A 139,898-nucleotide genomic window follows, 5' to 3' on the forward strand; every position below is an offset into this window, starting at 1 on the left:
GCGGGGCGTTGGGTCTCACCGGACCTTTCCGTCAACGTGTTGGAAGAGACTTGCTGATCTCCTGGAACAGGGCACCAGGTTGGGGAATCCCGTCCCGCCCTGGGGGAGCCTAATGGGGCTCCCGGAGTGAGGGGCCTGGAATATGTATGAGCACGTGGAGGTCCCAGAGAAATGAGAATGGGCTCTTCTCTCGCCTGGGGAGAGGGAAGGAAGAATTCACTGACAGTTACGCCTCCTATTCCCTTCTGAATTTGGGACCCACCCAAGTCAGAGAGAGACCCCGCACCCCAGTCCTACTGGTCTCCCCTAAAACGGGGCCTGCCTGCGTTCCTGGGGACAGCATGGGGCTTACTCTTGACTAAGCTGAAACTAATCACGGTCAAGGTGGAGGAGACTGAAGCAGCAGGGCAGACGCTCCCCGGGGGTTCATTCTTTTCTTGTGGGGTGTGGGCAGTGGAGTTAGGCAGACGTGGGTCCAAATCCCAGCTCTCTCGCTTCCTGGCTGGGTGGCCTGGGGCAAACGACTCAGTCTCTCTGAGCCTCAGTGTGTCTTCAAAATAGGGAAGCTAATATCTACCTCGTAGGATTATTCTAAGGATTAAATGAGATAATGTGTGTGAAAGTGTCTGGCATTTGGGAGGCCCTTGTGGCCACTAGTTATTCCTATTATTAGCTCTACTCTTCAGAAGGGGATGACTCATACCACTGCCCTGGGGGTTCTGGGAAGCACAGAGGGGTGAGGCGAGGGGTGAAGGTGAGACTGAGGTCTTAGTGGGAACAGGACGTGTCTTAGAGCAGTGGGAGGGCCAGACACCTGGTCCCGGCTGTGGCCTCAAGGGGTGAGCAGCAAAAATGAGAGCCTCTCCCCTCTCCCATCCCCATTGCCCAGGTGGGACCCTCTGTTGGGAGGCCTGGAGCCCAAGGGTGAGAGTGGGGCCCACAGAAGAGGCCCTAGTGGCCAATGGAGTAGGCGCCTGAGTCCGTGGACTGCTTCTCCTCTGTGGTCTGGTCGCTGGGGTACACGGGGTTGGCCGAGGCCATGACCTTCAGCGTGGTCTCATTCACCTGCGGGCAGAAGGGCTGGCATGATCGTGCTCTGACTGTGGGCAGGGTCCTCCTATGGGCCCCCGTGGGACAGACTCAGCCTTTGGGGCTCGCAGCCCGGTTATAGGGGAGCTAGAGCGAGTCTGTGACCCCAAGACTCTTCCCATGCACCTCAAGGGCAAACAGACCTGAGCCAACCAGTAGCAGGATTTGTCCCTCCCCAAAGCAGAGAGGGGACAGTGAGTGGATGCAGACGATGACCACAGAGCCCACTCTTGGCCGGAGCCCCTCTTGTCGGGATCCCCAGTACGCACTGAGGCCCCCAGGAGGTGGGCCCCTGAGAGTCTGGGCTCCGGCTCCCCTCCCTGCCCCGTTCCTCTGCCTCTCGCGGGCGCACCCCACCCTCCCCGACTCACCTCCTCAAACTTCTTGGCTTTGTACTGGTCGGCCCCCTTGAGGAAGTTTAGCAGGATGATGTCGCAGAGGACAGTCCCCTGGAGGTGGAGAGCAGGGCGGCTCAGCGGGGCAGCGCGGCGGGAAGCACGGGCGGCAGGCGGGACTGCCCTTGGGGTCGGGGTGAGTCCTCCAGAGACACCTGACTGATGGTTCCTCTTAGGAAAACATCGAGGGGCCTTGCAGAATATCTCCAGAACCCACCTCCCCAGCTCCTGGGGTGAGCCCAGACCAGACTGCAGAGGGAGGACTTGGTGGGAGAAGCAGAGGGACCGCAGGGGTCCAAGTCCCTGGGGAAGGGGCTCTGTCCCCACCTTGCCAGCTGGGCTCTGTTCCTCGACCGGGCTCTCAGGTCTGGGAACCCTGGAGTCTCCTCGCCCCCCTACACAGTGGCGAACGGGGACTCTGTAGCAGGTGGGGGGCTGCCGTGGAGTGAGTGAGCTCTCCAGGACTGGAGATGTTCACGCAAGGGCTGGCCCAGCAGGGAGGTGAGGGCAAGAGGTTGGGCTCACGGTCTGGGAAGGAGAGGGTCACCGCTTGCCCAAACCCTGCCAGCCTGGGCCGCACACTGAGTGGCCTCCAGACTGAACCCAGAGGGGCTGCACTCACCACTCCCACAGAGGTGAAGGCTGCCACGGAGCTGATGATCGTGGGAATGATGTCAAACTTGCCAGCCTGTGTGCGCAAAGACCCAGGTGAGTGGGCACAGCTCCAACAGGGCCGGGGCGAGGCCCGACGTGGAGCTTGGACCCCCAGCCGGGAAGACCCTGGAGCCTGCAGGGCTCTTGGTACATCCGCAGGCCTCACCTGCTGTGGACATGTGACCAGCGAGGGTCTCAGAGCTGGCCAGTGGCAGGGCCCTGCCCCCAGAGGAGCCTCTTTAGGGCCCGGGAGGGGTCCAGGTTTCCTCCCCTATCCCCCGCGTCTGCCTGGCCCAGGACTCACGTTTCCATACACCAGCACGTCGAAGCGGATGCCGAAAGCCTTCAGAAGCGTGCGGTACTCACTGCCGTTCTCTGTCTTGTAGTACTTGGCAAACCTGGAGGCCAGAGGGGAAGGTGGGTCCCGCTGTGGGCTCCTGTCTCTCTTGCCTGAAATTCAGGGGCCTCTAGAGCCCTATGACCCTCACCTACCGAGCAACCCTTACTGATGGTTTGGTGGGACACCTGCCGTGGTCCTCCCTGTGTGGTGAGCTGAACCCCTCCCTGCACAGGCGTCACCTTGGGGGTTTGTTAGTAAGGCAGATTTCCAGGCCCCACCCTGAACCCGTGGAATCAGCATCTCTGTGGGTGGAGCCCAGGACTCTGTCTTTTAAATAACGTCCCTAAATGATTCTGAGGTGTATGGAAGTTGGAGCCCAGCTGGACTCCAAGCTTCTTCAGTTCCTTTGTTTGGGTATCCCAGGGCCCGGCAGGGGCTCCCCTCTCCACAGGCTTCTCAGCCTACTTGGGTTCAAAGCCTGGTTCTGCCACTTGTCAGCTGTGCAACTTGGGCCAGTTGCTTAACCTCTCTGACACTCGATTTCCTCATTTGTGAGTGGGAATAATACAGAAGTCCCGCTTCAAAGAGTTGCCGTGAAAATTGAATGAAACCACGTGTGTCAGGGCTTTAGAACAGCGTCTGGAACAAAGTAAGCACCCAGGAAATGCTCACTGGTGTTGATACTGCTGAAAAACTACGCTGATTTCTAGAGCAGTTTACAGAGCAGTTTTAAAAAGTGTCTTTAGACACCTCATCTCACAAACTTGTGGGTTAGGGATGTGACTGCTCTGTTTTTCACATGAGGCTCCAGGGGTTAAGTGACTGGTCCAGGGTTACCAACTGGCTGAGACCTGGTGCTGGATTTCCTCCAGTTCAAGAATTTGTCCTCTGTACCTTCTCTGCCTGGGCTGCTGGCTGCCAGGAACCGTGCTGGAGACTGATAAGAATGATCGCATTTAATTCTCACCAAACACAGTGAGGTGGGTGTTCATACCCCCATTTGGAAGATGCCTGTGGGGTGAAGGGACCCGCCTGTAGTCTCACAGTCAGTAAGGATTCGAATTGCATTTGGCTTTTGGCTTCTAAAGCCAGTGCGTTTCCCCTTACACGGCTCTGCCCACCACGGGCAAAACTCTAACGGTAGCAAAGTGCAGTCTCTTTGGGCTACTGTCCCAAAGCTGTAACACAGGCTACTGATGCCAGCATCCCAGGAAAATGGTGAGGATTAAGTGAGAGGATGGTCGAGAACGAACTCAGAAACCTCTGCAACTGTGTGGCGTCGACATCGGTCTCATTCGGTGCCTCCCTTTCAGTGTTTCCACTCCCCAGAGATCCCAGGCCAGTCCCAGGCCTCTCCCAACACAAAGAGGGAGTCTGAGAAACTCCTTCCCTGGAAGTGTTCCGTGATTGACGTGACGCCCCTCCCAGGGATGTCTGCCTTCCAAACTGTCCGGCAGGGAGAATGAAGTGCTGAGCCCAAGGGGATAAATAATGGAGAGCTCACGGGCAGGGGAGGAAGGTCATCTGTGGTGGGGAAGAGCCTCCTGAAACTGTAAGTATCGGCCACTGTCTGCTCTGGCTGCCAGGGAACTTTGGGGTCAGGCAGAAATGAGTTCAAATCCTGGCTGCACCACTTGCTGGCGGTGTGGGGCCTTTTAGGGGACTTAGCCCTCAGGGTTTGACTTCCCACGCCTATAAAATGGGGGTGCTCAGGCCCCCTTTGCAGGTCTGTTAGCGAGAAGGGTTGACCCCTGAGACCGGCCCTTCGAGGCAGGTGCTCTCCTGATTCCCATGTTGGACATTTTGCCCGCCCCTCCACACCCAGTCTCTGCCCTTCTCTGCGGGGGCCTGGGAGCCTCGTCTGCAAAGACTGCTTCCTTCCTGCCTTCTGGTTCCAGCTGGGTTCAGCCAGTGGGAGGCACCCACAGGAAACCAGACGGTGGGAGGGAAGAAGGGCGAGGGCTTTTCCTCTCCCAGTTCCTCTGCTGACTTCCGTCCCGAGGCCCAGAGCCTGTCGGGTGCACCCTCTCCAGTCCTGTGACTGCTCCCTCCCCTTGCCCTGCCGGCTTAGCTGGTAGCAGCCTTCCTGTGGTGGCCGCTCTGGTCCTTCCCCAGGCTCCTAGCTTCCTTTAAACTGCCTGCATCTTTGCACACAGTCGTCCTTTTTTTTTTTTTCTCCGGTATGCAGGCCTCTCACTGTTGTGGCCTCTCCCGTTGCGGAGCACAGGCTCCGGACTCACAGGCTCAGCGGCCATGGCTCACGGGCCCAGCCGCTCTGCGGCATGTGGGATCTTCCCGGACCGGGGCACGAACCCGCGTCCCCTGCATCGGCAGGCGGACTCTCAACCACTGCGCCACCAGGGAAGCCCTTACAGCCTTTTTAAGGCCTTAGTCAGGTAACAGGTGCTTTACTTGGGCACACGGCTACAGCCCTGCCCAGGCACAGGCAAGACAGAAGATGGGCCGCCCTCCCCCTGCACTCCTTCCTGACCCAGCTAAACCTCTCCAGGCCTGAGCTTCCTGTTCTGTAAAATGGGGATGGTAAGGGTCAGTGTCCTGGGAGGAAAGAGTCAGTGGTCTCAAAAGGGACGACTGCCTGAACTGGAATTTTGATCCACCCTTACAACTCCAAAATCTGTGCTCTTAACCCAGAACTGTCCTGCCTCTGAGCTCTAAGTGGCCATTAAGGACACAGGCAGCCCTCGTGCTGGATCTCAAAGCCCTTCTGCAGTCTGTGTTCTGTCTCACATCATGGGAGAATTCAGGGCCCTTGTCTGAGACGTGTGGCAACTGAGAGATGGGGACCAGGCAAGGGTGAGACGTGGGTCACAGATGCTAAGGGCCGGGCAGAGCCTGGGACTGTGGTCCTGAGGGCTACATCCCCAGCCTACGGCTGCAGCCATGGAAAATGCTCTGACATGGACCCGAACAAAAAGTCAGCATCCTGGGCACTGCCGTTCAAAGCAGGGCTGGCTAAATTTATCTTGGGAAGGAATGTGAAGGGAACAGGGAGAAAACCCAAAGCAGACTTGGTTTTCCTCCAGCACCTGCCTTCCAAGAGGCAATAAGCATGATAAGATCATATCTCACCACCCACACACCGTTGGAGGGGGTTTGGCAGCGACTGGTTCTCTACCCGGGAGGGCAGGAGGAGGGACAGCTCTTGGTGGGTGGGGGGAGGCCCCCGCTGCAGACAGGGGAAGGACCCAGACATCCTGACTTCTGCACTCAGTGTGGCCAGTGGCGATCACAGAATCTGGCCCAACCCTGTGGCAGAGATGGGCTTGGCATTCACCAGGGTCTGGGTTATCTTCTCTCCTGGCACCCGGCTGGACCATATTTCCCAGCCGCCTCGCATCTAACCTGGGCCCTGTGACTAGTTCTTGTCAATAGACTGTGAATGGAAGTGAGGTCTGTTACGTCTGGGCTGACGTGTGTTAGAGTTGTGTGCCTTCCTCATCCTCCCTTTCCTCGTGGCCAGGTGCTGTAGAGCCAGGGGAGAACTGAGGCCCTAGAGGAGACTGATCCACAGGTGGCAGGAGCTCAGATCCCTGAAGGACTGTACGGAGCTCCCCGCCCACCCTGACTCACAGGGCACTGTGCCATGAGCAAGACACAAACCTTTGTGCTGAGCCACTGAGATGGGGGGGCTGTTTGTTACGGCAGTTAGCAATATTTACGCCGACCATTACAAACTCTTATAATGTTATTGCTGAGAAGACTGAGGCTCAGGGAGAAGAAGTATTTGCTAAAGGACAAAGAATGAGTTAAAATTGGGAGTCATTCAACATTAGACAGAGAGAGGGTAAGGATACCACATTCCTAGGAATAAACCTTCTAAGAAAGTCCAGGAGGTCTGTGTGTGGGTCTATGGCTGTCTTTAACTAGCTTTCTGACCCCTGGCAAGTCACTCAACCTCTCTGAGCTTTTTACCTCGACTGATAAATGAGAGTAAAAAGAGCTACAGGAAGGATGAGACGAGATATAGTACGTGCCCAGATATAGTACGTGCTCAAGTCATGTCCCTTTCCCTTCTCATCCTGAGATCAAGGTAAAGTGAAATAATAGTATCTAGACTTGTCTGAACCCTTACACTCTCTGGCCTCCTGAGATAATAACACTAGTAACAATAATGGCCAACATACATTGAGTGCTTACTGTGTGCAAGGCACTGTGCTAAGTGCCCGACACCTACTAACCCATTTCATACACACAACCACCCCATGAAATCCAGTACTGCTGCAATTCCCATTTTACAGATGAAGAATCAGGATCAGAGACGTTATGCCACTTGTCTAAGGTCACACCACCAATAGTCAGTGAGTGGAGACGGGATTCAAAGCAGGGCAGTCCAGGTCTAGAGCCCACACTCTTAGCCAGTATCCTAGACTGTTTGTTGTTGTTGTTGCCTGGTTTCTGTTAGGTCCTGGCTAATTTCTTTCAAGTTCCCCAGCTGGGAGCCCCTTTTGCATTTGCAAAATGACCCAGAGTCATCAGGTGGGAGTAGGACAGAAAGCATAGGAGAGCCATGAAGTGTACGAAGAAGGACCCCAACCTCCTCATCTAAAAAGGGGAAGGGGCCTTCCTTGGCCTGGCTCACCTCTCTTTTGACGTGTTCCCTCTGTTCTCTCCTTATCGTCAATGAACTCTCTTGCAACAGGGGAAAAAAAAGGGGGGTGGGGGGAAGGGCTTGGAATTCCCTGGTGGTCCAGTGGTTAAGACTCGGTGCTTTCACTGCCGTGGGCCTGGGTTCGATCCCTCTTTGGGGAACTAAGATCCCATAAGCCACACAGCATGGCCAAATAAATAAATAAATAAAAGGGCTGAGCTACCCCATGCCTGGGCCCTGATTTCTCCCAAATCCTCCGATTTCTATCTCTCTGGCTTTGGTCTTCTCGTCTGGGAAGTAGAGTTGGTGAGAATGATACCTCCATTCAACACCTTGGCCTGGAATACCACCCTCCCCTCAACCTGGCTGGGTCCACCTTCCCAGCCTCATCTGCAGAACCCCTCTCACTGCACACACACCATGCTATCTGCTTCCTGTACTCCCCAAACACACCCCATAGACAGACTTCTGTGCCTTTGCCCATTCTGTTCCCCTCTCCTCCCCTCTTCCACCGTGCAAACGCCTATTCATCCATTAGGACCCAGCTCCATGGCCTCTCATTTTTTCCTACATTCAGCAGATCTTTGGAGCACCCTACCCTATGCCAGGCACGGTGCTAGGCACCGCTGATCCATTGACAAGCTCTGCTCTCATGCGAGGAAGAGAAATACGAATGAACCATGCAATCCCATAAATACGTAAAATTGGAAGTAACCCATAAATAGGTAAACTCGGACATGAGGGCTAGGAAGGAGAAGAGCGCCATTCTAGAGCACAGGTAGTCAAGACGCTGGATGGAGGCTGGAGGGTCAAGGTAGGCTTTGGTGGAAGTGCCGTGAAAGCTGAGACTTGAAGGATGGAGAGCTGAAAGGTAAGAAGGACAGAGCGGGGGCAGCTTTCCCGGCTGAGGGATCTGCAAGCCCTGTCAAGGGAAAGGATGTGGTGTTTTGAAGAAGCTCAGAGAGAGCCCTGGTGGGTGGAGGACAGAGCCAGATGGAAGTGGCCGTGGCGGGTACACCTGGCCCTGGCTGCCGCAGCCAGTGTGTGTCTCTCTTCCCACTTCCACGTTCAGGGACTTCATGCTTTAGCTTGAAATTGACCGTGGTGGAGTATTTCCACTACGGAAATCGGCAGGCCCTACAAATCAGCGCCCTTTTCTTTTTCTCCGGAGAGCCGGCTTACCAGTGTAGCCCTGGGGCTGTAAAGTCCTCCTAGGCTACCTTTCCTGTCTCTGCTGGGATCCAGGCCTCTACTCCAGTACCTGCCACACCAGACTGTAGTTAATAATTGGGACTATTGACTACAAGCTAGATCTCACTGTCTCTCTTTGCCCAAGGGCCTACCCAGCGCAGCAAGGAGTGGGGTAAATGCTTGCTGGAGGGATAAATGGATTTCGGAGATTCTCAACATCTCGCAGATGGAGCTTAGCGATGTCAGCCTCCAGGTTTCCTCCTAGTGACTCGGGCTTCTGCATTCCTCGCTGTTCTTCAGGTAGAGCTAGTACAAGGTGGTAACAAAGGCTGTTTCTCTCCCCAGCAGAAACATGTAGGTCTGGCAGCTGGCTGGGTGGGAAAGTAGGCGCTCTTGGTGGGAATAGCCCCTGCGGAGGGGAAATGGGGAAAAGGGTAGGGAGATAATACACGTGCAGCGCTTACTCCAGCTAAGCGCCAGGCCGGAGACCTCCACACCCATTATATCACCGAGGCCTGGTAACAACAGCTCCATGGCATACTTGCTGGCTTAGGGGCTCTGAAACGAGACAGTCCTGGGCTGGAATCCTGGCTTTGCCACTTGAATGAGCTACATAACCTGGGGCACAGTGCTTTATTTCTCTGAATCTCAGTTTCCCCCAGGTATGAAATGGAAATATAGCAACAGCTGCAGGCTTATTGGAGAGGATTCCATGAACTGCTGGAGGGGAAGGCTGAGCACAGCACCGGCTCGCAGTTTTCCCTGAATATTATCTATCACCATGAGGCAACGCTGTCCAGACTCTCCGGGCTGGAGGGAAGCACCACAGCTCTCCTCAGGCTACTGGGCCTGCAGGGGCACAGCTGGGATCTGAACTCAGGCCTCCTGAATCCTGTTCACCCGCTGCTCACCCACTGCTGCTTCCCTGAGAGAAGATCCAGAAAAGAGAGTTCACTGCAGCCTCAGCGGCGGGCAGGGAGCTTGTTCAGCTGGTGCCTGAGAGAACACCTCAGCTGTGGAGGAAAGCAGAGTGTGGCTCTGACTGTGATGATGCCAGAACTATCTGGGGAGAGATCAGAGCCCAGACACCGCCCAGACACCTGGGCAATTATTAAAGCAGTGGCTCCCGTGGAACTTCAAGGAGTCTGGATAAGAATAGCTGCAATAAAAAGCGCTATGTGGCTGACGGAAGAAGTGCTGAGCCAGGAAAGGGAAGGAAGCCTGGGGGCGGGGCGGCACTGGCAGGGATGGCCACTGGGGTTGGGAGGCCCCCTGAGCCCGGGTGTTTGAGTGAAGTGGGGACAGTCATCTGGTGCGCTGACTACCCTCCACGATCCCAACACCCAGTCTCTGATCGTGGGCCCCTGAAGGCTGACCTCTGCAGGCCACATTCCTGCCCCTCTTTGCCTCGGGTTTCTGGAGGGGTGCGTTGGTTACTGGGAAGCACTGGCCGGCACTGGCCGGGGATCAGAGGGTGGGAAGGAGAGAGGTGGGGTACTTATTCCACCTGCTGCTTCCCTGTGGTTCTGCCTGAGGCTGTATTGCTCTGTGGCTTCTCCTGCCAGGGACCCCAGCTCTCGGCCAGGCTCCCAGCCTTTCCACTGGCTGGGGGACTAGGGGTGGAAACAGCTCCCACGCTGTTAGGCCCTGTGTGTGAGTTTCTTCACAAACCCCAGCTGAGCCTGCTTTCCTACCAGGCCCCTCACTGAGATACCTGTTCTGTGACCAGACAGGAAGCCCCCAACACAGGACTGAATCGAACACTTCTGAGGCCTGACAGTACTGAGAAGCTTGTGTGTGTGTGTGTGTGTGTGTGTGTGTGTGCTATCTCTTGCCTCAAGCAGCAACACATAAAGAATGAGTAAGTTACAAAGTCAACTACCATAGTAAGTCACTTGTCAGAGGTATCGCTGCAGGGCAGCTTGGAAGCTACATTCCACTGTGATATATATCACAGGTCTAGAAATAAGAGTGCATGCTTCAGCAGCCCAAGTTTCCAGAGCCCTTCCCCAGATGCCCACATGCACTGATTCAGACTTTTAGAGCTTAGAGATGATCACCTTTAACCAACCCATTTTACAGAGGAGGAAACTAAGGCCCATGGAGGGAATGAGACTTGTCAAAAAAATCACACTGAGTTTTTGTGGCAAGGCCTGAACCATAGCCTGTGTCTCCTGACCCGCAGCCTGGACGCTGCTGTTTCACCTCTGCCTCATCTTAATTATTCTTGGCTCGCCCCAGCATCAAATGTTTTTTTGTATAAACATTTTTGTTATTTGGGTTCAGGTTTACCATCTCCACTAGATCAAAAATTCCTTGATCACAGGAACTGGTCCCGTTCATCTCCGGGTCAGCCGCGAAGCCCAGCACGTGATATAATTAGATGTTAAAAGAAATCCTCCAAGCCCTCCCCCACTTTAGCCATGAGAGGTTCCCTGCCGCTGCCTGCACACCTCCAGTGAGAGGGAGCCATTACCTGTGGGAGCAGCCCAATTCAGCTATGGACAGCTCCAACCCTTAGCAGCGCTTCCCCACGCTGAGCTGACATTTGTAATCGTCGGCAGTCAATAAGCTGAATGGAGAAGGGTTTTTATCACCACATTCAAATCCCTTGGAAGCTCTCAGACATCTGTTTAGAAACGATCCATCTCCCAAGAAGTGGTGGAAATTCCTTCCCAAAGCAGCGACGACACGTAACTGTTACAACAGCAACAAACTTGCGGGATCTGGGCTGGGCCTGCAAGGGAAAACTTGGGCCTGGAATCCAGGCGTCTAAGTGAGGGAGGTGGTGTTCTCAGCAAAGCTTTTGCCTGGTAGGAAGTAATTTTGCCAGCTGAAAAATACTTTTACAGTTGATTTTATACTGATGGGAAAATATCTCCTGGCAGGCTCACTGCATGGGGTTGAGGCAACATCCTTCCAGCAGGCGGGACTCTTCCCCTTCGAGAAGGGTCCCAATCTACAGTGATTTACTCATGTTCTAGGAATCTAATCCGCCTCAAAGGAAGACATTTAAAATACGGCTTGTTTGATCTTTTTTTAAAAATTGAACATATTACGATTTATCTTTAATGAGGCAGGGAAGGTTCAATGGACACAGAGCTAGAAGATATACCTGAGAGCCTGGTTTACTAGCTGTCTTATCCTTGGCAGCAATCTTTTTTTTGGCCTCAGTTTCTTCATCTGTAAAATGGAGGAACCATACCGGTCCTGCCAGGATACCTGTGGCTGTGAGCACATGCTCTGGAGCTAGCCTGCCAGGGTTTGAATTCCAGCTCCAGCACCATTTGCTGTGTGGTTTGGGGCAGATAAATGCAACCTCTGAGCCTCAGATTTCCAGCTCTAAAATTCTCCCTCTTTAGAGTCAATGGGATAATCCACAAAGAGCACTTGCTAAGTCCCAGGCTCACAGGTAAGCGCTCAGTGAGTGTTAGCCAATATCTTCTACCCATAAGGTTGGTGGTTGTGAAGATAGGGTAGACACGGAAGTTAGCAAGGGCTGAATAAGTTCAGGATTGCTCTAATTGCCTCGCCTCTCACCGTAAGCTAAAGAAAGTGAAGGGGAAAATGGATCAGGGAGAATTCAAGCAAGTATGCCCCATCCAAGAGGGCCTTCACGTGTTTCTGTGGAAATGATGGGAATGGCTGCACTTAACACATATTCTATGGCTTTTGAAAGGAGAAAAATCCAGATTGGAGAAAGAAGGATCAAAGCGAAGGGTGCAGCTCGATTCTGTCTCTGTCAGTTGGCCTGAGATCTTGCTGATCTGCCTGTTGCAACATGGAAGCAGAACACACGCCAGATTTCAGAGCTTCATGAAAGCTGCTGTGGGTACATTTCCAACACGAAACGATCACTAGAAACACCTACAGCACGAGGAACATCTAGCAGCTGAACGAGTGTTTTTTGTCCCAGACACCGAGAGAGGAAATCCAAAACTGCGTTGCCTTTTAGTAGCAAAGCTGTCTTAGGAACTCTCAGGGGAGGAACAAGAAATCAGACATCGCTAAATGCACCCTTTTTCTTCTCTCCTATCATTCCAGCAGTCAGGATGGGGGTGGGGAGGGGAGGCGGGTGGTATATCCCTTATAGCTGCTTTGCTTTTCTTGTTTTCTTTTTTGCGAGCAATGTGTCGGTGGAAGGTGTGCTAGGATCAATGGGTAGATCAGGTCCCTGGCTTTGAGGACCAGCGTTCCTCTTCATCAGGCCGTGTAACCTTGGGCAAGTCTCAAAATCTTTTTGAGCCTACCTTGGGGGTGAGGGGTAGACAACGAGCTATAAATCCTGTCGAAAATAGGTGTGAAAGGGCTTTGCAAACTTAACCCTAGGGGCTCTTAATCTGAGGTCCAGGGATAAGCTTTCAAAGGCCTTCAGAGTCCTGGAATTTTATGCTGCATGAATATAAATGCAGAGAAAAAAGATGGACAAACTGCCCAAGTGGTTAATTTCCTGCAAAAGGAGTAGGACTGGGGGAGGGAGGAGAGTTTTCATGTCGTTACTCTGTTTGGCTTGGATGTATTATTCAGAGAATGGATTTAATCTTATTTGTAGAAATAAAGTATCCTTCATAAAAATGAAATTGCCTGAAAAATTGCTCACGTGTGTGAACATGTGCATTTTTCTTGGGCAATCAGTGCTTTCACCAGGGGCATGAAGGGCTCAGAGACCTCAAATAGTTAGGGCAGGGCTGTGATATCACAAAGGAAAGTCGTCAAGACCTGTGCTGGGCGCAGAGCACAGGGAGATCAGCTAGGAGTTTTGTGAGCACCTAGAGGGGTGGGATAGGGAGGGTGGGGGGGAGGGAGACGCAAGAGGGAAGAGATATGGGAACATATGTATATGTGTAACTGATTCACTTTGTTATGAAGCAGAAACTAACACACCATTGTAAAGCAATTATACTCCAATAAAGATGTAAAAAAAAAAAAAAAAGACTTGTGCTGGGTATCTCCTCTGACCTTGCTCCCTCCCCTCTACCCCACACTTGGACAGTCACCAACGTCCTGTTACTGCCCCCAGACACTGCACTATCCTTTGTGGTTTCCCTATATCCTTTGAAACAGTCTCTGTATTCAACTCTCTTCAAATTACCCAGTTTGCATATGCCATCTGTTCCCTGCTGGGACCCTGACTGATACAGTATTTATTTATTTATTTATTTATTTTTGGCCGCGAGGCACGTGGGATCTTAGTTCCCCGAAGAGGAATCGAACCTGCGTCCCCTGCATTGGAAGCGCAGAGCCTTAACCACTGGACTGCCAGGGAAGTCCCCCGATACAGTATTTTAATAGACACACACACAGACGCACATGTATTCACTGACACACTCACACACACTCACCAACTCACACAACTGATGCACACACTCACACCCACACGTCCACACTCACTCACATATACTCATTCACAAACACACACACACCCACTCATGGGCAAATGCACACTCAGTACTCCCTCAGCAACACTGCCTGTTCCCAGCACTTTGGGGAATGCAGTGTTCTGGTTAAAGTCCTGCTCTCGTGAGCTAAGGGTGCACCAGCCATGCAGGAACCCTGCCTCTGGGGCCCGTCACCCTGCGCACCATGGAATTCGCGATTCTTGCCAGTTCTTATTTTTAGGAATGCTGCACTTTGTCTGGGACTAATGTGGATGAACCCACCAACTGCACACCCTCAAGGTACTTGGAAAGGTTAATTTAGATGGACAGCACCAGGTGTTGGGTGGGAGTTGAAAGGAGACACGTTTTAGTTCAATACGAGGTCACCTCTCCAATAACCGGAGCCGCCAATGATGGACAGACCTTTTCTGGGGCTGCACCTCCAAGAATGATGTAGGACTTGGGAGCAAATGACGTCCAAGGAGACTCTAAGGTGCACCCGTGACCTTGGGCTCATCATTTCCCCCTTTGGAGGGTCTGCTTCCTTATCTGCTAAATGACCGCCTTAGTCTAGGTCTCTTCCAGGGGTCTTTAACAGCTCTAAATTATCTGAGTCTCTGAGTCTGCAGGCAAAGATCCTCAGGGGTGGGGGCGGCATTTGGAAAGGAGCTGCAGACGTAATTAGTGATGGAAATGCGAGTCTCTAGCTGCCTCTGGATGTCAGAGTTTTCAGATTAAAACAAGGCTGAATCTTGGCTGAATGATTCCATTCCCTCCAGAGCAAATGGCAACAGCAGAACGTTGGGAAAAAAAAAAATCTGGCCTCGGTTGGAGAGGGAGAGGCAGATGAATTTGTTTGGGAGACAAAAGGCCCGGCAAGGAATGGTGCTTCCAGGAGCTGCTAGTCTTTTAGCCTCCCGGGACCTCAGATTCTTCGTCTTTAACTGGGGATGAAAGTATCAACCCCACTGCCTGTGTTTTTCTGAGGATAAACAAAAGCGAATGACCGTAGCCTTCCTATGGGGTGGAAAACAGCCAGGAAAATAGGTTTGCGTTCAGGCACCCGTGCTTGCTGGTTCTGTGACCCTGAGAGAATGACTTAACTCTCATGCCTCCATTTTCTCATCTGTGAAGTGGGGGGACGGAAGCTCCTCCTTGGCAGGGGTGAGGAACCTTGAGCCAGAGCACACGGAACACTTTGTACGTGGGGCGGCCAGTATCGGGCCTCTAGCAAGGAGCCTTGCGGGATTCTACGGAGCAGACACATTCTACCGCGTCATAGGAACCGCACCGCGGCTGCGCTGAGCCTGGCCATGACCCTTTTTCTCTTAACAGAGGATTCAGATGGGTGGCCTGGAGCCTCCCCAGCGGGGGATCTTAACTTAGTCTTGGGTGTCCGTGTGGTACCAGCAGCTTGAAGGCAACATGAGGTAGTGGGTGGTCACCCGGGGGAGGGATTTGAGGAAGCTTGGGTACAGCCCCCTGCTTGCCATGGCCACAGAGATTCTCCCACGCCCAGGCTACTCCTCGGGCCCTCTGGACACTCTTAAACCATAGGGTCAAACGCAGCAGCTTTGCCTCTTCATACTCCGGCCTGGAGGTTTCTGGTGAGGGGGGTCAGTCATCCAGGGCCCACACCTCTCAGATGGTTTCCTTTAGGCCCTCGGGAATTGAGCTTGCAGGGTCCTTAGGGACCCTCTGACCTGTCTCCCCAAATTTTCTCTCTCTCTTTTTTTTTTGGCCGCACTGCGCGGCATGTGGGATCTTAGTTCCCCGACCAGGGATCGAACCTGTGCCCCCTGCAGCGGAAGCACAGAGTCTTAACCACTGGACCACCAGGAAAGTCCCTGTCTCTCCAAATTTAACCCAAGCTTATTTAGGACCAAATCCATCTCCTGCTCTCCTGCTGTGCCTAGGGGTGATAGAGGGTAGAGGGTGGGGGCAGTGTGTGTGTGTGTGAGTGTGTGTGTGTGTGCGAGTGTGTGTGTGTGTGTGTGTGTGTCAGCCAAGCCACCACAAATTGGAAATAAGGAAGTCCAAACCAATTCTTCTTTAAATGAAAGACTTTGTTCTAAAGCTGTATGAGACCAAGAGTCGGGGTCTTCAAACTAGCCATATTCTTCATAAGCTCTCCTGCCAAATGAGTTATTTGGAAGGTTGAAGAATTCCCAATGGCCAGAGAGACGTTATGAAGATGAAAACTTGCATTTGAGATCACGAGGATTTTATTAATTTGTTACTATTTTAAGCCACCATACAAATATCCTTTGTATTGATTTCAGCGTGATGTACTGACTGAATAAATATGCCAGTTTCTGCCAGGGAGCTGAACAGTATTTTTAACCTACTTTAAAATATGTGTTGTTTCCTATGGGGTTTTTTTTTTTTAAGTTTAGAGTTGATTATGATAGCACTTTCAATTTTAAAAAATTCTTCTTTCCAGAGAATACACATATATTTTAAACTATTAAATATAAAGCTTAATGGGGCAGATAATTATTCTTTTAAACTACAAATAAAGGTGGGAAAAAAGGTGAAATGATTTTTTTTGCTTATGTTTACTATTATATTAGATAATACCACTATAACAAAGGAAATTTGAATATATAACTGAAATATATTCTTATACCTATTTTTTCCTGATACCTGCCTATTTACCTAATTTAGCCTGTTTAGTGTATATAACACTGTGTACGTAATCAGGGCTCTGCCAGAAACTTTAGGATCTTAAAAAATTAAGGAAAAAAACCTCCCGAGAGCTGAAGCTTTTCACACACTGGCTGATAGGCTCAAGATAATAAGGATACCATCACCATTTCATAGGTAAGGAAATGAGGATGGGAGAAGGTCAAAGGCTTTTCAAGGGCTTTCAGCTGTTTCCCAGTAGTTTACCCCAAGTTCTTCTCTTTCCCCTTCTTCAAAATGGGGAGAGGGATCCCTTATGTCTCAAGGCCATTGGGAATATAACTGAGATGATATTTAGAGACTGGCATGAGTTCTTGTTTGGAAAGGCACTGAAAAACTAACGGCCATTGTAATTGTTGTTTGTGACTCAGATGAAATCTCCTGGTTATGGAGAGAAATGCAAAATTTCCACCTTGTAAAATGATACCAATTAGCGCCCTTGCTTTGTGAAGTGAGAAACCTCAGAAAATTCAGGGACAGGAGACGAGTGGGACTACGTACAGCTTCAGAGCCGGAGCTAAGAATGGGCTCAGAATCACAGAACCCAGCATTTCAGGAGACCTGGTCTTGTACTCTAACTGCCGGCTGGGAGCATGAATCCTCCACACGGTCCCTCCCTGTGACGGGGAACTCACAGGATGGCCTGTCCGTCTCCGAGTGGCCGACTGCTGGAAAGTCCTTCCTAATTTTGAGCTGAAATCTGAGGGGGAGGAAGTGGGACCGTCTCTGCCCAGGATGTGTTGCTGCCTGAAGTGTCCTTCTCTAGGACAGCCCTGCCTCCTTCTCCCGAAGTCCCAGGGGGACGGGGGTTACCTGAAGTTGTAGCCTGGGGAGACGCTGCTCTTCTCAGAAACGCTGTCGAGCCGGGTGAAGGAATATTTGGGGATGCACTGGTCCCAAGCCTTGTCCAGGTCGCACACCCAGCCGATCTTAATGCCCAGAACTCCCCCCTGGGTGGAGAAAGGGGGCAGATGTGAGCCCTCCCACAGCCCCCGACTCCCGGTCCGCGGTCGGAGTGGAGTGGGTCCCGGTGCGGGGGGTGCATGTCACGACAAATGGACAAGTGATTTCTTTTCATTCTCCAGGTGGAGGACGGAGGTCGGGAGAAAGAAGAGTGGTCTGTCACACGCTGCTTCGTAAAGAAGTTCTGTAGTTAAGGGTGACCGCCCTTGAGCCTCTAAATCCTGTTTTTGGTGTCTTTAGTCCCTTAGCTACAACCCAGGAAAGTGCCCACAGATCCACTTTCCCACAGTGTAGACCTTCTTGGAGATCTGAGGCTTCTGCCTGCAGGTGAAGCATGACGACAGGAATGGGAAACTGAGGCTGGGCGGGAGGCAAGACCACTCAGGGCAGGGGTGGGTAGGACAGGCACAAAGCCGGTCGCAGGCCTGGGATGCCCCCACCAGGTGGCGCTGCGCCGCAGGCAGCTCCTCTTCCCCGGTAGTCGCTCCCCCTGCCCGAGGGCCCCCAGGCCAGGGAAGGGAAGAGTGGCTCGTTCCTCACCGTGCTGGCCAATTTGGCAAAATTCTGCCCCGCGAACTTGACCACATCTCCCACCCGCAAGATGGGGCAGAAGGGGGCCTTGTCAGGGTGGAAGCGGCATGTCTTCAGGTCGGTGGCAGTCAGGCTGGGAAGGAGGTTTCCCCTGGGGAGGAGAGGGCAAGGTGCAGGGTTAACGCGAGGACAGTCACGCTCGGATTTTCCTCTAGCCGTCCGGAGCCTCAGGGCCCCCGCTCTCTTGGCCACTCGCCTTCTCCCTTACCTCTGTCCCTACATCTTTCTGGCGATTACCCCTCCCTCCCGTAGAAGGTTCTGTGGGCTGGGGCTCCCAGAGGGCAGGAGTCTTTACCCATGGCCCCTCTGTTGTGCTCGCCTTGTGCTTTGCATGTGGCCGACACCCACCCAGGAGTCGCCAAATGGGGAAGTCACTGAAGAGGGGCTGAACTAAGAGAAAGGGGACACGCACACTGGGCTTGAGGTGGGGAGAAGAGAGATGGGAGGAGCGCCTCGGGCCCCACCTTTGGAGGCATCCGAGTTCCAGGCCCAGGTTCAGCTTGTCCCTCCCCTGCTCTGAGCAAAAGCCCCCGTGGGTCCCGAGCCCTGGGGCAGGAGGCTGGCAGAGAAACTGGCCCCAGGGTCCACCCTGGGGAGGTTGGGAATAGCAGCCCCGGGAAGCTGGGGGATGGGGGGGGAAGGGCGGGGTGGCAGCACTGCTTGTAGGTTTTAGGGAGGGAGCTTGAACTCACTTCTCAAAGTTGAAGAGGGGGAAGCGGATGCTGTTCTTGATGAAAATAGTGAAGTTCTCAGCTTCCATCATGACAGGCCTGTGGGCGAGAGCAGGAGGTCTTAGCGCCTTGGGAAGAAGAGGGGAAACAGGAGGAGCTTTCACCCCAGGGACCACCTTCCTGGGAGCATCTCCCAGTGGGCACGGCCAGCCCTGGGAGTGGACAGTCCTGGGGGTGCCCAGAGATGCAGAGCTCCCCCTGCTGGCAGAGCAGAGCTGGGCTGGGTCCTCTTCCCGCCTGCCCTCCTCGGGTCCTTACATCTCCACCGTGTCCACCTCGGCGGGGCACCAGCCCTGGGTCTCACAGGTCCGGAGCTCAGAGCTGTAGTTCACGCAGCGGCCCGTGAGGATCCCTGCGAGGGTGGAGCCAGAACTGCTAGGTGCACCCCTGGCCCTTCACCCCTTCCTCCCCCCACCCCTCCATCAGGGACGCACCCCCCACAACGCACACAGGGACCCTGCAGGTGGAGGTAGAGGACAGGCAGGGCCAGGGACTGGGGGTCTGTTAGCCCTGCAGGGCTCTCCCCTCCTCACTTCCTGAGCCCTAGACAAGCCAGAGGGAGGTGACAGCCCTCCCCTCACACGTTCCAAGCCCCAGGCTCCCTGAAGACCCCTTCACCGCTTGCTCTTTCTCGCCTCTGAGCCTTTGCTGCTTCTGTTGCTTCTGCCTAGAATGCCCTTTTTGAAGCTTCTCTCTCCTGCCAAATCCTACCCATCCTTTAGGGCCCATCTCTAGGAAGCCATTCGGGGTCACCCACCAGGAACCAATCTCTCTCCCTCCCCGCCCCCCACCCCCACCCCGGGGTCCCACGGTACCTCCGTGACAGCACTTGCCACCTCATGGCACACCTGTTTGCAGCACCACCCCTGGCCTGGGAACTCTGGGGGCAGCCCCGCCGGGCTGGCCCACAGCCGGCATCCATCAGTGCTGGCAGCATGACATGGAACAGGCCCATTCCCACCCCCTCCCTTAGGGTGGCTTCTCCCCTGGGGGGGACGTGCTGCCCCCAGGGCCCCACTGACAGTGCGGGGCAGTGAGAGGTGGGGAAGAAGCTGCACTCACCCACCCCTGGGAAGCGCTCGGGCTGGCACTGGCTGTCTGACACACAGCGGAACTTCTCCTCGCTCTGCAGGGAGACAGGTGCGTGCAGGACCCGCACTGGCCCCTGCGGGGGCGGGGCCTGCCCATCGGCGGCCTCTGGAGGGTGGAGGTCCCCGGACACAGCTCCAAGGCTGGGCCCTGGGCCTCTGCTCACACCCTCACCCCACCCCCTGACCATGCTGTCCTCCCCTCACCTCTGGGCAGAATCCTTGCATCTGGTTTTCGGTTACAATCATCTTTGTGATTATGACAAACACGGAGGTGCCCTTGGGAGGAGGAGAAGGGAGAGGAAAAATGCAACGGTGCTAATTCTGTTATCCCCACTGTACAGACAAGGAAACCGAGGCTTGGACTAAGAGATCTGGCCAAGGTCACGGGGCTAATAAAAGGCAGAGGTGGGGTCCAAGCCAGGCTCTTTCCACACCTGGCCCTTCTTGCTCCGCGTGTTGTCCTTGATTTCAGGACAAGTTGTGCCAGGACTACAGAGGAACCCAGCTTCCCCCATACCTAGCGCTGCCTAGTGGAGAGGCAGACCCAAGCCCCCAACACCTCCCAGATGCTGGGGAAGGAGTTCTCTGGCTCACCGATGCCACAGAATCTGGTTTGGGCATCCCATTGGCACTCTCCTTGTCTTGCCCTCTCCCCTTCAACCTGCCCAGTGTCTGGGCACCCAAGCACCCTGGGGTAGGTAGGGGGACCCTACCTGGGGTGGGGTCACATAATCAGACACGTCCATGACTCGGTTGGCATAGTGTCCAAAGCCCTTCACCTTGGTCACCACCGAGGACTCAATGGCTGTGTCCCGCACCTGGTACGCCTTCTCGTGCAAGAAAACCCACCTGGGCAGGAGAGCAGGGGCGGAGAGCAGAAGAGGGGCTAGACCCTTCAGACAGAGGCTGGGAGAGGTCCCCTTCCTGTCAACATCAAGAGGACATGGGGTGCCTGGCAGGGGTGCTGGAGGCATGGCCCTGCGAGTGAGCCCTGGCTTGGCTTAAACTCATGTTTCTCTACCTTTCCCCTCACTTCCTCCTTAAAGAGCCCTTTTACCCTAATTGTACCCGCCTGGAAATTTTAATACCATAGATATCATTTATGTCCTGTTTGTGTTTTTGTGCTTTCTACATTAGAAGAGTGAGGTTTTTTTCTTATTCTCCAAGAACCAACTTTCACCCCTGTTGAGAACACACTGTCTTTCTTTCCCTCTCTGGCTGGCATGTGGGCCGAGAAGGGAGAGGATCACAGGCCTCTGACTCTGTGCATCCCAGGCTTTGCTCATGGCTGTATCCTAGGTGCTGACACACAGTAGGTGTTCAGCAAACAAGTCAGCGAAGGCCCTGGGAGCTGCGCGCTTCGCAGAGGCTCCGTCTGTGCAAGGGTCCGGTGAGAAGGGGCAGAGGAGGAAAGGAGGGGCCTTGCCAAGCCCTCACCTGGCAGGTAAAGGGAGTCGGGCGGGAAGGGAGGAGGGGCCTGTAATCTTATTCGTTGGATTCTGCTGCCACCCAGTGGGCATTTACCTGTACTGGCTTCTCCCTGCAGCTTCAAGCCAGTGCGGGACCACGTGGATCGGGGAGGGGCCCCTTCCCTTCTGCCCTCCAAGCCTCCCCCAGCAGCAAGAAGGGCCCGCCGACACATCACTTGTTTCCCTCTGCGTTTCCGCGAGGTGCCCACCTTTCCACGTGAAATCACCCATCCCAGCCCTCGAGGCTCGAGCCACTCTCGGCCTCAATACCACGCGGGGCCTCAGTACTTGTTCCTGACAGCACGTGGGGAGGCACGTTCACCGTCCCCGCCGTGCAGACCAGAAAACCTCTTCAAATATGTTTGGAAAGTGCTGCGTGTGCTCAGCTTTGGAGAACACTGGTGACGTCTCAGGGAATCTAGGAGCGTACTTTTGGAAATGCGGGGGTTAGGGTCATTTTCTGATGCTAACCAGGGTGGTATCCGGCTGCAGAACTCCATCAGACGAAGTTGAGTGGCAGAAACGGAGACTGTGGCACAGAGGAGACAAAGCTGGGGGGCTCCCAGGCTGGGAAGCGGTGAGGGCAGCTCGCAGGCTGACCCAAGGAGTTTATGAGGAGGGGTTAGGACGTCAAGCCCAGGAGTTTTCTGACCCCTGGGGCCCCCTGATGTTGGGAGATGCAGAGGGGAGCAGCTCCCGGGTCGTGCCGGGGTCACGGCCATTTGTGGGGTCCTGTTTATGGGAACACAGGCTGACGTTTGCAAGCGGCTCCTTGTTCCGTTTTCAGAGAGAGGGTTCGGAGTCATCCCCCCATTGGGGCTTCCCGCAGGCCCCTGAATTCTGAATGCTGTCTCGAGTGGGAGAGAAAGGCTGGTCACAGCCAGCCTGGCAGAGGGCTCCTAGCCTGTCACCTGTTTTACGGTTGCTGCCGTATCCCAGGCAGCATTCTGAGTGATGCCCTATTAAGAGTTATTTGCCTGCTTGTAAAACGTTCCCGGGAACGCCACGCCTCCGTGGAAGTCCGCCGTGCTTTACTTCCCTAGCACTTTTCTTCTGTTTTTAAACTGGGAGGGGTTTCATCAAGGCCTCCGAAGGGAGTGTGGCTCCCATAAACATCCCACCTGCCGTCTAATGTCCTGGCAGAAGGGAAGGGAGCGTCGCTATTACGGAAAACGGCGAAGTCATCGAAAAGAGTGCCACCAGCTCCCGGGCTGGGGCCCTTGGAGCGAAGGGAGGGAGATTGCAGCTGGAGCACCTTTGCCGCTGCTGTGCCCTCACCCAGGTGGGAGCCACAGATGCCACACGCCCTTCTGGAACCTCCGTGTGCCTGGCCACGGAGCGGACACTCCTCTGAGTGTCGATCAGTGAAATGGTCTCCTGGAGCCCCTCCCCTGTCCTTAAAGGCTGGTCACGTTCAGAACTCTGAGAAGCAGAGTTCGGATGGTTGTTTATCACCGTATAATCAACACGGCACACGGAGTGCTGTACGTGCTGAGGATTCATTGAATCCTTACTCACAACCCAACGAGACACCTGTGTTATTATCCTCATGTTTCAAACGAAGGAACCAAGGCACAGAGCACTGTGCTAACCCGACAAGCTGGCCTGCGGGTTCCAACCCCGGCAGACGGCTGCAGAGCCAGAGCGCTCGCGGCCACCCCGGGGGCCCCCAGCTGTGTTCCACTCAGGGGCTGGCCACAGCTGGCCCCCTGAGCTGGACCCTGGTCCTTGTCCTGCTGGCCCTGCCCCATCGCCAGGGACAGCACCTCCTAGCTCAGGAGAGTCTCAGGAGGAAGAGTCCAGGGCTCGAGGGACGATTAACCAGCCTCTTTCCTTCTGGTCCTCCACCCTCATGGCTCCTCCTGTACCCGGTCGGGAGGTGCGGCCGCGTCAGAATTCTCTCTCCGAGTTAAATAACAAGCGGAAGAGTTTCAGTGGCCCCGTGGGGCCCAAAGGCATCATCAGGGCAGCTCAAGATAAGGGGATGCTGCATTTCCAGAAGAGAGGGACTGAGTCTGTCTCCAGAGGCCAGGGCTGAGGAGATGGGGCAGGACTGAGCCTTCAGTTCTTGGCATTTACTCTGCTGCTCTGACTTGTTTTTTTCTCGTGTTCCTGGTTCATTATTTATAGAGCGGAAGGCGGGTGGCAACTCCTTGGCAGGTGGGATGTGCAGGAAGGAGGCCAGAGCAGTGTCCCAGCACCCTCCTGTCCACCCCGCCCCGGGAGTCAGGGAGGAGACCGGGGAGGGGTGTGTGTGTGTGTGTGTGTGCGCGCGCGCGTGTGTGGGGAGCAGAGGGGTCTCTTAGGAAGGTGTGAGCTGGGCCGAGCGAAAGGGGGACATGCAGGGGAATCTGAGAAATAACAACTGTCACCATCTTCCTGAGTCACCCGTCCCAGGCAGGCACGGGCTTATGTCGCCTCCCCTTCCCAGGACTCTCGGAGGGGGCATTCCGACACCCATTTTCCAGATATGGGGACTGAGACGTAGAGACGTAAAGCGAGCTGTCTAAGCTCCACTCCTGTTGGTGTCGGAGCCAGGCTTCTAACCAGGTCTCCCCCTCACGGGGCTGCGGTGAGGGTGCAGGGGACACAAGAATGAAAACCACTCCTCTCTCCTGACCTGCAGGAGGGGCTTCAACACTTCTTCCCACCATAAGGCACCTGGTGTGCCGTCCAGGTGGCTCAGGGGCTACCTTGGGCCGAGAAGGCGGGATTCCACGTCCCGCTCTTTGAACTAGAGAGGCTCCCCCTTTAACTGCTTTGCACGTTGAGCTCCATAAGATTTTACACGAGGCTGAATGTCATGAATCAGAGCGGGTGGCTGTGCAGATGGGCCTCGTAGGGGGAGGAACAGGGCGGGAAGAGCAGGGCTGGGACGGGTCAGGGGCGCCATCAACCTCCACAGGCCCTTCCCGTGGATGGAGCATCAAAGGGCCAGGAATGCCCTCCCTGCTGGCTTCCAGGAAGGTGGCTTCCCTGGAAACCAACCTCAGGCCAAGCGCTGCCCGCTGCTGCTGGGGACTCAGGCCCCAGGGATCTTCTTCCTCCACCTCAGGGGCCCACAGGATACAGGAAGGGGGTTGCCTCTTAGGAAGTCCCACCCCCAGAGGAGACTGGCCATTACCACCTGGGCCTGAAAAGAGAACGTGAGAAACACCTGTAAGTCCTGGCCTCTCGCGTGTGTGTGTGTGTGTGTGTGTGTGTGTGTGTGTGTGTGTGTGTGTGTGTGTGTGTCGCTGTGTGAAATGGTTGGCTCATGTCATATACGTCCTAGGTAAAGCTGTGCATCTGGTCTACCTGGCTGGGCTCATACAGAAGAGATTCAAGTTAAGCATTAACATCAAAGCACTAAAAATCCTTTCAGATTCTCTTGAGTCTAAGCCGTGATCATCTCTCTTCTCATGACCGCATGGACCCTTAGCAGGTTCTCCTGTATCCACTTCTACCCACTGCAACCCTTGGTGTACCAGCCAGGGCAATCTTCCCATCTCTCTCTCTCTCTCTCTCTCACACACACGCACACACACACACACACACAGGTTAAAACGCATCAGTAGCTTCCCATCCACATCCATTACTCTTCTGTAAAAACGAAAGATCTGAGGGTGTCTGATCTGAGGGCCTCTGCCTGTGACGGCACCCCCATCTTACACCATCCTCGCCTTTGCTCTCTCTGCTCCAGCCACAAAGACCTTGTCTTCCCCGCATTTGCCAGCCTCTTTCTCTTTGCAGAGCTGGGTTTCCCTGCCTTGAACCCCCTTCCTTCCCTTCCTTCACCTGGGCTGCTTCTACTCATCCTTCAGCTCCCGGCTTCAATGTTACGTCTCCAGAAAGCCTTCCCTTACTTCCCCGACCCCGGTCAAATTCAAACACCTCTGCACTGGTGGCCCTCCTAGCTCTGTGCGGCCCTTCTTCAACCCTAAGCCACAGCTGGAATTTTACATTTGTTTGTGGAGATGATTTGATTAATATCCGTCTCTAGCACTGTCAGCTCCATAAGGGTGATGACCCTTCCTGCTTTTGCCGACCGCTCTCTCCTCGGTGCCTGATGCCTGTCATGAAGAGATGCTTGATACATTTTTTTTCTACATTCATGACAATGGATTCGTGCAGTCCTAACAGTGCACGGGCTCATGTGCACAAAGATGGGGCTCAGGCCAGGGGCTGAGCCAAAGACCGCACTGATGTAACTGCCAGGCACTGCTCTGCGGGGAGCTGTCAGGCTGGGAGATCGATGGGGTTGGATATCAAGACGCCAAAGAGCCTCTCACACCCGCCCCAGCAGGCTGGGCTCCAGCACTGAGGATGGAGCATCAGACTGGATCAGCATGAGGGAGAGACAAGGGCAGTGGGGGGGCTGGAGCCTGCTGTGTCTCCCCTCCATCAATCTCCTGCCTGGAGCCCACGGAGCCAGGCCAGGCCGGAATGTGCTGAGGCAGCTTTTGCGCTCACCTGGACCAGCGAGGTACCATTTTGCGGCTATAAACAACCACAGCCTCACATATACACGGGAACATGGAGCCTTTAAGAACCAACTTTGCCCCAAGCGCTGGACATGCAGCTGGGGAACATTTGCAAACATCACATCTTGTGAAACCACGAGTTGGCAGGGAACTTCATTTAACGCCATTTAATCCTACCCCAAAGCTTGAATCCCTCCTCTAATATCTCCGAGAGGTGCACTGGCTGTGCAGCCTTGCCTCCAACATCCACGTGAACGGAGCCCACTGCCTCTCAGCAAGCGTGTGGTGCAAGACAAACCCCTTAATCCACGCCTGCCCACCTTTCCAGGCTCACACCCGCACGCTACGCCGGCGCCTCGCAGACCAGCGGGCTCACTCTCGCAGCCCCGCCCACGCGCACACAGGCCGCCTTTGATCTCCTTGCCTTAACTCCTGGCACGCATCAGTGGCTTCCTGTCTCACACGCGCAGAACTGTTGTCTCAGGGAACAGCACGAGCCTAGACCCGCGTGCCAGGAAAGAAAACCCCCGAGGTTTCTGCCCAGCTTTCCTAATGCAAATGACCACAAGAAGGACAGAACCTGTGTTTGCCCCCCGGCCATCGTCTGCTCCAGGAACCTCTGCGCATATATATCTCTGTGTGTGTGGGTGTGTGCAGCGGGTTGCCTCCAAGAGGTGGGGGCCGAGAGGGGGTGTTCGGACCTTGATGGCTCTTAAGCAGCTCCCAGGATGGGTTCTAGGGTACAAAGTCAGGTAGATAGATGTAGGGAATTTATGCCTTCTGACAAAGGGGGGCGTTTCTGGATTCTTGAGGGGAGTCCTTACATCATGTTCAGAAGAGCCACTTCTCTCCACAGTAGCTCTCCCCTTGAGTGGCATTTGCACCTGTGTTTCTCCCCACCCCTCCCCAGGGACAGAGGCCCTCACCCAACGCCCCGCTTTGTCCTGCCCTCCAAGAGCCAGGGCTTCTCCCCTTCCACGTTCTCTCAGCATCTCCCCCCGCCAGACAGGAGTTCCTCACTCCACAGCGGGTCCGTTGCCTCCTTCCCCCTCTGCCATCCACCTGGTCAACCCGTCACCATCTCCCTCGTCTCGGCACCTTCCCTTCCCCTTCCCTGGCTGCCCTGTCTTTCCGAGACCCCCGAAGAGTGGACTGAGGGGAATGGGAAGATGTGTGTGTGTGGGGTCTGTCTGTCCTCTGGCTTGCTTGGGGCGGGGGGGAGACGAGAGAGGGGAGGGGAGCTGGTCACTTGGGACCTCTCCTGGTGGAGGGTGGTGCAGGGGCAAGGGCTCCCCTCCTTGGTGTGTGTGCATAGAGGCCGCTGCCCAACGCCGGAGGATTTACTGGGAAAACGCACGCATCTGGGGACAAGATCCCCGATGGCGGCAGCAGAAGCCAGTTTCTGGGATGTGGCCCCATGGAAGAGACGGTGGGCCCCGAGCGGGGAGAAGCTCAGGCAGCTGGGCAGCAACACCAGGGGCAGGACGGGGAGGACCGGAGGCCGGGAAGTCCTCCTTCTTGGACCTGAGGGCCACAGACTCACCCCACGAAGTAGGAGATGATCAGCAGCTGAACGGCTCGGTTGATGATCCCGATGGTCCAGCTCTTCACAACCACCGACTTGGTGGTCTCGTAGGTGAAGAAATCTGAGATGCAGTTCATGCTGAGACAGTGACCCCTCAGAAGAGACCCGATGGTGGCCTCAAGGAGGAGAGGTCACAGGGATGGGGAGACAAGAGATGGAGGCCTGGAGGGGGCAGCTTAGAGGGTCTTGAGGAATGGGGAGCCTGTTCCTTTAAGTCGGGCAACCCTAGCCCAGGGCTCAGCCTTCCTCTGCTCTTGACACTCTGGGCTGCCAAGAGTCCAGGGCCAGGGTGGGGGACCCCCTTTTTGTTCGTCTCCACCCCACTCCCCTGTGATGTCATGGCAGGGGTGGGGTCTCCAATCCCAGGCTCCTGATTGCCCAGGATGCATCTGGCTAGGGCCCTCTGGGACTCATGTTTTATCTGCACTCCGTGTACCGTTTCTGTTCCATTCTCTTATGCTGCATCTTCAGCCTGGCTCACCAGCTGCTTCATGCTCTCCTGAAAGCCCCTTGCAATATCCCACCCCCCAGCCACCTAACAGCCTGCATTCCTGAGGGTCTTCCTAACGCTGCTCGATTCTACAGCCATCCTCTCCTTTCTCGAGTTGCCACTAATAGCATGGGTCATGGGGAGGGGGTCTCTTGGTCTCCTGGGAAGGGGTGATTAAAGAGTCCTACAGTTCCCATTTCCTACTCATGTTGGCAGTGGCTGAAACTCTACGTCTAACACAGCGTTATCATACTGGGTTTTTCTGGGCGTTTTGTTTTACTGTCAGTTTACTTATCTGAATCATTTGTTAGATTACATGGTCCTGGAAGGCTGGTGCTGTTTCCATCTTGTTTATTAGTTTCCTCAAATCTTATCACTGCATCAGAGCTCAATACATATTTATTGAATCTTGTTGAATTTATGTTGCTAGATAGTGCGGTAACAGCCATTACCCAGAGGTTAAAGTTATGAGTTCAGGGAGCAACAGGGCATTCCCGTTGTCTCTTGTCCCAGGATCGAGTTAGCAAGCTGGTGTAACAGTAGGTCAGATTGTCAGAGAAATCTTGAGTTCAAATATTCTGTCCTGATGTCTTCATACACGACACATATTATCAGTCATTCTGAATGTAGGGTCACGGTGAGGACGACAGAGGAGAACTAGACTGGGGTAAGTAGATCTGGATTCTTAGTCTTCAGCCTTGTTGCCAACTGAGACCCTGGGCCGCTCCTCTTAGGGCCTCAGCTTTCCCATCTGCAAAAGGAGGTTGGAGCAGATGAACCCAAACATGTCTTCCAGGTCTGGCCTCCTCTGATTTTGCAAGTCGCACCCTAGCACTATATAAGGCGGGGCCTGGTTTCTGCAATCCCAGGCTGATGTGATTTCAGATCAGTTCCGGCTCCATGGTGAATCTGACACCAACACTCTAACTTGATACTGCCGCTGGCCAGCCCCTTCCAGGCGACTCACAACTTGCAGTTACTGATGTGAAGTTTTTGGATGCAGTGAACTCATTTCAAAAAGGATCCAATCCCATGTGACAGGGGAGGGCAGTACAGTCACAGACACACCAACACCCGCATTCTCAGAGAAGGCAGTGGGAGGGGTCATTTCTCTCCACAACTCATGAAATATTTTCCTTTTGGTCCCACAGACTCCTTTCTACTCCACGAAACCACTATTGTGCAGGAGAGAGAGGACACACATCATTCCAACACGTACACACGCATTTGTGTAAAGTCTGATAAAATACAACTACACAATCTCTCTTTAAAACCTAGTCATCCCCTGAAGTGTCTGTAATTTTTAAAGAGCCCAACGCGCTCCCACTTTCTAGTCGGATGCCAAGCGGGTGAGACTTCAGCGAACCCCTCTTCCCTCAGGTCCTCCAGCGCCGACGACGCTCTATGTGACCGCCGCTAAGGCGGGCCGGGCTCGCATCTCTCTAGCCAGCTCGTCTGCTCTATGGTCTGCGCCGGGCTTCCGGTGGCGGGACGCTGGGCCGCGCACGCGGGAAAAGCCTCCCCAGCGTCCCCCCCATCCCCCGCGTCCCCACCCCCGCTCCGCGTCCCCAAGCGCGCCCACTGCCCGTACCCGGGCCGTCGCGAGGCGACAGCTTGAGAAGGTGGGTGGTCGCCGTCCCCGTTCCCCAGGAGGGCGCGGGCCCTGCTCCCCCGCGGGATGCGCGTGATGGACCATTCCGCGTTGGAATCCGCGGGCGGCGGGCGAATCCATTTTAGGGGGAGGGGAGAACTGTGGGTCCGGGACCGCGTCGCGGCGGGGGCTCTGGGAGGGAAACCCTGCACTCTGAGCTGGGTTGGGGCGCGGGCGAGGTGCTGCCTCCCGGGCAGGTCCTGGGGCTCCGCTGCTTGTTGCCATGGCGCCCGGTGGAGTGCCCAGAGTGGGTGTCTGGTTGGGATGTAAGCGCTACTTCAGGCAGGCCTGGTTTTTCAGCCCGGGCTGGGCCTGGCCCCTGGAGTTCGGCAGAGTCGGCCTGTAGGTTCCCAGGCTGAGGAGATCTTGAGACATCCCAGGCACAGCAAGGGTTGCCACTTGGCTCCATCCGTAGGCAGAATGAGGTGTTGTCCTTTGTACTTATTTATCTCCCTCTCTCGAATTCAGATTCCCAGTCTGCCGTGTATCTGCACACTTAACAGCGGCAGGTCAGCATGGCAGAAACACTGGAGTTCAACGACGTGTATCAGGAGGTGAAAGGCTCCATGGTAAGAAGGGTTTGGGTTTTTAATACAGGTGGAGGGAGGGAGGTGGAGTAGACGTTTTGTTTACTAACAAGAGCTTGTCTTGATGAGGTAGCAGTATCATCAATGTAACGACTTTGGAAAAGGAGTCAGAGTATGATATGTACTTGGTGTTTCCTTAACAAGAAGCAATCCTGAGAGAGTATAAAAATTATACAATGTTAGAATCTGAAGGGACCACACCTGCTCAGCCCTGAATCCGAAACTGAGGACCTGCAAGGGTTCTGGATCAGGGCCAGGATTAGAATCCACATTTTCTGGCTGCTTGTCTCCTGTTGGCCCTCACCCCTTCAGCTGTTGTTCCTGCGTTGCTATCTGGCCAGCCCAGAAGGGGTGCTGGGTGGGACTGACCCTGGTCTGCATTGTGTGCTGTTCCCGTGCATTTGGACCTGTTTTTCCAACAGAATGATGGTCGGCTGAGGTTGAGCCGCCAGGGCATCATCTTCAAGAATAGTAAGACCGGCAAAGTGGACAACATCCAGGCTGGGGAGTTGACGGAAGGTATCTGGCGCCGAGTAGCTCTGGGCCACGGACTTAAACTGCTCACGAAGAACGGACATGTCTACAAGTACGACGGCTTCCGGGAGTCGGTGAGGTGTCCTGTTGCCATAGCCCCCTTTTTACTGTGCCGTCTTCTTGATTTTTAACCTTCTAGAGAGAAGTGGGGCTCCTTTTTCTGATAACCATGTAAATGCTAGTTTGGGCTCCTTAGTGCAGGACCATTGAAGCTATTAAGCAATCAGTGTTCAGCTTTGGGTGTCAGTCTTGGGAGTTTCTTTGTGCCTTGACTCTGGAAGTGTTTCTGCTGTTTTGATTTTTTGGTGGTTTCTGCCTATGGCCTCTCTCCAGGTTCAGGGTCTTACCTGATGCTTTAGTTTGGGTTTTGTTTTTTCATTTTGAACTGCTTGAGTTAAAAACTTCACTTCATCTTCGTTTCCACTTTCACTAAAGCAATACCTGTACAAAGTCAGAAAACCATTGTGAGGTGCATTGCCAGGAATGTCAGTCATTTACTCCTCCCCCAGCCTGAGAGCCGGTCTCCAGAAACAACCTTTTCCAAAAGCCTTTTTTTTTTTTTTTTTTTGCGGTACGCGGGCCTCTCACTGTTGCGGCCTCTCCCCGTTGCGGAGCACAGGCTCCGGACGCGCAGGCTCAGCGGCCATGGCTCACGGGCCCAGCCGCTCCGCAGCATGTGGAATCTTCCCGGACCGGGACACGAACCCACGTCCCCTGCATCGGCAGGCAGACTCTCAACCGCTGCGCGACCAGGGAAGCCCTCAAAAGCCTTTTAAATAGCTTTATAGCTGAGACTTTAAGTCAGTGTGGATTTCTGATAAAAGGTATATTGGACAGTTTCTCAGAAATAGATAATCCCAGAATGTTCAAGTTTGTGTTAAGGCCACTGGGGTTTACTGGGCTTGTTCTCTCCCTTCTACTCACAGGAGTTTGAGAAACTCTCTGATTTCTTCAAAACTCACTATCGCCTGGAGCTCATGGAGAAGGACCTCTGTGTGAAGGGTTGGAACTGGGGAACAGTGAAGTTTGGTGGTGAGTCTTGCGGAAGATTGAGGTCTGGGGGGAGAAGGAAGGATGAAGGGTTTCAGCCTTTAGCTTGTTCTACTCTCTTACTGCCACTGTTTCTGATTTCCTGTCAGTTTGTAATTTATCATGTACTTGAATCGAGGACCAACGGTGCACTGTGCCTAGTCCCTGGGGTACAGTATTAACAAAATAGCCTCAGTGCCCTGTCCTTAGGGAACCTATAGTCTGGCGGGACATAGTTTATGCAGAGCCAAGGGGAGAGCTTGTGGCTCGATACGCCTTTTCCCCCAGGGCAGCTGCTTTCCTTCGACATTGGCGACCAGCCGGTCTTCGAGATACCTCTTAGCAACGTGTCCCAGTGCACCACAGGCAAGAATGAGGTGACCCTGGAATTCCACCAGAATGACGATGCAGAGGTCTCTCTCATGGAGGTGCGCTTCTATGTGCCTCCCACCCAGGAGGATGGCGTGGACCCCGTTGAGGTGAGGCCTTCCCCGGTTGCCTTGGGAGCAGGTGGTGTGGAGCAGGCCCCAGACAGCCCAGGGGTGGGGTCTCTGCTGCTTGATTACCAGTGTGTGCTTTTGCAGGCCTTTGCCCAGAACGTGCTGTCGAAGGCGGATGTGATCCAGGCCACTGGAGACGCCATCTGCATCTTCCGGGAGCTGCAGTGTCTGACTCCCCGAGGCCGTTATGACATCCGTATCTACCCCACCTTTCTGCACCTGCACGGCAAGACCTTTGACTACAAGATCCCCTACACCACAGTGCTGCGTCTCTTTCTGCTGCCCCACAAGGACCAGCGCCAGATGTTTTTTGTGGTAAAAGCAGAAGCCGCTGGGGGTGCATTGCCCTGGGTTTTGCCCGTGTCTTTAGTAGACGTATCTCACCAGTGTTTAGTTCACCAGCACGTTCCTGTGGAGCACTGACTGGTGCTGAACTTGGTCGGCTCTTCCTTCCCAGATCAGCCTGGATCCCCCCATCAAGCAGGGCCAAACCCGCTACCACTTCCTCATCCTCCTCTTCTCGAAGGACGAGGACATCTCCTTGACTCTCAACATGAACGAGTGAGTGTGTCCCTGGCCCAGGCAGGAGGCAGGTGTGCCAGCAGAAGGCAGCAGTGCTCGTGACCACGTCTTCCTGTTTGCAGGGAAGAGGTGGAGAAGCGCTTTGAGGGGCGGCTCACCAAGAACATGTCAGGGTCCCTCTATGAGATGGTCAGCCGGGTCATGAAAGCCCTGGTGAACCGCAAGATCACAGTCCCAGGCAACTTCCAAGGGTGAGAGTACAGGCCTGGGCCCGTGGCCTGCTGGGGATGGGCTGTGCCGTGTCTCCGTGGTAAAGCTGTCCTGGGATGGGAATGCAGCTGGTTGGAGGCCTGGTTGGGTTGTGGCTTGATGGCGTCAGTTGCCCCCATCATAGCAGCGTAGTGAGGTTTACTCACTTGAGGGCCTGAGCACACAGTGCGTCTCCTGCTACTGAGGCGGCACTGACTGAGCTCCCTGCACCTGCCACCAGGCACTCGGGGGCCCAGTGCATCACCTGCTCCTACAAGGCCAGCTCGGGGCTGCTGTACCCACTGGAGCGGGGCTTCATCTACGTCCACAAGCCACCTGTGCACATCCGCTTCGATGAGATCTCCTTTGTCAACTTTGCCCGTGGTACCACCACCACTCGTTCCTTTGACTTTGAAATTGAGACCAAGCAGGGCACTCAGTATACCTTCAGTAGCATTGAGAGGTGAGAGTCTCTGTCAGTCACTTCCTGGGCATCCTGGTCCTGACCCAGCCTCGACCGGGAAGGCTGGCATGGCCTGGGGTACTCTCCAGGGTTGGGACTCTTCCCTGACTCCCCAAGCCTCGAGCAGGACTTTTCTTTTGCTTCCTGGAATTTGGTCCTCCTTGGAGTGCTCAGGCCTTGGCAGCCTCTCCATTGCTTTCTTTCTGTAATTAAGAAAAAAGTCGTTCTCCGTATTACGAAAGCTCTATGTGTTTGGTATTAGCCCTTCTTCTCCTCCACTGCCCCCGTGAGGGAAATGCTATCTCCCTCTTTCCTGGAATGAGCTTTGTGCCCGACAACACGCAGCTAATGTTTATTGAGTGCTCGCCGTGGGCTAAACGTTTTACAAACATCTTCACATTTAATCCTCATAACAACCCTGAGAAGTATGAGATACAGACCAGTGAAAAGATGCACGCGTCCCGTCCACCTGCATCCTCCCCTTGTTCTGTGCCCCGTCCACCTGCATCCTGCCCTTGTTCTGTGCATGTTGGTAGATAGGTGCGCCTCCCTCCCCACCTTCTATTTCCCAGAACTCTTGAGACCATGTGGGTTTCCTTCAAGGCTAGTGCCTGACTCTTTCTTCCTGCCGTCTTCCGGGAGTCTCTGAGCTGTTGGGTTGGAATAGTGCGGTCAAGAGCTCCAAGCCCCACGGTCTGTCCTGGCCCATGGGTGTCAGGACAGCATGGGGTCCACCCCTGTGTTGGCCCTGCCTGTCTAGTAATGTGGTGCATCTCTCCTCACAGGGAGGAGTATGGAAAACTGTTTGATTTTGTCAATGCAAAAAAACTCAACATCAAAAACCGAGGATTGAAAGAGGTACCTGTGTGTGTGGAAAGGATGAGCCTCTCTCCTGTTCTTTCTGCGGGGCGAAGGGGCAGGGGTTCGTCTGGCTTCTTTTTCACTCTCTTTTCTCTTCTTACTCTTATAGAAAAAAGAGGTGCGTGTGACCCCTTCCCCCTCCTGGTGCAGGTTTCCTCAGCATGACCTTAGAGCAGTCTCTGCAGCCCCTCAGGAGCCCCCAGTGGGGCTGGGAGGGGGAGGGGCTTGGACTAACCCCGCCAGCAGGAAGTCTGGGGCAAAGGCCCTGCACGTTGGCTGCGTGTGGACAATCCAGCCCCAGGGTCTTCTGGGCGCTGCTCTGATCTACTCACAGGCATGGGGAGCGCTTTTTTGAGTCTACAGGCACCGGGGTGGTTTGGCCCTCACTCTCACCTCTGCCCTGACTAGGGCATGAACCCCAGCTATGATGAATACGCCGACTCCGACGAAGACCAGCACGATGCCTACTTGGAGCGGATGAAGGAGGAGGGCAAGATCCGGGAGGAGAATGCCAACGACAGCAGTGATGACTCAGGAGAAGAAACCGGTGGGCTCCCCTTGGCAGTGCTGTGCATGGGGGCGGGGCGGCTCTTCCGTGGGGCGGGGGCTGGGCGTCTGGGATTTCCATGGGGGCAGAGTTGATGTATCCTGTGCTCTTTTTCAGATGAGTCATTCAACCCAGGTGAAGAGGAGGAGGATGTGGCAGAGGAGTGAGTTTTGGGTCCCCCTCGTGGGGGTGAGGTGGCGGCCTGTAAACTTAGGGGACCAGAATATTTCTGGACGTTCCCACGTGTCAGCGTTACCTACGGACCGAGGGTGGAAAAGTGACCTCCCGTGAAGTGATACGTGGAAGTGTTTTGGAGGTTGTCAAGATGCTTTGTAAGTACAAGGCACATTGTGGAGCCAGAAAATGACAGTGGAGAGAGAATGGGAGTAAGGATCAGTGCGTGCCAGCTTCCCAGCTGGGAATCACTGGGTCAGGCGTTGCATCGTGGTGTCCCCACCTGTGAGATGGCAGTGTTCTCCCCGTGCCGTATCCATCGAGACTCTTGATCGCTGATGTCAGAAAAGACTCAGACTGACTTTAGCGTAGGAGGGAATTTTACAAGCTCGTGTAACTGGAGAGTCTGGTGATAGAATTGGCTTCAGGCACTTGGACCCAGCTGCTTATAAGCTGTGGGGAATCTTTTTATTTCTTCTGATTTCCTTATTTTTAGATAGGTTTGCCCCATGCGGTGTTAAATGACCCTGAGAAGCTTTGGACAGGCTTAATCCTACTGGTTTAACACCCAGAAATGCCAGTTTGCTCAGAGCAGTGGTAAACAATGTGGTTACTGCCCCTTCCTGAGTCTGAGTTACTAGGATGTGCTCTGATGGGCCAGAACTAAGCCATTTACCTGCCCTTAGAGCCTGTGGTTGGGGTAGGCCCTTCCTGAATGGGGCAAGGTGGTTCCCAGCAGGAAATTGGAACTCTCTTAATTCAGAAGAATTGGGAATGAATGTTGGGTGGCAAAAAGAAAAAAAAAAAATCTGCTGGAGTTCACTAGTTGTGCTTGCCGCATACTTATGAGGTCAGTGAGCAAATGCTTGTGAAAATGCCTTGAAAACGGCTCAGCACCGTTGAGGTGTAAAGCAGCTCCACCTTCTGAGGAGCTCCAGGTGCAACAGGTACTGGGTTACACTGGGTTGGACTGAAGTTGGTTTTCCCCGCTTTTTATATAGTAACTAATTATCTCTTCATCAGAAAAGACTACAGGGCAGATTAAAACGATTAGATCAAAGGAAGCGGTGAAATGGACTTGGGGCATGTTCTGGGCAAGGCCAGACAGTGGTTTTGTCCCCAGGAATGTGGGGACGGTGTAGGACCTGGGTTAGGTAGGGCATGACCAAGGAGAGCTCCTGGAGCGCATTGGTTCATTTGTTTCTCGCTGATTGATTTAGCAAGTAACCTATTGCCATGGCTGGGCCTGGAGAGGATGTGGTTGAAGCCACCTCAGCACAGGGGAGGAGGCAGGGTTGGGGCCTGGTGGGGGGAGGCCGTGGTCCTCCTCCCTCTCTCCTTTCTGGGCAGGTATCTTTGGGCTCATTTTCCTCCTGTCCTGAGCTTGCAGGGTGCTGTCCTCTCTCCCCGAGTCTAAGCCCCACTCTCCGTGACAGGTTTGACAGCAACGCCTCTGCCAGCTCCTCCAGTAATGAGGGTGACAGTGACCGGGAAGAGAAGAAACGGAAGCAGCTTAAAAAGGCCAAGATGGCCAAGGATCGCAAGAGTCGCAAGAAGCCCGTGGAGGTAGAGACTCTGCTAAGTGGGAGGGCGCTGGGGAAGCTGTTCTCTTTACCTTCTCCTGTCCTCCACCAGTAGGGCCTGCTGACCGGTCCTCCGGGGCTGATTTTTATAGTCAGTGATGATGGCCTTGAGGAATGAATATCTTGGAAATTTTTCACTCTGGCCCTTGAGATAATCAGCTTCTGGGAGCTTTGAATTGGGGGCAGGCTTCTTCTGTGCCAGGAGCCCAAGGAAAGGGGCCCCTAGTGAGCTTGACCCTGGGGTGCAGAGGGGAGGAAGACATTGTCTTTGCCCTTGGGGAGCTCTCAGTCTGGCCTGACGCTACTTAGTCTTCTCTCCATTTTATCCCCCTAAGAAATTGTCCAGATAAGTTCTTTGGGAAAACGGGGCGGGGCGGTTTGTGGAAATAGACGGCCGAAGGCATTTGGGTTCTTACGTAGGTAAAGAAAGGCAAAGACCCTAACGCCCCCAAAAGGCCCATGTCTGCCTACATGCTGTGGCTCAACGCCAGCCGAGAGAAGATCAAGTCAGACCATCCTGGCATCAGTATCACGGATCTTTCCAAGAAGGCGGGCGAGATCTGGAAGGGAATGTCCAAAGAGAAGAAAGAGGTAGGTAGCAGCAGACATGAGGGGTTGGTGGGACTTTGTTGTATTGGTTTAGCCTATGTCAGGGAAGAGGCCTCATTTTTCCCTGTGTTTTTCCTGTGTGTGTCTGTGTGTCTGTGTGTGTGTGTGTGTCTGTGTGTGTGTGTGTGAGACAGGAGTGGGATCGCAAGGCTGAGGATGCCAGGAGGGAATATGAAAAAGCCATGAAAGAATATGAAGGGGGCCGGGGTGAGTCTTCCAAAAGGTGAGTCTTGGGAACAAAATGGCCCCGTAACCGCTTTCTTGGCAGGTATGTTTGCAATTCCAGGTTGAGGATCGGGGTGTTAAAGATAATAGATACGCTTCTGACTGTGGTGGGCAGTGCTCCTCAGAGCTGGGTAGGCAGTTGCCCAAGTATGGGTAATGTGCTAGAGAATTGCCCAAGTCACTGGGATAAATATGGCTCATTTTCCTAAGAGGGTCAGTTTGATTTGAAGGTATGGGGAAATGAAAAATACTCGTTATTATGGAGCATAATTCACATGGATTTTTCAAGAGAAAGTAAGAGGTTTTAAGTACTTTTTGCATATAGGGCTGCTTCAGGCTGTAGCTCTTGGTTCTTCCGGTTATTCATTTATGACGTGCTCCCTTGGGGCACTTGGGGCTGAGGTGGCTGGCTGTGCACATTCAGAGTGAGCTGGGCAGTGTGGCTGGGATTGGGAAAGGCCCTGTTAAAGCCAGGAGAGATTTGGCCTTGACCATGGGTGGGAACTTGAGGGCCCAGCCCCTTTCCCCTCTTGCTAATCTAGGGATAAGTCAAAGAAGAAGAAGAAAGTAAAGGTAAAGATGGAGAAGAAATCAACACCCTCTAGGGGCTCGTCATCCAAGTCTTCGTCAAGGCAGCTGAGTGAGAGCTTCAAGAGCAAAGAGTTTGTGTCTAGCGATGAGAGCTCTTCAGGAGAGAATAAGAGCAAAAAGAAGAGGAGGCGGAGTGAGGTGCAGCAGGAGTCGGGGGCTCTGGAGCCTGGGAGGGTGAGGGGCGTCTGAGTTGGTGGGGCAGGTGTTTCTGGACCAAGGGTTGTGGTTGGCCCTTGAGAGAAATGAGAGGTGGAATTCTGTGGTTCTGAAGGCTAGTGCTGGAGTCTAGGGATGGGCTTGGGAACTGGGGGCTCTTCACTGAAAAGGCTGGGGGCACACCTGGACTCGACACCTTTCCCTTTAAGAGACCTTTGGTTTTCAGGACTCTGAAGAAGAGGAACTAGCCAGTACTCCCCCCAGCTCCGAAGACTCGGCGTCAGGATCTGATGAGTAGAGAGGAGGAAAATTCTCTCTTCTTGGGCTTTACCCTGTCACACCCCCAGTCTCCGCGCCCCGTGTTTTGGTACCAGTTTCTCCTCGTGTGAAATGTAGTCCTTGGATTCCATGCCATCTGAACAAGCTCTCCTGCTCGTATGCACTTCCCTGGGGCAGCAGGGGAGGTGTCTTACTCTGCTGCGTCACAAGGATGGCTCCTTATAATTAGGGGAGAGATTGGGTGGGAGGCAGGGCAGTGCAGGATCCAAAGCCTTGTCTTGCTTTCCCTACCTTTGGGATATAGCTGCTGCTTGTCCTGGTCAAGTTGCTGCAAGCAGGGGTCATGTGAGGTCAGGTCTGTAGCTCCTAACCGGGGCCTATTTCTACTTTTATTTTGTATTTCTGGTCTGTGAAAAATCAACATTTAATAAAGGGAACTGACTTTGGAAACCATGTCCTTATGCCTTCTCTCTAGCCCTGTTGTATCGCTGCCACTTTTGTGTTTACTGCACTCTTCTGACCCTTCATCTGGGAAGCAAGTCTCCAGGTACATCCTGTTCTGTTCCCGACTGGACAAGCATCGTTTTTCACTCTCTTCTGCTGGGATGGGCCACCTGAGAGTCTAGAAATGAGAGCTGATCTGATTAGGAAGTGTCTCTCATAGTTGCACTCCATTAGCCAAGCTGAGGGGGCAGCTCCGGCTCCATCCTTAATCACCTATGAGTCAAGGGTTTTCCAAGTCTTCAGATAATGGAATCGGGATTGACCAGCTTCCCTGTAGCAGGGGTAATGGAAACCTGAGCCCGGGGAATTGGGGAGGATGAGTGGGGTGTGTGTGTGTGTGGTGGGGGGTGTAAGTCTGATGGAGATGCAGGAAAGGTGTGGAGTATGTGTGAAGCTTTTCTTACGGGAGGAAATGAGTGTGCCGCATTTTTAGGTTGGGAGGAGTTTATATACGGGAAGGGAGCGTAACAGGAGATAAATGAGGATTAGCGAGGAAAATAGAGCTTCCAGTCATCCCCGCGGTGGCTCTAAACCTGAATTTATACACGTGGAGTGGCCACGTTGCGTAGGCCCTTAGGTGTTTGCACAGGAAGCCTCTGTAGTTGGCCAATGGTTACCTTTTCTCTAGCCGTGACTCTGGTGCTGCAATCAGTACAGGCGGCTGGGCCTGAGAATTGGGCCGTCCTAAGGCAGTCTCCTCTCTAGGCAGTCGTCTCGGTGGCCATTTTGCCCAACCGCTCTTCAGCAGCTAAGTTGCGTCAGTTTCGCGGGGGTCTGAGCCTGTGGCCGGCCCCTCATTTGCAAGTCTCATTAATAATTGAGTACCTGGGCTGCGCCTGTTCGCGTAAGACCCGGCGGATTCCGCACGGTCTATCCACTCCCGGTTTTCACCGGTTCATGGATATTCATGAGGCGCTTTGGGGGCGTGGACCTGGGCGGAGCTAGGGGCGGGGCCCTGCCACAGCTCGTACTGGCTTGGTCCCGCGGTGGTGGCGGCGGCGGCGGTAGCGGCGGCGGAGACTGGCATCGGGCTGCCGAGCCCGAGCAGAGCGGAGCCGGATCCCGGGGGAGCGCGTGAGTGTGCGGGGGCGGGCGGGAGGGCGAAGGAGGGGGCGGGGTCCGGCATTGGGGGCGGGGGAGAGGCATGGAAGGAGTGGGCGCTTTTCAGTCGGGACCTCGGTTGAGATTGGAGGGGGGGGTCACCAGGAAAGTTTGCAGGGGCCGGGGGCGCGGGGTAGGCGGGGGACACAGGGGAGCTGCCGCGTGTGCGCGGGGGCGGTGGGTGCACGGTCTGGAGCTCGTGCTGACCGAGCCAGAAGAAAGGGGGGAGGGGGCGAGGGCTTGAGGAGGAGCCGGGGGCGGGCGGAGCTGCTGGAGGGACCCCCGCCTTTCCCTACCCCCGGGCCTGCGCTAGCCCCCTCCCCCGGCTCCCTCGGCACGCCCCCAAGCGCCCCAGTCCGCCCCCACCCGGTCCTTGTCCCCAGTCCCTCGTCTGTTCGCCGGCTGCTCCACATCCCGCGCACAGGTTCTCTGCTTCTGCCGCCGCCGCCCCCTCCTCCGCCTCTTCTACCCTGTTCTCTCAGGCTGCTGCCGTCCCTCTGTGTCCAGAGCTCCCCACTGGGCCCCTCCAGACGGCCCCTCGCCCCGGGCTGTTCCGTCTTCCCGTTGGCCCTCCCTCCTCCAGCAGTTTACAGGCTGTCCCTTCCGACCTCTCTGGCCCCAGATCCGGCCGGAGATCCCAGGTCCATAGGGCCGACCCCGCCTGCGGCGATGCTTCTCTGGGCCTCAGCTCCCGGGGCTGGAGCTGCCTGGCTTCTCCCCTGCCCTTCTGGCGGCCTGTGCTCCCAGGGGTCAGCTAGTCTCCTGACTCTTGCGGATTGGGAATGCTCAGAGCCTCTGAGACTTTACAGCTTTCGGCTCTGGCCTTGGTCACCTGGCTTTCCTGGCTGGGGCCTCTGAACTGCTGCGACCCCCTCCTCTTGGGAAAGGCGAGCTGCAGCTTCTTTGCTGCAGCTCCTCACACTGCTGAGGTGTCCACCAGGCCCCCAGCTGAAGGGTTTTTCGGTTCTGGACCAGTTCCTCTCCATTTCTAACCACCCACAGCATGTCCCTGGTAATAATGTTCAGGGACAAGGAAACAGTCTTGTTTTTTTAAATTTTATTTTTTTCCCATCATGTGCCCCTCCTCCACGCACACTTGGACCGGCTGTGCACAGTTACTCACCCACCCACCCACAGGGAGCATCCTGTGTGGTAGCTGGCTGACCGAGGGATTGACAATCATGGGTATCTCTCTACCTCCTTCATATCCCCTCCCATCTTTGAAACAAGATGGGGCAGGGTAAAAGTGAGAGGTGGGTGGGTTTTGCAAAGGTTGGGCACCTGAGGTCCCTTCGGATTTGGTGCTGTCTTGCCAGACCACCCGGAGTGGGTGACTTTGAGGAAGGCAGTGCCCCTTGCAGGTTGGAGAAGGTTGGGTCGTCCTCACTGACTGTGGGCACACTAGGTGATAGGAAATACCCCTCTTCCTTTGGAACAAGGGGGGCAGGGCTCTGTCAACCTGGGTGGGGGTCTTGAGGGTGGGATGGTGCTTCAGGAGCCAGGATGGGAACTGAGGAGGTGGTGAAGTGTCTGAAGAGCAGGTGACATGACTGGGGCCTGCAGGAGAGAAGGAATGGTCAGGAACAACGGAAACCTGTGGTTTGGGGAAAGGAGGAGGTGGTCACCAATGTGTTAGCTCGTCGGTGACACTAAATGGAGTCATGCTAATAATGGCCAACATTTACTGGACGCTTATTATGTGCTAGGCATTGTGCTCAGCAGTTGTGTGCATCCTCTCATGTAAGCCTCTCTCTCTCTCTCTTTTTTTTTTTTTTTTTGCTGCACTGCATGGCATGTGGGATCTTAGTTCCCTGACCAGGGCTTGAACCTGTGCCCCCTGCCGTGTGCAGTGAAAGCGCAGAGTCTTAACCACTGGACTGCCAGGGAAGTCCCTCATGTAGGCCTCTTAACAGTCTCAGTAACTGTGTTTTTCACATAGGGAAACTGAGGCTTAGAGAAATCAGCCATGTGCCTAAGGTCACAGAGCTAGAAAGCGGTAGGTCCACCCAGCATTCGAATCCATTTGGTGTAGCAGATCTGAAGCTGCTGTTACAAGCTTAGAGGAGGGGCACCCGTTCGGCTTCCACCGTAGGGTTGTGTCATTAGGTTTAAAATTTCTACTTCAGCCCCGCTCAAAACCCCTCAGGTCAAGTCTAGGCTGGTGAGTGATGCCCACATACATTCCTGGGCTGTGGCTGTCCCACTGTAACTGTCCAAGAAAGGGAACCCTAGGGAGTTTTCCCCCAAGCCACCCCGCCCCCCGGGTGTTCTCAAGCCCTGTCCCATTCTCCCAGCCCTGGCCTGGGCCGGCTCCTCCTTCCTCTTGGCGAGGCTCTGGAAATCCAGTGGGAGGCCATTGCTATGGCAACAGGACTAGGCCCTGACTTTACCTCATCAAATTCCAAGCTGAAGCCAAAGCGATTGAGAAATTAAAGAAAAAAATGTATTCCAGATGTTTACTTTTTATTCCTTATTTTTCCGTGTTTGGATGAGACAGCTCTGAAGGAGGCGGGAGTGCGGCAGGGATGTGGAAGGAGGAGGGGGGACGTGGGGGGAGAGGGAACCACTCCCAGCTGCAGGAGGGAGGGAGAGAAGGAGGGGGAGCAGGAAGGGGGAAGCAGGCAGGCAGGCAGGCAGTGGGCGGAGCCCCAGGTTGGGGAGGAGCGGGTTTTTCCCGTCTCCCATGAGGTGATTCACAGAGAGACTTCAGACTTTGCGGACCTCTTACTCTGCCCCTGAGTAGATACCTCGAGTGGGGCCACCGGACCCCGGGGGTTACCTTGGGAGAGGTAAGTGGGGTGCCACGAAGAGCTTGGCCACAGGACGCAGCAGTGCGCGGCTCCCTGAAGCTCCAGGACTTTAGGGTTAGGAGACAAGAGTTGGAGAGTGATCTGGGAAGTGTGGAGGGCGTGGCGGCTGGGGACCTCCCTTGACCTCCCCCAGCCCCCCTCCTGAAGTTCCCTCTTCCTGTCCCGCACTCTGCCTCTGCCAGAAGTTGGAGACGTCCCTCGCCACCGAGCCTGCTGCCAGCGCCCAACCCTTTTACTTTCTTTTCCTGGGTCTTCAGCCACCCCAGCTTGCACCCCTCTGCTTCCCACTTCTCACGCAGGTCCGCCGCATGTGATGGAAGTATCCACTCTCAGGGAAGGCACAGCCATGGCTTCCCTACCGCCCCGGGAGCCAGAGGAGGAGCTGGTATCTGCTGGCTCTGAACCAGGTACCTATGGGTGCAGGGTGGAGCAGCGGGGTGGCTGGGAGGAGGGTGGGAGGGGCGGAGGCTTGAACCCCCATTCTGTCTTGGAGCGGTTGGGCGAACGATGACTCTGTGCAGTGAGAGGGAGGGAGGGAGGAGTACTCAGGACGGGCAGGATGAGTCTGAAAGGTTCTTAGCTTCCATTGGGACCCTTCAGAACTGTTTGAGATCACAGCTCTCCAGCAGAGGAGAGCAGACTAACCTTTGAGATGGTGTGGATCAAACCACATGTTTGACAGAGGAGGAAACTGAGGCCTAGGGGGGAAATGGCATGCACCTCTGGATTTGAACCCAGGCCTCCTGGCTCCCTGTCTAGACGCCTTTCTTGCCCTGAGCCAAATGAGTGGGCGATGAAGGATTCTATTAAAAGGGCTGTGGCCATGAGTAATTCAAGGTCTTTTATTTGGTATTGAAATGCCTTATGTAGAAGGTAGGTTTCTGGTCCCCCCCCCCCGCCTGTACCAGGTTTACTTCTGTTTGGCTTAGGTCAATAGTAAGTTTGCATTCCTGATCACACACCAGATGACAGTGGGGAGGTGGCCTGAGTGTGCACTGGGGGAGGGGGCAGCAGGGTGGCAGAGTAGGGACGCTGAGCTGGGATAACAGGTTTACTGTGGATGGTAGTATAGCAGAGTATCATGTAAGAGGAAAGGACTACCTTGGGGAGATGGTGGGCTGACTAACTGATGTGGGTAGGCAGGTACTCATTTATTAGCTCAGCTGCTCATTTATTCATTCATTTGTTAAGAATGTGTACTAGGTGCAAAGTGGGTACAGGGAGAAATAGCTGCCAGCTGGACCCTTAAATAGCTTTAGCTTATAAGGGGGACTGACTAGACATTTTGGGAATTTGGAGATGGGAGATGTTTCTGGCACGTGTATGGAAAATCAAGGAAGACTTCATGGAAGAGGTGACATTTGACTTGTACCTAGAAGGATGTGAACATTTTGAGTTTGTACGGTGGGAGATGAAGTTCTGATTGCTGTTCTTCTGACATCCCCCCAACCAACCCTTTCCTTTTGGTAGGTGACGCTCGGGCCAAACCCCCTGTCAAGCCCAAACCCCGAGCCCTGCCCGCCAAGCCAGCCCTGCCTGCCAAGCCCAGCCTGCTGGTGCCTATTGGACCTCGGCCTCCCCGGGGTCCTCTGGCCGAGCTGCCTTCTGCCCGGAAGATGAACATGCTGGCGGGACCCCAGCCCTATGGTGGCAGCAAGCGTCCCCTTCCGTTTGCACCCAGGCCTATGGCTGAGGCCCCTACTGGAGGAGAAGCCACCCGAGAGACTGTGAAAGAGGAACGTGGGAAAGAAGAGGTATCCCCCTTGACACCTCCAGCTCGATGTGCCGCCCCGATGGGTGTGCGGAAGGCGCCCGCCCCCTTCCGCCCAGCCTCGGAGCGCTTTGCAGCCACCACAGTGGAAGCGATCCTGGCCAAGATGGAGCAGCCGAGGAAGGAGGTCCCGGCCAGCCCTGACCGCCTCTGGGGCTCCCGCCTCACCTTCAACCATGATGGCAGCTCAAGATATGGCCCCAGGACCTATGGTGTGGCCGCAGGTCCCAGGGATGAGGATGGTGGGACCCTCTCCAGGGAATGGGCCCAGGAGGGGCCGGCAGAGTCTCCCACAGAGTGCCCTGAAGAGCCCAGCAAGACCCCCGAGGAGAGGTGAGGGGGTGGGAGGCTGTATGTTTGGTTGCAGCCTGGAGGACAAAGTGGTAGTTGCATCTGCGATTGTGATCTTCGCTTATGGGTTAGGTCTGAGTCACAAAACATTCCCCCAGCAGGCAGTGCTACTATGTTCTTTTTACAATGATAGTTCTTTATACAGAGTTGGTATATGTTTTTAGTAGAGTTCAAATGTACTATATGGAAGTTTATTTTCAGGTTTTTTTTTTACTGAGAGCCAATCTTTGCCTCACTTAATCCACAGCCATGCTGTTTAGTGAAGGGAATATTAGACCCATTTTAGAGATGAGGAAACTGAGGCTCAAAAGTGACTTCCCCTGGTCCCTTAGCAAGTGAGAGAGACAGAGCTGGGGTTTGAATTCGGGTCTGTTTTCTTCCAGTGTGTGCTTTTAACTTTAACTGCTAGCTCGTGCTGTGGGTGCAGCCGTGTGCCAGGTGCTGTGTGTGTGTGTGTGTGTGTGTGTGTGTGTCAGTTTGAGGAGGGCACAGTCTGGCTGTGAGGAGGAGTTTGATGGGAGAGGAAAGACATGAACACACCTTGATGCCAGGCCAGCTAGTGTCAACGCACAGGAAGTACAGCTAGGTTGGAGACTGTTGCGTATGGTATACTTGCCTAGAGTTGGTGCCAGTATATAAAAGAAGGCTGACCAGGAGGTGCCCCTGGGCACTGGAAGAGGCTGAGGGCTGTCAGCTGCATGGAGGCCATCCTCAGGGCAGGGAGAGCTGCTTGAGGCACTTGGCAGCTGGGCCCCTCGCAGCTCTGCTGGGCCCACAGGCCCCTTCCCACTCCTGCTGCAGTGGAGGGCAGGGCCGCTGTTGTCTGAGCTGAGCTGGAAGGTAAGATTCTTGCCCTACCCTGTGCTGCCCTGCCCTCCAGCCTTTCCCCTCTCTCACCTTCAAGTGCCTGGAAGGCAGGGCCTCCTGTCAACTCTTTTGTCCCAGGCCTGGGCTCCCAGGAGGTCACACCCTGTCCTGGCTGGGTTCCACCCTTCATCTTCCCCTCCTTTGCTCCAAGCCAGGCTTAAAATGAACAACTTCAACCTTGGAAAATCCTCTTCCCTCTTTCCCTCCCCCTGCAATTCCTCAAGAAGTATTGGCAAGGCAGCAGGACCAGCTGCATTCTCCCTGGTGGCAGGAGAACATTAACCCCTTAAGGGAAGGGGGGCGGGTATCTTTTTGGGAGCCATGGAGGGGTCTGGGCAAGCTGCATCCTCTTCCCAAAGGAGTTGACGGAACTTAACCCTTGGTGTGCAGGTGGGGAACAGGCACTGTCTCTGGGGCACTTTGTGGAAACTGCATAGCGTCTCTGTCTCCCAGTAGGAAATGCCTGTGGGAGGTGGGAGGCAGTTAACATTGGATGCTGTGCAGTCACTTAGGCAGACCCTTGATCAGCTCTCCCTTGTCTACCCTGTGACAGGCTCTTCCATTCTAGGCCTCCATTTCCCCTCTTTCTCCCTCACAGGAACCCCCTTTCGGACCTGGCCTTCAATGGGGACCTGGCTCAGCTGGCCAGCTCTGAGCCACCTACTGACGTGAGTTATTCTCCAGTTACCAATCAGAACCGTGGTATTTTAGAGCTGGGAGAGTCATCTAAGATCATCTCTTTCGCCTCCTTGTAGTTTAGATGGGGAAGCGGAGGCCGTGGAGGAGGTGACTGGCCCAAGGGCTGGCCCCGGGACTCAGGTTTCTCAACTTCCAGGCCACCCTGGCTAAGTGTGGCTCAGGCCCTGAGGCTCTTACAGTGTCCAGAACAACTGTCCTTGATTATCTACTGTGTGCTGGGCACATCCCAGGAATGTTGACTGACTTAATCCTTGTGGTAACTCTAGCTAGCAGGCCCTTTTGGTCCCATATGAGAGGTGAGGACACCCGGGCTTGAAAGGTTAAGTAACTTACCCAGGAGCTGAGGCAGGATCTGAAGGGTCTGAGTCCACGGCTCTCCCTGGCCGGATTGCCTTCTCAGGGTTCAGAAGAGAGGAAGAGTCCTTTCTTGGGGGTTTCCTGTTACATCCCCTCTCCCGACAGTGTGCTCAGAGGGCAGAACAGCCTGAATTTCTGAGTAAGTGATGTAAAGGATGGTCCTTCTTACTCATAGAGCCCTTGCTAGCCAGAGGCTGTCCTATCTGCCCCATGAGGGAGACCTGACTCCATTCATTTGTCTGTCCAAAAGTATTTATTGAGCAACTACTGTGACCTGGGTAATGGGGAAACAGCAGAGAACAAAACAAAGACCGCCCCTGCTCTCAGGGAGCTCACCTTCCAATGCGGGGAGGCAGATGCCAACACAGACATCCCTGTGAACCAGCAGATGTGTAGTGTGTCAGACAGGTGCTGGGGACACCTGGAAGGGTTCTGGGGTGAGGGTAACAGGGGGAGGCCTTGCTACGAAGAGGGGGATGGAGTGAGCTATGTGGATGTTGGGGAACAGCATTTTTGGCAGAGGAAAGTGCAAGTATGAAGGATTTGGTACCTTCCTGGCAAGGAAGCCTGGATGTCTGGATCGCAGTGAGAGAGGAGGAGTTGGGCCATAGGGAGGACCCAGAGGTGATAGCCTTGCAGGACCCTAGGAGGACCTTTGCTTGCGTGAGGGTATTATGCCATTGAGGGGCTGGAGGAGAGGAGTGACCTCTGCTGTTTTAGTTGTAAAGAGTCACCCTGCCCTCTTGGTTGCAGGGAGCCCAGGGCAGCAGCAGGGACTAGTTAGGGGGCTGTTGGGATAACCCAGGTGAGAAATGATGGTGTCATGGACTCTGGAGGTATAGCCCGTGGTGGAGATGGCGAGCAGTGGTGGCCTCTGTCTAGGATCTGAAGGTGGCGTGGACGGGACTTGCAGATAGATTGATGTGAGGAGAGAGCAGAATCAAGGATGACTCCAGGGCTTCTGATGTGAGCGATCAGAAGGTTACTGTTTACGGAAGAGGGGACTTCTTAGGGTGAAGCAGGATAGGGGGAGATCAGAGGGGCTTGCTTTTGGATTTGTTGAGTGGGAGATGCCTTGTAGACATGCAGGTGGAAACGTCGAGGGGGCCGTGGGATATTTGAGTCTGGAGCTGCAGGGCCTCGTCAGTGTAGAGATGGTAGTAAAGACAGCTGAGATCACCAAGGGAGTGGGTGAGGCCTAGCGGAGGAGCGCGGGAGAAGCTGGAAGGAGCAGCGGTGGGGTAGAAAATCCAGGCAGTGTGGAGTGCTCCGGAAGCCACGTGAAGCTAGTAGCTTGCAGGACTCGGGGGGCTGGGGGGGGACTGGGGGAGGGCGGATTAGTGGTCAGATGCTACCCATGGGGCAAGGAAGATGAGCACTGAGAAATGGGAGTTAGCTGCAGGGCGTCATGGGTGACCTTGGCCAGAGCGGTGGGACGGCGGGTGAGGAGAGAAGCCCAGTTGGAGGGGGTTCAGCAGAGGATGGGCGAGAGCAGCTGTGGGGATGGATACTGAATGGAGAGCCCTGTGTTTAAGAAAAAGGGGTGGTAGCCAGAGGGAGAGAAGGAGTCAACAGCACTGTGTTGTCGTTTCTTTTTTTAAGCCAGAAGAAACGAGAGCAGTTTGTGTGCTGATGGAAATGATCCAGTAGAGTAGGAAAAATCAGTGGTGCAGGACAGAGAGAGGAGGAGTTGGCCTTAGCTCTGAGCAAGGACAGTTCATGGCCGCGGCAGGGAGCAGAGGGCTTGGGCTCCTGTGCGGGCGGCGGGGCTGCGGGTGCTGGTGTGGGTGTCCTCCGCCCGTGGCCTCTGCGTTCTCAGGGAAGGGGGGCAAGGCTGTCAGCTGAGAGAGCCCGGGAGGAGCTGTGGACTTTTGAGGAGACCAGATGGGAAAGCGTTGCCTGGGGGGTGGGGTGTGTGTGTGGTGGGATTGCTGGGCCGCAGGGGGGCCCTCTGAGGGCAGGGGGGTGAGCCGCAGGGGGCCCAGCCGTCCTGGTTGCGCGCTTTTCTCCAGCCACGTCCAGAATGGCTGTCTGGGTGCAGCCTTGAGGTGGGGAGAGCTGTGTATTTAAACAGGTTAAGCAGTAGGGTGAGGGAGGGAGCTGTGTAAAGAAATGACATCAGTGGCGATAAAGAGAGAAGGGAGGGAGTCTGCCGGGCAGAAGCAAGGAGGGTTAGTGGCTGTGCTTCTCAGAGGGGCTGAGGGATTAAGCCGGGTGGGGGATGGAAAGAGGGAGGTGGACAGATGGGGGTGGGAGTGGGTGAGCGGGACACCTGAAAACGAGGTTATGGAGGAGCAGTCGTTACAGGTAAGGACAAGGTCTAGGGTAGGATCCTGGGGACAGGTGGGTCACAAAGGAATAGGGGAGAGGCGGGCAAGGACTGGAGCCAGGATGCTGGATGGGTTGACGGTGTGACTGTTGGAATCACTATGCGTTATAACAGGGGTAGCGCTGGGGAGGGTGGCAGTGGTCCAGGAGCTCTGCTTCTGAGGGAGGAAGGGGTCTGTAGGGGCCTCTAACAGGAGGGGTTCCGGATGGTGTAGTTTAAGGGCATGAGCTTTAAATTAACCAGAGATCTGTAGAGGGGACAGGGTGGAGGGAATGGAAGTTGGCCTTGAGAAGGAAGCAGGATGCCTCCCCCTGCCCAGACCCGGTGGGTGATGATGGGGCAACAGCCCCATTGGCAAGAGGGCGGCAGGGGATCGTGATCTCTGGGGGTGGGCCGAGCTCAGGTGGGGCAAGACTCGTCTGGGGCCAGGCTGAGTGGAGGGGTAAAGGAGTGCCAGGTGTTTGGTGGCCCCAGTGTCCCACAGTATCCATTCTCTAAGTCCTATCCTGAAAGGCCATGTGCGCAAATCTTACTTAATCCTCACCTAACGGTGAGATGGACATTGTTGCCACCAGCCCCAGGGTACAGATGGAGAAGCTGAGGCTCGGAGTGACTTCTGTGCGGGAGGGCGTACAGCTTACAAGGGCCGGGGCAGGGGTAGCTCTGGGCCAGGTGCTTTCCCGTCCCCTGGGCCTTTCACCTGAACGCTGAGGCCGGCCTGCCTGCCTCCTTGAGTCGGTCCTGTGATGCACAGAGCCGGGTGGAGAGCTCCACGCCACCCCTGGGAGGTAGGAGCTGCTCCCGGGAGCTGGTCTGGAGCTGCATGGGGCCTGGAGTCCTGCTCTGAGGCCGGACCTCCCCCACCCCCAGACAGCCGGAGTCCCAGTCCTCCTTTTCCCTTTGTAAAGCCAGTGTTCTTGACCCAGGAACTCTGGACCCTTTAGAAGATCCTTAGGTGAGCTCTGGGTGGGTGGGTGGGTGTGCGGGGGAGGGTTTGAACCACCTGAAGTGGCGTGAGTGATACCGTGTGAATAAGGCGACGTGCATTTTGTGGGGAGAGGGCCAAAAGGAGGGGTCTGTGGACCCTGAGAAGTTTAAGACACTCGAAGTCATCTCGGAGCCTCTTGCGGCCGTCTTGGGTGGCTGCCCCTCTGCGCCCGGGTTTCCTCTGTGGAGTGTGAGCGTGTGAGGCAGCCGCTGACCTGAGGTCTCTGCGGGGTTGGCAGGGGGCCCCCCACCCAGCGGAGTGGTGAGTGATGGCTCTGGACCTTTCTCTTGCAGGTTTCCAAGGCCTGGGTCCCCTCCAGTCCAGGCTCCACCAGCCCAGGCCTCCCCGTTGAAGCCTCGGGCTCAGCCCCTGAGTCTCCACGTCCTTCCTCACCCGATGAGAGCTCTCCCCGCCACTCACAGCTTCCAGAAGCCCAGAGCCCTGCAGCTTCCGGAGCTTCTCCCTGCCTCCCCAAGACCCTGGCATCCCCATCTGCGGCCCCTCCTGATGAGGACTCCTGCCACCCCACTACTCCGGGGCTCCCCTCTCTGGGAGCCCTGGAGGCCTCCAGACCTGGCAGCCCTCCCCTCCAGGAGCTCTCGGGGCGCCGCAGCCCGGAGCAGCCCCCAGCTGCCTTGCCCCAGCCCCTAACGGACGGGGGTGAGTTGCTAGACCTCCCTTGGACGTTGCCATCAGGGGACATGGCGGCCACAGGGGGTGAGGACCTCCGTCCCGTCAGCCTGGCTCAGCGCCGATTTTCTGAAGGTGTGCTCCAGCCGCCCGGCCAAGACCAGGAGAAGCTGGGGGGCTCGCTGGCTGCCCTGCCCCAAACCCAGGGCAGCCAGTCGGCCCTGGATCATCCCTTTGGAAGTGGGACACAGTCCAGCTGGAGCTTGTCACAGTCCTTTGAATGGACCTTCCCCACGCGGCCTTCGGGTCTGGGGGTGTGGCGGCTGGACTCCCCACCCCCCTCCCCCATCACTGAAGCCCCTGAGGCCGCGGAGGCTGCAGAGGCTGGAGACTGGGCTGCATCCAGCAGGGAGGAAGGAGTGTCCCAGCAGGCGCGAGGGGCCCCGCCAGCTCCAGAGGGCCCAGGAAGGCCTGGTTCCTGGATGCAGGCGGATGATCTGGGCACCTCCCCAACCCAAAAGGGCGATGGGGAGAACCATCCTCAGCCCGCAGCTCTCCCCCTCGAGCCCCTGCCAACAGCGGGGGACCAGCCTGGACCAGCCTTGCTGCAGGCAGAGGAGAGGTACGAGGAGCGGGAGCCCCTGCCTGGACAGGGATCCCTGCTTCCTCTGCCCACCAGGGAGGCCGCCCTGCCCATCCTGGAGCCGGTCCTGGGGCAGCGGCAGCCAGCACCCCCTGACCAGCCCTGTGTCCTCTTTGCCGCCATCCCCGACCCCGGGCAGGCACTGCCTGCCAAGGAGGAGGCCATGACCCTTGCCCAGGCCGAGACCACCAAACCCAGGACAGAGGTTCAAGACCCGCGAAGGGCGTCCCCCGAGCCTGCAGGTCCCGAGAGCAGCTCCCACTGGCTGGATGACCTCCTGGCTTCGCCATCACCCAGTGCTGGAGGTGCACGGCGGGGAGCTGGATCTGAGCTGAAGGACACACAGACCCCAAGTGCTTGCTCTGAGGTGAGGACAGGGCACGGGGCGGGGCTTGGATGGAAGCCAGGCCTTCGGAGGGTTTTGTTCTTTCAACGTGGATTTTATGTGATCAGAGCTTGGGATCCAGCCATGATCAAGGGCACCTAGGACGTGCCCCTCGGAGCTGTACCGCCAGGCAGAGCTGGCAGAGCAGAGGGTGTGGGCAGAGGTGGGGGGAGGAGGACCAGCAGGAAGGAGTTAAGACCAGGCTTAGGCTTTAGTGTGAGTCCTTATCTGACTCCAGCATCCACCGGCTGACGGGTCTTGGGAACATACCCCAACCTCTAAGCTTCAGAGTCCTTTCACAGTGATGACGTTTGCCTCTTAGGCTTGTATTGTGGGTAAGATAGACGTGGAAAGCGCTGGGTGCGATGCTTGGCAAACACTGAGTGTTCAGTACGTTATGACGGGTGGCATTATGAAGGGCACCAGCACAGCCAGTTAGAGCTGTGAGCTCTGGACGCAGACTGCCTGGGTTCGTGTCCTGGCCCTGCTCTTTGCCCACGTGTGACCTTGAGCAAGTGACTTTTCTGCCTGTGCCTTGGTTTCTGCATCTGTAAAATGGGGAGAACAGTGATGAGCTCTACCTTGTAGTGTGACGGTTACAGTATCTGTAAAGTACTAAGAACAGTGCCTGGCTCATCACGGGTGCTTGGTGAGTGTTGCCTTTTATGAACGTTATTACTATTAAGCTCAGACTTGCCTCTGTAGACAGGCAGCTGAGGCCCAGAGGAGGCAGAGCCTTGTGCAAAGGTTACCCAGCAAGTTGGTGGCTGGGCCAGGGCCAGAGCGCCAGTTCCAGGGCCAGTGCCCTTTCTCCTACCAGGCTGCCCCAGAATCTCAGGGCTGGGGTCCAAGTGGCTTTTGAAATGTATTTTTCAAGCCCAGCCTGGGCTGGTAGGGGTGGGGCTGGAAGGAGGGAGGAGCCTGGGGGCCTCTGGGGGCAGAGGTGGGGGGAGGAGGACCAGCAGGAAGGAGTTAAGACCAGGCTGGCTCCTGAAGTAGGTGTGTCTGTCCCAGGATGTGGGTGACTCAACTGGCTTCTGGGCGGGGCTGCCGGAGCTGCAGCTGCTCTGGAGGGAGCGGGGCCAGGGCCAGCGAGAGCCAGAGCCGGAGCCATCGGACAGGTCTGGGCGAGGGGAGCGGCCCAGCCCTGTCCTGGCACCCGCCGCGCCCAGTAGCCCGGGACGGGCAGGGGGCAGGAGGCAGGGGCCATGGCCCGACCTGGGGACAGGGAGCCCAGCCTGTCTGTCTTGGAGAGGCTGCTGGCCAACGCAGCGCTGCGGGATGAGGCTGGCTGGCTTCGCAGCCCTGAGCCCAGGGCTCCCCCACCCGCAGGAGTGAGTCAGGGAGTGTGGGGTGGGGCGGGGTGCCGGAGCCGGCTGGGTCTTTTCCCCGGTGCAGGAGGAGGCTGTCCCTTCTGCCTCCCAGGCGGGCAGGCGGGCAGGCGGGCGAGGACTGAGAGGTCTTCCCGGGGAGGCCTAGGCAGGAGGGTGCTTTCCTTAGGGAGGAAGTGGCTGGGAACTCACGAGGGCTAGAAGGGTGTTGGGATTTTGCCTTGGCAAGGAGATCATAGAGGGGCTTAAAGAGTTCTTGATCTCTCCTTGCTGAAAGTATAGCCCCATACCCATGTGAAGACCATTCTGCCAGGCAGCCTCTCTCCTGGCGGTTTGCTAAGTGTTGCCCAAGGGCTGTAAACGCGACCATGGGATCATCGATTGAGTGTCCGTGGTGGGCCAGGCGCTGTGCTGAGTGCTTGGCTTAAATGATTTTGTCTAATCCTCTTGTACCACCCCACAGTAGGAATTACCTCATTTAGGGATGAGGACCCTGAGGCCCAGAGTGGTTAAGTGGTTTGTCCAAGGTCACACAGCTGGGATCCAAACCCAGGCTTTCTGTAGCCAAAGTGGGGCTCTTGGGCACTAGGCGGTGCTGACTCTCTCGTTCTGGACTGATTCTCGCCCTGATTGACTCTAAGCATAGTTTCTTTGTTTCTCTCTTTTTCCTGATGCCCAGGGACTCCTTGGCTGGGCCCGGAAAGATCTGCAGAGTGAATTTGGGATTGTAGCAGACGCACATCCCAGAAGTTTTAGTCCTTGCAGCTGGTCCCAAGACACTTCTCAGGACTATGGCCTTAGGAGTGCGAGCCCTAGAGGGGGCCCAGGCCTTGGAGAGAGGGACTGGACCAACAAGTGCGGGCACGGAGTGGGGGAGGGGAGCTCCAGGGAGTGGGCCAGCAGGTGTGGCATCGGCCAGGAGGGGATGGAGGTCGGCAGCCAAGATGGGAGTGGAGTGTCGGCCCCGGGGGGGCTCACGGCCCAGGACCAGGTGATTGGAAAGGCAGCCCAGCCTGGCACTCCGCAGGGCCAAGAGGTAGATGTTCGCGACTGGGAGTTCAGAGAGAGGGATTCCCAGGGCTCTTACTCCAGCCAGGGTGTCGAAATCCAGGGCCAGGAATTTGGGAAGAGAGATTCTCTGGGTACTTACTGCAGTCAGGATGCAAGCTTTCAGGACTGGGAATTTGGGAAGAGGGATTCTCTGGGTGCTTCTGCCAGCCGGCATGAAGATGAGCAGAGCCAGGAACTGGGGAAGAAGGACCAGCTTGGCAGGTACGGCAGCCAGGACGCAGGTGAGCCGGACCAGGAGTTTGGGAAGAGCAGTTCTTCACTGAGCACCTACAGCAGCCGGGGCGCAGAGCAGCCGGACCAGGATTTCGGGAAGAGCGCCTGGATGAGAGACTACAGCCGCGGTGGCAGCTCCACGGCCCTCGGCTCCCAGGACAGAGGCTTCGGAATGAGAGCCCTGAGTGCCGGGTTCAGCCCCGAGGAAGCCCAACAACAGGACGAGGAGTTTGAGAAGAAGATTCTGAGTGGCAGAGAGAGCCTGGGCGAGGCCAGCAGGGATGGAAGCTGGCCTGAAGAGGCTGAGTCTGGGGGCTTGTTCAGCCCCAGCAGCCCCCAATCACAGGATGGGGCACTGGGACAGAGAGACCAGAGCAGCTGGCAAGGCGGTAGTGCCAGCCAGGAGGTCGGAGGGCTGCAGGGCAGACAGCAGGCAGGGGGCCAGAGCCCCAGTGATGCCGACCGGGAAGACAGGGAGGTGGGGCAGCGAGGCTGGGCCGGTGACTTCAGCCTCAGCATGGTCCCCCAGCCAGAGGCGGCCTTCAGCCCAGGGCAGCGGGACTGGAGCGGCGACTTCTGCGTGGAGGCGGCCGAGAGGAGCCGTCAGTTTGGCATCATTGGCAACGACAGAGCGAGCGGCGCTGGCCTGAGCCCTTCTGGCAAGATAGGAGGCGGCCACTTTGTGGCTCCCGGGGAGACCTTGGCCGGGACCATGGACTGGAGAGACCAGCTGGGCCTTAGGAACTTGGAAGTGTCCAGCTGTGTGCGTTCTGGGGGCTTGAGTGAAGCCAGGGAGGGTGCTATGGGGCAGGTGGGCTGGGCAGACAACCTGGGCTTGAGAGACGTGGAGCTGGCCGGCCGTCTGGAGACTGGAGGGTCTGTGGAGCCCAGGGGGATCGGAGTCGGGGAGAAGGACTGGACTGCTGAGGTCGGATTGAGGGGCAGAGATTTGGCGGCAGTGGGGGAGGTAGGAGACCACAGCCAGGCCAGAGAGAGTGGCGTGGGGCAGACCGACTGGTCAGGTGTGGAGGCAGGAGAGTTCCTGAAATCAAGGGAGCGTGGAGTGGGTCAGGCAGACTGGACACCTGACCCAGGGCTGAGAAACAGGGAGCTCGGGGCGGGCCAAGTGGACTGGGGCGACAATCTGGGCCTGAGGAATTTGGAGATGCCCTGCGACCTGGAGTCTGAGAGTTCCCGGGGGCCGCGGGGGTGTGGAGTGGGGCAGACGGACTGGACCCAGGACTCGGGGCTCCGGAATGTGGAGCTCTTGGGGGCCCTGAGTGAAGCCAGGGAGCATGGGGTAGGGGAGGTCAGCCAGTCTCCTGAACCAGGCCTGAGGAACGACGGCGTCTTGTCCCCTGGCCTGGAGGCCAGAGACCCCTCGGAGGCCAGGGAGCTGGGAGTTGGCAAGACAAGTGGGCCAGAGACCCAGGGCGGAGACGATCCCCTGCCTTCCGTGGCCATCTGCCCCAAGGAACCTGGATCAGAGGCAGGGGAATCCCCCGGCTTTGGAGCCAGGTAAGGGAGCGCCATCCCAGGGTGGGGAGGGAAGGTGTGATGGCTGTCTGAAAAGTGCACCCTTTCTAAGGGGGATAGAAACCGCTTTCCCCCAAGAACTTCTAGTGTTTGGAAAATTGAGATGGTTTGGACTGTGAATTTTTACTTTATTTTTTAAACTGAACTCTGACACACACACAGGTGAGTTCCTGTTTTGAACGATGAATGTGATGGTTGAGGTGTGACTTTTGCAACTCGTGCTTTAGGCTTCCTTGGTGATTGTGAGTATGCTGGAAGATACGTCCTGTCTTTGGTTAGTTTCTGGTGGCTGTTCCCCAGGCCTCTCGGTCCTGAAGCCGCAGGTTCTCCAGGACCAGGGAACACGGATGCTTTCATAGGCTTGGGGGAGGAGGACTCCGTGTCGTCTTGGCCTGAGCACTCCAGGTCAGGGTGGAGCGGGCAGTGGCACTCCTTGCTTCTTGCAATGGGTAGGATCCCTGTGTTTCTTGCCTGCCTTGTCTTAAGGCCCAGAAGAGCATCAGTTTAAGAACCTAAAAGGCAGGAATCCCTGGCGGTCCAGTGGTTAGGACTCTGCACTTTCACTGCTGCGGGCCCGGGTTCAATCCCTGGTCAGGGAACTAAGATCCTACAAGCCTCGTGGCACGGCCAATGAATAAATAAGTAAATAAAATAAAAACAACAACAGAGAATAAATCCTGGTTTAAAAAGAAAACAACAAAAACCTGAAGGGCATTGGGACCTGGCTCCTGGCCCCATGACCTTGGCCTCCATGCACAGAGTTTCTGATAAAGAACTTTCCAAAAAAAAACCAAACCGATAGTTTTCCGAGCCAACCACAGTCTGTCCCTGAGATTTTTCTGTTCTAAAACCAACTGAGGTGATGTTGCACCTGGTGAGGGTGCTAAAAAGGCATTGTTTCCATTTCCCTAACGTTTCCATCCACTGAGGTTGGGGTTAATTCTCTTAACTGAGTAGCAGGTTCGACCTTTTCCAACCCTGGAGCTTCTCTCCTGGCGTGAAGGGAAGAAGGAAGGGGGTGTTGGATGGGATCTGTGTTAGAAGTGGAAGGGGCTGATGGTAGTGGGAGGGGGGCAGGAGGGACCAGCAAGTGTCTAGAGGGAATCGGTGGGGTGTTGGAGGGGTCAGGAGAGGCGTTTGGGGTTGAGGAGAAGGGAGAGGGGAAGGTGGACAGAGCCTGGGGCCAGGACCGTGCCCCCGGGGCGTATTCTGGGGGCTCAGGCTGCTGAGGGGGAGACGGAGTGTGGGCAGAGGTGAGGCCTGCAGGAAGGGCTTGAGTGTCCCAGACTAGGAGTCCACAGGCTCCTGGGATCCTGCACAAGTTGCTGGACCTCTCTGAGCTGTAACATTCCTGGGGGGAGGAGAGTGTAGGCTCCCCGCGGTTGCCCCGGATTCCTCTTCCCGAAGCGGGAAAGGGATTTTATCATCTCCGGTTAGCAGGTCGCAGAGCGGTGTGACCCGCTTTAGGTCACCGAGTCAGCAATGTCTCTTTCTGACTTCTGCGTCTTTACTGCGTTCAAGGCTCTTACACTACCACGCAGTGGGACCCACAGCCCTCCACCTTTCCCCGAAGTCTGGGGTGGGCCTTGGGAGGGGGAAAGCCAGAATATCTCCCCTTGTTTAGGATGGAGGGAGAGGCTGGCTGGGGGACTGGGTTGGGGAAGGCGAAGGGGATCGGCAGAGAAGCTGGGAGTCCTCAGTGTTCAGCTCTCTGAGCTCCGGTCTCCATCACACCTAGAAAACGCTTGGGAAAACGCACAGTGGAAAACGCCACTGTGTACTCAGTGGGCGTACAGGAGACTTAGGGAGTATGGATATTAGCACTGAAAGCACAGGAGTAAGGAAACCTGTATATCTTTCTCTAATGTGGTGTTTCTCAAGCTTATTTGACTAATATCCAAGGGGCTGGTGTTCTGAGCATCTGACTTAGGGAAATTCTACCCTCTGGAAAGTTGCTCTTTAGAGGAAATTTTGGAGGTTCTCCTGGTAACGAGAAGTCCTCGAGGACAGTTCAGAGCCGGCTGGCTTTGGGCCGGTGTGCCAGGTTTGGGTCCTGATTCTGCCATCACCCCTGTGACCTTGGGCAAGTCCCGTCTCTGCTCAGGCCTCCTGTGTCTTGTCTGTAATTGGGAGTAATCGACCCCGGACACCCACAGCATTGATCTTCACACTTACCCTGTGAAGCGGGAAAGGGATTTTATCATCTCCAGTTAGCAGGTCGGGGAGTGGTGTGACCCACCTAAGGTCACTGAGTCAGCAATGTCTCTTTCTGGAGTTGGGCTAGGAGTTCGTACACAGGAAGTGATAGAAACCTGCCTGGCACGTGGTCGTCACTGACCGAATGCTCACCACCAGTATTTGTATCTGTTTTGCAAGTGTGGATGGACGTGAGGAACTGTCCCAAAAGTGAGGGCTTGGAAGACATTTTGGTCATCATCCTGTGTGGGACAAAGGTTCCCCTGCTGGTGATCATTGGCTGTACCACTGTCCGTATAACTGGGACAAGAGCGGCGTTGGGGAGAGCTCAGGCCCCTCCCCTCTGTGTCTAGGTCACCTTGTCCTGGTGGGAGTGGCGCTCCTGGGTCTCCTGAGAGCTGTTGCACTGCCCTCTCCTCTCTCTGGCCTCCTGGTCATCTCCTGCCCCTGCCCCCAGGCCGCAGCGAGGCAGAAGCCTTCCAGCCATTGGCGGGGGTGGGGGGTCTTCACAGAATGTGAGAGGACCCTCAGAGATACTGAGGCCAGCTCCTTCGTTCCGTGGGTGGTGAAGCAGGCCCAGAGAGGCAGTGTGACTTTCTCAAGGCCCCACAGCTTGTGAATGTGGGCTCCTTCCCGTTCCCTTGGGCCCCAGCCCTGTAACCATCTCTCGGGGTGCTCTTCCTGTCTCCCTGGGGTCAAGGTCAGCTGCTGCCCCTTTAGACACGTCATTCCAGCTTCAGTCCTCACTCTCTCCTTTTCGGTCTTGAAGCCTCGAACACGAGGAAACTGATTTTTTGTGCATCTGCTCCATGCCGATCCCCGTGTTTACACCTGGAGTGGCTGTGGGCTGGGCTTGGATAGAGTCCCGGGCCTCAGGGGCCTCTAAGACCAGGAGGGCGAGGGGCAGACGTGGTATGAGACACGTCCTCAGGCCGGGAAGCTGTGTTGAGCACGAGGACGATCACCCTAAAAATTCCTCAAGGGCTAACTGTGTGCTTGGTGCGCGTTTCTGCCAACAGACCCGGCGAAGTATAGGTACTTATATTATCCCCATTTTACAGATGAAGAAACTGAGGCCCAGAGCGGATAAGTAACTTGGCCGAGGCCACAGGCAAGGGGTGCAGTCCATATGTGTGCTGGAGTGGGCAGCGCTCAGGACAGGTTCCTGACCTGCTTCCCTGCCGGGGAGCGGCTCAGGTTATAGGTGTTCTGGGTGCTCCCACAAGGAGAAGGAAAGCTTCTCCCGGGATGGGGTGACGGGTGAGTGGGGTTTAGACAAGTCAGCAGGGATGAATGCTTCCCTCCCCCACCCCATGGTCACCCCCAGAGCCCACCGAGCTCCTCCGCTGCCCTCTGCCCACGTGGCTCTGGGCCAGGGCTCGCTCTGGAGGTGGCTCTTCCCATCCACCCATCCTCGTCCCCTTAGCTCTCGGGGCCTGCCCTCAGCCTCCTCCCTGCCTCACCCCGGAAGAGGCTTTGGGCAGGGCCTCCTCAGGCTGGGTGGGGTGCTGCCACTGCCCCCTCCCTCCCTGGCCTCCCTGATCTCAAGCAGGGGGGCAAGCTGGCTTTGGCCCCCCTCCAGGGCTGCTCCTGACTCCGCTGCCTTGCTGCACTTCTGCCGCTACCTCCGCCTCCCTCCCTCCTGAGACTGCTTTAATTTCCATCTGTCAGCAGCTTGTGGAAGGACAGACTGATACACGCTCTCTCCCGCCCTATCCCTTCTGGCCTGGTACTGACTCACCTGCCTCACACACTTCCCCTCCAATCTGGGACTCGTGGCCTGGCTTCGGGGTACTGTCCTGCCCGCCTCTCCCATGGCTGTGTGCACGGTGTGTGTGTGTCGGGTGTGGCTCTGCTGTGCTTGTGGTGTGGTGGGTATGAGGTGTGTGTGGAAGGAGTGACCGATGAATAGTGCACGCTTCCCTGCAGGAGATGGACCATGAGAGTGTGCAGGTGTATCTGTGTGTTTCAGGGGGGCAGCTGGGCAACACAGGCTCCTCGTGTGAGGAACGTGAGCTAGTGAGAGTGTGGTGTGCTGTGCCTGGTGTGTTCTTGTCATGCTTTGAGGGAGCGGCGGGCAGAAGACGCAGATGCCGTGTCGAGGTGCAAGGTGACCCAGCCTCTCGTTCCCTCGGCAAATGTTTGCTCAGTCCCGCTCCTGGCCAGGCCCTGGGCCAAGGGCTGGGAGCACAAAGGTGGCAGGGGGCCTGTCTTTGCCCTTGAGTTGCTCACAGTTGGGCAGTGCGGACAAAGAACCACGGACTCTGAGGCAGGGGCTGGGCCAGGTAGAACCCAGGGCTTGCAGGGCTGGGGAGAGCGCTGGCTGGGGGAGGGGAGCCGCGGGCTGGGGGAGGGGAGCCGCGGGCTGGGGGAGGGGAGCCAGCCGGCTCAGAAGAGGAATTGAAGTGCACGGGGAGTGAGCAGAGGCAGTGGGAGAGCCTTCCAGGCTGGAACATCTTGTCCAGATACACAGTTGGATACATAGCCATCTGTGAGGGCCGGGCGCTCAGTGAGACTGGGGCGCGGGGACGGCCGACCTGGAGGGTGGGGGCCGAAGAGGCAGGATGGGCAGATGGACCGCTGCCTGGCTTATCCCGAGGAGAGTGACCACCTAAACTGGTGCCCTTGGGAGGGACACAACTGACAGCATCAACAACAGCGACGGTCGTGGTAATAGTAACTTACTTATAGGGCACACACCGCGTGCTCTGCACCGTGCTGGGGGCTTGAGAGTCTCACTGCGGTCCGCCAGTGATTCTGTAGTTAGGAGACCCCGAGGCGTTATAGGTGAAGGCACTCATCCAAAGTCTCAGAAAGTGGTGGACCTGGGATTTGAACCCGCCCGGCTGGCCCAGGTCCTGCCCTCTGTGCTGTGTTGTACGAGGCCCCTGTCGGGAGAAGCGTGGACAAGAGGGAGAGCGAGAGGTTGGGGAAAGCGCCCTTCGGGGAGGGAGATGCAGTCCCACGTGACCTTGGCCTCTGGTCCTCTGCAGCCCTGGCGGATGCCTGGCGCGCTCCCCGCCCTCCGGCTCCCAGGGCCCGCTGGAGGAGACGCCGGCTGCCAGCTGCTCCAGGGCAGCGGTCCGGAGGGAGTCGGCCCGGAGGGAGTCGGCAGCCTCGGGCCTCAGGGAGCTGGCAGAGGAGGAAGGGGCCACAGCAGGCGCTGACCAAGGGGAGCCCCTGGAGCCTGGCTGGGACCATCTGCCCTCCTGGAGGCCCCAGCCTGATGGTGAAGCCAGACAGACAGAAGAGGTGGATGGCACCTGGGGCCCTGCAGGGACCGGGCAGAGCAAGCAGGACCGGATGCCGACCCCCCAGTGGCCCCCCCAGGGCCCTCCCGCCAGCTCCACCAGTCAGGATTTCTCCTTCATCGAGGTCAGTGGAGGGGAGCCCAGGGCAGTGGGTGGGATGTTGTTGGGGGTATGGGGGGTGCTCGTCCCTTGGGCCTCCCTCATCTGTGTGGGCCCCGAGCAGTCTCAGTCCGGGAGGCAGAAAGCGAGAAGCTCCAGCCCGAGGCTGTTAGGGGCTCCCCTGGGCTGGGGCAGGACCACGAAGAGGATGGCAGTGGTGTTGCCCTTGTCCCAAGCAGGACACCGAGATCCTTGACAGTGCCATGTATCGGAGCCGTGCCAACCTGGGGCGCAAGCGTGGGCACCGGGCCCCGGCCATCCGGCCTGGGGGGACGCTGGGCCTGTCGAAGGTGGCAGAGTCGGACGCAAGGCTGTTCCAGGACTCTACAGGTGGGGCCGGGGTGTCGTGTGATGACATCCGTGTCCATGTCTGAGGGTGGTGCAGGGGCAGGGAGGTCTGGGGTTGCCGCCTGTGCTGAGCCCTTCTCTGGGCCCTTGCAGAGCCGCGGGCTTCGCGGGTACCGTCTTCAGACGAGGAGGTGGCGGAGGAGCCTCAGAACCGCCGGACACGGGTGACCAAGGGGCTGAAAGTCAACCTCTTTCCCGGCCTGAGCCCATCAGCCCTGAAGGTACCATCTGATAACGGGGCCATCTGACCACCTTGCATCCAGCCTGCCTTCCCTCCATCCATCTACTCATTCCCTATCCCCTTCCTCGTGTTCCTCCTCTCACTCTGCTCTCCCTGTGCTGGGCGCTAAGTGGGATGGAAGGAAGAACAAGGCGTGTTTGTGTCCCACAACTTCCCGGGGTAGTGGGGGACATGAGCCATGCCGTCATTAGCCCTGGTGAAGGAGGAAGTTTAGGGGTCACTGCGGGGGTAGAGGTAAGAGGCGGGCCTGCTCAGAGAGAGGGAGACACAGTGGGTGCAGGGTGGGAGAGTAGATTGGGGAAGGCCTCATGTGATGACTGTAGCTTCGAGGTGCACAGAGGAGGTGGCCGTGCAGGGTGTGAGGCGGGGAGACGTTGGAGACAGAGGGAATGGGAGGAGCCGAGGCACAGGGACGGGAAGTCACGGCTGGCTTCGTCCAGCCCAGTTAGTCTGGATTCATTTCAGCAGTGTCTCTCTGAGGGCCTGCTGTGTACCAGGCATGGCTCAGCTCTCGGGGGAAGCTCATCTCTAAGCGACTTCGCATCCACTGGGGTGAAAGGTAAAGGGGGTCTGAGCCTGCCTCTGGGGACGGCGTACTCTGGGGAGAAGGCCTAGCCTCCTGTGGCGGCTCCTTCCTGCGCCTCTGACGTCCGTCTGCGCCTGGCTTGTCTCTCAGGCCAAGCTGCGCTCCCGGAACCGCTCGGCTGATGAGGGGGAACCGACAGAGGGCAAGTCGAGTCAGAAGGAGCCCGTGATCCATCGCTCCAAGTCCTGCAAGGTCCCGGGGCTGGGGAAGCCCCTCGCGTTACCTCCCAAGCCAGAGAAATCCTCAGGGTAGGTGACCTAAGCGCCGGGCATTCACTGGCCTCACTGCGTTGGCCTTCCCAGGAAGACCCTGCTTTACAAGAGAGGAGAACTGAGGCCTTGAGACGGTTGGCGTGAGGCCAGTCTGCTCTGTTGAGTCGGTGCCCGAGTGCTGGTCTCTAACCAGGCCCGAGGTCACCTCTCCCGGTGGGAGCGGCCTTTCTGTCCCTGCCACTCCCTTCTGACCTTCGCCCTCTGCCTTCAAGGTCAGAAGGGTCATCGCCCAACTGGCTGCAAGCCCTGAAGTTGAAGAAGAAGAAGGTCTGAGAAGTCACTGAGGTGAGGGCAGGAGCTGGGCTTGGGCCTGTCTGGGGCTGGGAGTGAGTTCAGGGCTGAGGAGGGCCTGCCCTGGAGGACTCAGGAGGCCCCGGACCCTCTTCTAGACCTGAGCTCTCCATCCCTCTTTGTCTGCGAGGCTGGAAGCAGGCAGCTGAGGCCAAGTTCCAGAGACCTGGCGGGTCCCTTGGCTTGGGGACGTCCATCCCCACCTTCCTTCTTGGGCTCAAGGAGGGTCCCCCGTGCCCTGTAGGTGGCCTGAGCGTGGTCCGCCCGCCCTTCCAATCTGGGACCCTGGGGTGCCTTCACTAGGCTCCAGGTGCCCAGCAGGGTCTCCATCGCGCCGGGCTCCGCTGGGGGAGCCAGGCTGCAGTGTGGGGAGGTGGGTGCGCAGTGGACGGGGTGGGGGAAAGCGGAGGGAGAGACGCCGAAGCGCCTCCTCTACTCCCACGTCTCTGCCTGACCTCTTCTCTTTCCTCCTGTTGCAGGTCCTTCCCATCTGGCAGTCTCAGGCAGTGCCTGTCCCTGTGGGGTCCCCGGCAAGGAGACTGCTGAGCCCCCCACGCCCCAGGCTGCAGCCTCTGCCCCCTCCACCTCCGGGGGCCGTCTGGGGAGGCACAGTTATGCACTTTGTATCACCATCCCAACTCCCCTCACACCTCCCTCCCAACCAGTTGTTAGCGGTCGAAGGTTTAGGTCCCTCCCTCCTTCGCTGTCTTCACGCCTCCCTCTCTGCTTCCTCCTCCAGCCTCCTGTGGGTTTTCTTTTGATACCGGTTTATAGCATTTTTTATAAAAGCTTTTGATTTTTGTAACAGGCGGATCCCAGCCCCACCCCTGGTCTCCCTCCGCCATGCCAGGTGCCCCACAGAAACTGATACCATTTTGCCACTTGAAACAATAAAGTTTTTTGGGAATTGGTGCTGCCCAGCTTGTGGTGTGTGGTCGTGGCGCCTCATCCCTTCTCCGAGGCTGTACCTGGGGAGATGCTGGTTCTAGCCCTGGCCGACCAGGAGCTTGCTCTGACCTTGAACCCGTCACTTCCCTGGCACTCGCTGGGCACCCACTGAGGAGGGTGTATTGGTTACGGTAGGCTGATTGCCGATTCACACAACCTCCAAATCTCCGTAGCTTAACACACAAAGGTTTATCTTCCATTCAAGGCCCCTTCTGGGGTGGATTAGTGGTAGGGACACTCTGCACCTCACAGTCATTCAGAACCCAGGCTCCTTCCCTGTTGTGGCTCAGCCATCTGCAGGGGCCCTGGAGTCTCTGCAGCATCCAGTGGAGGGAGGGCAGAATCCTATGGGAGACCCATAGTCCACTGTCCGAAATTCAACTCATGCTCCCTGCTAACTGCAAGGGAAACAGAAATGTAGTTTAGATGTGTGGCCGGAGAGAGAGAGGACCAGATATTGGTAAAAATTCACCCTTCTTACAGAGGGGGTGGGGGGGCGTTGTGTTGGTTTCTGTGATCCCCAAGGGTCCTTTGAACCCATGTGGTCTAGAATGTCCCACGAGCTCTGGCCTTTCTCACCTAAACCCCTGACCACTGGCATCCTCTTGGCCCTCAGCCTAGTCCTCTGTCATCCTGGGTTCCCCAGACTGGCCAGCCTCTTTCAGGGCTGGCATCATCTTTCCCTGAGGTTTGGGGAAAGGAGAGCCTCCTGTGGACTCACCTTAATGGGGGCCAAACAGAGTCACTTAAATTGTAGCTATAGCTGAATTTAGAAATCATCCCATTCACCAGAGCTTCTTAGCCTTTGGGGTTTTTTTTTTTTTTTTAGGGAGTATGGGGGCTATTGACCTAATTTGAAAATTTGACCAAAGCTGTGGACTCTTTAGAAAAATGTTCAGATGAGGCTGGAATTCCCATCATTGACTAGAGCAGCGGTTGTTAGCCTTCACCCAGCATCACGATCTCCTGGGGGTGCTTACTAGAAATGCACATCCCTAGGCCCCCGGATTCCAATCTAGACGGTGTGCCTAGGAACCTGCATTTTGGGAGGCCCCCTGAAGTGGAGGGGAAAGACAGAGGCCCTCAAGTGGGTGCCTGGCTGTGCCCCTGGGTGGGTCTGTGCCACACAGCCCCTGCGCCGGCCCTCCTGGGAGCCAGCGGAGCCGAGCTGGCATAAGCTTCATCCGGTTCCTTTCCCACAGCACCGCCCTCCTACCCATAGGGGTAGGACAGGCAGCAGGCCAAGCCAAACACTTAAGACTCATTAGTGGGGAAAATGGAGCCTGGGCTGGTCCCAGTGCCCGGGCTCTGCTGGGAGGGAGAAGAGATGGGGCCCTGCTTCCAGAGAAGGCCAGAGCCAGGTCTGGTGGGTGGGGACAGCACACTCTCCCTCTGTCTGAGGACCGGTTCGGGGGCCTTGCTGGGAGTCAGGGAGAGAAGAGGGCAACATACATGAGCTTTGAACCGCCTGTAAAGTGTTTGACAACAACTAGGAAAGGGTGATCTTCTTAGCATGTAGTCATTTCTCAGACTGTGCCTGGGGTTCTTGGGAGTGGCCTCAGAGGGGCAGGTCTTGGTCTTTGGAACATGGCTTTGGATTTTGGAAATGGTTGAAAGTCACTTGGATGTCTGTATTGGGGAATTCTTTGGGCGGTCAAGCGGGCTGATCACTTTTGGTCCAAGGTGGCTCTGAAGGCGATTTCTGAAGAGTTGAATGAACTCTAGAATAAGTGTACAGCCCTCGAGGGTACCACTTTAAAGACACCAAGTCCATGTGTTTATAAACGAATCAACCCCTTTCCTACACGTCAGAAAGCTGAACTGTCCCTTCCCGGGATTTTTGTGATAACTCTCAGAGGCTCTGGTCCCAATCCTGTCATGATTAGAAACGTCTCAGCACGGTCCCTCCCTGATTCCTTGCTTCCGAGGCCCTCACCCAGAGCCTGTCCACGTGGGAATTTGATGCCAGATAACAGAGGAAGCTTTTGGGAACTGAACGGGAGTGGAGTCCACGGGGCAGTCCCACATTCCCTGCAATCCAAGGCTGGAATTGGTGTTTGGGTTGGGGTTAAGCCTGTGAACGAGCTGGCCGTTGCCCACGGAAGCCTTTTGCTATTTGGGTGGTAGTGGTGGGTGTTGTGGGAAGTCTTCTACCCACTGTTCCCGCCCGTTGTCCTTCCTCCAGCATCCTGTACCCCAAATGTGGTCCAGCCGTCTGCCATGGATGGGCACAGCCCATCCCCGAGAGGGCTAGAGACAGGCGGTTCTGGTGGAGGGGTGAGCGGGTCAGAGTTTATCTGTGGCTTCTGACCCTCAGCTTTAAAAGAAGTATAAAATAGAGGATCTCCTCTACAGAACTGTTTTGAGGTCTAAACGGTGGCAAATGAACATACCTGGGACAGAGCAAGTGGTCCTGGCTAGTTCTTTCCTTTGTTTGTTTATATGGCGGGAACAGAGGACCTTTTTTGGATCTCTTGACTCCTAGACTCAGAGGAGGCTGACACTTGGCCTGGAAGCTGGTGGACGGGATTTTCTCGGGGACGATTTGCCTCTGGGGTCTCTCTGAGCCTGAAGTGTAGGTTCACCTGGGATAAGCCTTTGGCCACTGAGCCACTGCCCTGACTCCCCGCCCCTCCCCTGCCAGAGACAGCCCGTCACAGACACATGCTGGCAGGTTCCAGAGGCACACGGCTCTACCCTGGGGAGAGTGCCAGGCCCTCGTGGCTGGAGCCTCCTGGGTGCAGAATGATCAAGTAGGTTTTAATCGCTGCCCAAGGAGCAACTCTAATTATACTTTCATTTATATAGCACTCTGTCTCCAAAGGGCCGAACACCCATTCATTCATTTTTTTAAAGACAAAGCTTGTTGAATTTTTTTTCTGATGACAAAAGCAAAGCATATTCATTGAAGACCACTTAGAAAATACAGAGAAGTACAATTAAGAAAAGAAATTGCTTGTAACTTCACCACCCAGATATACCATTTTTTAAAAAGTTTACTTTCTATTTTAGAATAGACTTAGGTTAAAAATTGCGAAAATAGTACAGAGAGTTCCTCTCAACCTACACCCAGTTTTCCTCAATGTTAATATCTTACATTGGTATGGTACTTCGGTTACAACAAACGAAATGGTATTGATACATTTTTGTTAAAGTCCAGACTTTATTCACATTCCTTAGTTTTTACCTAATAGCCCTTTTCTGTTCCAGGATCCCACATTACATGTAGTTGTCATGTTTCTTTAGGCTCCGTTTGGCTGTGACAGTTTCTGAGACTTGCCTTATTTTTTTTTTTTTTTTTTGCGGGTCCCTCACCGTTGTGGTCTCTCCCGTTGCGGAGCACAGGCTCCGGACGCGCAGGCTCAGTGGCCATGGCTCACGGGCCCAGCCACTCCACGGCATGTGGGATCTTCCCGGACCGGGGCACGAACCCGTGTCCCCCGCATCGGCAGGCGGACTCTCAACCACTGCGCCATCAGGGAAGCCCGACTTGCCTTATTTTTGATGACCCTGACAGTTTTCAGGAGTACTTGTAGAATGTCCTTTAATTTGAGTTTCTCTGATGTTTTTCTCCTGATTAGACAGTGATTATAGGTTTTTGGGAGGTGGAAGTAAAGCATTCTCATGAGACCATATCAAAGGTAGCTGATATCCAAACGACTTATTACTCTTAATTTTAACCTTGATCATCTGGCCAAGGCAGTGTTTGTCAGATTTCTCCACTGTGAAGTTACTCCTTCCCCACTTTCCATACTGCACTCTTTGGAAGGAAGTACTAACTCTGGTGTTTTGATATATTTGTTTCCAATCTCAAACGTTTCCCCCTCACTTCCTAAAATGAAAGCAAAATTCCAGTGGGCGCTTGTTAATTCCTGACCTGTTGGTCTTAACCAGGAGCTGGGGTCTGGGTTCTAGCCTAGACAGTTTTTATTTTCTGGAGATCTTAGCATGTAAGCACATATGACCAATTTAACTGAGTCTGTGCTTTGGTTTCATCGATTAAAACGTAGTTTTCGAGCATTTACGACGTGCCAGGCGCTGTGCTGTGTCTTTCATGCCTTGTTAGTCCGCGTACCACCTGGTGGTAGAGATACTTTTGTTCTCTTCATGTTGTGGGTGAGAAAACTGCGATTCGTGGGAGTGAATTAAGTCGCCCAGAGTCACACAGCGGGCAAGTGACAGAGTTGGAATTCAAACCTTGGTCTGTGACGCCAGAGCTCAGTCCTAAACCATGCTTAACGGGACTGGTGAAGAGCAGTCGTAGGGAAGGGCGGTCAGAGTACAGGCTCAGGGGTTTGGATCATAGTTCTTCCATTTACTAGCTGTGTGGCCTTGGGTAAGTCACTTCACGTCTCTAAGCCTCAGTTTTCTTAACTGTTCATTGGGAGAGTAACATTATCTTCCTCAGAGGATTAAATTACTTAAACAGTGCTTGGCTCAGGGTAGGAAATCAACAAGGGTTATTATTGTTATTACTATGCTGTTTTCTCATTTTCACATCCATCCATCCAACTAACCATCCTTCCTTCATCCATCCATCCATGAAAAGCATTGCTTGCTCTGGGCCTTGGTTTCCCCATCTACAGTGGGCATTAAACAAGAGTGGGTGTTTTGAACCTTTTTTGTGCCACTGGACACTTTAGGTGGTCTGGTAAAGTTAAAGACATAGGATGACAAAGGAAGCTAATTATATCAACAAACAGTTATCAAAATATTGAAAAATGAATTTGTGCCGTAGTAATACATACATTTATTTATTAATGCATTAAACGATCTAGTGGTAGGTCTGGTCCCTACTACAATTTTGAGGTAGTCATATGAATAATGTTTTGAGAATTCTGCCATGACTGTAATGAGCTATGAAGATACTTGTCATTATTCTTAGTGACAAAGTCTTAGGTCCTCCTAATTCTGCTGGGGCTTGGTGCCTGTGTTCATAATAGAAAGAAACACTCAATTTCCGTTAGCATTGCTGAACGCTTAGCGAACATTTATCCCCTCACTCCAGGTTCACAGATGGCTGAATTCTTAACATGGACCCCAGGTTAAGAAGGGAGCTGGTGGATGCCCGGGGTCCCTTCCAGCTCTTACAATGTGTGATTCGAGTCTGATCCCGAGGGTTTCCGGGGGGCGGAGAGAGAGGAGCCCTGTGTTCCCAGGATACTGACCACAGGACAGACATACCTTGGGGCCTTTCAAGCCTCAGCCTGGCTTTCCCGGATTGCTCTGTTCTAGATGTTTCAGAGAAGCTGGCTGGCAGCTCCCCGTGGAGACTTTGCCCTCACTGATGAATGGCTGCTGCCGCACATCTATTGACCGGAGCCCTTTGTTTTCCAGAAGCAACCTGCCTTTCTCTTGTTAACCCCTGCCGGCCTGGCCCCAATCAGGATGCTTTCTGTGCTACGGGCTCAGCCCCGGGGCAAGACAGACATCAGGAGAAGGTTAACATCTGGGATGAAGGGCGCCCACCAAAGGCCAGGAGCTATGCTGGGCCCTCTTATCTAAGTGCTTGGCTCATTGAATCTGCTGGCAGCACAGGAGCTAGACTTCAAACCCCAGGTCTGTCTGAACTTCAAACGCTGTGCTCTCTCCGGGGCTCCAGAAGCTTCTATCCTTTCTTCACCACACAGGTGAGTTCGGGGTCTTTTCCACCCCAAGATACACACATAACCACCCCCCACCCCCCTTCCCACCACACACACACACACACACACACACACACACACTTTCTCAGATCCACAGACAGATCGGGGTTGGTTTCACCCAGCATGAGAAGGAGCCATTGACTGAAGCTTTGGGGTGCTGGGAAGATGGGAAAGGCCCTCCCTGCCCCCAAGTCTGCTAGTTTTCAGCCCCTGGAAGCCAGCATTTTCATCACTAGCAGCCCATATCTTTGGGTTAAGCATTGCCCTCCCTGGGGCTTTGGATTAGAATACAATCTCTAAGGCAATGCTAATTCTTCCGACCTTAAAGCCTTTGTTAGTGTTTGTGCAGGTAGCAGGGCACAGGCACGGAAGGGGAAGCCGTGGCGTCTAAGGGCCCGGGGCCCCGCCGGGGCTATGCTGAGGCACTCAGCAAACTCCCCCATGCAATGCAGTCCAACAGACATTTTATCGGACCATCTGTTACTCATGCTGGGGAAGTGGAGATGAGTCAGGCACAGCCATCATCTCAGGGTCAAAAAGTCTGGCAAGGAAGACAACTACAGGAGACAAACCAAAATATGGTGTCACAGAGATAACAATGGTGACATGTACAGTGTGAGACAGTGCAGAGCAATTTGGATAGGAGCTGTCTTAGTCTGCTCTGGCTGCTGTAACAAAATACCACAGGCTGGGCAGCTTAAACAACAGGAACTTATTTTTTCACTCTTCTGGAAGCTGGAAGTCCAAGGTGCTGGCAGGGCTGGTGTCCTCGGAGGTCTCTCTCCTTGGGTTGAAGGCAGCAGCCACCTCCCTGTGTCTTCACATGGGCTTCCCTCTGTGTGTGTCTGTGTTGTAATCTCCTCTTCTTTATAAAGACACCAATCATATTGGATTAGGGCCCATCCACATGACCTCATTTTCACTTAATGACCTCTTTAAAGACCCTATCTCCAAATGCAGTCACAGTCTGAGGTGTTGAAGGTCTTCAACATGTGACTTTGGGGGCTGGAGGGGGCACAATTCAGGTTGTAAGAACAGGAGTTGCCCACGGAACACGGGAGAAATGAGGCTGATGGGGGTGAGGGTGGACAGAGCGGGGTCAGGAGAGGCCTTGACTGTCAGAGTTAAGCTTCATGTTATAGGACTTAAAGGTGCTGGCGCCTGTTCTGTAGCTGGAAAGTGAAAGCATCTCATCTTGTTCCCAACGCTCTGGAGATTCTGGGAGGGGTGAGAGCTCTCAGGCCTACAGCCCTCAGGGCTGGTCAGGGGGGCCACGCCCCAAGGAGGGGCCAGCATTGTCCGTCTGTCCGGGCTCTGTGGGAGCCCCGCCCAGCTGGGTGGGTCGCAGAAACTTGTCAAGGAGGAAACCTTGCCGCTTTCCAGAAAATCCCGTCTGAATGGGCATGGTTGTACAAAGACCTCACTAGGCAGAGTCTGATGGGCAACCAGAGTTCAGGTCATGCTCTCAACAGAGAGGCAGAGGGGTGGAGTTCTGCCTTTAGGGCTTTCACCATCCGGGGGGCGTGGTCGACGGAGGAGGTATGAGGTCCCGTGCTGTCACATTCAAATCCCTCCGTCTCGCTGCTTCCTGCTTCCTCTTCCGTTAAAAAGAGGGCCTGGCCCTTCTGCCACTGACTTTAGGATCCTGAAACTGAGAAGGAAATGGGGGCAGAAGGGCCAGCTGAGGGCGTGGAACAGGCCCCTGCCTCTGGGGAGAGCCTTTCTGCTCCATCCACCAACCAGGATGAGGAGGCAGGGGCAGGGATGGAGGATGGGGTACTTCTGCTGGATAATTAAAAAAAAACAAAAAACAATTTACTGACCTGGTGTGTCCAGTTCATGAATTTTAAGCATAGAGCTTTGATGGGTTTTTACATATGAATACGTGTGTGGCACCACCACTCAGATCAAGATATAGAATGTACAGAGCCCAGAAAACTCCCTCCTTTGTATCCCTTGCACCCCACCCCCCAGGAACCACTATTCTGACCATAGATTAGTTTTGTCCTTGAACGTCACATAAATGGAATCACACAGGATGCACTCTTTCGCGTCTGGCTTCTTTCAACACTCGTTATTATACCTGAGATCTTCTCCCTCTGAGTTCTGCAGGAAACAGGGCAGACCCTCCTCAGATAGTCTCTTCCACATACGCCCCTGAGCTTGGCCCCCAAATTCCTTGACATTTCTCGTGGCAAGATGTCGCTGCCTTTGAATCTGGGTGGGGTTGTGACTGCTTTGACCAGCAGAGTGTGAAGAATGATGCTGCAATTCCTAGGCCGAGGCATAAAAGGTGGTGCAGCTTCTGCCTTCTGTTGGAGTGCTGGGTAGCCACGTAAGAAGTCTCACTACCTAAGGCCGCCATGTTGTGAGGAAGCCTAGCCTCATGGGGAGGCCGTGGCAGGTGCTCTGTCTATCTCTGAGTCTACCCAGCCCAGGCACCCGGCGTGTGAGTGAATGGACCCCAGAGGGTTCCAGCCCCCAGGGGTCAATCATTCCCTGCCTTAGCTTCCCCCCCTTGATGGACCCATTTACCAAATCCCTGACCCACGGAATACAGGCACACGATAAATTGGCTGTTTTAAAAGCAGCCAAGTTTTGGTAATTTATTACCCCAATAATAACTGGAACACATGGTGAGAAGTAGATTCAGGAAGACTGAGTTTAGCTTTCTCGTTGGGTGGGAAATGGCAAGAAAATCTGCTTTCCTGAGCCTACCAGTTGCTTTACAGCCCTGCCTTGGCCTCATCGTCTGGTCCATTCTTCAGACCTGCTCATCTCGGTCTTAGGCCAGTTGTCAATTAATTCTCTGCCTCCCCGACCCCAGAAGCCGAAGGCTTCTCCTGGTGAGGGTGTGATTCCTCCCACACAACTTTGCCTTCCTATCAGACTCTCCCAGAGAGGGGAGTGCATGGAATATTTGGGGCTATAGACAATCTCTGGCCGCTGCAAGGAAATCACATGACAAGTCCCAGGCCCATAGTGCTCGAGAGATGTGTGTATTCAAAGCATCATCATTCTTCTTCTACGGCCAGGGGTCCTCTCTGTGGCTTCTGGATGGAGACAGTGCTCGGGGAGCAGGACTTAGGCACCCTGGCTCTTGGAACCCTTTTCTGAGGGTGCAGCTCTGGGTCAAGCTTTTTACCTACATTATGAAATGTTACCCTGGCTGTGGGGATGGAGTAGAGCGTGGCACTTAAAGTGACAGATTTGGCACAGTTGCTCTGCTACTTACTAGCTGTGTGACAATGGAGAAGTTGACCTCTCTGAGCTGCAGCTCCCAATTTTGTACAAAGGGCATAATAATAAATAGTCCTTGCTTTGTCCAGGGCTGCAGTGAAGACTGAAAGAAATAGTAGTGCATGGACAGTTTTTGCTTGGTACATAGTAAAGCTTTCCATAAGTGTTAGACACACGAAACAAAACAAAATGGGATGGGGGGAGGGAAGCTGATGTGATAGGCATTATTATTGAATTTTTTCAGGTGAAGAAAAGGCCTGAGGTCATGGAGCTAATAGGTGGAAGAGACGTGGTGCCAGGTCGGGTCTGGCTGCAGCCAAAGCGCATGCTCCTTTCACTCTGTCTCTTTGTCTTCAGAGCAAGTGCCTGTAGGTCTGGAGCCCATGCGTGACCTTGCAGAGCTTCATGCCCCGCCCAGGCTCACGGCTGCGTCCAAGGCTGGTAGAACTGGGTTGCTCTCCTGAGGCATGGTGGCAGCCCACTGCAGTGCCCCCTCCACCCCCAGCGAGCCTGGCCATGCCGGGCTGCAACCACTGAAGGGTTCACTGAAGGGTGCAGAAGGTTGCACTGCAGTACCACTGCCCTGCCTCCCAGAAGGCCCCGTTTTTTTCTGTTTTTCCTGTGATCTAGACTGAACGCAGGTGCTTGGGAACTGCCCTTACCTCAAGAGTCTGATTTATATATATTTTTAACAACTTAATTGAGATATAATTCAAGTATCATACAAATCACCCATTTAAAGTGTACCATTCAGTGGTATTTATGAGATTCACAGAGTTGTGCAACCGTTAAGCAATTTTAGAACATTTTTGTCACCCCGTAAAGACACATGGCACCCCTTAGCCATAACCTTCTACCCTCCCCTGGCCCTCAGCGCTAGGCGACCACTAGTCTACTTTCTGCCTCTATAGATGTTCCTATTCTAGACATTGCATATAAACGGAATCATAAGACACGTGGTCTTCTGTGTCTGGCTTCTTTTCCTTCACATGTTTTCAAGGTTCATCCATGTTGTAGCAGGTACCTTTCCTTTTTATTGCCAAATAATATTCCTTGTATGGCTATACTCCATTTTATTTGATAGGCTTGTTTTCCCTTTTTAATTGTTGTTCTGAATAATGATTTTGTAAACATTTGTGTACATGTTTCTGTGTGGACATATGTTTTCATTTCTGTTGGGTACATACCAAGGAGTGGAGTGGCTGACTCTGCGGTAACTCTAGGGTTAACCTTTTGGGAAACTGCCAGACTGTTTTCCAAGCAGTCGCACCATTTTACACTCGACCAGCAGTGTAGGAAGGGTCTGATTTCTCCACCAACATCTCACCAACATCTGTCTTTTTTTTTTTTAATTTTTATTTATTTATTTATGGCTGTGTTGGGTCTTCGTTGCGGTGCGCGGGCTTCTCACTGCGGTGGCTTCTCTTGTTGAAGAGCACGGGCTCTAGGCACGCAGGCTTCAGTAGCTGCAGCACGTGGGCTCAGTAGTTGTGGCTCGCGGGCTCAGCAGTTGTGGCGCACGGGCTTAGTTGCTCCGCGGCATGTGGGATCTTCCCGGACCAGGGATCGAACCCGTGTCCCCTGCATTGGCAGGAGGATTCTTCACCACTGTGCCACCAGGGAAGCCCAACATCTGATTCTAGCCATCCTCATGGGTGTGAAGTGGTGTATCTTTGCGGTTTTGCTTTGCATTTCCGTGATGGCTAACGACGCTGATCACCTTTTCATTTGCGTATTGGTCTTTTGTATATTTTCTTTGGAGAAATGTCTATTCGGACCCTTTTCCGACTTGTCTTTTTTATTGGGTTGTAAGAGTTCTCTATACAAGTCCCTTATCCTGGTTGAGTTTTAAGACTCTTTAGGAAAGGCCATTTCGTAACTTCCCCGATCAAGTGTTTACTGGCTGGAGAACTGCGTTAGAAACAAAACATTGCCTCATTCTGGAGGCAGAGCTGACACTTCTTGGAAGCAACATACTTTCCCGGTGCTGGCAAAAACAGACAGCGTCGTCCTGGTTCTCCTTTCCCCTCATTTCTCTTTCCTTGAGCTCCACCTAAATCAGTGGGTCTCAAGTGGAGTAGAGTAGAGGTACGTGTCAGAAGTACCTGTGAGACCCTTTCAACTCTCACAATCCTCCCCTTCTCCCCAGAGTCCGATGTGCTTTCGTCTTTCCTCCATTGCTCACCTTCTTTTTGAGAATCACTGTCCTAAAAGGAAGGCTTTGAGAGTAGCCCTGGCATGGCATGATATGGCCCCTGGGTGGCAGCAAAACTGAGATGAAGACCCAGGGATTGGTGGCAATGGCCACTGCTGATCCTGAGACAAACAGTATGGAGCTTCCTCCAAAAATTGAAAATAGAACTACTCTATGATTCAGCAATCCCACTTCTGGGTATATAGCCACAGGAATTGAAGTCAGGATCTTGAAGAGATATCTGCATTCCCTCGTTCACTGCAGCCTCGTTCACAATGGCCAAGACACGGCAGCAACTTAAATGTCCATCGATGGGTGAATGGTTAAAGAAAATGTGGTATACACATACAACGGAATATTATTCAGCTGTGAAAAAGAAAGGAAGCCCCGCCATTTACAACAACATGGATGAACCTGGAGGACAGAATGCTCAGTGAAACAAGCCGGTCACAGAAGGGCCATACTACATGGTATCACTTATATAAAGAATCTAAAACAGTCAAACTCATAGTAGCAGAGAGTAGAATGGTGGTTGACAGGAGCTTCTGGGGAGGGAGAAATGAGGAGGTATTCATCAAGAGGTAGAAAGGTTAGCTTATACAAGATTGATAAATACTAAGGACTAGTGTATGGCATTGTGCCTATAGTTAATAATACTGTATTGTCTACTTAAACATTGGCAAAGAGGGTAGATCTTGTATTAAATGTGCTTACCTCAGACACACACACACAATAATGAGGACAGGAGGAAAATTTTGGAGGTGATGGATATATATTGATGGCATAGCATTGATGATGGTGATGGTCTCATGGGTATAGACTTACCTCCAAACTCATATTTACACACTAAATATGTACAATATTTTGTGCACCAGTTATACCCCCAAAACGTGGTGTAAACAGAAACAAAATAATAAAAAAAGGAAGAACATTCCCTTCTTGCAGACTGCTGCCTCTAAGGCTGGTTAGGTGTCAGACTGTTCTGTGGCTGAAGCCAAGAGGGTAATGTAGTGAGGCACCTTCATGCTCTAGGGAGGAAGAGAGGGATAAGGGCATCATTTTGTTTCTAAGAAGGATCTCAACAGCATCATCGAGTATTTATTAAGCTCTCACGTTGAGCCAGGCCTTGTGCTAAGCATTTTATATGCGTTGTCTCATTAAGTCTCCATCATAACCTCATGGGCTAGGCACAGTTCATTCTTGTTTTCCAAATGAGGGAAGTGAGCCCAGATAGATGAACTTGCCAACCCTCACCCAAATCACAGGTGGCAGAGCGGGGATTCAAACCCAGGCTGCCTGCCTTCAATACCTGTACGTTTAAATTCCTCCTTCTCAAATACCCAGAGTGCCCAGTTTCTTGAAATCAAATCCTGCTGACTGTTCATTTTCACGTTGTCAATTTCCATAGAAATTTGCATGGGAGGCGTCCGAGCTGTAGGAGAATCTCTGAGCACGGGTTCACAAAACTGGCACTGAGAACTAGTCTAGTATACTCAGGTTTTGTGTGATTTTGGTCCACTATATCACCTTTCTCTAAACTTCCTTACCATACAATGGAGATAACATGCCTACGCCACGGGGTTATCGGGAGGGTCAAATGAGATTATGGCTGTGAGAATGATTTGTAAACTCTAAAGTTTGAAAAGTCAGGGATTGTTATTCTTATTACATTGTTCCCTTAACGCAGGTCAGATCCTGTCATTAGCAGCCCCAAACCTAGATAACAAGAGTTGCAAGTCTTAGCCAAGAAGTTCAGCGTTGGCTCACTTCTTCGGAGCAATATTCGGGACAATAGAAACGGGGTCCCGCCCAAGCACTGGAGTGTGGAGCTTGTGGTACTCGGTTAATCCCTGAATCCTACCCATCACTCCCCACTTCCCAGCCACCAGCCAGAATCTTGGTCTTTTTGCCTTCATTCCCCTCCTCCCGTCTGCCCTGGTAGGCTGAGCTGGCTGAGTCTTTACCTTTTTTTTTGGCTTGCCCCTTGGCAGGAGCTGTGTGGTTCTATGTGGCAGAGACAGGATGTGTTCGACAAATGTCCACATATTCCTTGGTTGGGGCTAATGAAATGTAAGCAGAAATGACACGCGTTCTTTCCAGGCTGAGGCAGTTAAGAGCCCATGTTCCCCTTCCATCTCTTTTCCTCCTGTTGGAAGCCATCTATAAGAAATAAATCTTTGTCATGATAAACTACTGAGACTGGGGCTCATTTGTTCAGCGATGTAGCCTAGCATGGCCCCGACAAATATATTTCCTGCTACCAGTGTACATAGAGGGGAGGAGGGGAGACCCTACTCCAGGCAGAGCAGCATGAATAAGATTCTCCCATGTTAAAGGGAGAATGAAAAAACTGGTGTGGATGGAGCTGAGTTTCCTTGTACACAGGGCCCTACAGCATAGCTAAAGTCACACGTGTTGAGTCTCGGCTCTGCCGCTGATTGGCCGTGTGCCTTGGACAAATTACTACTAAGTCTTGGTTTCCTTAACCGTAAATTTCAGGCAATGACAGCACCTGGACCAGCCCGTGGAGGTGTGGTCAAGATTGAATGAGTGCTTAACTCAGTGCCTGATAAAAATCAGCCATGGTAAATCTCAATCATTGTTATGACAAAGGAGGAATGTGAACTGATTTCAGGACAAAGAAAAGTGTGCTCTATGCTTCCAGGAATCTGGAGCCTAAGATGGTAAATAGGACAAGACATGGAGATAGGGTGTTCTGAAGGCACCTAAAACGGATTCATCCAGCCTGCATTCCATCCATCCATCCATCCATCCATCCATCCATCCATCCATCCATCCTTGCAACGATCTAAACAAAACCCCCCCAAATCATTCTCTGGATCTTGCAAGGATGTCTCTAACCAATAGAGAGATAAAGCCTGGAATACTGGGGTTACTGGAAAAAACTTTTTACAGCTCTGCTGCCTCCTTAACAGGAGCTAGAAAAAAATAGAAATGTCAGGAAGGGAGCCAAGGCCAATGACGTCTTGGTAGGAAGGGCGGCAACAGGAAGGCAGCATCAAGGTTAAGTGCCTCTCCTTGGGGCGAGTCCTCCCCCGTGTGAAGAGCTCAGTGGGGAGGGGTGGGGGGACTCTGCATCCCAGGGCACTACGGTGCAGGGGTCTCTGGCTTGCAGTCCATCAGGTTTCTGGGCTGGTGTGAGGAGAGCAGGATGGTGGGAAGCCGGGTGGTGCTTCCCTGAAGTTATATCTCAGAACCAAGGAGGGTGGGAAGGACCACCGTTGGCAGGAGCATTGCCGGCAGCCTCATAGAAGTGTTAGGAGCACGGGTGAACTGAATTGTAAACCCTGGTCAGAGTGAACATGGTGAGTCTTTTTTGCCCAGCATCTATTGCCCTGTCTCCTGGTTACTCCGTCAGCTCTAAACCCATAGGTTCAGCAACGCTGATTCCAACTCTAGCTCCAGAGCTGGGCAAGTGACCTGGGCCTGACCATTCACAGCATCAGTTCTTCAGGCCACTGTGGTGGGTTCAGGGGTAGATATGTGACCCAAATGGTCAAATGGGATTTGATTTCTGCACTTTTGTTTGAACTTCTGGGGAATAGAATCTCTCTTTTCACTGGGATCACAGCTGGGAGGATATGGGCCTGGAACTTTTAGAAGCTAGTAAGTACAGGGAGAAAGTCTCCCTAAGGCTAACCCAGAAAAACATAGTGTTGAGAGAAGGACAGAGGCCACATCCTGACGTCATTGTGTGTGAGCCCCTGGATCCAACCATACCTGAAGGATGGCTGAATTTTTCAGTGATTTGAAAGTCTTGACTGATACAGTGGTTCTCTGAAAACCGTATCTGTCTCTCTGAACACCTTTAGGTGGGGGAAATCTCACCCAGCATGCATTTCCACTCTCCCCCTTTCCTCTCAATTCACAATGGATTACTTATTCTGCAGCAGCTTATGAGCTGGGCTCCTGGCATCAAAAAAAGAACAGGACCTGGACCTTATCTTCAAAGAGTCATGGCCTAGAGAGAGTGACAAACATAACTAGAATACCTCGGTGTAAGATGTGCTGAGATAAAGTAAAAACTAACTATCATAGGAACTAATTGGAGAAAGGAAGCCTGGATCTCAGAGGGCCAGGAGTGTCAGTTAAGGCTGTTTAGAGGAGGTAATATTCGTTCATTTCAGTAGGTGTTGATTGAGCATCTACTATGTGCCGTATACTGCACTAGGTGCTGGGAATAGACAAACAGATATTTACAAACAGGTATGGTCCCTGGCCTCAAGGAGCTGACAGTCTAGTGGAAACAGGGGGACCAGACTTCTCAGAATAACCCGTAAGGGCAGAAGGATCACGGTGCTATGAGAATGAATAACCTTCAAAGAACTTTGGGATTTAGGGGAGGCCCCTCCAAAGAGGAAATGCTTGAGCTAATAGTTGAAGGGGGAGCAGGAATTAACGAGGACAAATGAACTGAGAACACGGGGAAGCATCCCTGCTGAAGGGAACACATCTGCGCAGTGGGAAGGTGCAAAGGCAACCAAAAAAACAGAACAAATTATTTGGCTGTCTTACTGCGAAGTTAGGACCCATGATGCTTAACTCCATGGCTTTCTCACCCACCATGTTTTTTGAATCACCTTGAATATTGTTTTCCTCATCTATAAAATGGGATAACAATACCCACTTTGCAGGTTTGTTGAGGAGATAGAAGGACATGATGTGTTAAAGGGCCTGGCAGAGAGAAGGTAGTCAGTAAATAACGTTTTCCTCCCCCTCAGGTCCCATCCCGATCATTCCAGCTGAAGTGTGATTTGGGCTGTCATTTGGCTCTCAGAATGTTCACTTTCCTTCTGGGAACCCTCCTCCTTATTCACCTGCTCCCCACAGCTCTGTCCTGAGAACCCTGCTCTCATTGGCTCCTCCAGGTGGCCAAGACCTGGGTCGGGCAGTGTGGACAGAGATAGGGCATGTTCTGGGCTGAATTGTGTCCCCTCACTCCTGAATTCCTATGTTAATGTCCTAACCCTCAGGACCTCAGAATGTGGTGGTATTTGGAGATAGAGTCTTTAAGGAAGTAATCAAGTTAAAATGAGGTCATTAGGGTGGACCCTAATCCAATATGGCTGATGTCTTAATAAGAAGAGGAAATTAGGGTGTTATATGTGCAGAGGGAAGGCCATGTGAAGACACAGGAAGAAGATGGGCAGCTACATGCCAGGGAGAGAGGCCTGAAATAGATCCTTCTCTCACAGCGCTAAGACGGAACTAACCTTGTGGACACCTTGATCTTGGGCTTTTAGCTTCCCAAACTGAGAAAATACATTTCTGTAGTTTAAGCCACCCAGTCTGTGGAACTGGTTATGGCCACTTGAGCAGACTAATACAGGGTGACAGTGACAGGCACAGAAAGGCACCTGGGCCACGGGTCATTGCTACACGCCTGAGAGAGGACTCCTAGTTGCTTCACCTCCCACGTCCCACAGGCAGCCCCCTGAGGCCGGAAGAGGCACCTTCACTCTCCTCTCCTTGGACACAGATGATAGAGAAAGAGCAGGAGAGAAAAAGAGGCCCTGGGAACAAAGGGGCTTTGTCCTCCTGCTGCCTTCACCTGTGCTGGGATGCGGGTGAGTGAAGTGTAAGATCTCTAACCAGGGTGGAATCAGACTGCTTGAGTGTTCATGTCCTGACTCCACCACTTCCTGGCTGTGTGACTTTGTGAAAGTTAATTACCCTCTCTGTGCTTCACCTGCCTCATTACTAAAATGAGAATACTCAGTGTCCCTACTCCACTGGGTTGTCGTGGAGATTAGATTTGTGTTTAGGACAATGCCTGGCACAGAGTAAATGCTGTGTGTGTGCCAGAGAACATTAGGACTGCTCCCCTCTTAGAGCCTTGCTCTTAAAATGGGAGGAACGTTCTTAACCTCACGAGGTCAGGCTAAGGCTGAAATAGGACATTTCATGATGTTTCAGAACATCGGACATGCAAGAATCCACAGAGGTTAGCTGTTGAATTATTAACTTAGTGCAAGTCCTAGTTCTGCCAGCCATTCGAGAGGTTGGGTGATCACGGGGGTCTCGGTTTGCCTGTCTGTAAAATGGCTCAGCTGGCTCCTCACGCCCCTGCTGGCCTCATAGAGCTATTGTGAAATGCAAATCAGGGGACAATTGTAAAATAGCTTTGTAAAATGAAAGCCTCATATCAGTGGGAACATACGCTCCCACAGACATAATAAGAGCTAATATTTAAGTGCTTACCATGATTTGACATTCTTCTAAGTGTCTCACATATATTTCTCATTTAGTCTTTAGAACAGCTCTGTGAGCTGGGCCCTATAATTCCCCGTTTTATAGGTGAGAAAACTGAACATAAAGAAGATTAAGTAACTTGCCCAAGATTACCAGTAAGCGATGGTGCTGGGGTTTGCATCCGTGAGTCAAACGTGGGTGCTTATACCTTTAATCAGAGGGTAGTGCTGTCCAATGGAAATTTCTGTGATGATGGAGCTGTCCTAGAGCTGCCCTGTCCACCACAGTAGCCCCACTGAGCCCCTAAGTGTAGCTAGTGTGACGGAGGGACTAAAATTTAAATCTAATTTAATTTTAGTTAATTAAAATTAAAATAGCTACATGTGGCTCATGGCTACTGTACTGCATGGGCACAGCACTAGGCTATACTGTCTCCTGATTTATGCCCTAAAGCTAAATTTCAGACAGCATGCAAATGAGAAAAAGGGGATTCTCCCAATTCTCAAAGCTACTAAGTCAGGTTGCTGGGACTCCAACTCACTGCTCACTGCACCTAGCTCTCACCCCAGACTTCAAGCCAGTCCTGACTCTTCCCTGGTGGACCTGCAGAGGACAGACTGTCCACGCCTGAGAGATGACAAAGGTCAGGGGATTTTTGGCGGCAGGGACCAGACCTCATTTCCCTGATGGCAGGTGCCGGTGGAGGTTGGGCGCCCCTCCCTGATCCCCAGACCCCCTGGTGCTTACAAGCCACCAGCTATGAGCTCTGCTTCTGCGTCCTGCCCCCACCCCCTGCAAGACCAAAGCTGGAGCGGAAGCCGACATGAAGCTCATGCATTCCCTCTCTGGGCTGGAAGCTGAGCTGGCTGGTGCTCAAGGCTTAATTAGCTGAAATAACTGTGAATAATAATCTTTAAAATGATAGTGGTTAAAGCTCAGGCCACGCTGCTTCTGATTATTCAGCCGCCCGGCAGGAGCATCACATTGCCAGCTCAGTCGTGCCAAGTCCGCCAGGCTGAGCAGGGTGACTGTTGTGCCCTGTGGAAGAAGCTCTCTGCCCTGCCCGCCCTCGCCTGCGTGATGGGAGAGGCGAGGCTCAAGGGCTTGGGGGCCCTGGCTCTGCATCGGCGAGATGGAGACCATATCCACATGGCAGGATGGTAGTGAGAGGTCGGCGAGATGTTTGCAACCCAGAAAATACTCCTGGAGAACGCCCATTACACGGGCTGCATGGATGTCACCGACAAGGGGACACTAGCGCTTGTTGCTGAGTGACCTTGAGCTTGGCTCTTCCTGTCTCTGAGCCTGTTTCCCTCTCTGGAAAACCGAGGACACTCACTTTTGAACGTCCTCGTGGAGGAGTAAATGCCCATGTGTACACGCAACGCTGGCACACAGCAGGTGCTCAGCAAATACTTTCTCTCCTTTTGGTTTTTCTGTCTTTCTGCTGGATCTTTAGAAATATTCCTAGTGCAGGATGAGAGGGAAGGACTTGGTCAGGAGGTTGAAAGAAGCTGATGTTCCAGAAACGATCCTCTCCCCTAACACCTACCAACACTCTCTGAGGGAGGTCTATGTCACTGCGTGCTGGGAGTTTCAGACCAGCGCAGAAAGGGCAGCGGGCGGGACCTTGTGAGGACAGGTGGTGAGTGTTCTCCCCCAGAGACCTCCAGAGCCAACAGATCACTTTTCATGGTAGAACTATCGGATCAAACCATAGGAAGTTGCCATTTTTCTAGGTCTAAAGTTGGTTGAACTTAAGTCTTGCAAGATAACTGAGGCTTGCCTTTGAGTCTGCATCATGTAATGTGCTGTTTCTATGTGCCTGTTTAAGGATGTAACACAGAAAGCATACATCTTTTAATAATGAGTTTTAAATAGCCCTTTGGAACACAACAGGAGAGAGGCCGTCAGGCAGGATATAACTAATTGCCAAGAAATTTGTGAGAACATGACTGGTGTAGGAGTTGAGAGGAGGGGCAGAGTGCTCCAGAGTAAGTGGGGTGATGCGCAGGTTAGCAGAAGGAGGTGAGGTTTAAGTTGTGTCTGGAAGAATGGTTAGCAGCTTAAATAAGCAGAAAGGGGTGAACACGATGCTCTTGGCAGAGGGAAATGGCATGACCAAAGGTCTGGGGAATCCTGAGAATCACCAGGGCAGGAGATCACGTCTGGTGAACATTTCTGCATCCAGCACAATCCTCAGGAAAGAGTAGGTACCAGTAAACATTGGGTAAAAGAATGAAGGAATGAATGAAAAAATGAAAAGTGTGTGGAGATGAGTGAGGAAATCAGTTGTTTTGGGGCGTAGCGGAAGACAAAGCTGTAACGATTGGCTGTGGAGGGTTCTGAATACAGACAAAGGAGTTTGGGTATTACTCCAAGGAAACAGAAGTCCTCGACTATGAATTCAGCAAATATTCAATACATACGTGTCAGGTCAGACTCTAGAGGTTAGAGAAAAGACCTCTAGGATCTCATAATTTGTTGATTTTAAGTCGATGTGGTCCTGGAAAACAGAGGCTATTCTGTATTAGTCTGGATAAGTTAGATTATGTTGCAGTAACAAATAGCATTAGAATTTCAGTGGCTTAAAGAACAAAGATTTATCTCTTGGTCACTTCACAGTTCCACCCACTGTAGCATTACCCCGAGGTATTTTCACTCCAGGATCAGCTGAGGGGGGCAGCCATATATCTGGGACATTACTGCTCTTGTAGCAGAAGAAAAGTAAGACATGGTAAACCACATGCTGAGTCTTACAGATTCTGCTTAGAAGTGACACATTTCCTTGACTAAAGCGAAACTATGACCAAGCCAGCTGTCAGTGGAGTGGGGAAACTAATCCTCCCTTCCCAGGGAGTGGCAGTAAATGTTTTTGAACAGCAAAAGTACCACAGTTCCTCACTGAAATTTTGGGTAAAGTAAGAGTAAGTAGGCTAGGGAGATAGAGATATGGATAGATGGTAGGGAGATAGATGATCTTATCTGGGGATTCATTCTTGGGTTAATCTAAGTCTGAGCTTTGTAATTTTTTTTTTTTTTCCAGCTGTCTAGAAGTCATTTTTTCCTCGTGTAGCCATTCTTGGCCATGGTCTGGATGGAAGAGTTTTCTTTATGGGGTAGAATAATTTGTGGGGCCCATTGCAAAATGAAAGTGTGGAGCCTCTTGTTCAAAAATTATTAGGAATTTCAAATACTCTGTAATGGCCTATATGGGAAAAGAATCTAAAGAAGAGTGGATATATGTATATGTATAACAGATTCACTTTGCTGTACACCTGAAACTAACACGACCCTGTAAATCAACTGTACTCCAATAAAAATGGGAAAAACCCCCCCCAACAAAACCCCCCCAAATTGTTAAGAATTTCAAGACAGGGACAGTAAAGCAGTAAAGCAAGCATGGAGCTGCTTTCAGTGTGGGTGCTGTGCAACTGTTCAAGGTGCGGCGCACCCAGGAGGCTGGTCCTGTGTGTGGGTGACCCCCGGTTCAGAAAAGTCCAGGCTGGCTAGCGCTTCCCTCTCCTCTGCTTTTCACTGTGACTTTCTCCTCTCCTTTGAGCTCCTCCCCCCTCATTGCTTCCCAGATCTGAATAAGCTTGTCCGCTTCTCATTGGTCAGGCCACCATTCCCCTCCACCCCCTAATCAATGCTCATGCTTGAGAAGCCTTTCATGATTGGAGTGAGGACCACAGGAGGAGGCAGGAAAGAGGCGAGTCAGAGGGCAACTTCAGGCTGCACGTGCCCAGCCGTCCTCATCTTAAAGTCCACAGCAGCTCCTTCATACCCTCTCGGTTCTCTTCAGACTTCTGTCTTCCGGCTCTTCTGTCAGATGAGAACAGCCATCTTCTCAAAACCAAATCTTCTGACCTCCCAACATCTGCAACCATCCTAACCCTGGGAGGAAGCAGGTTCTAACCTTCCACCTCTGCCGCGGACCCCTCCCTCCCCTATCTTTTACCCCTTTTCTCCTTCATCTGTTTTACTTTCTTTCAACAGGATCCTTTCCGTTGACTTTTACTTTTCACATAACACCATTTTTTGAGATATAATTCACATACTATACAATTCGCCTATTTAAGAGTACAATTCAGTGGTTCTTAATTGTATTCAGAGTTATGCAACCATCACTACAATCGATTTTATTTTATTTATTTAATTTTTTCTGATTTTGTGGAGAAAATTTATTTATTTTTACAGAAGAGACTATTTATTTAGGAGAACAAATCACAGCAAATTATAAATTTTAAAAAGATGACAAGTGCTATAAACTCAAAAAATCCAGAAAAATAACACTACAATCAATTTTAGAACACTTCATCACCCTGAAAAAACTCTCATACCCATTAGCAATTATTCCCCTTTTAACCTCCCCTTCCCGACAGCCCTAGGCAACCACTAATGTACTTTGTCTCTATAGATCTGCCTATTCTGGACATCTTAAGTAAATGGACTCATACACCTTGTGATTCTTTGTAACTGACTTCTTTCACTTAGCTTTCATTCTTAATGCTTTAAAGAATCAGCCATGTTGTACCATGTATCAGTACCTCATTCTTTTTTTTTTTTTTTTTTGCGGTTCGTGGGCTTCTCACTGCTGTGGCCTCTCCTGCTGCGGAGCACAGGCTCCGGATGCGCAGGCTCAGTGGCCATGGCTCACGGGCCCAGCCGCTCCGCGGCATGTGGGATATTCCCGGACCGGGGTACGAACCCGTGTTCCCTGCATCGGCAGGCTGACTCTCAACCACTGCGCCACCAGGGAAGCCCCCTCATTCTCTTTTTATTGCCAAATAATATTCCATTGTATGGCTATGCCATTATTATTATTATTATTATTATTATTTTTTTTTTTTTTGCGGTACGAGGGCCTCTCACCACTGTGGCCTCCCCCGCTGCGGAGCACAGGCTCCAGACGCACAGGCTCAGCGGCCATGGCTCACGGGCCCAGCCGCTCCGCGGCATGTGGGATCTTCCCGGACCGGGGCACGAACCCGCGTCCCCTGCATCGGCAGGCGGACTCTCAACCACTGCGCCACCAGGGAAGCCCGCCATTATTATTTTTGACCATTATGAATAATGCTTGTATGAACATTTGTGTACATGTTTTTCTGTGGACATATATTTTCATTTCTGTCAGGTATAGACTGAGGAGTGGAATTGCTGGGTCATATGGTAACTCTTTGTTTAACCTTTTGAGGAACTGCCAGATTGTTTTCCAAAGTGGCTGCATTATTTTACATTCCCACCAGCAGTGTGTGAGGTTTCCATTTTCTCCACATCCTTGCCAATACTTGTTATCATTTGCCTTTTTGATTGCAGCCCTCCATGTTGGTGTGAAATAGAATCTCAGCGTGGTTTTGCTTTGCATTTCCTTGACGGATAACGATGTCGATCGTCTTTTCACATGGTTATTGGCCATTTGTATTTCTTCTTTAGAAAAATGCCTGTAAAGATCCTTTGACATTTTTTTTTTAGCTGTGCCGTGCAGCATGCGGGATCTTAGTTCCGCAACCAGGGATCGAATCTGCACATCCTGCATTGGGAGCGCGGAGTCTTGACTATTGGACCTCCAGGGAAGTCCCTTCTTTGTCAATTTTTAACTGGGTTATTTATCTTTTTATTATTGAGTTGTAATAGTTCTTTATTATATTCTGGATACAAGTCCCCTATCAGATATGTGATTGCAAATATTTTCTCCTGTTCTATGGGTTGTCTTTCTTTTTTTTTTTTTTAACATCTTTATTGGAGTACAATTGTTTTACAATGTTGTATAAGTTTCTGCTGTATAACAAAGTGAATCAGCTGTACGTATACTTATATTCCCATATCCCCTCCCTCTTGTGTCTCCCTCCCACCCCCCCATCCCACCCCTCTAGGTGGTCACAAAGCACTGAGCTGATCTCCCTGTGCTATGCGGCTGCCTCCCACTAGCTATCTATTTTACATTTGGTAGTGTATATATGTCCATGCCACTCTCTCACTTCGTCCCATCTTACACTTCCCCCGCCATGTCCTCAAGTCCATTTTCTACATCTGCGTCTTTATTCCTGTCCTGCCCCTAGGTTCTTCAAAACCATTTTTTTTAAGATTCCATATATATGTCCTAGCATACGGTATTTGTTTTTCTCTTTCTGACTTACTTCACTCTGTATGACAGACTCTAGGTCCATCCACCTCACTACAATTAACTCAATTTCGTTTCTTTTTATGGCTGAGTAATATTCCATTGTATATATGTGCCACATCTTCTTTATCCATTCATCTGCTGATGGACATTTAGGTTGCTTCCATGTCCTGGCTACTGTAAATAGTGCTGCAATGAACACTGTGGTACATGTCTCTTTTTGAATTATAGTTTTCTCAGGGTATATGCCCAGTAGTGGGATTGCTGGGTCACATGGTAGTTCTATTTTTAGCTTTTTAAGGAACCTCCATAGTGGCTGTGTTGGTGAGAATCAGTTTACATTCCCACCAACAGTGCAAGAGTGTTCCCTTTTCTCCACACCCTCTCCAGCATTTATTGTTTGTAGATTTTTTTTTTTTTTTTGCGGTACGCGGGCCTCCCACTGTTGTGGCTTCTCCCTTTGCGGAGCACAGGCTCCGGACGCGCAGGCTCAGCGGCCATGGCTCACAGGCCCAGCCGCTCCGCAGCATGTGGGATCTTCGCGAACCGGGGCACGAACCCGCGTCCCCTGCATCAGCAGGCAGACTCTCAACCACTGCGCCACCAGGGAAGCCCTGTTTGTAGATTTTTTGATGATGGCCATTCTGACCAGTTTGAGGTGATACTTCATTGTAGTTTCGATTTGCGTTTTTCTAATGATTAGTGATGTTGAGCATCCTTTCATGTGTTTGTCAGCAATCTGTATATCTTTGGAGAAATGTCTATTTAGGTCTTCCGCCCACTTTTGGATTGAGTTTTTTGTTTCTTTGATACTGAGCTGCATGAGCTGCTTGTATATTTTGGAGATTAATCCTTTGTCAGTTGCTTCGTTTGCAAATATTTTCTCCCATTCTGAGGGTTGTCTTTTCGTCTTGTTTATGGTTTCCTTTGCAGTGCAAAAGCTTTTAAGTTTCATTAAGTCCCATTTGTTTATTTTTGTTTTTATTTCCATTTCTCTAGGAGATGGATCAAAAAGGATCTTGCTGTGATTTATGTCAAAGAGTGTTCTTCCTATGTTTTCCTCTAAGAGTTTTATAGTGTCCGGTCTTACATTTAGGTCTTTATTTCATTTTGAGCTTATTTTTGTGTATGGTGTTAAGAAGTGTTCTAATTTCATTTTTTTTTTACATGTAGCTTTTCCCAGCACCGCTTATTGAAGAGGCTGTCTTTTCTCCATTGTATATTCTTGCCCCTTTATCAAAAATAAGGTGACCATAGGTGCATGGGTTTATCTCTGGTCTTTCTATCCTGTTCCATTGATCTATATTTCTGTTTTTGTACCAGTATCATACTGTCTTGATTACTGTAGCTTTGTAGTATAGTCTGAAGTCAGGGAGCCTGATTTCTCCAGCTCTGTTTTTCTTTCTCAAGATTGCTTTGGCTATTCAGGGTCTTTTGTATTTCCATATAAATTGTGCAATTTTTTGTTCTAATTCTGTGAAGAATGCCATTGGTAGTTTGACAGGGATTACGTTGAATCTGTAGATTGCTTTGGATAGTATAGTCATTTTCACAATGTTGATTCTTCCAATCCAAGAACATGGTATATCTCTCCATCTGTTTGTATCATCTTTAATTTCTTTCATCAGTGTCTTATAGTTTTCTGCATACAGGTCTTTTTTCTCCTTAGGTAGGTTTATTCCTAGGTAATTTATTCTTTTTGTTACAGTGGTAAATGGGAGTGTTGCCTTAATTTCTCTTTCAGATTTTTCATCATTAGTGTATAGGAATGCAAGAGATTTCTGTTCATTGATTTTGTATCCTGCTACTTTACCAAATTCATTGATTAGCTCTAGTAGTTTTCTGGTAGCATCTTTAGGATTCTCTACATATAGTATCATGTTTTCTGCAAACAGTGACAGCTTTACTTCTTTTCTGATTTGGATTCCTTTTATTTCCTTTTCTTCTCTGATTGCTGTGGCTAAAACTTCCAAAACTATGTTGAATAATAGTGGTGAGAGTGGGCAACCTTGTCCTGTTCCTGATCTTAGAGGAAATGGTTTCCGTTTTTCAACACTGAGAATGATGTTGGCTGTGGATTTGTCATATATGGCCTTTATTATGTTGTGGTAAGTTCCCTTTATGCCTACTTTCTGGAGGGTTTTTACTATAAATGGGTGTTGAATTTTGTCAAAAGCTTTTCTGCATCTACTAAAATTGTCATTTTTTAAAAATAAATTTATTCATTTATTTATTTTATTTTTGTCTGCATTGGGTCTTTGTTGCTGTGCGCGGGCTTTCTCTAGTTGCGGCGAGCGGGAGCTACTCTTTGTTGTGGTGCACGGGCTTCTCACTGTGGTGGTCTCTCTCATCGTGGAGCACAGGCTGTAGGTGTGCAGGCTTCAGTAGTTGTGGCATTTGGGCTTAGTTACTCTGCGGCATGTGGGATCCTTGCAGACCAGGGCTCGAACCCTTGTCCCCTGCATTGGCAGGCGGGCTTGTAACCACTGTACCACCAGGGAAGTCTCTATTATATTGTTTTTATCCTTCAATTTGTTAATATGGTGTATCACATTGATTGATCTGCGTATATTGAAGAATCCTTGCATTATTGGGATAAACCACACTTGCATGGTGTATGATCCTTTTAATGTGCTGTTGGATTCTGTTTGCTAGTATTTTGTTGAGGATTTTTGCATCTATGTTCATCAGTGATATTGGCCTGTAGTTTTTTTTGTGACGTCTTTGTCTGGTTTTGGTATCAGGGTGATGGTGGCCTGAGTTTGGGAGTGTTCCTCCCTCTGCTATATTTTGGAACAGTTTGAGAAGGATAGGCGTTAGCTCTTCTCTAAGTGTTTGATAGAATTCGCCTGTGAAGCCATCTGGTCCTGGGCTTTTGTTTGTTGGAAGATTTTTAATCACAGTTTCAATTTCAATGCTTGTGATTGGTCTATTTACATTTTCTATTTCCTCCTGGTTCAGTCTCGGAAGGCTGTGCTTTTCTAAGAAGTTATCCATTCCTTCCAGGTTGTCCATTTTATTGGCATGTAGTTGCTTGTAGTAATCTCTCATGGTATTTCGTATTTCAGTAGTGTCAGTTTTTACTTCTCTTTTTTCATTTCTAATTCTGTTGATTGGAGTCTTCTGCCTTTTTTTCTTGATGAGTCTGGCTAATGGTTTATCAATTTTGTTTATCTTCTCAAAGAACCAGCTTTTAGTTTTATTGATCATTGCTATTGTTTCCTTCATTTCTTTTTCATTTATTTCTGAACTGATCTTTATGATTTCTTTCCTTCTACTAACTTTGGGTTTTTTTTCGTTCTTCTTTCTCTAATTGCTTTAGGTATAAGGTCAGGCTGTTTTTTTGAGATTTTTCTTGTTTCTTGAGGTAGGATTGTATTGCTATAAACTTCCCTCTTAGAACTGCTTTTGCTGCATCCCATAGGTTTTGGGTCATTGTGTTTTCACTGTCATATGTGTCTAGGTATTTTTTAAAAAATAAATTTATTTATTTTATTATTTTATTAATTTATTGTTTCTGGCTGTGTTGGGTCTTTGTTGCTGTGTATGGGCTTTTTTCTGGTTGTGGCAAGTGGGGGCTACTCTCCACTGAGGTTCGCAGGCTTCTCATTGTGGTGGCTTCTCTCTTTGCAAAGCACAGGTTCTAGGCATGCAGGCTTCAGTAGTTGTGGCACGTGGGCTCTAGAGCTCAGGCTCAGTAGTTGTGGCACATGGGCATATCTGCTCTGCGGTTTGTGGGATCTTCCTGGACCAGGACTGAACACGTGTCCCCTGCACTGGCAGGTGGATTCTCAACCACTGCGCCATCAGGGAAGCCCATGTTTCTAGGTATTTTTTGATTTCCTCTTTGATTTCTTCAGTGATCTCTTGGTTATTTAGTAGCACATTGTTTAGCCTCCATGTGTTTGTATTGTTTTACAGTTTTTTTTCCTGTAATTGATATCTAGTCTCATAGTGTTGTGGTTGGAAAAGATACTTGATATGATTTCAATTTTCTTAAATTTACCAAGGCTTGATTTGTGTCCCAAGAGATGATCTATCCTGGAGAATGTTCCATGAGCACTTGAGAAGAACGTGTATTCTTGTTTTTGAATGGAATGTCCTATAAATATCAGTTAAGTCCATCTTGTTTGATGTGTTATTTAAAGCTTGTGTTTCCTTATTGAATTTCATCTTGGATGATCTGTCCATTGGTGAAAATGAGGTGTTAAAGCCCCCTACTATGATTGTGTTACTGTCAATTTCCCCTTTTATGGCTGTTAGCATTTGCCTTATGTATTGAGGTGCTCCTATGTTGGGTGCACAAATATTTTCAATTGTTATATTTTCTTCTTGGATTGATCCCTTGATCATTATGTAGTGTCATTCTTTGTCTCTTGTAATAGTCTTTATTTTAAAGTCTATTTCATTTGATATGAGAATTGCTACTCTAGCTTTCTTTTGATTTCCTTTTGCATGGAATATCTTTTTCCATCCCCTCACTTTCAGTCTTTATGTGTCCCTAGGTCTGAAGTGGGTCTCTTGTAGACAGCATATATACGGGTCTTATTTTTGAATCCATTCAGCCAGTCTATGTTTTTGGTTGGAGCATTTAATCCATTTACATTTAAGGTAATTATCGATATGTATGTTCCCATTACCATTTTGTTAATTGTTTTGGGTTTGTTATTGTAGGTCTTTCGCTTCTCTTGTGTTTCCTGCCTAGAGAAGTTCCTTTAGCATTTGTTGTAAAGCTGGTTTGGTGGTGCTGAATTCCCTTAGCTTTTGCTTGTCTGTAAAGGTTTTAATTTCTCCATCGAATCTGAATGAGATCCTTGCTGGGTAGAGTAATCTTGGTTGTAGGTTTTTCACTTTCATCACTTTAAATATGTCCTGCTACTCCCTTCTGTCTTGTAGAATTTCTGCTGAAAGATCAGCTGTTAACCTTATGGGGATTCCCTTGTATGTTATGTGTTGCTTTTCCCTTTCTGCTTTTAATAATTTTTCTTTGTGTTTATTTTTTGATAGTTTGATTAATATGTGTCTTGGCGTATTTCTCCTTGGATTTATCCTGTATGGGACTCTCTGAACTTCCTGGACTTGATAGACTATTTCCTTTCCCATGTTAGGGAAGTTTCCAACTATAATCTCTTCAAATATTTTCTCAGACCCTTTCTTTTTCTTTTCTTCTTCTGGGACCCCTATAATTCAAATGTTGGCACGTTTAATGTTGTCCCAGAGGTCTCTGAGACTGTTCTCAATTCTTTTCATTCTTTTTTCTTTATTCCTCTCTGTGGTAGTTATTTCCACTATTTTATCTTCCAGGTTACTTATCCATTCTTCTGCCTCATTTATTCTGCTATTAATTCCTTGTAGAGAATTTTTAATGTCATTTATTGTGTTGTTCATCATTGTTTGTTTGCTCTTTAGTTCTTCCAGGTCCTTGTTAAACGTTTCTTGTATTTTCTCCTTTCTATTTCAAGATCTTGGATCACCTTTACTCTCATTACTGTGATTCTTTTTCAGGTAGACTGCCTATTTCCTCTTCATTTGTTTGGTCTGGTGGGTTTTTACCTTGCTCCTTCATCTGCTGTGTCTTTCTCTGTCTTCTCATTTTGTTTAACTTCCTGTGTTTGGCGTCTCTTTTTCGCAGGCTACAGGTTCGTAGTTCCCGTTGTTTTTAGTGTCTGCCCCCAGTGGGCAATGTTGGTTCAGGGGCTTGTGTAGGCTTCTTGGTAGAGGGGAGTGGTGTTTGTGTTCTAGTGGGTGGGGCTGGATCTTGTCTTTCTGGTGGGCAGGACCCCATCTGGTGGTGTGTTTTGGAGTGTCTGTGGCCTTATTATGATTTTAGGCAGCCTCTGTGCTAATGGGTGGGGTTGTGTTCCTGTCTTGCTAGTTGTTTGGCCTGGGGTGTCCGGCACTGGAGCTTGCTGGCCGTTGGGTGGAGCTGGGTCTTAGCATTGAGACGGAGATCTCTGGGAGAGCTCTTGCCGATTGATATTACGTGGGGCTGGAGGTCTCTGGTGGTCCAATGTCCTGAATTCGGCTCTCTGACCTCAGAGGCTCGGGCCTGACACCCGGCCGGAGCACTGTCAGCCACGCAGCTCAGAAGAAGAGGGAGAAAAAAAGAAAGAAAGAAAAAAAAAGAATAATTAAAATTAAAAAATTATTAAAATTAGAAAAGTAAAAAAAAGTAATGAAACAAAAGAAGAGAGAAACCAAACCAATAAACAAATCTATGATATCACAATAAACAATGACATCAAGTGCTAAAAACTATAGTAAGGTAAACATAAAAATTAGAACCAAGTCAGTCGCATACAGCAAATCCTAAGTCTACAGTTGCTCCCAAAGTCCACCTCCTCAATTTGGGAGGATTCGTTGTCTATTCATGTATTCCACAGATGCAGGTACATCAAGTTGATTGTGGAGATTTAATCCGCTGCTCCCGAGGCTGCTGGGAGAGATTTCCCTTTCTCTTCTTTGTTCTCACAGCTCCCGGGGCTCAGCTTTGGATTTGGCCCCACCTCTGCGTGTAGGTCACCGGAGGGCGTCTGTTCTTCGCTCAGACAGGACGGGGTTAAAGGAGCCGCTGACTCGGGGGCTCTGGCTCACTCAGGCTGGAGGGGAGGGAGGGGCACCGAGTGTGGGGCGAGCCCGCGTAGGCAGAGGCCGGCGTGACGTTGCACCAGCCTGAGGCGTGCCGTGCGTTCTCCCGGGGAAGTTGTCCCTGGATCCCGGGACCCTGGCAGTGGCGGGCTGCACAGGCTCCCCGGAAGGGGTGTGTGGATAGTAACCTGTGCTCGCACACAGGCTTCTTGGTGGCGGCAGCAGCAGCCTTAGCGTCTCATGCCCGTCTCTGGGGTCCGCGCTTTTAGCCGCGGCTCGCGCCCGTCTTTGGAGCTCCTTTAAGCGGCGCTGTGAATCCCCTCTCCTCGCGCACCAGGAAACAATGGTCTCTTGCCTCTTCGGCAGCTCCAGACCTTTTCCCGGACTCCCTCCCGGCCAGCCGTGGTGCACTAGCCCCCTGCAGGTTGTGTTCACGCAGCCAACCCCAGTCCTCTCCCTGGGATCCGACCGAAGCCTGAGCCTCAGCCCCAGCCCCGCCCGCCCCGGCGGGTGAGCAGACAAGCCTCTCGGACTGGTGAGTGCCGGTCGGCCCTGATCCTCTGTGCGGGAATCTCTCCGCTTTGAACCTCCGCACCCCTGTGGCTGCGCTCCCCTCCGCGGCTTCGAAGCTCCCCCCTCCGCCACCCGAAGTCTCCGCCCGCGAAGGGGTTTCCTAGTGTGTGGAAACCTTTCCTCCTTCACAGCTCCCTCCCAGAGGGGCAGGTCCCATCCCTATTATTTTGTCTCTGTTTTTTCTTTTGCCCTACCCAGGTATGTGGGGAGTTTCTTGCCTTTTGGGAGGTCTGAGGTCTTCTGCCAGTGTTCAGTATGTGCTCTGTAGGAGTTGTTCCACATGTAGATGTATTTCTGATGTTTTTGTGGGGAGGAAGGTGATCTCCACAGCTTACTCCTTCACCATCTTGAAGCACCCTCCTCTATGGGTTCACTTTCTCGATGGTGTTTTTTTGCAGCACGGAAGTTTTTAATTTTGATGGAGTTCAATTTATCCATTTTTTTGTTGCTGTTACAGCTTGTGCTTTTGGTGTCATATTCAGAAACTGTTGGCTAATCCAAGGTCATGAGATCTACACCTATGTTCTCTATGAACAGTGTTACAGCTTTAGCTCTTAGATTCAGGTGTTGGTCCATTGTGAGTTGATTTTTCTATATGGCATACGATAGGGATTCAACATCATTCTTTCGCATGTAGATATCCAGTTGTCTTAGCACCATTTGTTGAAACGATTTTTCTTTCCCCATTGAATTGTCTTGTCATGCTTGCCAAAAATCAATTCACCATTAATGTGAGGGTTTCTTTGTGGAGGCTGTACTCTAATCCATTGATATATATGTCAGTCCTGTCTGTCTTTATGGAGCTCTCCATTCTTCCTAACTGCCTTTCCTCCTGGGTGAAATCTCTGAACCGCTTCTCCAGAGCTGGGGGCAGGGACAGCGGTCCACTTTTTCAGAGTGACACCCCTGATTTATGAGCAGGGCACTGAATGAAAAGGGTGGCCTCAAGTCTTCTCAGCTTGCCTCTCTCTTTTTTTTTTTTGTGGCACGCGGGCCTCTCACTGCTGTGGCCTCTCCCGCTGCACAGGCTCTGGACGCACAGGCTCAGCGGCCATGGCTCACGGGCCCAGCCGCTCCGGCATGTGGGATCTTCCCGAACCGGGGCACAAACCCGCATCCCCTGCATTGGCAGACGGGCTCCCAACCACTGCACCACCAGGGAAGCCCCTCAGCTTGCCTCTCTTGACATGAACTTGGATGAGGGCAATCAGGACCCCCATATTCTTGGCCTGCAGTGCCTGGGATTGAGCCTCTGATCTATAAGTGTGGACCAGGTGGAACAAGTGAGCCCCTGATATTTTGGTCACCTTTGCCAGGAGTTTAGCCTCTGCAACTTGGAGTTCGGGGGAATAAGAAATGACTGTGGTTTGCCTTTCCCAGTGAAATACTTTACCCCTTTACTGGGAACTTAGGGGATAGGAAGGTCCGTTTTCTCAACCACACCTTCTCAGATTACAGCTTTCATTGTCTTGTTGAGATGTGGAGGGAAGGAGTGTGTTATGGTTCAAGTTTCACAGACTCTTGCTGTCCTTACTGAGATTCAGTTCTTGCATAATTGTTTCTTCATTTGCTGTCCTCCCTTAGGACAATTTCCAGAGTCTTTAAATGGTTGGGTTTAATAATTTTCATTAGTTATACTTGTTTCCTGGGGAGCAGGTGGAATTCTTCATCCTGCCATCAGGGAAGCGCCCACTGGTTTTAAACAAGCTTGAGTCTTTGCCACTAAAGAAAAAAAATTCTATCCTGCTCCAACTGCTGCTCTATTTCTTTCTGCTTTCACTGTCAAAGTTCTAGTGAAAGTTCTGTATTTCCTCCTTTCTAACTTTCTCCTCAATGACCTTAAACAGGTTTTCCAGGCCCAGCTGTCCTGAAAGAGCAGCTTAGAGTCCAAGGTCAGCAGTGATTTCTGCATCTCAATGTCCTTCAGGTATTCCTCTCTCCTCTTATTTGACCTGTCAGCAGCATCCCACTGTTGCTGGCTGTTCCCTCTCTGCTCCTGGATGCTGTGACCGGACACCCACCTGGACTGCCTCTTGTGCCTACTTTGCAGGCTTGTTCCCCTCTGCCAGCCATTAAAAGAGAGGGATCCTCAAGGCTCTGGCATGGGCCCCACCTTAGTTATCCATCGCTGAGAAACAAATGACCCTCAAACTTAGCAGCTTAGAATAACAAGCCTTTAGTATCTGTTTCTCTGGGTCAGGAATCTGGCTCTCGCATAGCTAGGTGTCTCTGGGTTAGCGTCTCATAAAGCCGCAGTTAAGATGTTGGCTGGGGCCGAATCATCACCTGAAAGCTCGACCAAGACTGTAGAGTCTGCTCTCAATCTCTGCCACGTGGTTGTTGGAAGGATTCTTTCCTCACAGGATGTTGGACTGAGGGCTTCAGTCTCTCATTGGCTGTTGGCCAGTGGCCTCCTTGGGTCCTTGCCACCTGGGTCTATCCATAGGGCAGCTTGGTGGACGTCCCTCAGAGCAAGTGACTGAGAGAAAGGGCCCCCAAGATGGAAGCCAGTTTTGTTTTAGGTTTTAGAAACAAGTCAGTAGGTCCAGCTCACATTCAAGAGGCGTTGCCCAGGGTATAAATACCGGGAAGTGGGGATTATACTGGCCATCTTGGAAGCTGCCTGCCACAGGTTCCCTTCTCTTCTCACTATACCTTGGACACATTTAGACTTTAATTACCAGCCACCCGTGAGAGGGAGATGATTTAGAAACTTAGGGCTTCCCTGGTGGCGCAGTGGTTGGGGGTCTGCCTGCCGATGCGGGGGGCGCGGGTTCGTGCCCTGGTCTGGGAGGATCCCGCGTGCCGCGGAGCGGCTGGGCCCGTGAGCCATGGCCGCTGGGCCTGCGCCTACGGAGCCTGTGCTCCGCGGCGGGAGGGGCCGCAGCGGTGAGAGGCCCGCGTACCGCAAAAAAAAAAAAAAGAAACTTACATTTGCAGTCTAGACCTTCCCCCTCCGTTCCAGACCCGTGTCCAACTGATCGATTGCCATTTCCTTTGGATTTCTTGACGGCTACTCCAACACAGGATGTCTAAAGCTGGACTCATGGGTTTTGCCCAAACCCGTTCTTGTTCCACTCTTCCCTATATGCGGGTTATGGGACAGGCTAAGATGTGAGACACAGAGGCAGATGGGTGGTCCAGCCCCCCTCCACACAGTGTCCAGTTGCTCTGCCCCTTCTGCAGATGTTGTCTTCAGCCACATGGTCAAAGCTGGCTCACCTGCCTGATGCCCATGTTCCAACCCAAGGGAAGAGGCGGAAAAGAAAGAAAGTGAAGAGTAAGCAATTTCCTTTTTAAAAGATCTGACCCAGAAAAACACGTCACTTCTACTCACATCCTGTGGACTCATCATGGAGCTGCAGATAGGGAGTGAGCTGTAGTGGGAGGGCTGGGCACCCTGTGTCTAGTGCAGCTGTGTTCCCAGTTAAAATATGGGAGGTTATACTACTGCCTAGACTGGGTCCTCCCAGGAGAAGGGTCTGAGGCAGGGGACCTATGGGCTCTTATTTTCTTATGGAATGAAGTCCCAGGGAATAGGAGTAAGTCACAGAGGAGTGAGGCAGGAAGGAGGAGGCATATTATTAACTGGCCCATCTGTAGGACAACTACTCCAAGTTATGTAAACTTCCCCTGAGGACCAGCCCTCTGGGAGAGAAGGCAGGAAGAATTTTTCCACTAGCTTCTGTCTCCCAGTGGTCAAATTTGGTCCCCTGGGGTGCTAAACCTTTTGTTTTTCTGACTGCCTGCAAGGACACGGGCACCAGCCGTATCAACAGGAAGCCCCAGCGTGGGAGGCGAGGAGGTGTGGTCGGGCCAGTGGTGAGGAACCCTCCATCTGGCTGTGCCTGCGGGTCCATTGGAGCCCTTGGTAGAGCTGGAGCAAAAGGGAGTGGAGCCCGAGGAGATCTGAACTGGCCCATTCGAGGACTCGATGCAATCACTAAAGGAAGGAGAAAATAGACACTGGGGTTCTCTTACCACTTTCTGCCACACCCTGTTTCCGTGAATGACACCCCTATTCATTTAGTTCCAGCAAGTGAGAAACCTAAGAGGCACCCTGACAGCTCCCTTGTCCTTAGACCTGCATCTGATCCCCAATATCTCCGTAATCTATTCGCTTCTCTCCATTTGGACCACCACGCTCTTAATCAGAGCCTCTATCATCTTCCGTGGGGACAAACGTCTCCTAATTGAACTCTTGTCCTCCTTCATATCCATTTCCCACATACGGCCTGAGTGGCTTTTCTGTAACACCAACTGGATCTTGTCACCATGCCCTGCTAATGTAAACCCTTCGACAGCTTTCCATTGCTTGGAGGATGAAGATGAAACACCTCAAGGTGGCCCACAAAGCCAGTGTGGCCTGGCCCTTCATTGTCCTCTGTTCCAGCCTCACCTGCCTACTTTTGGCCTCGGCTTTCTGAAGCTCCAGGCTGCCACAGGACCTTTGCACATGCTCTGCCCAGTGCTTGCCATCCTTTTCTCCTACCCGCCTTCTCACCTTGAAGCTCTCAGAGCAGTTACCTTTTCTCAGGAAAGTCTTTCTTGATTTTCCTGACTGGGACAAACTCCTATTATATATGTATCCAGTCCTGGATTCCCCAAAAAGCAGACTAAGTATGTATTTTGTATTTCAGGCGTTAGTGAAACATGATCACTCTTAATTTTTCGTAAGATGCTAATTTCAAAGAAATCATCATGGGAAAGACAAGACTTTTTGAAATTTCACTACACTTATATATATATATATATATTTGGCTGTGCCACGGGTTTGTGGGATCTTAGCTCCCCAACCAGGGATTGAACCTGCGCCCTCGGCAGTGAAAATGTGGAGTCCTAACCACTGGACCACCAGGGAATTCCCCTACACTTATCTTTTGATTCTGCTTGTTTTTATCCTAAATTGATTATGGAAGAGGTCATAATCTTTTCAGTACTTAAAGCCTCTAAGAGCCAGCCTCTGGCTGTGGGAAAGGAACTGTCCTTGTAAGACTTTCTACAGTTGCAGCTTTGCTTGTTTACGTCATTAGTAGATGTTTGTCTTCCCCACAAGGCTCTCAGTCTTTTGAAGGTAGAGGCCTAGGTAGTGTTCTGACTCACCAGTGAGCTTAGCGCATACAGAGGAAAAATGCAGTAAACCTTCGTTAACGTGAGTCACAGGCGCCTGGAGCTCCAGCCTGGCTCAGCCACTTACTGGCTCTGTCCCTACACCTGTCTGTGCTGAAGATCACTTCTTATCTGAGTGGCTGGTGCCTGAGAAATAGGGTATATTTCCAGAGAGAGAAAGAGGAAAAAAGGCATGCACATATTTTAAGAGATGTGATTAGTTAAATTTCTACGTGGCTAAGACTGGAATAGCTAAGAGGGGTTGAATGAAGAATATTTCTAGACTCTCACTTATTGCTTGGGCCCATTCAACTGTATTTCCACTTTTTTTTTCATGCTACAATAAGTGGGTGTAATAGGAGAGGTTTCAGTACAAATTTGATGGAGATAAACGGTTCTGATAAGAAATTCTCAGTATGTCTTAAACGGTGGATGAAGCAGGCAGAGTGGAGGCTGGGATTGCTATCCTGAAAGCAACCACAAGGTGGCGCTAGGTGCTCAGCAATGCGAGTCTTGCCTCCAGGGATTTGACTGTCACCCTTTCTCTAATCAATTGTCAGTTTATTTATTCTAACAAAGATTCCTTAGTCTCTTTCTAGTCCATAATTTTCTTTAATAAAACAGAGTTACATTTTCCCCTTTTATGTGTATCTTTACAGAATGACATGCTTGATGGAGAGTCATGAATAATATTGAGGATGATTCAGTGTCTCTGTGTTTTACTCCTGTACCATCCAAAGAGAAAATGACAAGAACACTTCTTTTCCTATATCAGTGTCATAATATGATATTGGATAATTGCAGTGCAATGTAATCACATTTCAGGAGAGAATACATAGCTTAAAACATTGAGCTGGGTGTAGGGGCCTAGGGCTTGATTCTCCAGGGTACTGGGGGCCAGAGCTGGTTTCTAAGACCTGCTCAGCCCCAGAATCTTCAGCCGATTTGACTGTAAGTCCTCTTTGCTAAGGATTCCTAGCACAGCCCCAGAACTGGAAGATTCTGGGGATGGCAATTCCAGATGCCGTGGGAGCCTAGGGGAAGGAGAGGTCTGCCTTACCTGAGCCCCCCCAACCCAGGGGCTCAGCTTGTGGCGTCTCTGAACCCAAGGCAAGGCCGGAAAGCCAGTGCTGGGAATCGGGCTCAGAGGAAGGTCAAGGCGGAGTACCAGATCATGACCACCAGAGGGCAGCATCGCCCAGCAGTTAGAAGCATTGCAGCTAACAGCCAGGCCCAGGATAGACCTCGGGAGGCCGCTCTGCGCTCCTGTCTGGCAGGGACACCCGTGTCCGGTGCTTATTTCCATCTCCCCAACCACTCCTGGGCCTCAGTGGTCACAAAGGTGGGAGATGCTGTAGCACCTGCCTCGTGCCTTCTTGGCAAAGGTAGTTGCCATTGCATACCTGTGGTACCATTGGAGCCCTGGAGCTGATGGGTGACTCATCAGCCGATCCCTGTGGCATCCAGAGACAGCCACCCCTCTGTGCTCACAGCAAGCGGTTGACTATCCCACTGGATGCTATCCAAGCATTGGGCAGGTAGATCAGGCAGCTTTCCTAGCTCAAGAAACTAAGGAAATGTCATTTAAAAAGAGCAAGAAAAAAAATATGACTTCACCAATTGTTCAAAAAATATGACTTCACAACCTGTATACCATGGTGATTAAGACTGCAACCACCCCTTCCCCCCCAGAAAAGACTGCAGACCCTGGAAACAGCCATCCAAGGTTTGAATCCTACTTCCTATACTTGGAAATTTAGGAAAGTGGACAAATTTCTTTGTGCCTCAATTTCTTTCTCTTTTTCTTCCTGAGTCACCAGAACACAATTCGGACCATCACCAAGTGAAACTGTAGTCTTAGGCCCTGAAACGCAGTTTTCTTTACATTTGCCTGTGATGCCTCTGGGCTCCCACCTCTGACCCAAGGCCACCAAGTCCTCCTGAGAGCTCAGTGTGTGCCTCAATTTCTGCATCTGCCAACTGGGAATGTTATCATTCCTATTTACCATAAAGGACCCTCCCTATCCCATAAGGTTATTGTGAGGATTAAGTGAGATCATTGTAAAGGCGATGTTTACTGAGCAATTGCTCTGTGCCAGGCACAGACCTAAGTCTTTTTATCTCTTGTATCTCAGAATTCTGACCACTGTTGTCTGTTATTACCTGCCTTTTATAGTTCATGAAATCAAGGCTTGGAGAGGTACAGTAGCAGAGCCAGGACTTGAAACCAGGCTTTTTGCTTTCAGAGTTTACTTTTTAAATCATCGCAAAGCATGTTGGTCTTGCAAATGATCATGTTGCTATTATAGTCCTGTGAATTCTTGTGAGCCCTGGATGACAGCCCTAGGTGAATTTGTTTTTTAAATTCAACCTCACAGTGCAGACAGGCTGCTTGCAATTGAGCTAACACTGCAGTGCAGGAGAAAGCTGGCTCCGTGTAGGAGATTCCTCTGGCATCCCCCTTCAGTGAATCACAAACAGGCACTATTTGGGTGCAGAAGCGGAGTCCTGCATCGAGAGAGTATATCCTGGCTATAGAGCGTTCAGGCTTCTGGAGTCTAAGCTGAGAGTTCAAATCCTCCCTCTGGTACACAGAAGCTGCTTTCTCCTCAGCTAGTGATGTGACTCTCTGAACCTTGCTTTACTAATCTGTAAAATGGGAATCATAATGTAAATTATCTTATACATTTTTTTGTTTTTACTTTTTAATCTCCTTTTATTTCTCCCACCTGTAATATTTTTGTTTCATGACTGATTTATTCTAATCAGAGTCTAATTAGTCTAATCTAATTACTAGAACTATATATTTTATGTTATTTAAAACATTTTTATTTTATATTGGAGTATAGTTGATTTTTAATGTTCTGTTAGTTTCAGGTATACAGCAAATGAATCTGTTATACATATATCTATTCTTTTTCAGATGCTTCTCCCATATAAGTCACCACAGAGTATTGAGTAGCATTCCTTGCTATACAGTAGGTTCTTGTTGATTATCTATTTTATATATAGTAACGTGTATGTATTAATCCCAACCTCCTAATTCATCCCTCACCCCCACCTTTCCCCTTTGGTAACCATAAGTTTTTTTTTCTAATACCTTATAAAATTTTTATGAATTTAAAAAATTTTTGTGAAATTACATTGGGAAAAGCATTTAAATATGTGTTTGCAGTGCCTGATAAACTTTACCTCTCAGAATGTGCTAAGCTTTACTTATTACTTTATTTGTATACTGTATTTATTTATTACTGTATTTACGTGGAGCTCTCATGTAAGGACAAGAGAAATCACATCCCTCCTGATTCTACCTTGGGACCAAAAAAATCTGAGTTCTCTCCTTAGTTTAGACAGCTGTTTGGTTTAGACAGCTGTTTCCTAATGAGCCTGCCCATTCCAAGATGGCTCCGGAGTGAACGTCTTAAAGCTTAGATCTGATCCTTTAGCTCAGCGCTGCCCCATAAGAATATATTGGGAACTACACGTGTACTTTTTCTTTTTTCTTTTTTTTTTAATTGAAGTATAGTTTTTTTTATTATTATGACTTTTACTTATGTCTCTCTACTTTTCATATTTGAAATACACATGACAAGAGTTTTTATCCTTTACATATAGATGCTTTCATATGTCACCATGTAAAGTGTAAACATTCTAAAATAAAAGTGGACAAAGGACATGAACAAGCTAATCACAAAAGAAATATAGATGCTAATGAACATGTGCACAGAAGTTCAACCTTAATGAAAGCATCATTAATCAAATAGACAAAAATTAATGATGAGATGAGATTGTTTGCTATTAAATTGGCAGATTAATGGTCAGATCCTACGTTACTATGGGTGCAGTGGAATAAGCACTCTCAAGTACTATTGTTAGGAGTGTAAACTGATCCAGATTCCTGGAGGCGCATTACAAAACTTAAAAATGTTCATTCTCTTAACATGGTGATATCATGCAAAAGAATTTTCCTCTGAAGAAAATCAGAGATATTCGCAAAAAGTTCTGCACAAAATACACGTGTACTTTTAATTTTTTTAGTAGTCACATTAAAAAAGGAAACAAAATTCCTTTAAATAAAATTACTAAAATTCCTTTTAATAATATATTTTATTTACCTCAATATATCCAAAATATTATAATTTGATATGTAATCAATAGAAAAACTTACTAATGTGATCTCTTATATTCTTTTCTTTGTACGTTGAAGCCCATCGTATATTTTATACCTGTAGCTCATCCCCATTCACCCTGGTCACTTTTCTAGTGCTTGATAGCTACTGTGGTGAGTGGGTAATGTACCAGACAGTGCAGGTCCAGCTCTCTGGTGACACTTTAATGGCAACATAATGGTGGTTGGCTTTCCCAGCCTTATTTAACTTTAACCCCGTGACATTTGAAGCTCTTTCTTTCGCATCTCTGCACTTTTGCCCGTGTCTTTCTGCCTCCGTGGCATTCCCTCCAAGTTGGGTATCTTACCTCTACTCTCCTGTTGAACCTCATGTCAACCCCATAAGGTAGATACTAGAGTGACTCCCATTGTACAGATGGGAAAACCAAGCCTTGAAATGATTGGGCTGCTCACCCATGGCAATGTGACTGGTGAGCGGCTGTGCTATGCTCTGAACCACTCTGCTCTATTGAAGGTAACACTGTTGAATGACCAGTGATGCCCCAAATTGGACTGGGAATGGGCTGCCAGCGGCAGGAGTGGGTGTCTGGTGAACAGAGGTATTCGAGAGGCCCCTGAATGATGGCCCTCGGACCGGGGTGCTGTCGAGGAGATTTCTGCACTGGATTGGGGCAGGGTGGCAGGCTAATGGTGCTCTTTGCAATTCTGAGAATCTAGGATGTCTCCCTGTCCCTGGGAAGTGTGGGCTCCAGGCAGCCTGGATGGGCAGCGCTGTCTCCTGCTCTGGCCCCAGGGTGAAGGGCTTGACTTCCTCGGTTATTGGTGCCAGGCTGGCCTTCCCGAAGCTCAGTCGCCCCTGGGCAGCCTCTGGGCTGATTGTGTTGGTCTTCTCCCCTGGAGGGCTCCGCCCCACATCCTCCCATTGTCAGCACTGATACAGTACTTCGTTAATTTAGACTCACTGTAAATATTTTTGGAAACACCCTGTTGCTCTCCTGAAGGCTGATAGAGCTGGGTGCGAGCGGGGGTCGGGTCCCGTCCGCCTCTTCCTGACCTCTTTCCGGCCTCTGCGCTGTTTCCTGTCCTCCTGCCTCCTGCCAGCCCTCTTCTCAGCCTCCAAGGAAGAAAGCCTTCCTCTGAATGCAACCTTTAGGGATGCGAGGGGAAGACAGAGTGGCACAGGGGACAGCGTGCTTGATCCCGTGGGGACACCTGGAGGAATTCCCTTTCCCTCCACGGGCCTCACTTTCCTCATCGGCAAAGTCAAGTATATGCAACAGATGAGTGACTGCAAAGCTTTTTCACGGGCAAAGGCCACTTTACCTGCTTTCCTGTCCTCCCCCCACAAATGAGTTAGCATTTGGGAGGATTCTGTTTATCTAGCGCGCTCCGTTTATTAAATAACGATGAATTCATCTTTCTAGCTTTTATTCATCAGAGCATCCTGAGCAGCACGTAGGCACCAGAATTACCACTTCGAGGTGTGAAAATCCAAGCTTGACATGTAGAGAGGGTTATCTCCCTAAGGGGGAGGCGGGGAAGGTGTCATTTCCAAAAGGTTTTATGAAATGCTGATGCTGGCCCTGTGCTACTTCCTCTCCCCCATTACTCTCCTCTTAAGGGCCATCACCTCAGCTTCGGAATCAATGGCCTCAATGCAATTTAGGGAGTCCTTTCTCTTCGAAGTCATGGGAAACTAGCCCTCCATCCAGGTGGTCTTAGAGAAAGCCCTGACTTCACAGGGCTTCTGAAGTTATAGAAATGCTGGTCCTTCTGGCTGCAGCCTAATGGTCCCTGTGTATTTATTAGATGCCCACTGTGTACAGGTGCCATGCTACGTGGGGGGGGGGTGTGGGTAATGGTGGGTGAAGGCGTGAGAGGGGTGGGTGAGGAGATAAGGAAAGGTCCTGCCCATCACTGACTTCCACCGAGTCAGTCTGCCTCTCTCTTTTGATCTTTTTAGCAGGAAATCCACTTCTTCAAACGCCTCTGGGAGCCACTGCCACAATTCCCGGAGTCACAGAAAGCTAGCTCTGGCTGGTTCAATGTCCTCATGTACCAACAGGGAAACTGAGGCTCAGGGAGGGCAAGAGCCTTGTCTAGGGTCACACAGCAAGCTAGTCATTCAGGTTCCAGCTAGAATGTCAGCAACTCCCAAGCCCTGCACTCCCGTGGTCTACCCTGTCAAAAATCATCCCCTTTCCGTGTATTTTCTCTGTCGTTATCCATAGATTTCATCGCGTTTCCTTACTGCGCATCTATTTTGTCTCGTTCCGGCCTCTAGGATGTACGTGCAGGAGATCGGAGACACGGTCTGAATTGTTCACACTATAGTAGCTGCTCAGTAAGTATTTGTTGAGTGAATGAATTCGTGATCAAGATGAAATTGGGACTCGTATTTCCTGGCTCCCAGGCCGGTGGGTTTTCCTGCATTTGCTGTCCCCAGAGCTCAGGAGATCCAGGAGTTCCGGAGACTGGCCTGGGAGTCTGAAGGACACCAAATGGCCAGGGGAGAAGGGGCTGCCAAGGGGGCTCTGCTTTAATGGTCAGAAGGCAGCTGCCCATTTGCTTTCGGTCAGATAAGCTGGGATGGGGAAGGGAGTGTGGCTGGAGGAAAGGGAGTGGGCTGGGCACCCCGCCTGCTTCCCTCGCCTGCCCTCCCCTTCTCCTCAGATGACACCACCAGCTGTGAGGGACACAGCTGCTGCCCCTTGGGAAGGGGAGAACAGGGCCCTGGTGCCCTGGGTGAGTTCCGAAGCTGAGTTCAAAGCAGACCTGTGAAGTGAGGGGGCTGCAGCGGGCAGCAGGGGGAGGAGGTGAGAAGTCAGCGAGGGGCAGAGAAAAGCAAGGCTCTGCTTTGATGTCCTGCACCCAGGCTTGGGGCCAGGTCTGGGCGAGGTTCAGCCTTTCCCCTCATCCCAAGCCCTTAGAGAGACTCCATTAACCGCCTTTCCTGCCCTCGAAGAGGCTGTTGCTGCAGGTCCCTGACCCCACCACACACTACGTGCTCGAATGCCGCGCTCAGCGCGCAGGCGCCCCCGGGCGCGCACAGGTCCTGCCCGCTCACGAGCAGCTCCACCCCAGCCGCAAGTGTGCGCAGTCGCACACGGCCCGGGCGCAGGGCCAAGGCACTCTTTGTTTTCTAGGCCAGGGACAACCCTGGAGGTGGGGTGGGCGAGGGCTGTGGAGTCACTGGGCCCCACCCCCACCCCCACCCCAGCAGTCTGGGCGCCCCTCAAAGGGCCCACAGCAGGTCTGGGGCGCTGGGCTGCCAGGCTCATCACAGTTTCCCAAAGAAATCACCCACGAGAGGGGCAAGTCCCGGGGGAAACGTGCTCGGCCTCTCCAGCTCCGGCCAACCCCGGTGGGGCGTGTGAGGACAGTGGCCGAGGGTCTGGCCTTGCTGCTGCTTTGCCGGGTGGCTCACGGTAGGTTCTTCTAGCTCAGTTCAACAAAAAGGTGCCCTTGTTCGTGCAGTAGAGCAGCGCTGCGGTGAAGACCCAACCTCTTCTATCCTTTCCCCGAGCGCATTCCTTTGGTTCTAACTCAGCAGATATATACCAGTGCCAAGTTCAGGGGGGACCGAAATGAAAAGCAGGCTCTGCCCATGTACTCTCTGTCTGGAGAGGGCTAACTTCAGAGCCCTGGGGGCACGTGAGGTCAGCCTTCAGCTGCTCGGCCCACTGAGTAAACTTGCATCTTCTGTTTTGGGTGACAGGCGCCTTGGGTGTCAGGCAGGGTGAGGGAGCAGGGCTGGCCGATCCTACCCCGTTCAGGCTGCCGTGGCAGGGCACTCAGGCCATCCGGTTCCAGCTGGTTCTCGGCTGGGGGCCAGATCTTATCAGCACCCCACCCTCTCTGGCCCCAGTCAATGACCCCCTCCCAGCCCTGGCTCCTTATTCCCTCCCATCTCAGTGAGTCTGGTTCTTCTGGTGAGATTAACTGCTTCTCTGAGTCAGAGAGCCTGGAGGCCAGAGGATTAGAGAGATGGATCCGTCTCCTCTCCCAACAGGGTCTCTGGGCTCCTGTCTGGCTCGGAATTCAAGTGGGAGCAGCCAGGAACAGCTGGCCGATTTGGGGGATACTCTTGCCCACCTCCTTCTGTGTTCCTAACTGCAAAGGGCACAAGTGCCTACATCTTTCTGAGAAAACCAGAGACGCTCTGGATTCACTGGGGGTCTTGCATTTTTTTTTTTTTGGTCATTTTATTTATTTATTTTGCATTTTCTTTTTATTCTTTTTTAATATCTTTATTGGAGTATAATTGCTTTACAATGTTGTGTTAGTTTCTGCTGTACAACAAAGTGAATCAGCTATATGTATACATACATCCCCACATCCCCTCCCTCTTGAGCCTGCTTCCATTTGGCCTCTATCTTGGAAGGGCCATCTCTTGTGACCTGACCTGAGCTGATTCCTGCTCGACACCTAGGTCCCTTTTGATAGGTCAAGGTAATCACTGAAGAAGTCTAACATGGCGGAAGGTTAACCATTTTCACCGAAGCCTGCTGTCAGGTTATAATGACAGCCCCTCTGCCACCTGCACAGTCTTCTGTCAGACAAACGTGCAGGAGCAAGCAGGCCCCAAGCAATCCCTACCCTGTGTATTGTGAGATCAAGGAAGCCCCAGCTCTGGGTCCTATTGGGTGCCCGGACCACCATGTTGCAGACTGCCACGATTCCAGAGGCTGGTCCTGTTAACTTTCTACCTGGCCTCAGGCGACTGGAAATCCCCTTTGGGAATAGCTGGTCACAGGGCGGTTTCTAGATCAGGCTAAGGTGCACTGACTCTTGCCTGGCAGTGTCTTATACTCTGTTTAATCAAGAGTGGGGAGTATCTCGAACATACTTTAGTCAATCTATTTTTAATTTCACCCAAGAGAGCTTATTTCAAAGTAAACCACAGGTATCCTAGCACCATCCTACATTTTTATACTCTCTACAGATGGCAAATCCCCCAGTTTAAAACGGGTTGGAGTTTTTTCTTTGGGAACGTAGTGGTTTAGTTCATAGACTCAAGACAGCCTTGGTTCAAATTCTGATCTGACCTTGGCCACGTCACTTCACCTCCCTGTCCCTCAGTTTCCTTATCTGTAAACTGAGTTGAATGAGGGTACCTACTTTCTAAAGTGTTTCTGCTGATTAAAAGAGATCATGAAGACATATAAAATAGAAAATGTTTAGAAGAATGTCTAGCATGTAGTAAGCACTCAATAATTAATCCTCACGGGAAACACCAACAGTTCGCATCTGCACGTTGCCTTTCGGGAAAGGGCATCCGAGATCCTCAGGACCCTCCTTATCCTTCTCTGCTTCTCCTTTCTTGCGTCTCCCCGTTACCCTCTGAGGCTTTGGCCGTGCTTGTTTTCATTTCCCCGGCTTTGCATTTTGTGTTTCTTCCTCCCGGCCTATCCTTCCTGTTTTTCTGCTTCCTTCTGTTCGGGGTAAGCTGCCGTTCAAAGAGCACCAACTGGGGGCCTGGGGACATGTTTTACTTGTCCTGCCCTCTTATTTTTAAAAAGTGGAATGAATTCCCCAAATTTACAAATCTGGAAATTTCTCATAAAATCTAGAATTTGAAATTATGTAGAAAGATCAGAAGGCATGGTCCTGGTAGCTTCCACATTTCTGTGTGGCAAGTGGAGACTGGAGCCCAGGAGTCTTCCTCCTGATAGAGTGTGCTTGCCCCTCTTGCCAGCCTCCACCACTCCCTGTTGTCTCAGGCTGCTTGTTTTACCCAGATACATTCTTAGCCTGGTCCTTGTGAGTATTTGAGTTTGGGGTCCCTGTCTTAAGACCTCTGGCGATGATTTTTCTGACTGACTCTTCTTGAGATAACAGATTCTAATTCTGTAAGCCTTTTGCTTTGAATGTGGCCGAGACTCATCTCCGGATTTTGCTTCATCTCACTCTTGCCCAACTTTAGATGGCCTTCTCCACTCTCAGGGGTGCATAGTTTTAATCTTATCTTGTGTCTCATTCTCTCCTTCCTGCCCAGAGGTCCTGGAGAGGCCAACGGACAGGGCAAAGCCAGTTTCTATGGGATTGTGCCCACAGCATCTACTAAATGGTTACCCGTTTTTCTGCCTCTTCCTTCAGTTATGACTTCCTGACCCCCACATGCCCTGTCTGGTCTATGTACGGCAGTAAGAACTCAGGGACCGAAATGTATCCGTGTTTTCACTGCATAGTAATTCAAACACCCGTTCTTCTTTATATGGACTCCTCTTTTCACTCACTCCCTGATTCATCCATCCACTTACTTATTCACTCAACAACCATTTAGTGACCACCTACTACCTGCCAGGCACTGAATTCGGTGCTTGGAGAAGAAGAAAAGCAAACAACAAAAGCAAAACAAAATTTATCCTGTGAACTTGGGCAAGACATTTACCTTGTTCAGCCTCGGTTTCCCCCCTCAGTTTCAAGCCATAGATTTAGTAGCTTGATTAGAGATACTGTCGTCTGAGGTTTCTTTCTTCTCTGACTCTCTCCTTGACCCTCTAAAACTTCCTGTGCCATCTGAAAACTGCAATCTGCTAACAGCTTATGAATCGTAGACAAATCCCTCTATAACTGGGTCTGTAGACCACAAACATCCCCACAGAGAGAGGGTCAAAGCCGAGGTGTAAAGGAGGAGGGTGTGAGGGGAAGGATAGAGGGAAGTCTGCTCGGGGTGGGGCTGGGAGGGCGGGAGGGGAGGGGAGGGTGGAGGACGGAAGACAGACCGGCCTACCAGGAGGGCATGCCAGAGGCTGAGACCATCCTGCGAAATCTCACACCCTCCTCGCCCCCTCCCCGGCTCCAGCTCAGGCTGGGTTTCAATCTGCATAATTTGCCCCATTTAGAGGGCCTGGGAGGGGGTGAGAACAGGAGGGTGCAGAGGACTGAGGAGGGCTTCTCCAAACACCAGAGGAAACTGGAGGGAGAGAAACTGGGCCAGGAGGAGAGCAGGCTGCAAACCACAGATAACATTCTGCCCAGCACTGCAGGGGTCAATCTGGTCCACTTGCCCAGGGACAAGAAGGAAAAAAAAAAAAGTGGGCTGTAACTTCAAGATCCTAAGACTCACAAGTGAGGGGCTGGTCTGGAGGTGGGAGGAGGGAGGGACAGCCAAGGAGGAGACAGAGACTCAGGAGGGCGCGAGGAAGTGTCTGAGCTGAGGCTGGGGCAGGGCAGGAGCGGGTGGAGGGAAGCCTGCAGGAGGGAGGCATCCTTCAGGGTCCAGAGGAGCCAGAGGCAGCTCCATCTGCTGCTAGGAAGGGCTCTGGACACCTCCAGCCCTTCCCGCCTGCCCTCCGAGGCTCCAGCCAGCAGCTGAGGGTACTTGCTGAGTTGGCGCGACACAGCCACGGAGCTGGTACCCCCGGGACCCCGTGCCCGACTTGGCTCCCCAGCATGGAGGAAGGTGGCGATTTCGACAACTACTACGGGGTGGACAACCAGTCTGAGTGTGAGTACGCGGACTGGAAGTCCTCGGGGGCCCTCATCCCTGCCATCTACATGCTGGTGTTCCTGCTGGGCACCACGGGCAACGGCCTGGTGCTCTGGACCCTGTTTCGGAGCAGCCGCGAGAAGAGGCGCTCGGCTGACATCTTCATCGCCAGCCTGGCGGTGGCCGACCTGACTTTCGTGGTGACCCTGCCGCTGTGGGCCACCTACACGTACCGGGACTACGATTGGCCCTTCGGGGCGTTCGCCTGCAAGCTCAGCAGCTATCTCATCTTCGTCAACATGTACGCCAGCGTCTTCTGTCTCACCGGCCTCAGCTTCGACCGCTACCTGGCCATCGTGAGGCCCGTGGCCAACGCCCGGCTGCGGCTGCGGGTGAGCGGGGCCGCGGCCACGGCCGTCCTGTGGACGCTGGCTGCCCTCCTGGCCGTGCCGGTCATGGTGTTCCGCTCCACCGGCACCATCCTCCACGTGGAGAACAGCACCAGGGTGCAGTGCTTCATGGACTACTCCATGGTGGCCGGCCCGAGCTCCGAGTGGGCCTGGGAGGTGGGCCTGGGCGTCTCGTCCACCGCCGTGGGCTTCGTGGTGCCCTTCATCGTCATGCTCACCTGCTATTTCTTCATCGCCCAGACCATCGCCGGCCACTTCCGCAAGGAGCGCATCGAGGGCCTGCGGAAGCGGCGCCGTCTCCTGAGTATCATCGTGGTGCTGGTGTTGACGTTCGCCCTGTGCTGGACGCCCTACCACCTGGTGAAGACGCTCTACATGCTGGGCAGCCTGCTGCACTGGCCCTGCGACTTCGACATCTTCCTCCTGAACGTTTTCCCCTACTGCACCTGCATCAGCTACGTCAACAGCTGCCTCAACCCCTTCCTCTACGCCTTCTTCGACCTGCGCTTCCGCCAGGCCTGCGCCTCCGTGCTCTGCTGGGGACAGAGCAGGTGCGGGGGAGCCTCCCACAGCAGCAGTGGGGAGAAGTCGGCCAGCTACTCCTCCGGGCACAGCCAGGGGCCCGGCCCCGGCAGCGGGAAGGGCGGAGAGCCGACGCAGGAGAAATCCATCCCCTACAGCCAAGAGACCCTCGTGGTTGACTAGGGCTGGGATCGCGGGCGCCTGGTGCCCTCTGCCCGGCCCCAGCCTTTGCCCTTGCTCTCTGAAGGTCAGGTCGCCGGGGGCACCTTCTCTCTTGCACTTGACTCCTTTCCCTGCCTCCTGCCTGTGTCCTTGTCCTCCTTTTCCCTTTGCTCTGGTTCAGAGGTTTGTGGTTTAGTGGAGAGAGATTGAGCCCTGCAGACCCGGGCTCTGCCACTCAGTCTCTGTGAGACTGACCTTGCCGCAGTCTCTTCAACTCTCTGAGACGCAGTTTCTCTACGTGTATACAATGGAGAAACTAAAATGATGTGTGTGTCCTGGCTCAGTAAAAGTTCATTTCCCCCCAGCATTTTTCTTGGATCTGCAGCTTTTTTTCCTCCCCCCGTTTCCTTTTAGGTCTCTCGCCCCTCTTCCTCTCTCTGTTTCCCCCTTTCTCTCTGCAATTTTTACTCAGAATCCGTACCTCCTGGCTCCCACTCCCTCTCCCATAGCTCGTCTTCCTCGTTCAGTCCCTCCTTTCCATTTTTACTTCTTCGCTCTGAAGGGCTCCTAAGGGTTAAGACTCCTGAAGCTTGCAAACACTGCCCCTGTTCAAGCTCTTTGTCCGGTTCCCTGAGTGCCCCGGGAGGGAATGGGAGAATGGCCGAATGGCCGGGCAGGAGGCGGGCTGGGTGTCAGCAAAATGACTGCTCCCGTCTCTGCAGCTGAGGGCTCCAGAGCCTCCCTCCAAATTGGAGCGCTTTGCTGTCCTTTCAGGCACTGGAGGTAGAGCTGTCCACGAAGGCGGCCTCCCTTCCTGCAGCCCCTCCACGATGCCAACTAGATATGCTTTCTACAGATTTCCTTAGACCCTTTTATTTCATCCTCTATTTTCTGTGGGGACTGGAAGGCAATGGGGTTGATGAAGCAGCAGGCTCCTTGGTTTCATGATATGAATGGGGAGCTGGGAAGGGAAGATGGAGAAAGAGGGGGAGTCTGCATTTCGTCTAAATGCTGCTTGGGTTCCCTCCCCAAGTCCTCATCCCTCCAACCTCCTCCAGAACCGTGAGCCGCGGCTCTCTCCCTGTCTCTCCACCCCATCCCGACATCTCCAGGATGTTTTTCTTGGGCACTGGTGTGAGTGGGTGCCAGGGGTCACTTTGGTGGGGGTGGGACGCTTGCTTTGTGTGCGCACATGTGTGTAAACGAGGATGAGCATCGCACGGAGAGTGGTGTGCCCGTGTTACTTGTCACTTGGATGAACTCACCCGCCCCCCCCCCCCCCGCCCCACTCTCCAGATCTCTGCTCTTCACCCAATATCCCTGAGGGAAGAAGGGACATGCTGAGGCAATTTAGAATAAAAATGAGTCCACCCCCACTGGATCTGGGGGCTCTGACGGCTGGTCCGCGCTTTAAGAGAGAAGTCTGTGTTTGTGCCCAGGCTCCCTCTAGGGAGATCCCTTCCCAAAGCAGCTGGCGCCCAAAGCTTGGGGAAGTCTTGTGCTCTGGGTCCCTGCGCCGCTGTCCTTAGTTCTATGAGGGAAATGGGAGCTTCCCTTGACCCCTTTCCCAAGCCTGCCAACCTTGCTTTGAATTTATAAGCATCTCCTTCATCACTATTTTTCCAGGGTCAGTAGCCCTCTTCCTAAAGGGGGACACCTGCTTGCCATGTGGTGGAAAGCACTGGGTGGGTTTTTTTCTCACCTCCCGTCAGGATCAGACTGCTTGGCTTCTTGGGGGGCTGGGAACGGGGACTGGAGCGGTCATAGCAAGACTGGTGGCATGACAGCCACACCGCCAGAGAGGCTTTGAGGATGAAGATGCTTGTGGGGCCTTTGTGCACCGAGGGCAGGGTGTGTATGTTCCGGGTTTTGTTCTTGGAGGACTCTGGACGTGAAGGACAAGACATGAGCCATGGAGGCAGGAAGAGCCCAGCTTGATGTCAGTGGACATCTTGACCCTGGGTGGGATGGAGCCAGCTCTGGGAGCAGAGGGAGGGGAAGAAGGGAAGGGACTTAGCTCATTCTTCCCATCTCAGGCCAGAATCTTCCACAGACAGACTCACTTTCTCAGTCCAGGGCTGTCCCCAAAGCCTCCATTCAAGGCTGGAGGAAGCTCCCAGAAGGGAAGAGGTGCCCCCTGAGGCCCCGTCGGTGATCCTGGACAGAGGGTGGAGGAGGCTGCCGGCTGCCCCACTTGCCCCTTCTTTGGAACGTCTATGCTATTTTTTGACCCTGTTAGTCACTGCGGTTCATCAAATAAACCTTTTTGTGTGTGTGTGTAACTATTGTGTCCGAAGCCTTTTCTCACACTCGTGTCTTGGGATAAGGAAGGGACCCCTAGTTTGCAAATGTTATGGTGGGAAGTGGGGCGAGTAGGCTGAGGGGAGCAGTGCGGAGAAGACGACCTAAAAGGAGTTGAGTGGGAAACTGGAGAGGAAGCTGGGGGGTGGGGCGGCGAGAAGATGGAGAAAATAGACGCCAGAGAAGGGACAGGATCGGAGTGAGAACAGGGAAGACGGCAGAGGAAATAAAGGGACAGGGTGCCGCTAAGCTTTTGTGCTCTGAAAAGCCGTGGAATCAGTGGGCACACACGTCGGAGCCCAGAGCACAGGTCTAGGGGAGAAGTACCAACATTTCTTCCCATGGAGGTAGACCTATCACTCATTCGTTCATTTGCCCCTTTGTTCATTTATCATCTGCTATAGACTCATTCATTCATTCACTCATTCAGTATCACACGAGCGTCCATTCAGTCCTCAGGTGGTCACCATCTTCCACAAAGACCTCCAAGTCCCAGTGATGTTTGCAGATGACCCCCAAGCAATCTGCATAGTAGAACAGAGAGTAGCGTTTCACCACCATTCTCTCCTGGAACCGCTGCAGCCCTCTGAGAGGGACACTTTCACCTCATTTTGCTAATAAGGGAGTGGAGGCTCAGAGAATTTGGTCAGGTACCTTGACCAAGGTTACACAGCAATTACATGGAAGAACCAGGCCTGGAGCCGGCTGCCTCTGTCCAACTCCAAAGCCCACGTTCTTAACCAGAGTTTCTCCAAAAGTCCAAATGAGGCAGTGCCAGGCGGTTGGGATGGAAAGTGAGATCTCATCTGTAAGACGCCTGGCACACGTGGAGAGCCCTCAGTGAAGGGGGACGGGGGGCTGGGAGGGGGAATGGTGGAAAACGCATGAGAGAGAGAGAGACAGAGAGAGACACAGAAAAAGAGAGACAGAGAGACAGTGAGAAGACAGAAATAGAGACAGAGACAGCAAAGGAGAAATAGAGATAGAGAATGAGGAAAGAGTAGAGACGGAGAGAGGGAGGAGGTAGGTGGGAAGAAGAAATTGGGAGGCAGGGAGGGAGCTGGAGGATGGGGTATCGGTGTTTGTTTTCCCTCTTCTGAAATGCACCAGGGAAAACCTGCAGGAATTTACAACTGTAACAACAAGCTATTGGATTTTTTTTTTTTTTTTTTAAAACAGATCCTGTAACAGAACCTCACCAACTCTCCAGGGAAATTTGAGGTAGGTTATCCAAAATATAAGCTTATAGAGCACTTCATAATTTTGTTTGTTCACACACGTTTCTTCATTTGTTCACTCACTCATCTGTTTACTCGAGTCCTTGTTTATTACCGACGTGCGAGGCAGCACGCTGGGTGCAGGATCAAATGGGGAACAGGACGTCGCGGGCTCCCGGTTGGGTGGCGGAGACAGACAGTTGGATGAATGGTTATAATGGAGCGTGGTCAGTTCTGAGAGAGGGAATGTACAAAGAGTTCTGAGGGCCTAGTGCAGACAATGAATGCTCCTGGGCTGGGCGTCAGGGGGGACTGGAGACGAGGGGGATGCCAGGAGCTTTCTCTATGAAGGGTGGAGGGTGGGTGGGGAGTGGGGAGGGTGCTCTGTGCAGAGGAAAACCCAGAGATAAGGGGTAGGAGAGAACGCAGCCCCTCCCAGGAGCTAGAAAGAGCTCTCATCCTTGTTTGTGCCCACCCCACCCCAGCTCTGGGAGGGGAGCCGGCCAGAGACAGAGAAAAACTTGCCCAGATCTCCGAGTGTGTCCGAGGAGCAGATTGGGGGCTGGGACTAAAATCTGGGTCTCTAGACCACTTGGCGGGGGGCGGGGGGGGCAGAGATTTTTGTTTTGGTGACTTCTAGCTTCTCTCCTCCCTGGGCTTGTGCTGTCTTCTTCTAAGAGACCTGCCGGGGTCTCCTAAACAGGGGCTGCGTGTTCTGGGCCCTCTCACACTAGACTTGTTGGAGAAGGATGCTGAGAAGGGGCTGATGGATTCCTTGGGTAGCGCAGCCCCCGAAGCCCGGATGACACTCAGCGTGACAGGACCCGGATGTGAACTCCCTGCCATCTCAGCTGGTACCACTGCGTCTGAACTCCAGGGAGTTCAAAGCTTGAGGGTCCTGACCTTCTCCATTACTCTTCTCAATTACTGCTCAAATGCTTATAAAGTCCCTATGAGCAATGTGGAGAAGACACAAAGGGAGCTTAAAATCAAGTTTATAAGAAAGGAGATTTGGAGACGTTGGGCTGACTTTAGAAGTTTCCATTTATATTTAGAGTATTAAGCAATGTTTATTGATTTACTCATTCAACAAACTTCTATTCAGGGCCTGCTATGCGCCTAGCGCTCTCTTAGGAGCTGTGGATACTGAGGTGAACCAGACGCCATCTTTGTCATCATGGAGCGACTTGAAAGAGCTTTCTAGTCTTACCTTCCCATTGAATAGATGGGTAAGCTAAGGCCCATGGAGGGCAAATGATTTATACAAAGTCATACAGTAGGATGATGGCAAAGGAACTTGGGCTTCTCACTGCCAGGCAAGAGCATGTTCCATGGCTCCAAGCTTAGCAAAGAGAGAAGGTCTTTTATGGAGACTATGAGAGGGTCAGAGCAATGGTAGAGGGCCAGCTGGGCAGGGGGAGGGCACAAAGGTGCATGAAGATGATTTTTTTTTTTTTTGGTACACGGGCCTCTCACTGTTGTGGCCTCTTCCGTTGTGGAGCACAGGCTCTGGACGCGCAGGCTCAGCGGCCGTGGCTCACGGGCCCAGCCGCTCCGCGGCATGTGGGATCTTCCCGGACCGGGGCACGAACCCATGCCCCCTGCATCGGCAGGCGGACTCTCAACCACTGCACCACCAGGGAAGCCCGATTAGCCATATTTCTGTTAACTTTTCATTTTAGAAGAGTTTTAGATTTACAGAAAAATTGCTCATCTCGTACAGAGAGTTCCCATCTATTCCACATCCAGTTTCCTTTATTATTAACCTCTTGCATTCACATGACACGCTTGTCACAATTAATGAACCAGTATTGATACAATAACTATTAACTAAGTCCATACTTTATTCAGACTTCCTTACGTTTTACCTAATGTCCTCTTCCTGTTCTAGGATACCACCCAGGATACCTCATTGCATTTTGTCATTGTGTCTCTTTAAGCTCCTCTTGACTGTGACACTTTCTCGGGCTTTGTTTTTGAGGACCCTGACAGTTTTGAGGAGTACCGGTCTGGTATTTTGTTCCATGTGCTTTTTTAAACAAATCTATTTTTATTTCCGTATACCAGGCACATGATGGATGATAAGGTTAGAGCGATAAATAACACACCAGTGTTTTCTGCTCTTTTGAAGTTCAACGATGAATAATAAAGTGTGGTAGGCATCATTGCAGGCAAAGTGCAGGACGCTGTGCAGGCAAACACCCATCTTTCGGTGTGCTCCTCAGTGATCACAGAGGGCTAATGCACTGGCTGAAAGCACAGGTCCGCCTTCAGTGCCACAGGGTTCCAGTGTCTGGCATTCTATCCCACCTTCAAGGTCATCCAGGGCTCATTTTCTTATTCAACTGGAAACCTGGGGACATCAGTCCAAAGCATATTTGTGTCCTGGCTATTGTAAATAGTGCTGCAGTGAACATTTTGGAACATGACTCTTTTTGAATTATGGTTTTCTCAGGGTATATGCCCAGTAGTGGGATTGCTGAGTCGTATGGTAGTTCTATTTGTAGTTTTTTAAGGAACCTCCATACTGTTCTCCATAGTGGCTTTATCAATTCACATTCCCACCAACAGTGCAAGAGGGTTCCCTTTTCTCCACACCCTCTCCAGCATTTATTGTTTCTAGATTTTTTGATGATGGCCATTCTGACCGGTGTGAGATGATATCTCATTGTAGTTTTGATTTGCATTTCTCTAATGATTAATGACGTTGAGCATTCTTTCATGTGTTTGTTGGCAATCTGTATATCTTCTTTGGAGAAATGTCTATTTAGGGCATATATACACAATGGAATGTTACTCAGCCATAAAAAGAAATGAAATTGAGTTATTTGTAGTGAGGTGGATGGACCTAGAGTCTGTCATACAGAGTGAAGTAAGTCAGAAAGAAAAAAACAAATACCGTATGCTAACACATATATATGGAATCTAAGGAAAAAAAAAGGTCATGAAGAACCTAGGGGTAAGACGGAAATAAAGACACAGACCTACTAGAGCATGGACTTGAGGATATGGGGAAGGGGAAGAGTAAGGTGTGACAAAGCGAGAGAGTGGCATGGACATATATACACTACCAAACGTAAAACAGATAGCTAGTGGGAAGCAGCCACATAGCACAGGGAGATCAGCTCGGTGCTTTGTGACCGTCTGGAGGGGTGGGATAGGGAGGGTGGGAGGGAGGGAGACGCAAGAGGGAAGAGATATGGGAACATACGTATATGTATAACTGATTCACTTTGTTTAAAGCAGAAACTAACACACCATTGTAAAGCGATTATACTGCAATAAAGATGTTAAAAAAGAAAGCGTATTTGTGTCCAAGGGCATCTTACCCCGTGTTGCTCTGTCCTTTATCATTTAGCTGTGCGGCACATCTCTTGCCTGCTTGAGGCGGCTTCTCACATGGACAGAGGATAATCAGAAGTGGGTTCCCCAAATCTGCTTGAACTATCTTACTCGGCCAGACCCCTACTCCTCCACTTGATGCCCCTTGAGCACCGGGAACTTGCTTCTAGAAGAGCCCTGACTTGGCTGCACTGTAACAGCTCTCTGTACTTACCTGTCTCCTCTGCTCTACGGACATCTTCCCATCATAGGCGCTGTGTTTACACATCTTTGTATTCCCAGTGCCTGCAATGTGGCGGGTGCTCAAAGGGTGTTTGCTTAAATGATTAAACAACTGGATAAAGAAAGTGTGGGAGGAAAGTGAGAAACACTGATTTTTGTTGAAAACAAACAAACTGATTGCTTTTTAAAGAGTCCAGAAAGATGAATTAAATACCGGTGCCAGAGGAGATGCACTGGGATTGATGAATACTATGATTACTAACCACTGACTCAAACCATCCCGGTCCTCTTACAGCTGCTACTTAGGAACCACAGAGTCGGAATACAGGACTGTTTGGACCATGTCCTGGGAGACACTTCTGATATTCTTGTAAGTTGAGTTACTCAAGTTATAGCTTTGCAGTGACCCATTTCAGTGTTTGTGTTGGAAATTATGTCTTCAAGTCTCTTCGGCTGGATGGTGCTGTGTAACGCTGGCTGGCTTCCGGGGGAAGTTATTGTTGAGCCAACTGGAGCCAGCACTGAGTCAAACAGTTTCTGGGAACCTATGTCTGGACATCCACTCTCATGATGGTGGGGGTGTACTGATTGAATAGAAACTAAAATCTTGGACTTCCCCCTCTATAAAAATACTCAGGGAAAACTTCTCTTCCGGACCCTGAGAAAATCTGGGCTGGGTTTAAGGGCATCCAAGAAGATTTGGCAATCTTTTTCTGGGTCTGGAATATGTCCATAAATTCAAGAGGTCTTCCTGTATGATGTGGATGAAGTGGCCTCTGATGACGAGAGAGAGAGAGAGAGAGAGAGAGAGAGAGAGAGAGACCCAGCCTTCACTCTATGTGGGCTGGGTCTAGTCTCTTTGGCAGAGAAAGGACTTCAGCAGCAGGGACAACAGTGACCCAGAGCTTGGGGACTGTTATCTCAGGTGCCAGGACTGAAGAGAGAGCATGGAGGCAACCCTTGCCCTTTGGAAAAAGGATGCACCACTCACTTCCCTCTTTAGAGAAGAGTTAACATCTATCCTTCTCAAACTATTCCAAAAACTTGCAGAGGAAGGAATACTTCTGAACTCATTCTATGAGACCAGACAAAGATATCACAAAAAAAGAAAATTACAGGCCAATATCACTGATGAACATAGATGCAAAAATCCTCAAAAAAATATTAACAAAGTGAATTCAACAATACATTAAAAGGATCACACACACACACACACGCACACACACACACACACAAAGGATCATATATCATGATCAAATGGGATTTATCCAGGGGATGCAAGGGTTTTTCAGTATCTGCAAATCAGTCAATGTGATACACCATTAACAAACTGAAGAATAAAAACCACATGATCATCTCAATAGATGCAGAAAAAGCTTTTGATAAAGTTCAACATCCATTTATGATAAAAACTCTCCAGAAAGTGGGCATAGACAGAATATATCTCAATATAATAAAGGCCATATATGAAAAACCCACAACTAACACTCTCAATGGTGAAAAGCTGAAAGCATTTCCTCTAAGATCAGGAATAAGACAAGGATGCCCACTCGGCCACTTTTATTCAACATAGTTTTGGAAGTCCTAACTACAGCAGTCAGAGAAGAAAAAGAAATAAAAGGAATGCAAATTGGAAAGGAAGAAGTAAAACTGTCACTGTTTGCAGATGACATGATACTATACATAGAAGATCCTAAAGATGCTACCGGAAAACCACTAGTGCTCATCAATGAATTCAGTAAAGTAGCAGGATACAAAATTAATATAAAGAAATCTGTTGCATTTCTAAACACTAACAATGAACTATCAGAAAGAGAAACAAAGGAAACAATCCCATTTATCATCACATCAAAAAAAAAAAAAAACTACCTAGGAATAAACCTACCTAAGGAAGTAAAAGACCTGTACTCTGAAAACTACAAGATACTGGTGAAAGAAATTGAAGATGACACAAACAGATGGAAAGGTATACTATGTTTTGGGGTTGGAAGAATTAATATTGTTAAAATGACCATACTACCCAAGGCAACCTACAGATTCAATGCAATCCCTATCAAAATACCAAAGGCATTTTTCACTGAACTAGAACAAATAATTAAAAAATTTATATGGAAACACAAAAAACCCCAAATAGCCAAACCAATCTTGAGAAAGAAGAACATAGCTGGAGGAATCATGCTCCCTGACTTCAGACTATACTACAAAGATTCAGTAATCAAAACAGTATGGTACTGGCACAAAAAACAGACACATAGATCAATGGAACAGGATAGAGAGTCCAGAAATAAACCCAGACTCTTATGGTCAATTAATCTACAACAAAAGAGGAAAGAATATACAGTGGAGAAAAGACAGTCTCTTCAATAAGTAGTGCTGGGAAAACTGAACAACTACATGTAAAAGAATGAAATTAGAACATCCCCTAACACCATATACAAAAATAAACTCAAAATGGATTAAAGACCTAAATGTAAGACCGGATACTACAAAACTTCCAGAGGAAAACATAGGCAGGATGCTCTTTTACATAAGTTGCAGCAATATTTTTTTGGATCTGGCTCCTAAAGCAGAGGAAACAAAAGTAAAAATAAACAAATGGGACCTAATTAAACTTAAAAGCTTTTGCACAACAAAGGAAACCATTGACAAAATGAAAAGACAATCTACTGAATGAGAGAAGATGTTTACAAATGATATGACTGATAAGGGGTCAATATCCAACATATATAAACAGCTCATACAACTCGACATCAAAAAAAAAAAAGACAACCCAATTAAAAAATGGGTAGAAGAACTGAATAGTTATTTCTCCAAAGAGTAAAGGCAGATGTCCAACAGGCACGTGAAAAGATGCTCAACATTGCTAATCATCAGGGAAATGCACATCAAAACCACAATGAGATATCACCTCACACCTGTCAGAATGGCCATCATCAAAAAGAAAACAAATAACAAATGTTGGTGAGGATGTGGAGAAAAGGGAACACTTGTAGGCTGTTGGTGGGAATGTAAATTGGTACCACCACTGTGGAAAACAGTATGGAGGTTTCTCAAAAAACTAAAAATAGAACTACCCTATGACCTAGCAATTCCACTCCTAGGTGTATATTAAAAAGAAAAACACTAATTCAAAAAGATACACGCACCCCAATGTTGATAACAGCGTTATTTATAATAGCCAAGATATGGAAGCAACCTAAGTGTCCATTGACAGATGAATGTCAGAGGAGACAGGCAATCGAATGTAGTATTGATATGTCCAACTGTGTCAGTGAGGACTTAACCAACCTGTTTTCTTCATAACCATGTCATTTGTGTTTCTTCTGTCCACTTTTTTTGCACTAGCAAGTCCAGCCTGCAGCTACCCTCCCCCAAGCTCAGCCCAGCCAAGGCAGACAGTGAGTCGGGGTCTCTGTGTGGGGCAGGAAGAGGTACCAGTGATTCTACTTAGCACATGTGCACCAGCTGGACTGCGGTCAGAGTCTCTGCTGCCATGCTGTCAAGAGCACCGTTAGACAGGTCTTGTCTGAATCCTAGTTCTTTTCTTGTTTGTTTGTGTCATCAAGACCAGGGCTTCTTAAGATTTAGAGTGCAGAAGAGTCACTGGGGGGTGTTGTTAAAATACAGACTCTGACTCAGTAGGTCTAGGGTGTGTCTCAAAATCTTGTTTCTAAAAGACCTCAGGCAATGGTGCATGCTGTTAGTCCAAGGAACACACTCAGGGGAGCAAAGTTCTGGGGCCTGATACTTACCAATGGACTGTTTTCTCATCTGTAAAATGGAATAATAATGTAGTTACCCCACAGGACTGTTTTGAAGGTTCCATGAGCTAATGTTTGCAAGGGCCTTGCCTGGTCTCTGGCATATAAGAGATAAGCCATAGTGTTTTAGTCCATTAGGGCTGGTATAACAAAAATATCTTAATCTGGGCGGCTTATAAATAACAAACATTTATTTCTCACAGTTCTGGAAGCTGGGAAGTCCAAAATCGTGGCCCTGGAAGATTCAATGTCTGGTGAGGACCCACTTCTCACAGCTTCCAGATGCTTCTCATTGACAGCTGTCTTCTCACCATAACCTCATATGGTGGGAGGGCAAGTAAACTCTGTGTCTCCTTTATAAGGGTGCTAATCCCATTCATGAGGGATCCATCCTCATGCTCTAATCAGCCCAAAGGCCCTACCTCTAAACACTATCACATTGGGGATTAGATTCCAACATATGAATTTTGGGGGGACATGTTTAGTCTATGGCAAATAGGTTTTAATTTTCTCCCATTTTCCCTGTTCACCTTTTTTATTACAAAGAAAAGCAACTTGATGAACTTTCCAGTACAGAGAGCTTGGAAGATCTTTGCACTTAAAAAGACAGCATAAGGAAGAAAGGAGTACTTCGCTTCAGGACTGTGGTTGTTGGTAATTCTTCTTGTTGTGTTTAAAATATTTTTGTTTAAAATATTTTTATCTTGGTGGTAACAAAAAAATAAAAGTAGAGACTTCTGACAGAAGTTTGCATATAAAATTAATCTGGTCAGAGTCTCGCTGGAAAAGAAAGGTTAAAAATCATATACTGCGTATATATTTTTAAAATTTAAAATTCACAATCTCAATAGTCTTTCAAGTCTGTGTGAACCTCAGCCCCTCTGTCTGGGGGTGTAGACAAGGCAGCCTGATATAATTCCACACTGATGGTCCAGAGACACAAGTTCTGTTCTCAGCACTGCCTCCACCTAGGTGTGTCTCCTGGAAAGTCACCCCACCAGCCTGAGCGTCAATTTCCCCACCTGTGACATCAGGGCAGCCATCCCCTCCCCATTGTCATGGATGGCAATTTTCTCTGCTTGATTATGGCTCTAGACCCCAGAATCCTCCTCAGTGCAGTGCTATGGGCAGCTGAACCAGCAAATACAATTTTGAGCTACCATCTCTAAGAACTGACCCGCTAGGATTCTAAGAATTGCTAAGGATGGAATTTCAGGCATTCGAGTTGAAGATGGGCCTTGAATGTTGACTAGGATTTTGAGAACTTGAATGTGGAATGGGGGTGATAGGAGGGTATCCAGATGGAGGGGACAGTGTGAGCAAAGGCAAAAGGTCAGGGAAGGGCATGAGAAGTTTGAGGAACAGTTCTGACTGGCTTGTATGTAGGGGACACATACAAAAGAGTATGAGATAAAGGGTGAAAGATTAAAGACAAATCATGATGATTCATTCACGCATTCATTCATTCAACAAATATTTATTACACATTTACTGTATGCCAATCACTTGGCTAGGCACTGGGATTATAGTGGAGGATGAGATAGACATGGTCCTTTTTTAATGGAAATTATCATTTTTGTGGGGGTAGATAGTCAACAGGTACATAAACAAACAGAAAATGCTGCGAAGCAAGTAACATTTCAGATAGAAAATAATATGGAGGACAACTTCAGGCAAGGTGTTCAGTGAAAGTCTTATTGGAAGGTGACCTTTCAGCTGGCACCTGATAGATGACAGTGAGCTCACCATGCAAAGGGCTGGTTGAGAGAGTTCCAGATGCAGGGAAGAGCAAATGCAGAGACTTCAAAGCAGGGGAGATCTCAGTGGGCTCAGAGCTATTGTCAGGGCATCTGGAAGGCGAGTGGGCAGGAAGTCAGGGAAAGGGTGGCATGAGACAAAGTTAGAGAGACAAACAGGGGCCAGGTGATGTAGGACTTCGAAGGCCACAGCGAGTGCGACTTTAAGGGCAATGAGAAGCCATCAGAAAACTGATACGATCCAATGTGTATTTAGAATGATCCCTCAGGCTTCTGTGTAGAGAATAAACTGAAAGGGAGCAGGAGAAAAAGCAGAGAGACCAGTTACTAGACTGCTTCAGAGGCTAAGATGCGAGTTGATGGTGGGTTGCCTAAGGGTGACATCCACAGAGGATGACAAGTGAGGCAGATATTGGATGTAGAATGAACAGGACTTCTAATGGCCTGGATGGGAGAGTGGGTGGGGTGATGGTGGGGTGGGTGTGGGGGAGGGTGGAGAGAGAGAGAGGGAGGAGAGTTCTCTTTTCACCATATCATGCCTGAGATGTCAGTAAGACATCCAAGTGAAGACATCAAGGAGGCAGTTTGACACACAAGTCTGGAGCTCTGAAGAGCAGTCTGGACTGGTGCTAAAAATCTGAGCATGGCAAAGCTGGAGCTGTGAGTGATCAGGGAAGAGACTGGAAAATTGTCCACTGGATTTAGTGACACGGAGGTCAGTAACATGGACCAGTCACAGTGGATCATGTTGGTAGAAGACAGAGAGTTGAAGGGTGGATGTGAGGCGGGGCATGGGAGAATGCTCACAGAAACAACTCTTTTCAAAAGTTTTGTTGGGAAAGTGAGCAGAGAAAAGGGCAATAGCTAGAGAAGGATGTGGGATGGAGAGAAAACCTCTTTTTTTTTTTTTTTAACAAATTTAATTTTATTTTTTGCCCGTGCCATGCAGCTTGTGGGATTTTAGCTCCCCGACCAGGGACTGAACCTGGGCCCTAGGCAGTGAGAGTGCAGAGTCCTAACCACTGGACCACCAGGGAATTCCCAAGAAAGCCTTTTAACAATCAAAGGTTGAGGAGCACCTTTGTGTGCCAGGAGTGGTCTGAGGAAGACCAAGACTACGAGTGAATGATGCGTCCACAGAGATGGGATGGTTGGAGGAGAAAAGCCTTTGAGAGGTTCAGAGAGGATTCGAGCTGGAACACGTGGGGAAGGATCAGCCTGGTAAGAAGAGAGAACATTACTCAGCGCATTAGGAAGGAAGGAGTGGGAAAAGAGCTAAGAAGCAGACAAGTTGCTAGACTTTGGTGGTGGGAAGATGAGGGCATCCTGGTTTTGTGACTCTTAGTTTCTAAGTGAATTGCAGGGTGAGGGCATCAGCTGAGCAAAGGGGCATATAAAATTTTGAGGGCATAAAGTACTATCTTGGACAATGAAAAAGCACCTTTCCCAGGGAAGCACACAGTGCTGATTCTCCACTGTGAGATTTATGTCCACGAACCTAAAGTGAAGTCACTTTGCATGATTTTCTCTGGCAGCGTTTAGCTGCTGCGGTTATAGGAGCAGAGAAGGTGTTCAGCAGGTGTTGGAGTTTTGCAAGGTGGCTGTGACAGAGGAGAGCGATCTGGGGGTGGGGTGGGGCTACCTGCAGGGGCGTCATTAAAAAAGAAGGACTGTGGTGTTTAATTTATGTAAGGAAGGAAGCAAAGACCAGAGGTGGCTGCTGGCTGGTGGACATGTGGTTGGACTCAGTGGTTGACCACTGAGTTAGTGGTCAGGATAAGAGACGAAATATGGAAGTGTGGGGAGGTATTGCAAGTGCGCTGGAAGGATGGGAAGTAGAGGTCAGAGAGCGGGATTTCGAAACAGAGATTTCTGGTAACGCCATGGTCAAGGTGTGACTGCTGTGTGGGTGGCTGAGGAGAGAGGAGAAAAGATTGTTGGCATGCAGGACATCAAGGAATGGAGAGGCCAAGCTGCTGGATGAGGTCCATATGTCGGTACCGAAGTTCTGAGGCTCATGTTGGAAGAGGGCAGTGCATACACTTATAACCAGGAGCTAAGTCTGCAGTGAAGGGCGGGTGATGACTACGTGGGTAGGATGCCCCCAGTGAGCAGGGCATGGGGATGAAATAACCAGAAGTAGGGCCCATACAATGCTTTTGTGCAAATTAAGGAAAAATGTCCCTCTTCCAGGGGAAGCAGCCCCGTCCCCGGATGTACAGCTTGGGGAGTGTGGCTGGGTTTTACTCACCCTTCAGGTGGGCATCCTTGGCAGGACACGTGTTACTTGCACAAGCCGTACAGCCATGCCTGTAGCCCTGGTTCAATGGCCTAGGCATCCAAAGAAGCAGCTTTTTGCAGAGTCAGTGTTCCCTGAAAGGGGCAATGGGGAGCAAAGATCAACCCTCCGATTTCACAGACAAGGGAAAATGAGACCCAGGGAAGGGAAATGAGCAAGGGGCGTTTGGTGGCAGAATTGGAAGGAAACTCTGTTCTGATTCTCACTTTCTGCCATACCCTGTGGCGGAGGGTGATATTTGAGCAAATGCTCCAAAATTGCAAATTCAGAAACATATTGTCCCTCAAAGTCGCTTCTGTGGGAGGTGACAGACTTCTTTCTAGTGATGCTGCCATTGTTCAATGATTTCTGGACACTCCTTCAGAGAAAGGATCTTCAGAGCCAGCTTCTGAGTCTGGCTGCACTGTAGAATCCTATGTAATACGTGGGACCCGTCCTTCTCTTTCTCTGGTGTTGGGTCTGAGAGCCCAAGAGGCAGCCTGGAAACGTGGCTTCTCTACATTTTATTGCAACACATATTCATTTTGCATGTTTCAGGTCCACGGGCTCTCCATGGAGGTGAGGGGCTCAGTCTGTGTTCAGTCCTAATGGGTTTTGTTTCGCATGGCTGGCATCCCTGAGGTTTGCATCCTTCTGGCATCTTAGATGTAAACCACAGAAGGTCCCCACCTATTTATGCATAAAATGAATTTAGTAAAGAACATGAGGTAGCTCACAGAATCTCTGGAAATTTGGCTCTGGGAAGGAGCCATCCTTGAATTATCCGGTTCTAGCAGGGACCTCACTGCTTGTACCATGAAGTTCTGCCTGGGGCCGGACCACAGCTGACTCTGATATCCGGTTCTAGCAGGGACCTCACTGCTTGTACCATGAAGTTCTGCCTGGGGCTGGACCACAGCTGACTCTGAGACTTTGGTGATTTTCTGCCATTCTTCCCCCTCAGCCAGAAAACAGACTCCATGCAGCTCCTGGGTCCTCAGCTTGCTCTCTTTCAAAATGAATTCTCCCACGTGCTGACACTAGCTGCAAAGGAGGCCAGGGAAAGTGCGTTCCAGCTTCTAACTTGGGAGACGGTGCTCAGCTGGTGGGAAGATCCCCAAACATGGGGAGTTTGTTCCAAAAAATGGTGAATGCCGTGGTTGTGGAAAAGGTTGCCTCCCAGGCTGTAGGTTTCTTGGACCTTTCTGCCTTGAATTTGGGAAAGCTGCCCCCTAGGTGTACACAGGCGACAGGGCCATTGTCCTTCCTGGTCCAATGGCCCATCTTCACAGAGTGTGATCATGAGCTCAGAGATCACAGTACTACTGCTAGACTGTTTGTACTAAAATTTTGGAATTTCCTTTAAAATGAATGCCGTTAAAAGAGAAACAGGAAGTTGTTTTTTCAAGCTCCTGCAAATGGGTGGTTGCCAAGGTCAAATGCGCCTGCTGACACACCTGTGTCCACAGAGAAACCTGGGACATTCTACCTGGAAATGCTATTCCTCAGTGACCCAGTGTCCCTTCTCTCTAGTATCTGTAATAAGCAGAAAGATAACCCAGCAGCTCCCTGTGTGTGCGGAGAAGGATTTCTATGACAAGCATTTATTGAGGGCTTACGAGGTGCCAGATACTGGGCCTTAAGCTTGGGCTGAGGAGACTGGGAGGTCTCAGAGATGAGTAAGACATGGACTGTTTACAGGAAACACAGTCTAGTGTCAGAGACAGACAGGCCTACGCTTTACTGTGTGTCCACGTGGCTCAGGGAGTTGAGGAGAAGGACCTTGGGGTCTTTCCAATGTGGGACCACATGAACTAGTTTTCTCATCTGCAAAGTGGGGATAGTAAGACTTAGCTCCTATGGTTATTTGAAGGAGTGAGTAGTATAAAGTTTGTGGAGTAGCCAGTGCCTGGCCCACAGTTGGTACTTAGCAAGTGTTGTTTCCTCTAATGCCTCCACACCCTCTTTTTCTCCTTTCAGAAGGTGGTGGTGAATTCTGCCTGATGTCTATATGTACCATAACGTCTTTATCCATTCCTCCATCGATGGACATTTAGGTGGCTTCCATGTACTGGCTATTGTAAATAGTGCTGCAATGAACATAGGGGTGCATGTGTACAATGGAATATTACTCAGCCATAAAAAAGAATGAAATAATGCTATTTGCAGCAACATGGATGGACCTAGAGATTGTCATACTGAATGAAGTAAGTCAGACAAAGACAAATATCATATGATATCACTTATATGTGGAATCTAAAAATATGATACAAATGAACTTATTTACAAAATAGAAATAGGGTCACAGGTGTAGAAAACAAACTTATGGTTACCAAGGGGGAAAGTGCGGGGAGGGATAAATTGGGAGATTGGGATTGACATAGACACACTACTATATATAAAATAGATAACTAGTAAGGATCTGCTGTCTAGCACAGGGAACTCTACTCAATACCCTATAATGGCCTATATGGGAAAAGAATCTAAAAGAGTGGATACATGTATAACTGAATCACATTGCCGTACAACAGAAACTAACGCAACGTTGTAAATCAACCAAACTCCAATAAAAATTAATTAAAAAAAATTCTGCCTGATGGATTTGGGCTGGGCTCCTAATGATGACAGGGGATTCTTCAGACAGAAGGCAAGGAAGATGCTTCAGGAAACAGCATGATCAGAACCCTGGGACACTGTGTTTGGGGAATGGTGGGCTGAACGTCTGGTTGGAGGTATGTGAGTGGGAGATCAGACTGGCTGGAGGTGAGGCCGCAGGGGAAGTGAAGGGGTCGCTGAGTCATGCCGGGGGTCTGAACATTCTCCTGTAAGTGTGGGTGGTCCATGAGGAGCTTTAAGGCAGAGGACTGTTCCCGAAAGGCCAGAGCAGCCGCTCTTTGGCTGGTGAAACTCTCTCTCTTGTATTTAGGACTGCCCTGGACTTTGGAGTCTCCATATCTCTGCTTTGAGAGATAAGGATGGAAGGAGTGGACTGTTTCTTGGCCCACCTTCATCCTGGGGATCTGTACGTCTGGATGTCTTGGAGAGCTTCATGACGCCATTATCATTTCAAATAAGAATATGTAGAATAATACTATTTGTTAACTGTTTAGCAACCTCAATGCAATGTCGGTATCTTCCATAAATAATCCCAGATCCTTTTAGGAAGTCTATGAAGACATATATTATCATCTCCATTTTGCAGAAGAGGAAACTGAAGCTCAGGGATATTAGGCAATTTGCGGAAGGTCATGGAACCAGTATATGGCCATGCAGGATTCAAAGCCGGGTTTGCCTAATTATAAAATCTGTGCTGGTTTCACCCTGCCCCACTCCTGAGTCCTGCTGGATTTTTTTTTAAAATTAATTTTTATTGGAGTATAGTTGATTTACAATGTTGTGTTAGTTTCTGCTGTACGGCAAAGTGAATCAGTTATGCATATACACATATCCACTCTTTTTTAGAGTCTGTTCCCATATAGGTCATTACAGACTATTGAGTAGAGTTCCCTGTGCTAGACAGCAGGTTCTTATTAGTTATCTATTTAACTGACATGAAAACTTGTGATGTGAAACTCTATGTCTGTATACGTTTATGTGTCTTTATTTCCCTCTGTATATATTTATACCCATACTCTATCATCTCTGTCTACCTATTTATCTAATAGAATGGCAGAACTTTACCAGTATCTCAAAATCTCTTGCCTTTCATTCCCCAAGTCTCTGGGAATTCAGGTGCCTTGTCCTTTCTGGGTGAGGCAGCTGCAATGTGATTAGCTGTTGTTATCAAGGGTGTCCTAGAGTGAGGATGTCCTGCCTGCCACCTCAGTGGTGGACAGACTCAGATCTGGTCCCAAGAGAAGGAAGTTTTGAGAGAGACTTATAGGGTATGATAGATTCCTCAAACTTTGGTGTCTCCCCGTAAATCCTGTCACTCTCTCGGCAATGCTGGAAATCCCTTCGCCGTCCAGTCTGCTGTGGGGTGGGGTCACACAGACAACTCCTGGAGCCCTGAGTTAGCATATCAGCTCTGTGCTCACCAGTCACTAGGGCCTTGGGCAGGTTATCGATCTCTTCTGAGCCTCAGCTGTCCATCAAGTGGGGATGGTTACTGTACCTACTGACAGGCTGTTGTGAGAATAAAACACAATTCTGGGCGCATGAATGCTTAGCAGGTCTCTTCTTTAAGCTTTTCTTTCTTGGGGTGGAAATATATTAAGCCACATTCGACGGTCATTTAAAAATGTTATTGAAATATAGTTGATTTACAATGTTGTGTTAGTTTCAGGTATATAGGAAAGAGATTCAGTTATATATATATATATACACACACACAGTACACATATATAGGTGGCTATTTTGAATAATTACTCTCAGTCTCATCTTTGAAAAGACAGATGGGATTATTTCAGAAGGCTGCTTGATGGCGGAAGAGAAGACTTGGGTGGGATAAGGAGGTAGAAAAAGGGAAGAAAGAAGAAAGCAAGATTATCAGAGGCAATGCTCAGTGACTTGGTAATTACTCAGGATCAGGCCAGGTCTGCCCGTGAAAGCAGTAGCAGATGGGCCTGGGTGGGCCTCTTTGATGCTTACTGTATCCGTAAAAGGTTAGATGAAATCTTCAGAAAGCTGTAAATATGTTCTGGGCTCCAAACACAGCCTTCCCTTAAAGGGCAAAATGCTCTCAGGTGGGGAGGTGCTTTATCTGGGTTTCCCTGGGGTGGTAAGCAGCTCGCAGAAGCGTCCTGGCAGGAAGCAGCCCCAGTGGCTCCTGGCCAGGCCGGTGGAGACCTCTGGCCCTCTGTCTGGCCCTCAAGGACTTCTGCTTCCCCGGGAGGAGGAAGGTGGCTGGGAGAGGGGAAAGCACGGGGAGGAGCGATCAGATGAAAAAAAGAGCTTTTTCCGGAAAACAAATTGGCCATCAGGGAACCGAGCTGAAGGGGAGGACCCCAACAGAACTGTTAGCTTTAAGGGACTCCTTGGTGATTTTTGTCGTTTCTCTTGTTTGTGTGTGACCTTGAGTACTTCTTGAAGTCATTGAGCAAGAAAGCATCCTTGGGTCTCATTTCTCCATGTTGCTTTATACAACAAAGGCTCCAAAGGGGAAGTGGGTTCCCAGGGCCACCTGGGATCCTTATACCACCCCTCACCCCTCTCCTGTGCTATTTTGTGATTGAATTATTCCAGAATTGGATGGACTGTTGATGATGATGATGATAATATTAATAATAGCAGCAGCCTCAGCAGCTAAAATTAATTGAACACTTCCTAAGCTACACATATCCTGAGCTAGAGCATTTCATGGGCTTTACCTCATTGACTCCTGGGAGGTATAGGTGCTACTGTGATCAGCCCCATTTTCCAGATGAGAAAACTGGGCTCAGAAGGAGGAAATAACCTGCCAAGCATGAAATGATAGCCAGTAAGGGACAGTTGGGATTTCAGCCTGGGTGGGTGGGATCCAGGGCTGGGACTTTCTCCACCACAATATGCTACTGCTGGTTGGCAGTGACTGTGTTTTACTCATGCCCTTGTCTTCTGCCACGCTTGGTATGTAGAGGTCAAATTGCTTAGTAAATTCTTTTTATCTAAGTGATGATGAAAATTTTTTTTTATTTTACATCTTTGCTCAGGTCTTGATGCACAGATCACACACTAGGCACTTAAAACGGATTAGTTCAAAGTTAAGTTTCACAAGTAAGGAGGGCCTGGTGTAGAGAGATAAGCATTACTGTGCATCTGTAAGATCTATTGCCTCCTTGAGATAAAAGGGATGGCTAGAGGGATCACAGTTAATATTATTTCACATTTATCCATCTCACTGAAGAGAAGTAGTGAATATGAGAGACCCTCGTGCCAGGCATTTTAGCATCTGTTATCTCGTCATCACTGCGACTGTCCTGGAGGCGGGTGCTGCATCATCACGTCCATTTTATAGATTAAGTGTAGAGTTAAGCTAACTTTCCGAGAACAACAGTGTACATGGAAGAGTCGGGTGAGGATCCGTTGGAACCCTCTTCTACCATCCACGATGGTTTGTCCAGGTGTTGGACAAACAATTTAGATGGAGGGAGGACCAGATTTACATTCCACTCCGCATGCTGGGGTGAGACCTAGGCAGAGGAAAAGAAGGGCTCTCATTTGTTTTTCCTCTGGAGGGTAGAGAACGAATGCAAGCTAGAGGTAAGGAGTGAACTCAGCAAGGTCTTTGGATGAGCCCAATGTAAGGCTTCATTCAAGGGGCTTGGGCGTTTATCCACCAACAAGCCCCTTGTGCTCAGAAATATTTGGACTCCCAAGAAGACTGCTGAGTGAGAACCAACCCCCAGATTACCTCGTTTACCAAAACCAATCAATCTGAAACAACTGAACTACCTACTGAATTCTGGACTGCCTCGTAACGGCCGACGAGAACAATCTGGACTGTCGCAATCCATTCCACAGGGAGGGGTTGCATGCTTCCATTCGACTGGCTGCTTTTTGAAATACTCCTAGTACTTGGGGACCCCCTCTCCAACCTGAGCACACTCCCAGGGTCTGGATCTCCAAGCAGGGACCTAGCAAAGTGGGAAACGAAGTGTTTCTCTTCTGTTCTCACGTATTGCTGGGCCACTGTCTTTGGTCCTTTTGAGCAGGATTGATGGCTTCTGCGGGGGTCCTGTGGGAAAGCCTGCAGAGGTGCTGGCCTTCCAACCTGCAGCATCTGTAACTCTGCTGTCACCAGGTCTTTAAAAAGGCCGAGAGGCAAGTTTCCGATCTGTTGAGTCCTAAGGCCAGGGGGCTTGAGGGACAAGATGCTGGGGGCTGGGGCATCCTGAGGGCGTTGCAGCTCTGGGAGGTCACCAGAGGGTTTTTCCATGCTGGGAACAGACAGTTGTTCTAAGTGCAGGGTCATCTTATGGGAGGCTTGTTTCTTAGTGGACTGAGCCCACCCCTCCTGGGAAGGTGGGGCTGGTGAGTGTGTGTATGTACGAGTAGTTGAGTGTTTGTATATTGTGTGTTTGTGTGAATGTATGTATGTATGAGTGTGTGAGTGTATGTGTGAGTGTGTATGTGTGTGTGAGGTGTGTATGTGTGTGTGTGAATGTGTGTGTGTGTTGCTTTAGGGCTGCCAGGCCAGGCTTGGACTTAACCCAGCAAAGCCCCTTTGAAGTTGAAATCAGAAAGCGCAGTCCCTCCTTCCTCCCAGCCCAGAGCGATTGCATGGCTGCAGGCGGGGAAGGCATTTGTAAGCTATTTTCTCACTTTCACACCGTCTCCCGTCTCCTCCACCCCAAATGGGGCACAAACAGTGTTTCGGTGAGGGACCCCTGGCTGCTAGGGCTCTCTGGTTTCCATGGAAACCATAAAGCTCACTGGAAGGGGGGTTGGAGGGAGGAGGGTCAGGGGACGCAGGATGGTGAGAGCCTGGCCCCTGGTGGGGTGGGAGGCTTCCTCTCCAGACAAAGGGGAGGGACAAAAGCTGGGGGAGGGGTGCAGGGGTGGGGTGTCACTAGGGAGATTTATTGTCTTTGTCTTGTGGCTTTCACGGAGGCTCGGAGCCTGGGGGAGAAAGCCGAAAGGGCCTGTGAGCTGTGTCCTGGGGCCTGAGCATGATTCAGACGCTGGGATAAAGGGGCTGCAGGAGGAGCCCTCTCCCACCCCACTGCCCGCGGGATAAACCCTAGACTCCCTGGACCGCCATTCAAGGCTTGTTCACTCTCTAACTCCACCAGAGCTGTCTCCTTGCCTTGATTTTCTCCCTCACAGGCCCAAAGAGCACGTGTTGGCCTTGCTACTGTAAATTCCTTTAGGGCCACGACCTTGTCTTATGTATTTCTGCATCTCCAGTGCTTGGCCCCTGAGCTCAGCTGTTGAATCGACAAAACATGCATGCTTATTCCAGTACCCAGAGCCTTTGTGCTGGTGGAGCTCCCTGGCTGGAAAGCCCTGATTCTCCCCTCTCCCCATGCAAGGCCCATCCCTTCTTCCATGCTCAACTCAAGTCCTGCCTTCTCTAAGAAGCTTCCACAGCCCATGCTCATTACCGAGGTCCTTAAACACAAGTATACCTCCTCGGCTTGCAAGTGCATATTAATAGCTGGTTTCTTTGGACATCGGTGTCTGTACTTAATCATCGCCTGTTTGTTTTTAAAACACAGCTCTTTCCTCGCTGCTGGAGAGGCATGGAATTTGGATAACAATAGTACTAATCAATATTTTAGTTCTTGTCTTGTGTGCGTTGCATGCAAAGTATTGTTTGAAGTAAAAACCAATCTAAGTTTGAGGCTTGGGTCTGCAGCTACTGTTTGTGAACTTGAGAAAGACATTTCAACTCTCTGTACCTCAGTTTCCTCATCTGGAAAATAGGAGTTATAATAACAATTTCCATGTTCTCTTCATAGGGTTGTTTGGACGAGTGTAAGAGCTGTTGGTCAGGACGGTGCTTGGAGGATGCCTTGGCGATGTGTGTCTCGCTGATTTGGTGGCTGACTCCTTGCCCCATCCCGTGCACAAATGCTCAATACTGGGGAAACATAGCAAATGTTTAAGCTGAGCTAAAAATTTGAAGAGAAAATAGTTCTGGGAGGGTTGGCTGAGTCCTGGCAGGGAATCCCACAGTGCGTGGCCCACTGGGACTTGGGTATTGTCAGGTTATTCGGGGAATTATCCTAGGGTAACACATCTGCAGGGGTCAGAGGTCACAGCCTAGGGCACTGCAATTATTAAGAGGAAATTTAGGGAAAGGGTAAGGTGAAGATTAAGAAATCCTGGGAATTCCCTGGCAGTCCAGTGGTTAGGAGTTGGCCTTTTCATTGCCCAGGCCCGGTTTCAATCCCTGCCTGGGGAACTAAGATCCCGCAAACCATGCGGTGTGGCCAAACAAACGAACAAACAAATAACCGAAAATGAAATCCTAAGGAATAGGGGTTAGGGAAGCCCAGGCTAAAAATACTTGGGTACTTGCTGTCTGCTGGTGATTTTTATTTACAAATCATCACCTGGCTTTGTTTTTCCAACCGCCTTGAGAAGTGGAAGTTAATATCCCCATTTTAAGGGTGAACTGACTTGCCCAGACCCAGCCCTTCCTCCACAGTTCCATATTCCCTCCCCGACCCTGGACTGAGGTCTTGAGGTCCCATTGCCCTAATGGAGCTGGAGTAAGATGACCCCTTACAAGACCTGCTGAATGTTCCCAGAGGAGAGAAAACCAATAGGTGTGGTGACTGTAAGAAAACATTTGGTTGGAAATCACAGCTTTTCATCCAGGAGTGAGCTCATAGCAGGGGAGAAGAAACCCAACAGAGCTTCCTGTATTGTTGCCCGGTGGTCTGTGTTGCCTGCCTGTCTGTGTGTCCACTTAACGCGCAAACATCCATCACAGCAGGGCACGGGGGTGGGGTGACACGAGGGGCAAGGAGTATGGAGGGGGATGGGAAAATCACCTGGTGATTGCCTACAGCTGGCCTCCTCCCCACCAGGGCCTCAAGCTTCCCAGGGGCAGGGGTGAGTCTGATTAAGAACCGGCTGTCAGGACGTGCCCACCAGCTGCCAGGTGACCTCAGAGGCTGTTTAATGTTCAGTAACACAATGTCAGTCATAGCCTTTGCCCTGTCTGCACCGTTGGAGGATGGAGCATACTCCAAAGAGGAAAACATCTTTAAAATAGAAGCTAACCTCCTCAGCCCACCCCCTGGCTTTTCCTGCGACTTCAAGGCTCTCCTTGGAAGCCTGGAGATGGCTGTTTTCCTTCTCCAGTGGAGGCAAGAAAGGGGCCAGGTGGGAAATTTACCCTACGGAACAGACCCCTGGGACCAATTATTGTCTTGGATCCCATGAAAACATTTTGATTTCCAAGGAAATGTCTCAGAGAGGACCCCTGCTCCTTTTAGGAAGTGGGGAGGACCCTTCTTATTTTCATTCCTCAGCTCCTGCCTGTTACTCAGAGGGGGAGGTGTGCACACCCAGGTCTAAAGCTGCATGTGTAATAAGGTGGCCACTAGCCATGTGTGGCTATTCAAATTTAAATGGATATCATTTAAAATTAAACAAAATTAATATTTTTGTCCTTCAGCTACACTAGCCATATTTCAAGTTCTTAATTGTCACATGTGGTAAGGACTTATCAATTGGACAGTGCAGAGAGAGAACCCTTCCAATATTCCAGAAAGTTCTTTTGGACAGCCCTGGCTTAGAGCCGGGGTTCTCCATTCTGGCTGCCCCTTGGAATCACCTGGGAGCTTATGAAAAGTCCTGGTGCCTGGCTGGGGCTCACCCCCAAGACTGAGAGTCAATTGGTCTAGAATGGGGTTTGGCATTGAGATTTTTTTCAAAAATTCTCCAAGTGATTCTAATGTGCAGACAGGACTGGTCCACCGACTCCCAAATGTACCTTGTTATAAGAATCATGTGGAGAGCAGAAGCAAAAAGAACTACAATCCTGCAGCCTGTGGAACAAAAACCACAATCACAGAAAGATAGACAAGATGAAAAGGCAGAGAGCTGTGTACCAGATGAAGGAACAAGATAAAACCCCATAAAAACAACTAAATGAAGTGGAGACAGGCAACCTTCCAGAAAAAGAACTCAGAATAATGATAGTGAAGATGATCCAGGACCTCGGAAAAAAAATGGAGGCAAAGATCGAGAAGATGCAAGAAATGTTTAACAAAGACCTAGAAGAATTAAAGAACAAACAAACAGACATGAACAATACAATAACTGAAATGAAAACTACACTAGAAGGAATCAATAGCAGAATAACTGAGGCAGAAGAACGGATAAGTGACCTGGAAGACAGAATGGTGGAATTCACTGCTGTGGAACAGAATAAAGAAAGAAGAATGAAAAGAAATGAAGACAGCCTAAGGGACCTCTGGGACAACATTAAACACACGAACATTCGCATTATAGGGGTCCCAGAAGGAGAAGAGAGAGAGAAAGGACCAGAGAAAATATTTGAGGAGATTATAGTTGAAAACTTCCTTAACATGGGAAAGGAAGTAGCCACCCAAGTCCAGGAAGCGCAGCGAATCCCATACAGGATAAATCCAAGGAGAAACATGCTGAGACACATAGTAATCAAATTGGCAAAAATTAAAGACAAAGACAAATTATTGAAAGCAGCAAGGGAAAAACGTCAAATAACATACAAGGGAACTCCCATAAGGTTAACAGCTGATTTCTCAGCAGAAACTCTACAAGCCAGAAGGGAGTGGCATGATATACTTAAAGTGATGAAAGGGAAGAACTACAACCAAGATTACTCTACTCGGCAAGGATCTCATTCAGATTCGAAGGAGAAATCAAGCTTTACAGACAAGCAAAAGCTAAGAGAATTCAGCACCACCAAACCAGCTCTGCAACAAATGGTAAAGGAACTTCTCTAAGTGGGAAACATAAAAGAAGAAAAGGATCTACAAAAACAAACCCAAAACAATTAAGAAAATGGTCATAGGAGCATACATATTGATAATTACCTTAAACATGAATGTGTTAAATGCTCCAACCAAAAGACACAGGCTTGCTGAATGGATACAAAAACAAGACCCAGGGCTTCCCTGGTGGCGCAGTGGTTGAGGGTCCGCCTGCCAATGCAGGGGACACGGGTTCGTGCCCTGGTCCGGGAGGATCCCACATGCCGCAGAACGACTGGGCCCATGAGCCATGGCCGCTGAGCCTGCGTGTCCGGAGCCTGTGCTCCGCAACAGGAGAGGCCACAACAGTGAGAGGCCCGCATACTGAAAAAAACAAACAAACAAACAAAAAAACAAGACCCATATATATGCTGTCTACAGGAGACCCACTTCAGACCTAGGGACACATACAGACTGAAAGTGAGGGCATGGAAAAAGATATTCCATGCAAATGGAAATCAAAAGAAAGCTGGAGTAGCAATACTCATATCAGATAAAATAGGTTTTAAAATAAAGAATGTTACAAGAGACAAGGAAGGACACTACATAATGATTAAGGGATCAATACAAGAAGAAGATATAACAATTATAAATATATATGCACCCAACATAGGAACACCTCAATACATAAGGCAAGTGCTAACAGCTATAAAAGAGGAACTATACAGTAACACAATAATAGTGGTGGACTTTAACACCTCACTTACACCAATGGACAGATCATCCAAAATGAAAATAAATAAGGAAACAGAAGCTTTAAATGACACAGTAGACCAGATAGATTTAGTTGATATTTATAGGACATTCCATCCAAAACGAGCAGATTACACTTTCTTCTCAAGTGTGCACGGAACGTTCTCCAGGGTAGATCACATCTTGGGTCACAAATCAAGCCTCAGTAAATTTAAGAAATTTGAAATTATATCAAGCATCTTTTCTGACCACAACGCTATGAGATTAGAAATGAATTACAGGGAAAAAAACGTAAAAAACACAAACACATGGAGGCTAAACAATACGTTACTAAATAACCAAGAGATCAGTGAAGAAATCAAAGAGGAAGTCAAAAAATACCTAGAGAAAAATGACAATGAAAACATGACGATCCAAAACCTATGGGA

The 139,898-nt window shown here is 51.2% G+C and overlaps 4 protein-coding genes across 6 annotated transcripts; 3 read left to right on the forward strand and 1 right to left on the reverse strand.

Annotated features, from left to right (window-relative positions):
- Positions 1-951: 951 nt before the first annotated feature.
- P2RX3 (purinergic receptor P2X 3) lies at positions 952-27,311 on the reverse strand. Its single transcript, XM_030864399.2, has 12 exons — positions 27,193-27,311; positions 20,431-20,566; positions 19,922-19,993; positions 19,689-19,752; positions 18,885-18,978; positions 18,588-18,665; positions 17,845-17,986; positions 17,155-17,291; positions 2,443-2,536; positions 2,107-2,172; positions 1,461-1,538; positions 952-1,065 (listed from the first exon to the last, which is right to left on the reverse strand). Exons 1-12 carry the CDS (start codon positions 27,309-27,311, stop codon positions 952-954), a joined length of 1,194 nt encoding a protein of 397 aa, XP_030720259.1.
- A 1,908-nt stretch (positions 27,312-29,219) lies between these two features.
- SSRP1 (structure specific recognition protein 1) lies at positions 29,220-38,734 on the forward strand. The gene is made up of 17 exons (XM_030864397.1): positions 29,220-29,346; positions 29,844-29,944; positions 30,385-30,570; positions 31,423-31,528; positions 31,814-32,004; positions 32,110-32,340; positions 32,483-32,586; positions 32,670-32,798; positions 33,038-33,259; positions 34,045-34,117; positions 34,529-34,667; positions 34,785-34,830; positions 36,278-36,407; positions 36,845-37,015; positions 37,168-37,256; positions 37,801-37,987; positions 38,232-38,734. The coding sequence occupies exons 2-17, from the start codon at positions 29,891-29,893 to the stop codon at positions 38,301-38,303; spliced, it is 2,130 nt and encodes a 709-aa protein (XP_030720257.1). The 5' UTR covers positions 29,220-29,346; positions 29,844-29,890; the 3' UTR covers positions 38,304-38,734.
- Positions 38,735-39,716: 982 nt separating this feature from the next.
- Positions 39,717-64,121, forward strand: TNKS1BP1 (tankyrase 1 binding protein 1). Of its 3 annotated transcripts, none has more exons than XM_030864391.3 (12): positions 39,717-39,862; positions 42,999-43,106; positions 44,170-44,803; positions 46,287-46,356; positions 50,355-51,701; positions 53,730-55,852; positions 61,060-61,441; positions 61,656-61,806; positions 61,918-62,045; positions 62,742-62,899; positions 63,136-63,208; positions 63,694-64,121. In XM_030864391.3, exons 2-11 carry the CDS (start codon positions 43,013-43,015, stop codon positions 63,194-63,196), a joined length of 5,148 nt encoding a protein of 1,715 aa, XP_030720251.1. In that variant the 5' UTR covers positions 39,717-39,862; positions 42,999-43,012; the 3' UTR covers positions 63,197-63,208; positions 63,694-64,121. The 3 variants fall into 3 exon arrangements, with proteins under 3 accessions (XP_030720251.1, XP_030720249.1, XP_060159174.1); XM_030864389.3 differs by lacking the exon at positions 39,717-39,862 and adding an exon at positions 42,588-42,678; XM_060303191.1 differs by lacking the exons at positions 39,717-39,862; positions 42,999-43,106; positions 44,170-44,803; positions 46,287-46,356 and adding an exon at positions 48,992-49,051.
- A 46,993-nt stretch (positions 64,122-111,114) lies between these two features.
- On the forward strand, positions 111,115-114,777 carry APLNR (apelin receptor). The gene has a single exon (XM_030864400.2). The coding sequence runs from the start codon at positions 111,376-111,378 to the stop codon at positions 112,525-112,527; it is 1,152 nt and encodes a 383-aa protein (XP_030720260.1). The 5' UTR covers positions 111,115-111,375; the 3' UTR covers positions 112,528-114,777.
- Positions 114,778-139,898: the final 25,121 nt, after the last annotated feature.

The sequence above is a fragment of the Globicephala melas genome, chromosome 8 (assembly GCF_963455315.2).
Source record: "Globicephala melas chromosome 8, mGloMel1.2, whole genome shotgun sequence".
NCBI classification, from domain to species: Eukaryota; Metazoa; Chordata; class Mammalia; order Artiodactyla; family Delphinidae; genus Globicephala; species Globicephala melas.

Excerpts from the sequence above, each read along its gene's own strand:
- P2RX3 (XM_030864399.2), bottom strand. The coding sequence starts at position 27,311 with ATGAACTGCATCTCAGATTTCTTCACCTACGAGACCACCAAGTCGGTG. Across the intron at positions 18,666-18,884 it reads GAGGTGGACACGGTGGAGAT|GCCTGTCATGATGGAAGCTG; the intron begins GTAAGGACCCGA and ends TCTCGCCCACAG. Across the intron at positions 17,292-17,844 it reads TTGCCAAATTGGCCAGCACG|GGGGGAGTTCTGGGCATTAA; the intron begins GTGAGGAACGAG and ends TTCTCCACCCAG.
- SSRP1 (XM_030864397.1), top strand. The coding sequence starts at position 29,891 with ATGGCAGAAACACTGGAGTTCAACGACGTGTATCAGGAGGTGAAAGGC. Across the intron at positions 36,408-36,844 it reads GTCGCAAGAAGCCCGTGGAG|GTAAAGAAAGGCAAAGACCC; the intron begins GTAGAGACTCTG and ends GTTCTTACGTAG. Across the intron at positions 37,988-38,231 it reads AGAAGAGGAGGCGGAGTGAG|GACTCTGAAGAAGAGGAACT; the intron begins GTGCAGCAGGAG and ends TTTGGTTTTCAG.
- TNKS1BP1 (XM_030864391.3), top strand. The coding sequence starts at position 43,013 with ATGGAAGTATCCACTCTCAGGGAAGGCACAGCCATGGCTTCCCTACCG. Across the intron at positions 55,853-61,059 it reads TCCCCCGGCTTTGGAGCCAG|CCCTGGCGGATGCCTGGCGC; the intron begins GTAAGGGAGCGC and ends GGTCCTCTGCAG. Across the intron at positions 61,442-61,655 it reads AGGATTTCTCCTTCATCGAG|GACACCGAGATCCTTGACAG; the intron begins GTCAGTGGAGGG and ends TGTCCCAAGCAG.
- APLNR (XM_030864400.2), top strand. The coding sequence starts at position 111,376 with ATGGAGGAAGGTGGCGATTTCGACAACTACTACGGGGTGGACAACCAG.